This window comes from Ochotona princeps, chromosome 5 (assembly GCF_030435755.1).
Source record: "Ochotona princeps isolate mOchPri1 chromosome 5, mOchPri1.hap1, whole genome shotgun sequence".
Taxonomy (NCBI): domain Eukaryota; kingdom Metazoa; phylum Chordata; class Mammalia; order Lagomorpha; family Ochotonidae; genus Ochotona; species Ochotona princeps.
In genome coordinates, this window is record NC_080836.1 from 96,703,803 (window position 1) to 96,847,981 (window position 144,179).

General features: G+C 41.0%; 1 protein-coding gene across 1 annotated transcript; it reads right to left on the reverse strand.

Moving 5' to 3' along the window:
• Positions 1-2,593: 2,593 nt before the first annotated feature.
• CUL3 (cullin 3) lies at positions 2,594-104,394 on the reverse strand. The gene is made up of 16 exons (XM_058665074.1): positions 103,915-104,394; positions 83,956-84,153; positions 55,366-55,479; positions 30,909-31,069; positions 29,530-29,644; positions 27,670-27,898; positions 23,588-23,733; positions 21,873-22,049; positions 19,174-19,344; positions 18,534-18,641; positions 15,294-15,418; positions 14,929-15,025; positions 14,041-14,175; positions 10,567-10,753; positions 7,586-7,731; positions 2,594-3,064 (listed from the first exon to the last, which is right to left on the reverse strand). Exons 1-16 carry the CDS (start codon positions 103,978-103,980, stop codon positions 2,933-2,935), a joined length of 2,307 nt encoding a protein of 768 aa, XP_058521057.1. The 5' UTR covers positions 103,981-104,394; the 3' UTR covers positions 2,594-2,932.
• Positions 104,395-144,179: the final 39,785 nt, after the last annotated feature.

Sequence of the window (144,179 nt, forward strand, 5' to 3'; positions counted from 1 at the left end):
AAATAGAAAGTATGATCTGCATTTAACATACTAAAATTATTTTCCAAACTGAGGACATAAATACTATTTAGAAGCCTGTGATGGTGGGTAGACACCAGAAACGTGCATAATTTAAAATCACTGGTTTCCACACAAGTCTTTTTTGGTATTCAACATTCTGTGCTAACAAAACATCAACAGAACTTCACTTTGACGAGGATTCAGCGGCGGCCTAGCAGTATGATAGTGGCCTGGAAGAGATCCATGTTTATGCCTACAAAACTAGAGCAGACTCTAGCCCATCCTTGGAGACATGCATCCCTTCCCCACTCCCGTCTGAATTCACTGACATGAAGAATCCTCACAGTCACAACCACTTTTTATTATGTGAGGCTGTGTGTTCCCTAGTCACAATGAATTTTCAATCTTCACATAACACAACAATTTTAAATAAACACTGTCCTGGCTTTGAAAAGGGTTAACAGATACAATTTGACAATTTCTGAACAGAGATCACATCAGTTTTGCAGTTGGATAACTGTGCATTGAACCCTCCTTAAAATTCTCCCAAAATTCATTCACATTGACAGTACTCAATGAATGGTTAGGAGGTATCATTCTTCTATATTAAAATGCTAAAAATTGAAAGGACCATCAATGATCCCTCACTAAGAAAGTAAGGTCAAAGCTGTTTCCTGTTACAAGTTTGGGAGTTAAAATAATAAACTAAAACAGAGATGTTGTCATGGCCTAATTTTTCCAAATTTCATCATAGCAGAAACCAGCATTTCCCAACCACTCAACTGCAATTCAGAAAACTGTCTTACTGCATTTGTAAGCATTTAGAATCATAAATACCAACAAACCTGTGTTATAAAACAGTTCTTGCTTCTAAATTCTGCATTTGATCTATACAGCCACAACTGAAACAAGGAAAAAATTAACTTTATAAACTTTAAAGCATTACGCAAGTAAAAGCTTTAATGTTTCCTTCAGGATATTTCAAGTTACTTGTTTTTATATCTTTTCTATTTAGTAATTTGGTACAATCTCAGCTGTCACTATGTTTCCAAGGTGTTAAACACAATTTAATTTGGAACTAAGAGCAGTACAAGGAACTCTCAAGTCTGAAATATAATACTTTCCTACAGATAAACATCTTACCATCAGAGGAAATCTCAATTACGTCAAATTCAGAAAGTGAAATAAACCCTTCAAGTTTTCCATGTCGCAGTGACTGACACTGCAAGGTGAAGTGTCCTGAGTTTATGACAGTCCTCACCGGCCTCTTCATTGCATGATATAAAAGTGGAAAATGTAGAGATCAAGAGCATAATTCTACAATACAGAGAAAAAAATGAATGCAATGGAAGTATATTTGTGAATATAAAAGTATAACCCAAGACGCAAGGGGAAAAATATTTATGTGGAGTTTTTAATCCAAATTAGAATTCAGTTGTTGTAACTTGACTATAAGTTTAAACAGAAATCATGTTTCGAGACATACATTCTAATAAATGTACTAAACAGCATCGAAACTCAATGAAGGGCCAGTTACTTGAAGTTATTAGCAACATTTCATTTTTCTATCCAACAGAAATCTATAGTGGTATGCCCCAATTACATCACACTGTCTTACGAAAACAAATTAAACAAAATTAAATAAAACTGAACATAAAAATACTCTGAAGTTAAAATAAACTATAATCCTTGGCAGATCAATCAGGTAAACATTGGTGGAAGTCGGAAGCACAGGATAACTGACAGCACTCTTCAGCACTGAGCCATCTCTGAAAACATGAAATGATGACTCTTTGGAGGACAAGAGCTAAATATCCAAGAATCATCAGGTTTGAAAAATATTGCTTAATCACTTTCCAAAACACAGCTGCAAGAATTGAAGGTTTTTTTTTTTTTAACTATCAAGGTAATCATATTTATTGCATTTTTAAACAAAAAATTGATAGTGTACCACAGTTTCACAAAATATATATTTAGGGAGGAGGAGGGAACCTAAAATATTTATTAACAAAGTACAGACTATATGTGCTTTTCAAAGGGGGCTGAATTAAACATAACCAGCTGCCAACTTTGTGCTCTGACATACTTGAATTAGTGGGTATGTGTATACCAAATTCATTTATTTTTGTCTACAATAAATGAAATAAAAACATCACCCTATACAATCCACTATCAGCAGTGAGTACAACAGCAAAAAGTATTGTACAATTTATACATACTAAAATATTTTCTTTCTCTAGAAATAAGTCAGAACAAAACCTAATCATTTTAAGACTTAATTTGGGAAGTCTCAAATTACAATAGGAAAATCCAACTCAGGGTATATTCATCCCAAAACAAAAGTTCCCGGTCATAAGGCTATAAGATTAGTAAGTGCAAGTGGTAAGATAAAGCATGCTTAAATTGTATGCCTGGGTCTTTGTATATTTATCAAACTTTTAAATTAAAAGCTAGCTAAAGAAATGTCTTAAGCAGAGCAAGAGAACTGGGAATTCTGCATTTCTTTCGCTGTTTCTGTTACCCAACTTACACTATGCGCAAAGTGCTAAGCAACACTACAGAAACACATTTACATCAACACTGAAGACCTGGGGAAATGAAATTCAACAATTTTATTTTAATGAGCTGTATTTTCTAAATTTTGTTTTATTTTTTCCTGTTTTCATACAGTATTGAAAACAAAACGCGGCACATTCACATTTTCCCGAGGAACTGTAAAGATGATCTCTACAGGGATAACGTTGTAAAGCCTGAAGCTCAATCAACTGATGTTGAAAACTCTCCAAGGGAGTAAAGGCTTGATCTGAATGGTCTAGAACATGTACTGTAATTTAATAGAAGAGATGGTCGTCTTAACAGTAATGATTTAAAAGAACTTCCCAGTCCATGCGAAGAGCACAGTTCAAGAGTAAATCAAACATCTGGACGCATTTTATGCTACATATGTGTACACTTTGCGATCCTCAGGTGTTCGTGCCAAATATTCTCTTTCAATTAGTCCTTCAATACGTTTCTTAATAACAACTGGGCTTGGTAAGAATCGAGCCTTCAACTGTTGAGTTACCTAAAAAAATAATAAATAATAAATAAATAAATATATATGTATGTCTATATAAAAACATTTTTACCAGAAAACTTTCATGTTTCCATATACACACAAATCCTTAACTTTAACCAGAACTATTGTATCACTTTAAGATTCAGAGATTAACTTCCAAAGTTAAAAATACAGAAAATTTTAGGCCTGGCATGGTGGCCTAGCAGCTAAAGTTCTAGCCTTGCATGTGCCGGGATCCCATATGGGCACTGGTTCTAATCCCAGTGGCCCCGCTTCCCGTCCAGCTCCCTGCTTGTGGCCTGGGAAAGCAGTCGAGGATGGCCCAAAGCCTTGGGATCCTGCACCCACGTGGGAGACCTGGAAGCAGCTCTGGGCTCCTGGCTTTGGATTGGCATAGCTCTGGCTGTAGCGGCCACTGCGGGAGTGAACAATCTGATGGAAGATCTTCCTCTGTCTCTCTTCCTCTCTGAATTTCCAACAAAATCAAAATAAATCTTAAAAAAAGAGAAAATTTTAAAAGCTTTATTTAGAATATACTTCATGTCAAAATGCATTCTGTCATGTATACGAACAAACAGTGGATCAGCAGGAATGAACTAATGTGAGCATTCTAGTAAAATTACCCTACAATTTACCATTTTGGCACTATTCTCAGAATTGGGTACCATAATGAGTTCAGGATCACCACTCTTGACTAAGATTACTTGGCTTCAAATTTCAGCTCTGTACCAGTTACTAGCCTTGGGAAACTCTTCAACATGAGTTAACAAATGCAATCTTTGCAATAATGCCCACTCATAGCACACAATTATGCTATTACTCTTATCTGCAACTGCTGTCAGAATACTAAGTGTTATTGGTTAAAAAAATACACACACCCCTATGGCAGCAGCCAGAGCCTATGCACTGTTTGTTAGTTATTCTATATGTGGGTGTGTCTCACACACAGACACAGGTACAAGTGCCACAAAGCAAGCTGCCTTTTTACAGAACAAGCTGCAAAGAAAGCTACAGAGAATCCAACCCTTCTGATTTGTCTGTGTTCTTTCCATTGATCTAACCACTCTTGCAAACCACCCACTGGCCTCCGGCAACTTTTAATCAGTTCATTTCCCAAAGCCCAACGATTTAATAATTCTATGAAATCCAGAACTTCAGCAGTTCATTTAAAAACTAAAATGTACCACACTAATATCAACAAGCTTGTTATCAACTCTCCCAAGATCTCCAATTCTCTTTTTCTTTCTGGCAAGTAGTGTTTTCTTCTGACCTTACCTCCCTCCCTTCTTTATGGGACCTGAACTGCAGTCACAATCATTCCTTCAACTTGGATCCCTATGGTCTTATTCCATAATCACCCTGAGATCAAATTTATCTTCTATATATACCACCTCATTTAGGTTTTCTTACTGAGTAAAGTGTGGTTTTTAAATCATGTGTGTAGAACAGGCACAAAGTAAACCACAATCATGATACACACAATCTGGTGCTTGTTTTGTAAAATTTTACTGACACATGGCCACTTCATGTGTATTTCATGCTGTAACTGCCCATTTACAAAAAAACTGCCAACTTCTCATCAAGAATGACAACACGGGGCCCGGCACCGAGGCCTAGCGGCTAAAGTCCTCGCCTTGAACGCCCTGGGATCCCATATGGACACCAGTTCTAATCCCAGCAGCTCCACTTCCCATCCAGCTCCCTGCTTACTGCCTGGGGAAGCAGTCGAGGACGGCCCAAAGCCTTGGGACCCTGCACCCACGTGGGAGACCTGGAAGAGGATCCAGGTTCCCGGCTTTGGATCGGCACAGCACCGGCCATTGCGGCTCACTTGGAGAGTGAATCATCGGACGGAAGATCTTCCTCTCTGTCTCTCCTCTCTGTATATTTGACTTTGTAATAAAAATAAATAAACCTTAAAAAACAAAAAAAAAGATCTACAACACAAATTTATTGCTATACAGTTCACCAAATTCTTGAGTACTATTCATTAACATACTATTTCAAATTTCTGACAAGCTCCTTAAACTCTTCAATCTAAGCCCTTTATCATGTATTACCTTATTTCCTATTTTATGCAGGGAAAGAGACGTTTGCATGTGAAATTCTTTGAATTCCCAAACTATGCATAATTTTGTCAATCCATCATTTGTATACATCCATGTATCCTGTCCTGAGCTCTTAGAAAAAGGTACATTTACTAATAATGTTAACATGTCTAACTACCTTGGTCCTCCTTACAAAACTCATCCTTATTTTCTAGGCTTCAGTACTATTCCCTCATCCTATTTTTCCTCCTTTCGTTTTCAAGAATCCCTTAGAGTAAAAACATGCATAATAATGACCTGGTGCAATAGCTCCATGGCTAAATTTTTGCCTTGCAAGTGTGTTAGGAACCTATATGGGTGCCAGTTTGTGTTCTGGCTGTTCCACTTCCCTTTTAGCTCCCTGCTTGTGGCCTGGGAAGGCAGACAAAAGCCTTGGCACCCTGCATCCACAGGGAGACCTGGAGGAAGCACCTGGCTCCAGCCATTGCAGCCACTTAGGGAGTGAACTAGCAGACAAAACATCTTTCTGCTTCTCCTTCTCTCTGGAAATCTGCTTTCCCAATCAAAATAAACAATCCCCCAAATCATTCAAATGAAATGCTTAATATCTTCCCACCTAGGGAAAAAAAAGGAGAAAAAAAGAACCTAGAACCCCTCAACTCATTACAGTATGGAACAGTATTTCAGTATTTCAAGACAAGCCATTTGGTGGTTTTACTCATTTGCTTTCAGGGCTCTCCCATGGTTACCCAGTTTTACAGTCCAAGTGAAACTAGCTGGGAAAGCTAACCAGTTATCCAACTGTCATTACATGCTAAGTGTTACCGCACCTTGGTCTTTTCATTTTTAAAACTACTGCCCACTCACCCATTCTACATAATTCTCCTTCTTGGCAAACTGATGTTGTCTTACTGTATTTTGCTTCCTTCTGCATCAGTTTTCAAATAAGAACATACTTCAGAATCACTGGCAATGGCATTTTTTTTTTTAAAGATTTATTCATTTTATTACAGCCAGATATACAGAGAGGAGGAGAGACAGAGAGGAAGATCTTCCGTCTGATGATTCACTCCCCAAGTGAGCCGGGCCGATGCGCGCCGATCCGATGCCGGGAACCTGGGACCTCTTCCGGGTCTCCCACGCGGGTGCAGGATCCCAATGCATTGGGCCGTCCTCGACCACCTTCCCAGGCCACAAGCAGGGAGCTGGATAGGAAGTGGAGCTGCCGGGATTAGAACCGGCGCCCATAGGGGATCCCGGGGCGTTCAAGGCGAGGACTTTAGCTGCTAGGCCACACCGCCGGGCCCTGGCAATGCTTTTTTTTTTTTTTAGATTTTATTTATTTTATTACAAAGTCAGATATACAGAGAGGAGAAGAGACAGAGAGGAAGATCTTCCGTCCGATGATTCACTCCCCAAGAGAGCCGCAACGGGCCGGTGCACGCCAATCCGATGCCGGGAACCAGGAACCCCCTCCAGGTCTCCCACGCGGGTAAAGGTTCCCAAAGCCCTGGGCCGTCCTCGACCGCCTTCCCAGGCCACAAGCAGGGAGCTGGATGGGAAGTGGAGCTGCCGGGATTAGAACCGGTGCCCATATGGGATCCCGGGGCGCCCAAGGCGAGGACTTCAGCCGCTAGGCTACGCCGCCGGGCACCCTGGCAATGCTTTTTAAAAGCAGATTGCTGGACTGTATCTGCAAAGTTGCCTAGGTGGAGCTTGGGTATCCGGCTCTAACAAGTTCCCAAGTGATGCTCAAGTAACTGATCCAGGAAACACATTTTGAAAACAAGGCTTGAAAGGCCTTCCCTCTCTGACAGCTGCGATTCTTGCTGCTTTGTAAATCATGTTGAAGGGGCCTATCATGCAGGTTCCTTTTCTTTCTCTTCATGCTAACCCTGAACAATTTAACCCAAATATATGGCTCTAACTTCATCCCCATATACTGAAATCCCATTCAACTTGTAGCCCTCAACTGCTTCAGACTTCCAACTGGCCTGATGGATACCAGCTCTAGATAAACTAAATTAAAATAATGTTAACTTCCACAAAATGTTATCAGCCAATATGTTAATCATAGCAGTATACATCCTTTCCCAATGAAGACCAACATCCACCCAATCACTCAAGCTGGAAGCTTAGGAGGCCCTTCTTAGGCTCCTAATTCAGAAAACTGAAAACTCAATAAATGGTAAAGCTAAAATACTTTAGAAGAAGTAGTTGTTAAGTAGAAGTAAACTTTATTCTTAATATAAAATAACCTTTTTGTTTTCACTACTAAGCATTATTAGTTCTAAAAGTATAACCATGTTTGATGCAGAGGTATATATTTAATTATTAAATGATATTCTTTTTATGTGTGAGGCGTTCAGATTATAGTCTTTTAATCTCAACTTTAAAAATTAGCTGCAAATGGTATTTTTCCCGGTGTAGGTTGCTAATAATCTTACTGTTTATCACCCTGATCCTGACATGGCCTCACCTCTGCTACTAGAACGTTGTGCTGCATCTTCTTCCTGGACTTCATTATCCGCACTATAGCAGCTTCGATCTCATGCTTTCTGTCGTCGTCTACCTTCTGCCTTGTTTCTTTCCTTTCTGGATCAGATTCGCCTTGTTTGGCAGCAACTTAAATAGAAATAAAGGCATTTATGATAAACACAATGAAAACATTTGGTTGATAAGCAATTAACACAATTTAGTATTATACAAAAAATGAATTTCAAGTTCTGAATATATATATACACATATTAATTCAAACACTAAAAGTTTTAAATTATTTTTTTAATCAGAAATTTAATTCTACAGCAATAAAATAAGCCTTCTTTCTGCAAAATGTAGCAATTCTTTTCATGGAAGAAAACTGGTAGCTGGATTTCTTTAATAGCAAAATTAACAGTGAACAGTTTTTGTTATTTGATTCCCACAGGTCAACTAATACTGTACCACCTCAGCTTCCAATCGGACTCCACAAAATTACCTCAGACAGGTGAATATCTGCTGCTAATCCAAAAAGAAGTTGCAACCTCTTCAGCATTATTGAGGAAAGAATACATAATGCCAAGATTCTGCTGGCCAAAGAATTGAAAAGTCCCACTAGAACATCAGCTGCTGGAAATTCCCACTGAATTCATTGGTTCTTACCAAAATCTCCTAGGATTCTATCATCTAACAAGTTCTTGTGATGTAGTTCTTTATGTCACTATCTCATTATCACAAAGCCACTCATGCTTTGCAGCATCTTACTCTCCTCCCCCACAGCCTTTAAAAAGTTCTTCTTCCCTATGACTTTCCTCTAATTGAGGTAGCAAAGAAAACGGACAGCTGACTTTTGATGCCTTAGTTCATTAAAAGGAAACGGATGTAGAGGCAGATATTGGGCAACCACACAAGAAGCACACGGAACACTGCTAAGGCAAGTGAACAGACCACACTGCAGAGCAGCATTCTGGATACACGTCCATTTGGCTATTTCTAATCAAGTAGAATCTCTCAACTAAAACCACCGCTTTCAGTGTCATTTTGCAGTGTAATTACTAGTATCACAGAAAAAAAAGGATGAAAATAGCCTTTGCAGAAATAATAATTTTCCCTCAAAAAAGTCATGTCATAATACCAGTTTAGACTACATGCAAGTAAAAACACAAAATGAAATATATAATGTAGAAGCTACCACAGAATCCTAGAGTCAAACACAAGCTACAAAAGGAATCTCTGAGACAACTGAGGACATAGAAACAGGACACACAATTTGTTTTGGACAATAACAGAGTCTAAGCATCTGCTGAAATGTGGATGCTTGCAAATCAATCTCAAATGCTGTAACAAATATACAAAGACGAGGAGGAAAGAAAACATTTATGGCAAAATTTTAATGGCTGGTATTATGAAAAAGGGAATTCAAAGATGTTTATCTTGCTGCAAGGAAAAACAAATCATACACATTAATAATCTTCAAAAAGTTTACAGAAAATGTGGTAACAATATTTAATGTCAAAGAGAAAATACTCACTAAATCAAATATGACAAGCAGCCAATATCATCTAAAAACCATCCTCAAATAAAAAGTATTTCCTTGAAGAATTTAATCACTGGGATTGAGATCTAGCAAAACCATCATATAAAACTGTGTTTTTATTTTAATCACACCTAAATGCTATAAATAAATATGTGTATACTACCCAAGAACAAAAACTAAAACTCCATAAATCTTTTTTTGCAACAGGGACTGCAAAGGTACTTATCCATGGTAAAGCAGGTTGAATTTAGGTAACTCATATATATGTTTGTGTGTGTGCATCCTGAAGCACTTCCATTTTCCACGAAACCCAGGATACAAATGAGCACTAAAATTACAAATCCAAAAACTGTATCTGCCCAAATTGACAAGCTCATATACTGTGCACTACATGAAACAAAATCATTTTCCATTTCGAAAATATTTCTATGCCACAAAGTTATGGGTCAACCTGGGTTGGTTAGATCCCACTGATTCAGATTGCAGTTCTGGACAAAGGGATCAGGCTTTAACAGATAGCACTGTGGTTCACAAACCATATGCACCCGACTGCACTCCACCAAACACACCCAAAAGGTCAAGGAGCAAAACCAACAAAGTATGCAAATAAAGCTTTTGCATCAACATATTCTGTTAAGAATTATATATTTTTAACGTTAATTTTTAAAGACATCTTTCACTAATATACAAAGTAAATGTAAATTTGTACTTTTCAAATTAGAAAAATTATAGTCATTTTAAGAAATGATTTTTCTAATTTACTTTAAAATATAGTTTTCCTATACAGATACATTAACTGTACTGGGTAAATTACTGCTAAGAAGCTTCATGAGATACTAACTTTGCCAACAGGTAATAATGTACATTATTTTCAACTATCACCAACAGCAGAATATCTATTTCCTCTTAAATACACAGAAAACACATACCTAACATGTTAGAATTCTAATCAATATGATTTTATTATAAACTTAGAAGTCTAAATATACTAATAACAATTCAAAGTGGTATAATTTCTATATTTCAAATTCAGATATCACATGCTTTAAGATATTTAATCTTCCATACTTATTCAAGACACCAACAGCTATATTTACAGACCAAATTTTATGTAACTCAAGAGCTTTAAAAACACACTTCCAATGACTAAAAAAAAGTATTAACACTTGTAACATTCCATCTGCTGAGAAACAAGAAAAATATCTTGTTCATACTATGAAATACTTTTCATATTATTGTACTTCATTTCAATCACATTTTGATACACGCATTTATCAATAAGAGTTGCTTTCCTTCTTTCGCCCAAGAATCACACAGCACTAGAAAAGCATTGTTATTATTACTTTTTAACAGAAAACAACAGATGAGAATGTTTACCAGAAAGGAAAAAAACAAACCAAGACACACACACACACACACACACACTTCTTTTCAATTCCAGATACCTGTTTGAATCTTGACTCTGTGTAGTTTGGAGGTGAACTGATCGTTAACTGTAAATATGTGACCATTCTCTATTTCCTTTGACTTGGGCTCTTTGGTGAGAACCCGCTGTGTTGGTTTACCACAGGCGAGGGACTGGAGGGCTCTAACAAGCTCTCTTTCAGGGATATCTGTCTCTTGTTGAATTTCCTGAAATTTCACCAGATTGACAATAATTAGACTCACTGGAGGAGTTCTGTAAAAAGAGTTGGTTAATAAAATTAAAATAGTAGAGTGCAGCGTAACACAGTATGTCTGTAAAACTAAACCCATGTACTTTTCACAATGGCTGGATTTGAAGGGTGAGCAGGCACAAACTTCGGGGCCATGAGCATGGCTTCTTTATATGTCATGCTCAGCCCTTTGGTTCCCAACCTAGCTTAGATTTTAAACAACAGAGAAATTTTATACGTAATTTTGTTTTCCACCTACTAACAAGCTGTTTGGGAAAGGCAACTTTAAGCACTAAAGGCACTAAAATCTCTAGCAATTCTAATAATGGTTTTTTAAAATGAATTCGTATTTTTGCTTACCCTATGTTTTTTGCTAATTTTTTTAAAGATTCATTTATTTTTATTGCTCAGTCAGATACACAGAGAGGAGAGACAGAGAGGAGAGACAGAGAGGAAGACCTTTCATCCGATGATTCATTCCCCAAGTGACCGCAACTGCCAGTACTGCACCGATCCAAAGCCAGAAGCCCGGAACTTCCTCTGGGTCTCCCACGCAGGTGCAGGAACCCAAGGCCTTGGGCTGTCCTTGTCTGCTTTCCCAGGCAGTAAGCAGGGAGCTGGATGGGAACTGGGGCTGCTGGGATTAGAACTGCTACCCATATGGGATCCCGGAACGTTCAAGGAGCATTCAAGGCGAGGACTTTAGCTGCTAGGCCACGGTGCCGGGCCCTGTTTTTTGCTATTTTTAATGAACTATGAAAATCAAGTCTAGCATTAATCAAATAGCCTATCTTGCTTATATACTGAGAGCAGCAGATTACACATACTGTAAAGGAACATGCTAGAGACAATTTGGTTTCATCTGTTTGAAAATACCATGTTCCAGTAAGTTACTCAATTATTGGGATTCAAATCACACTCAACTTGGAAATGGTAATAACAACGAACACCAAGGCCAGACAAAGCAAACGATCTTATTTTTAAGAGAATGTAAAACTGGCCTAAGGGCAGACAAGAAACTGATGAAAGAGGTCAGACACTGCAGAAACTGATCAACTTCTTCATAGCAAATTATTTATTTCTTTAATAAAGGTATTGCAATGAGGGAAAAAAAGTGTTTTCTACAAATAATGATAGAAAATTAAATGATAGCTGTGTGGAAGAATAATTCTTAATCCTTTTTTTTTTTTTAAAGATTTATTCATTTTACTACAGCCAGATATACACAGAGGAGGAGAGACAGAGAGGAAGATGAGCCACAATGGGCCGGTGCTGTGCTGATCCGAAGCCGGGAACCAGGAACCCCCTCCAGGTCTCCCACGCGGGTGAATGTTCCCAAAGCCCTGGGCCGTCCTCGACCGCCTTCCCAGGCCACAAGCAGGGAGCTGGATGGGAAGTGGAGCTGCAGGAATTAAAACCGGCACCCTTATGGGATCCTGGGGCTTTCAAGGCGAGGACTTTAGCTGCTAGGCCACGCCGCCGGGCCCATAATTCTTAATCCTTAATACAAATCATACAAATAATTAACTTATAAATGATCATGGACCTAGATGTCAAACTAAAATTATAATCCACATAAAAGAAAAACTTTTGGGATAGGCAAGAACTTTCTAACCCTCAAAAGCATAAGCTATAAAAGAAACTGATCAACTGTATCGTCAGTATTAACCGAGTTCTTCACAGACACAATTAAGAAAAATGACAGGGCCCGGCGACGTGGCCTAGCAGCTAAAGTCCTCGCCTTGAACGCCCCGGGATCCCATATGGGCACCGGTTCTAATCCCGGCAGCTCCACTTCCCATCCAGCTCCCTGCACCCACGTGGTAGACCCAGAAGAGGTTCCTGGTTCTCAGCTTCGGATCAGTGCAGCACCGGCCGTTGCGGCTCACTTGGGGAGTGAATCATTGGATGGAAGATCTTCCTCTCTGTATATCTGACTTTGTAATGAAATAAATAAACCTTTAAAAAAAAAAAAAAAAAGAAAAATGACAAACTGAAAAGTCATGGTACACATAACTAAAAGTTTTTCAGAACCAGAATTTATAAAGCATGTTTCCAAGTTAGTAAGAAAACAACGCCGTAACTATAAGTAGATACTTTACCAAACGCAGTATTTATATGGTATATGCACACCAAAGATGTTTAACATCATTCACCCACAGTTAAGACACAACTGCACACACGCCCACTAAAACGACTACAGTTATAAACATTGTGGAGGTCATGGAGCAACTGAACTTCTTTTCCACTGACAGTAGGAATGTAAAATGTTACACCTGCTTTGGGACATAGTCTGGCCGTTTCTAAACATAGCTCTATTAATAATCCTAAATGTGTAACAACTAAGCTGCCTATCAACAGATGAATTCGCAAAGAAAATGAAACTATTTATAGAACAAACGATCCCTCCGAAGTAAGAAAGGATGGGCTACTAATCCCTCCCATGTAGCCACGTGCATGAACCTCGAATTACACAATTCAAGAGAAGCTGAACAGACAACGACACTGTATGATCTTAACTTAGAGGAGATTTTGGAAAAGGCAAACACTGACAGCGATATAAACCAGATCACTGGCTGCCTAGGGAGGCAGTAAGGAATTAACGGCGAAACAATACCGAGAAACTTTGTTTTTTCAGAGGTATTATTTACTAGAAAGACAGATGGCAAAGAGAAAGGAGAAACATAGGAACAAAGAAGTCGCCCATCTATTGATTACTGCCCCAGGTGGCTTTAAAGGCCAGGGCTGAATGAAGCTGAACTGAGGCACCCAGAACTCCATCCCAGAATGCCCCATGGGTACTAAGCGCTCCAGTGAACTTAGGCCATCATGCACCCACTGCTGGAGCACAGCAGAGCAGCCAGGTCTAGAACTGGTCCTCTAATGTCAAAGGCAGCAGCTTCATCCACTGCACCACAACACCGTCTGTAAAATTTACTTATTTCTTTGAAAGGTAGATGGAAGAGGACGGAAGAAAAGGGAAGACAAAGAAAATGGGGGTAATGTTCCTAATTGTGACACACACATTTAAGCCAGATTAAATTATGTGTTTTTGTGCAGTATGTTTTATTACATGAAATAAAACATAATAAAAAATAAACTTTTTAGAAAAACACAACAAAATGAAACAACTCAATAAATATTATGATCCAATCGAATGTAAATTTACAGATATTCAGAGAAATCACTTGGAAGTTACCCAAATGAGACTCAGATAGTGAGCCAAAGAAAATTGCTTACAGTGTACACAATCATAATCCATACCTCAAATGTATATTTTTCTCTATTGTTAAAAAGCATTAATATGGTCATCTGGAAAGTGGAAACTTGCAAAATGTGCTTCCGAGTATTAGAGCCAGTTACTTGAGCACCTCCAACACCAACTTCAGATCCATCTTCCTGTTTATTTAAAAAATTAAAAACATAAGTAAGACACAACTGTTTCCTGGTCATTTTAATAGTATGCTTCAGGAAAGTCCTGCCATTTCTACCCCTTCTCAACAATACTACTTAACATATTCTTGTATCAAAAGAAAAACCCACTAAAAATAGTTTATGTGTATACATACATAAGCATACAAACATAAAGTTCTCACTAAGGACTATCCTTTCCCCCTGCATTGTGAAAACTGTAATGTTTGTGAGAAAATAACTAATTACCAATTCCCTATATTTCAAATTTGAAATTATTTTAACAGTACTCACAAGGATGATAATGATGAACTTAGAAAATACCAAGTACTTTAATATCACCAAAGCAGGACTAAGCTTTTAATGACAGAACATTTGCATATGTCACAAATCTCAAGGGTTAACTTTCCTGGTTTTCCTTTATGAGAACTAAGTATTGTACGTTTTCAACTCAACCTACACTCTACTGGTTTTCTGCAGTATCATCTTAAGTTCCATTTGACAGATAAAATGTATAATCATGCTAGAATTTTTCCTTAAAGACTACTGACATGGTCTTTCCACTTTCAAATGAAGCTACTGAGGGAAAAAAGGAATATAGAGCAAGCCAATATTTTAATATTTTTACTATTTGATAGGTAGAAAATGGTAAATAAAAATGTACCAAATTTGGCAGAAATCATATTTAGCTCTAAGGAGTATTTTACAGTAATTTAGAACACTCACACCATCACCAGTTACCTTTTTAACTGGCCCATAAAAAGTAGCATTGAGATCTGCAGAACCCATATGATGCTGGAGTGTGAGCTGACGGCCGCTGTGTTTAGCTAGGTAGAACCTTCAGTAAACACACAAAATCTGTATTTACAATCATATAATTTATGCATATGACATTACAATTACAGGACAACTCAAATATATTTAAAGATAATCTTCATAATTAAAGGAAACCTGAGGAGTTAAATTTCAACTTCTGACAGAAGAGGAAAGAGAAAAATAAGGAGGTTGACACTTTACCAACTTTGCTAGGTATTAAAAGATGAAAGTAGCACACTTACATCTGGACAATGATTTATTCTTAAAACACAAATATGACTTGAGTTTACCTTCGGAATATCTCAAAAGCATGTCTTGGTGCTGGTGGGATGTTGCACTTTGGTGTGGCTGACTGGGTAGGCCAATACCCTGTTGTGAGCACCCGGACTGTGAGGTCAACACCGCCTAAGGACACCTATGCAAATCAGAAAGAGACCCCGCAAGTTAACCAGGTTCTGCACCCACTCCATGCAGATCCGGGGTTTACATTTCTCAATGTATCTGCACCCAAATGAAGGTCCCACATCTAGCACATAACAGACATTTGTAGAGGTTAGGTCTACCTATTTGTCCAGGACACTAGACAAGCAAGAGTTCTCAGCACGTAAACAAAATCTTACCAGTATCACCAACAAATGAAAGACTGGATGCCTTAAAGCTTTCCTTTTTTTTTTTCTAAGATAAAATGGCAGAGGGTCATCTCAATATCAGTTTAAAGAAAACTGTAGGATAATGTCATCCATCTTAGTTTTAAATGTTTTTTATTGTCTGAACAGATAAAGGACAAGTTTCTAATATCTCACAACAGCTGCAATGACATTGATGAAAACTTAATGGTTCAAACGTGGCTCACGTTCTAATATCTACATAGCACACCATAGTGCTCCAAAGAACACACAGCGTTTGTTCACTGAGTAACTATTCCTCCAAATTCACGCTAATATAGTCAGATGTTTTCTTCACTCTAAAAAATTAGAATTTTAAGAAAATATCAAAATCATATCAAAGGGGACAAGAATAAAATACATTTGGCAAGTAATCTATTTTCATAACTGTTTATAAACTATGATTCCATTTTTATTTGCCTGGATGATTCAGCAACACAGATTTTTAAAGGGTATAGGAAGTTGTTAATAAAAATGAAAAGGCATTGCACAGCTCTCTTTACAAGTATCTACTAAATGACTGCTCCACTGTAAAGAAACTGAATAGAAACCCTAAATAGCGCACTGAAGTGAGAATGACAATGACTCGCCTGAAGGTGAGGAACTGTTACAGAACTGGGAGGCTGGGTTAACCTAGCTACCCTTAAGCAAGCAGCATGTGATCTCCCCAGGATTTCACAGCTTAAGACACTTCACCCATATACCTTGTTCCTTAATCTCCCTTAAGTCTTTCCTCAAAACAGTTTCTTAAGGGTAGACTCAGGACGATGCCTGAAACCCCTGGATCCCACATGACATGCTGCATCCTGTAAGGCTCACTCTGGTGAGGTGGCAGCGACGGCTCAGGTACTGAGTCCCTGTCACTCAAACAGACCACTTGGACTGTTGGCGACTCTCGGCTTTAGCCTCTTCCCTATGACCTACCTTCCTTCAAATAAGTAAGAATGGGGCAAAACAGGCCCAGCATGGTAGCCCAGTGGCTAAAGTCCTTGCCTTGCATGCGCCAGGATCCCATATGGGTGCTGGTTCTAATTCCAACAGCCCTGCTTCCCATCCAGCTCCCTGCTGGTGGCCTGGGAAAGCTGTCAAGCACAGCCCAAAGCCTTGGGACCCTGCACCCTTGTGGGAGCCCCAGAAGAGGCTCCTGGCTTCAGATCAGCACAGCTCCAGCCCGTTGCGGCCGCTGAGGGAGTGAATTAATGGACCAAAGATCTTCCTCTCTGTCTCTCTTCCTCTCCGTATATCTGACTTTCCAACAAAACAAAATAAATTTTAAAAACAAAACAAAAAAGAATTGGGGGAAAAAAAGTGCTCCGTTATTTTTAAAGCGAGGTGTTTCCCACCCTCATAGCTATCTACCTATTCAAAAGCTCCTCCACCAAAGCAGAGCTCGTGGTATGCTCCCTCTGTGTTCTACCGTGTGCTCAGTGGTTACAGCAATACTTAGCACTACCACTAAGAGGGTTTAAGAACTGTTAAATGGGGTAAACCGGCAGAGAATCTGAAGAACTATTATTGTACTGGTCAGTTTCTCCTCTTCCTGGCTACCTCAGTAATTATTCTGGCACTAAAAAGGCATTTAGACACTAAAAAATTAGCAACTGGGATGGTTTACTGTGGAACAGGGGATTAAGTTCCTCCAGTGTCACCGCAATCCTGCTGATGCTCCTTGGAAAGGTGGTGGGTGATGGTCCAAGCACCGTGTGGGAGACCCGGATGGAGCTTCCGGCTCCTGGCTCTGTCCCAGCCTGGCCGCTCCCTGCTGGCTTTCAACAGGTACACCAGCAGATGCAGGATCAACCTCTGCTTTCTCTCCCTTTGTTGTTTTACCTTTCAGATAAGTTTTTTCTTTTTTAATCATTAAGGGTTTGGAACTCATCCCTCAACATTTGCTTACTAGATGGATTCAACAGTTATCTCCCTGGAGCTCTCAATATGCGTAAGTTTAGTGGAAGAAAAAATTTACACCAAATTTAAAGCTTAATAAAAATATGAGTGCATTACATACAAATGCATACTTATGAGTATACTAGATACAAATACATATTTCTAAATCATCTAAAAATAAAATCTATTTTAGGACATTCTTACTATTTGCTCATCCAAACTCTTCTCTGCCATAAGCACTAGTATTTACAGACTGCTGTTTTAACTCAGATAAAATTTTGAGAATGTTTAATTATTAAATTTGCTAAACTTAAGACATGATAAGTGAGTCACAGTTGAAAAAAAGAGAAAAGAGGGGGGAGTTAAACATTATATCCCAAAAAGGCACACTTAAACTTCAAAACCATGAAAGTTACAGTTCACCACTTTCTTGGAGTCAAAATACTAACCACATTTTTCACATCCTAATTTCTGTATTTTAACAGTCTAAATTTATCTACCACCTTCGCCCCTGCAGCCCAAAAATGCTGACCTTAGCGATGAGAATAAGAGTACTGACCGTAAGAAGGTCAAGGAACCATTCTACGGTGACAGAATACTGGGTTAAAGTGAAAAGTGAGCTTGCTAAGGACAGAACTCCTTCCACAATCTGTAATGATTACAACGGAATAACTTGCTTTATTTAATTTTTAACACAACCCTTCAAATGGGGAGGATAAACTAAAGAGACCTGGAAATTTCTGACATAAATGGGAGGTTGAAAATTACCTTTAATAAGCAGAAAAATAATTTTTTATGTACTTAGATAACCAATGATATCACTTCTCGGCATTTTGGCTAAGATCAAGTGTGGATAACCAACAGTGAGGCGAGTGACATTTAAAAAAACAAGATCACTTACTGCTATGCAGATGAACATCTCCAGGACAGAACATCTTACTTCAAGACATGTAAACAGAAAATAACACAGAGACTTACGCCTGTTGCCTGTAGATGCTGCCGGAATTCATCCATAGTTGTGTTTGAGATGCTCATATCCCTAAACATTCCTTCCAGTTTTGATGTGAACTGACAGCCACATTCAGTCTATGGAAGAAGAAAAAATATATATATACACAAGTAACTGATCTTGTTAAAGAGAGAGAACCGAGCTACTGCACGCGATCAGTATCCTGAACAATGTCCTTTGCGAATCTCTGCACCAGATGCTCTGTGCTTGTCATCATCAAGTTTGAGTGTATTTAATAAACAAGGACTGTATTTTAAAATGCCCAACTCCAGACTCTTTCAGAGATGTTAGCACACCTCCAGGAAGTTAGGACCAGGTTGTCTGTGTTTTTAACTAGTAAGCACCTCTGGTGATTCAGGTACAAGTTGTCTGCAGACCACACTTTGTGAATTAAAATGTATTCCACCTTCAGATCTCTATATTCTCTCATACCAGTACAAATTCCAGAGAACACTGTCTCAGATCTTGAGCAAATCTAGCCTGTGTCCTGCTCAAAAGCAATCTACCTTTATTAGCTTCTGAAATAAACCTTGAAAATCAAGTGCCTAACTCAGAACTACATGTTGGATCTCAACTGTGGTCCAGTCTAGTGATCCTACAGAGACTCACCTTTAGCTTGGATATCATGTTTTTTTCAGAGTCATCAGAAACACTTTTATTTGTGAGCAGTCTCCTTGCCAAGTGTTGTTTATAGTAACGTTCAAATACATCTTTTTCTTGCATAAACCTAAAAAGGACCATTGCTTTATCCAATATTGTTTCTACTTCTTGTTCGGTCAGCTGCAAAATCAAAAGATAATTAAACAATTAAAATAATTTACTTCTACAAAATAGGCCACAGTTTATCTGTTTCAGAACACTTGAAAGCAAATAAAAATATCTAGCTGACACATGTAAACGAGTGACCTGGATTCAAAGGGACAACAGAAAAAAGGTTTTTTTAGCTACAGAGACAATTACGTTCTATAAATTTACAATTTACAAAGTGAACAGAGCTTTTCATTTAAGCCTGTTTAAAACCTACATTTTTTAGGCAGACAGGAAAAATTTGTTACAATAAACAATAAAAAGACTTTTTACCCTTTAATAGAATCCAGATGATACTGTGGCAAGCTATATTCAGCCTATTATCTTTTAAATGAAAGACTGTGCGTGTCTACCAGTGATCTTACTTCCTTTCTGTATTTGCTGCCTGGAAAACCTGTGGCTACTCTGTATGTAATAAAGCAAAAACACACATATAACACTTCCTTCAAGGTGAGCACCTGGCCTCGTGGTGAACAGGCCACTCAGGATGCCTGCATTCCATGTCAGAGTACTTGAAAGCTCCACTTCCAAGTCAGCTTCCTGCAAACACACATCCTGACAGGCAGCAAGGGATGGCTATGTACTTAGATCCCTGCCACCCATCGGGAGATAACACTGAGTCCCAGGCTCATGGATTCCCTCTTGTCCAGCCTCAGCTATTGCTGGCACTTGAGAAATTAACCACTGAATGAAAACTGTTTTCCTGCCTTTTAAAGTAATGACAGTAATAAAACAAATAAAAGAAAAAGCAATCAAAATATACATAATTTGACTTTCTATGCTATGGTGAGCTGGTGTTGTTAACACAGTGGGTTAGGAAGCCATCTTCATCTCAAATTAAGTGCAACTTCAACTTCACTTCAAATCCAGCTCTATGCTAATGTGTCTGCTGGCTGTGGCCTGGCCTAGGCCCAGCCATAGCACCCTCTCGGAAGAAGGGCCAGCAGACAGAAGACCAAATTTCCAGATTCTAATTCTACCTTTCAAATAAATAAATAGATCATCTGAAAAAAATACATGTGCTACAGTGTCTGCTTTCCAACTATTTTCTCAGCGTTCTCTTTAATCAATGGCTTAAAACACTCAGAACTCATTGTCTGATATATGATCTTGAGAGCTAGATGATAAAGACGGAAAGGAACATTCTGCACCCAGTGGAGAGCTTCCTAGTTGCTGTTTCGGATTTATCTTAGAATGTAAGAGACGAGGTGAGGCAGGAACAGATACAGAGGACTGCCATTGTGAAGCAGTGGGCCTATCCTGCCGCCTTTAAGGCTGGCATCCGGTACTGGTGCTGGTTTGTGTCTCAGTGACTGCAATTCCTATTGAGCTCCATGCTAATGCTCTGAGAAAAGCACCTGCTTGGGCCTAGCCCAACCCTGGCCACTGTGGCCATTTGGGGTATAAGTCAACGGATGGAAGATCTTGCTTTCTCAGTCTCTCCCTCCTCTCTAAAGCATTTCAAATGAATAAATAAACCTTTTAAAAAGAAACGGGCCCGGCAGCGTGGCCTAGCAGCTAAAGTCCTCACCTTGAACGCCCCGGGATCCCATATGGACGCCGGTTCTAATCCCGACAGCTCCACTTCCCATCCAACTCCCTGCTTACTGCCTGGGAAAGCAGTCAAGGACAGTCCAAAGCTTTGGGACCCTGCACCCGTGTGGGAGACCCAGAAGAGGTTCCAGGTTCCCGGCTTTGGATCAGCACAGCACCGGTGGCTGTGCTCACTTGGGGAGTGAATCACTGGACGAAGATCTTCCTGTCTCTCCTCTCTGTATATTTGACTTTGTAATAAAAAATAAATAAATATTAAAAAAAAAAAAAGAAGAAACAGAGAAGTGTCCCTTCTGCTGGCTCAAATGCCAAAACAATGCAAGGTTTTCGATGTTGGTGGTAGAACCCAATTGCTTGTGTCATCACCACTGCTTCCCAGGGTCTGCATTAGCAAGAAGCTGGAAGCAAGGACCAAAGCCAGAAGCTGCACTTGGGTATTCTGTCACAGAACACGTAGGGCTTAAACATATCAAGCTGAATGCCACTCTACTCTTCTCTAACTCTCGTCATCTACAGGAGAGCTAATGTGCACAGTCATAACAGTAACTGTGTAATAAAAGGTAGGTAATTTTTCTAATTTATACATTAAGTGAAATGTCAAGTATTTCTTTTTTTTTTTTAAAGATTTATTTTATTTTTATTACAAAGTCAGATATACTGAGAGGAGGAGAGATAGAGAGGAAGTAGAGCTGCCGGGATTAGAACCAGTAGCCATATGGGATCAAGGCGAGGACCTTAGCCACTAGGCCACGCCGCTGAGCCCGAAATGTCAAGTATTTTTGATCACACTGAATATCTTATCTGCAATATTTTCTAACAGATTACAGCATGTATTTAAGCACAAGGCAGGGTTTTAACATTATACAATTTGCTGATATTTTATATCTACAAATAAAATTTAGAGTATTTTCCACTGCATGGAAAGGTTCTATTCCAATAGTACTTACCCCTTTTACTCCCTTTTTCAGCTTATCATCAATAAATAATGAGAGGTATTCCGGAGACCTGGAGTTGAGGTTCAGAAAATACTCAAAGTCACCCGCAATAGTTTGTTTAAAGAGCCGGTCATTATTAAATGATTCCTGGAGGAAGCGATCAAACCTACTCTTCAGATCCAAGAGGCCCTTACAAATAAAACAAAGAAATTTAGGATACATGATAAATTAATACATGCATTTAGTGTTAAACTTACAGGTTAAGCATGATTAGTTTCTAATCTGCATCTTCCCTATACTGGTGGGGTGACTACTGGAGATGTACTAACACACCCCAGTACTGCGTCTTCCTATACTAGTGGGGTGACTACTGGAGATGGACTAACGCGCCCCAGTACTGTATCTTCCCTATACTAGTGGGGTGACTACTGGAGATGGACTAACACACCCCAGTACTGCGTCTTCCCTACACTAGTGGGGTGACTACTGGAGATGGACTAACTCAGCCCAGTACTGCATCTTCCCTATACTAGTGGGGTGAATACTGGAGATGGACTAACACACCCCAGTACTGCGTCTTCCCTACACTAGTGGGGTGACTACTGGAGATGGACTAACACACCCCAGTACTGCGTCTTCCCTATACTAGTGGGGTGACTACTGGAGATGGACTAACGCGCCCCAATACTGCGTCTTCCCTATACTAGTGGGGTGACTACTGCATATGCACTAACGCACCCCAGTACTGCGTCTTCCCTATACTAGTGGGGTAACTACTGGAGATGGACTAACACACCCCAGTACTGCGTCTTCCCTACACTAGTGGGGTGACTACTGGAGATGGACTAACTCAGCCCAGTACTGCATTTTCCCTACACTAGTGGGGTGACTACTGGAGATGGACTAACTCAGCCCAGTACTGCATTTTCCCTACACTAGTGGGGTGACTACTGGAGATGGACTAACTCAGCCCAGTACTGCATTTTCCCTACACTAGTGGGGTGACTACTGGAGATGGACTAACTCAGCCCAGTACTGCATTTTCCCTACACTAGTGGGGTGACTACTGGAGATGGACTAACTCAGCCCAGTACTGCATTTTCCCTACACTAGTGGGGTGACTACTGGAGATGGACTAACTCAGCCCAGTACTGCATTTTCCCTACACTAGTGGGGTGACTACTGGAGATGGACTAACTCAGCCCAGTACTGCATTTTCCCTACACTAGTGGGGTGACTACTGGAGATGGACTAACTCAGCCCAGTACTGCGTCTTCCCTACACTAGTGGGGTGACTACTGGAGATGGACTAACTCAGCCCTCACTGCTCTTCTTCCATTCCTCTGTGATGACTTAACGGCTTAAGCAGGCAGAAAATCAGGCTTAAAGATGCAGACAAGCTGATTATCTTACTTAAAACACAAATAACGTGGGGTATATTTATCCATAATATTGCCTAAAAACAAACATTTTGAAAGGAAAAAGAACTTTACAGTAAATTTTTCTTAATATTAAACAATTAGAAACTATTAAACTAGGTTTTCATCAGAGAAGTTAATAAATGAAAAAATCAGCAGCTAAGCCTGGTTCGGGCACATAAATACCAACGGAAATTGTAAAATACCCAAATACACATGTCAGCCCACCAGTGGCTTAATTATGTTGAAAGCACACAGCTGCTATTTTGAGCATATTTTGAGAATAATGAGAGTCTTCTGTTTGCTTACCTGGATATAGTCAACAGGATTTTTTCCTTCTCCTTCCTCAGAAACAAGGGCTTTTCCTTGCTCCCTCAAATAGGAACTCATACATTCACACATTGTTTTCAAACCATTTGGCACACGACTAAATAGCTTGTACATGCAAGCAAGGTCTACAATCAAAAAGAAAACAGAAATTGGCTACAATAAAGATGAAAAAAATGTGTATCTGTATTTGAAGACGTTATTGTTAGAGCTTTTTTGCCTACTACAACCATTTGCTGAAAACATGATTTCTAAAAAAAAAAACAGTAAAATAAAAAAAGGTAAAAATTATCACAATTTATGAAGCAGAACCTTTACCTGAAATGCCTTAAAAAGAATCAATACAATGACTTGGCAAATTTTAATTTACATCAAAGATTCTTTGACAGCACAGTGAAGACTTAATGGCACACACACACACACACAAAAACCTGCAATTCTGAATTTAACACATAATTTATTCTCTTCAACATAGTCTACTGACACTATGAAATGATTATCGGAAGAACTTCTAGCGTAGTGGAAGTTAACTGTAAAAAAAAATTCATGAAGTCATACAAATATTTGCAAGAATATCTCAAAAGTTCAACTGACTGCATGACAACTAACCAAGTAAGATATAATGAGCTTTACTTCATAACACATCATCATGATATTAACATGAGATATAATATTTTCTAAGGGTAACAGCTAATTATTTTTATTTTTATTTTTTTTTACAGCTAATTATTTTTAAATAATAGCTAATATTTACCACAGGATGTCTTCAGCCAATTATCTGTATTTTAAAAAACTGGTCTATCTTCCACTATTGTTTTTACTTAGAATGGAAATCCCAGTACTCATTTATTTGTGCCAAAACTGCATAATATAGATTTAAAACTGTCCTTCCATAGGTACAGCATACAGTGATAAGCTTTGAAAAGAAGATAGAATGAGACTTTCTAGATTTGGGCTGACCAACTCTTTTTTTTTTTTTTTTTTTTTTTTTTGGTAGAGCACCAGACAGAAACTCTTCTTGGCTTGGGTTATAAGGTATCTGATATAACAATTCAATTTTGTCAAGGCAGCAAGAAAGCTGTCAGAAATAAAGCATAAGTGAATGAGAATATGCCTCAAAAAAACAAAAACAAAAAAACAACAACAAAAACACTTCATGTACACTGAAACCTGACAAACACTTTCAAGTGTCATCAAGTATTCTGTATTTCAACCAAAACTGGTGGCAGGCCAGGCGTAAGTAGGAAAAGCCCTAATTTGCCTGCTGTAGTCTATTTTACAGGAGCAATTCAGAACCTTAAAACTGAGGCGAGTGTTTCACACAGAGGCTTAAGCCCCACTTGGGATGTTTGCATTATTACATTAGTAGAAGTGCCTGGGTCCCCTTTCAGCACCCTGGGAATGCACAGTGTGAGAGTAGCAGGAGGTAGCTTGAACAATGGGCTCCCTGACACCAACATAGAAACCTGTTGATGGGCCAGGAAGCATTTGAGGAATGAACCAGAGTATGAAAGAGCTCTTTGCACATTACATTTAAAAAACATCACTTGAACTTCATAGTGCTATTTCCTTCTAATAGTCCAAACTATCTTTCATTCATAGTGATAAAGTTGTCTTTTACTTTCCGATTTATGAGAATATGACTTCATAATCACGAAGCCGTGTCTGATCTTCTCTGTAAATACACTGCCTGAGAGAAGGAACTACCAAAACCAAACATTTCATAAGTTGGCTTCTAGCAAAAGCACTACAAGCCAAATTTAAAAACTTAAATCATACCATAAATTGTCACTTGCTGAAAACACTAAATACTAATAGAGAAAAAGTATATTAAGTAACTCGTTTAGCATTCCTTCATTCATATACTTAATAAGCATGTGGAAATGTCAGGAACAATCAATACATTTAACACCAATCTCTGTGGAGGCTACAGAGATGGCATAGTTCAGGAAGGCACAACAATCTCTATAAATATTTCCTAGCCTCATTTCTGGAGTATTTAAACACCTCTCCCCACATATCCTCAAGGTAGGCAGGAAAGCATTAAATTAACACCTAAATAGTAGATTAATTTACTGATAATCATTTTCCTTAACTACGAAAAAGGTTCTTCATGAAGCCTTGTCAATTAGGGGTCGTCAAATCATAGCCAGCAGTGAATACAATTTGCCACTTTAAAAATTGTTTTTTATTTGAAAGGATGATTTATACAGAGGAGAAACAGAGAATGATCTCTAGCCACTGGTTCACTCCCCAAGTGGCCACAACGGCCAGAGCTGAGCCGATCTGAAGCCAGGAGCCTCTTCCAGGTCTCCCACATGGGTGCAGGATCCCAAGGCTTTGGGCTGTGCTCGACTGCTTTCCCAGGCCACCAGCAGGGAGCTGGATGGGAAGCGGGGCTGCTGGGACTAGAACCAGGGTTCACATGGAGTCCCAGGTGGTTAGCAAGGTGAGCATTTAGCCACTAGGACAATATGCCAGGCCTAGGAGAATGTTTTTCACATCTTAAAATGGTTCAGGGAAAAATAAAAAAACATTTAATGACCTGAAAATCCAGTAAGCACAGTTTTGTAGTCACAGAATCATGAGTTACTAAGCCTACTTCCTCAATGTAACAGTAGAAATGAGTAGCTGACTATACAGCCTGAGTCTAAATATCTACTACCTTGACCTTTACCAAAAAAAGTTTGCCCAACCCTGATTTAGACTTTAATGACCCAAGACTAACTTATTTTAGAAAACAAGGCAAACAAACTAAAAAATGGGTTTCAGGTGTACCAGAAGAGTACTTCCTTTCCTAAGAAGTTTCTCTGATTCAATAATAAAAACAAAAGTTACACACTACAAGAACTTGTCACATTTACAAAAAATTAACTACTAAAAAACACAAAGCAAAAAATTCTACTGGTAAAAACAGATGGCTAAAATCCTCTTCCTACCATTTCCTTTTCCATTCCATACACCTCCTTCTCCTTATAACTCTTCTATAAACACGTTTTTCAGGATAGTGGGTTGGCCTCATGGTTCAGATGGCAGCTGTCATACCCACTCCTGGCTCTCCTTGCCAGCTGCTTGTATTAAGTGCCCTGGGAAGGAGCAGCCTCAAGTAACCAGATCACTGCCGATGGTAGGAGCGACCAGGGCTGAGTTCCTCGTCCCCAACTGGGGCTCCGCTCAGCTTCTGCAATCTTGGGAATCTAGGGGGCTAATAGGAAAGGGGCTGGCTCCTCTTCTATACACAGACAAATAAACTTTAAACAAAAGCATAAAAAAATTGCAAGACTTTTTTTTTCATTCTCCACTTTAAGGCATGAACAACAGGAAACATGCACTTTCTTTAGTAAAAGTAAGTGACTTAAGATATCGCTCACATTTTACGTAGGAAGGAGAACAAGTGATAAATCATGTTTACTTATCTTTAATACCATTACCAGTAATTTACAACATGAACATTTTAAGTTAAGTATTAGAAATTAAGAATGAAAGCCTTTGTTCTTTTTCACTTACAATATCTCTACTAGCACGTTCAACACTTCTGTCTTTTCAGGAAGAAAATTATTAAAGAGAAACTAAGAAAATACATGACCTTCCAGACATGGGTTCACTCCCCAAATGGTCTCCGACTGGCCAGAGCTGAGCCAATCCAAACTCAAAGCCAGCTTCTCCCAGGTCTTGTACACAGGTGCAGGGATCCAGGCATTTGGGACATCTGCTGCTTTCCCAGGCAATAAGCAGGTATAACTGAATCACAAGTGGAACAGCTAGAACATGAGCTGGTCCCACTATGGGATGCTACTGCCACAGGTAGAAACATGAGCTGATCCCCTCCAGGTGCCAGTGCAACAGGCAGAGGCTTAGCCCACCATGACACAGTGCTGACTACAGCAAAGCTCAGACTTTTCGAAAGTTCTTAAAAAGTACACGAAAGGTGAAATCAATCACCATGTAAAAACAAGGTGATAATGACATATAACACAACTTGCTGAAAACTGTCATTTATACGATAATTGTGGAAGAATTAAACAAACACTAATGGGTCAAATATTTGTACTGGTAACACGTACCTTCTGTTTTTCCATTTTTCAACATATGTACTAGGCCAGAATTCTCCATTTCTACAATGGTCTTCATATGCTTGGAAATGAGTTCCCTCTCAACCACCTTCACAATTGGCTCTTCAGTTGATTTGTCAAGACAGTGCATCACTCGTTCTATTTCTTCATTAATTCTAGCTTCTACTTTCTTTATATATACGGAAGCACTGTTTTCTGCTAAGAATTTCTGGCTTTCCATCTGCAATTCATAAGAATATACATATATACTGTTTTGTTTTGAGGGTTTTTTTTTTGGCACAGAATGAAATGTGTCTGCTTTTACTGGGCTTCTATATTTTTTCATAAATCAATCTAAATGACCTAGAGAATATTAATATTTTATGTGATTTTTCACAATATAAATATTCTGAATTATATCCTTCAACACATTCATTTTCCTGAATATACGACCTATAACCCATATTTATTTCGCTGATGTAAGCCAAACAGTAGACAAAGTAAACACATGTCCTAAGTACAAGACACCCTAACCACCTCTCCCTCTACCCCAAGGAGAAGGGGAAACTCGGAGTTGTTTGAATGTAACATCTAACTAAAGGTTCACTGGTGCTACTCCACTGTCAGTCTCAGAGGAACATACATACTGAACTTTGAGAAATAAAGTATTTAATACATACTTACTAGTCTTGTCTGCTAGCACTAGCCTTACAGATTTACTACCAGATTACAAATGCTATGTCAACTGATTTAAATCTATGTGATAGCATTACTAAGTAATACACTGATACATACTACGTGCAAAATTCAGTAGTATTTCCCACTCTCTTAACAAAAAGCAGTTTTAATTCTTGAGGACAATGAAGTCCCTTAGACAGTAATATATCAAAGAAGCCTTGGTGAGACCGTATTTTTACTTAGTGATCATTACAAATTTGTGTGCATGCAGACACCTGAATCTATATGAACATAAAAATCATTTGAATCTTGATATACACATGATTTATCTTCCTCTAGTTTAAGACAATATTGTAGAAAAAAAGATGCAAAGGTTACAAACATCAAAAATGTATAGAACTATTACACATTAGAAAATAAAAATTATTTCCTACATTATGATAAATGAGTAGTTCATAAAGAATGATCCCAGCTTACCAGTGTAGCAAGTGTCTTCATGACAGGTTCTAAATTGATTAACAGGGAAGGGGAACAGGCAGCAAGTCCGTCCTTTATTTATGGGTAAACATTAACCCTAACCTATTCCATCATATATACAACTAACTAGCATCTCTGCTTCTGAGTGAACTTTTTAAATCATATTACTGAAGTTAAACTTGTTTTATTAGTGTTCTACTAAGACTTCAGTTTTGGTAAAACTTAGATGTGTTAGGTTTCTGGAAGATACCTGGTTAGCATCACAGTACTCAGACACTGTCAGTCCCCACATGCTACGACAGGTGAGCAGCGACTCAGTACTCACTGGCCTACATCCTAAAGCAAATGTGCATTATGGTATCATGCATACTCCTCTATTTATTTTACTAACAATTTATGTCACAAAAGAAACCTGTACAGAAAGACTTTATTGGTGAAGTGCTGCCTGTGAATTTACAGTATTTAAATAATTTATAACAGAAACAATACTAAAGACATTTGTCAATTTGTTTTGAAATATGTAATTTAAAAACCCACACTGTTAAATTTCTATTTCCTGGAATACGGGAATGAGGGGTGCATGTGCGGATGTCATTTTCTGAATGGCCTTCTCTTCCCAATGAGCCTCAGTCAAAACATATCAAAATAATCACATAATTATAACCAGCGATATTAAAAAACATTTTTAAACTGCAAGTTTATATATTCAGTGATTACCTGAAAAAATTCTGCAGACATTTCCAAAAAAGGAGCCTCAAAATCTTCTTCATAGACTGATCTTCCTTCGAGACCTAAAATCATTAACATCTGGCAAGCATTTCTTATTGCGCCTCTGTCAAAAGAAGTTGAATCACTCGGTAGCTGAAGACTCACACAAAAAAATACAATAGTACAGAGACTATATACACCACAAAATTTTTAGCTTCAAACACAGCAAAAATTCCCATATACAACACATTTATAATAATGCAGCATAATTTTAATATTTGCTTTATTTGGGTAATACAAGAGGGAGGGATGTGGCTAGAAAATATCAAGCTCACCCATCTGTTAGTTGACTGATCAAATGCTTACAACAGCCAGGCCAGGCCGGGCCAGGCCAATGTCACTGGCCAAAACACTCAATTTTGGCTCTCCCCATGGGAAGTGCCTGAGTCATCACCTGTTGCACTCCAGGCCAGAGATGCAGAAGATGAACTAAGAAGCTGGGAATTTAAAACCTAGGAACTCAGACACTGGACACAGATGGGCCAAGCACCACCTGAACTGCTATGCCAAATGCTTACTGCTGCAGTATTTATGTTTAGAAAGTACATCCTGAATGGTTAAAATGTCCAATGCTTCTATTAATACAAAAATATAATTTGTTTTATCTATAATCAGGGAAATGTGATGAAGGTAGACCAGTAGTTTTGGATGTATTCATTGTTAGGCATAGGTTTATAACATATAGTTAGCTATGCCTGGGTTGTACAATTTTTGCCACTGAATTATCTGAGGCAATATTTATCAAACACCAACTGAAATAATTTTTCAACTATTCACCTAACAGCTGCAACAAGAACAGAATAGCACAGAGTGCAATATTAAATGCTAAAAGTAATTCTAACTGCAGCATCACAACTACGTTCTCAAAGCCCTATCAGGAAGAAGGATGCAATGTGACTCAGAATAACAGCAGTCACTAGTTATTTCAGACAGTTAACATATTTCCTCAAAAATGACTGGGATGAAAGTTAAATAAAAACCTTAAGGAAAGTAAGAATAGAAATAAAAATATTATTAGAGCAGAAATGAAAAAAAATGCCAAGAGAAAACAATACATGAGAAATTAATTGGAAAGACTAATGGCTGATCTGTCCTCATGAAATAAGTTAGGAAATAAAGGTGGAGGATGCTCTCTTCTGAACACAAGGGGTCTGTGTTTCAATTCGTGACAACTTTATAAACCGTGACACAAAGATTTTTCACAATTTTAAAGAAGGTGCTGGATCTTTGAACCTTCCTTTTTTCTATAAAGTAAAATCATGACAGTGAATTGGTATCTGAAATATAAGCACTAACAACAGCCACAATAGTAAAAACATAAATGATACCTGTCTACAACTTCTCCTTTACGCTCTCTTGCAATCATATCCAATAGAGTTTGCCGAAGATGATCCCTAATACACCCGTAACGTACTACTTGGTCTCGAAAAATAATTAATCCCAAATTGTAGACATTCTCCACATTATTTTGTTGTACATACACACGGTCCTGTAGTTAAAATAAAACCATATAAACATGAATACAATTTTTATAAGTGTAATTACTCTAACCTACCACTTCCAAACTTTTCAGATGAGTAAAACTTCAAATTATTCTAAGCAATGTGGCATTTCTGACTACCTCCCAAGTTACAGAAAAGTAAATCTCTTACAACTCAAACTACAGATGCCTGCCAGTACCTTCATAAAGAGGGAGAAATAGTGGAGTAACCATCATACTCAAGGCGAGATGGGGAAGTAGACAGGAGGACAGGAGGCAGGGGCAGTGGCATAATAAGCTAAGCCTTTATCTGAGGCACTGGAATCCCATATAGGTGCTAGTCCTAATCCCAGGTGATCTATGCCAAATTCTGCTCCATGCCTATGGCCAGGGAAACCAACAGGGGATAATGGCTCAAACCGATGGGCACTTGTGCCCACGTGGGAGACCTGGAAGAAGCTCCTGCCTTCCAATTAGCTCACCTCTGGCCTCTGTGACCATTTGCAGGGAGTGAACCAGGAGATGGAAGATTTATTTTCTTTCTAATGCTGCCGTTCAAGCAAAAACAAAACAAATCTTAAAAAAAGGGGATGATGGGCCCGGCGGCGTGGCCTAGCAGCTAAAGTCCTCGCCTTGAAAGCCCCGGGATCCCATATGGGCGCCAGTTCTAATCCCGGCAGCTCCACTTCCCATCCAGCTCCCTGCTTACTGCCTGGGGAAGCAGTCGAGGACGGCCCAAAGCCTTGGGACCCTGCATCCGTGTGGGAGACCTGGAAGAGGTTCCAGGTTCCCGGCTTCGGATCGGCGCGCACCGGCCGTTGTGGCTCACTTGGGGAGTGAAACATCGGATGGAAGATCTTCCTCTCTGTCTCTCCTCCTCTCTGTATATCTGACTTTGTAATAAAAAATAAATACATCTTAAAAAAAAAAAGGGGGGAATGAGAGCAGAGAAGTAAGGAAGCAAAAGGAGGGTAGGGGAGGTCAGAACAGCAAGCAGGTTGGTGTAGAGAGCAAGGCAGGCAGATATTTCTTAAGGATTCTTAAATATTGTACTAGGAGATTATATTCCTTGAGCTAGAACTGACAGCCGAAATACAAATCCTTATGACTTAAACTGATTGCCAATAATAAATTTTAAAAGGCTTTAATACACATAGTAGACTACTACAAAAAGCTCATGGAATAGGGTACTAAGAAATCCATTTACTCTCGTGATAAAATTGAAATCCATGCAGCTTTTTCATGCTACGCATTTCCCATGAACTCTTTGAAAAGGACACATACACATGATATCAAAGACCTTTTTTTTCCCCCTCAGCAAAATCAAATTTGATGTTCCAGGAAGTTTTTGGAGTCCCTTCCTATCAGAGCAGCATTATTCAAACAAAGCACTTGGAGGTAATTATCACTTTTAAGTCCTTACTAACCTAATTCTAGGTATCTAACTTTCTGCAAAACACAAACAGAATTACGGACTATGAACATGCGATTTTGTGTATCATAAAAATCTGTATTTATACTGTAATATGTTGGCATACAAGTACTGTCTTTAATACATAAAGGATAATATAATTCCTTCCAGTTTAAAAACTGGTTTCTCACCACAGCCCTAATTATTCCCATGCTTTCTGAATATACTTTTTCCCTTTTTTATTTTTAAATTATTATATAGCTATAGAGACTCAGATTTTCCTTATACATTCCACAAATCCTCTCCCTCCCCCCACTGATTTCCTCTATATTACAATAGTATAGTTCTTCATAAACGGCCATGAGCTAATCATTCTACTGTTTAAGTGTATCCTGACATTGTAGATATGGACAACGGCAGAGTCCAGCATCCTACTGTCAAGATATACTTAACAAGTTCATTGTAAGTCCATCTTTGATTTGGAAGTAGAGATGCATACTGCATTGTATCCTCACATCTGGATAAGATCTATAACAGTTACGAAGCATCCTCTTAAATGAAAAGCTACAAAACAAAATCAACAGGAAGAAAAATGCAAATTTACAACACCATGAAGTTAACTAACATGATATTGAATAATGTCTTTGAAGAAATGAAAATCTATAAGCTTCATGAAGAAAATGATGCTACTGTATTACCTATGAGTCAGTGAATAATTTAACATGAGAAAAAAAACCTATTTTGCAGAAATGAAGCTAAAAAAGAAAACATCAAAATCCATGAGATAAATTTTTGCAGATAGGTTTTGCTTTTTGATACAGTCTACTAATCTATGACATGATGGATGAGTTTAAATATTCACTTTTAGGATCAATTTGGATAGGTAGTGATTTGGTCCTGTAACTTTAGCAATAGATTGTTCACAGTTCGATTTAGTCTTCTGCGTCATTTTACTGGGATGTTTTTCACATTTGCCTTTGGTTTTGGTAGCTGTTATTCCTCTTCTTTGTCAAGAGAACATCTTTATGTGGGACGGGCTCGGCTAAGTTTCAACCCCAACTGAGCCATATATGAACTATATGTGGGTATCGACGAGCCGTGGCTGGGCTGAAACTTCCAACAGCAGGAACCAGAATGGATTGAAGAGCGGTGCTGGCCGAAGGACCTGCTGGTATGCGTGAAGCCTGACACCACGAAGGGGTCTGATGGAGGAATCTGAACAGTTCCTCTGATGGGACACTGACCCTACAAATAAATGCAGGAAGCATGGAGGTAAACAACCCAGAAGAGGCTTTGGGAAGTGACCCACTGGCATACATTTGGCTCGGGTTGGGGGCAGACCAGGCTGAGTCAGTTCACGTCATCCACTAGCAAGTCTGAGCGCTGGAACTGTGTGGGGGCCTGGCCAGGTTCGGTTGCGATAAAAACAGTACAAAACGCAAAATGCGAAGGCGAAATGGCCTGTGCCATTAGGGAATGCAGCACCCAACCAGCACACCTCCCACTGGTTTAGGTGAGGGACTAGTGTGTGATGGGCAGAGCCGGGAAGGGCTGCAATACTCATTGGTTCCAATGGAGGTCAGGGCTGAGAATAGAACCAACCCAGGGGTTACAACCACCAGCTGATCAGAGTGATGGACTGTGGCGGGCACTGTGCTTACTAGTACATGTAGGAGCCTGGACTGGGAACACCTCAAAGTTTCTTTGGGGATTCCCCTGAACAAAATGGAGGAATCAAAACATTAACCAAGAAAAGATGGAAGATGGAGTAGATCAATCAACTACCTCAGCTATATGCTTGCAGCGAAATACTGGACAAGGGGAAACTCTAAGATGGACTATGTCAATCAGTGGACTCTGCACCAGTCTCATCGTACCTGGATTGTTGCTGATGATATGTTGGAGCTTCTAATTGATCGGGGTGATGCTCTGCTGGCTCTACCTTCAAACCTGAGAGGGCCTCCCTAAGAGGCCGTTGAACTTGACTGGACAGTGGGATGCTGGACTCTATGTATGGTGTGAGCTTGTAATGAGAGAATCCCAACGGAACTTAGCTGTGGTTAAGCATCAAGGTGAAGGAATCCACCATGGGGGAAGGGTTTGGGGTGAAGGGGGGAGAATCCCAGTACCTATGAAATTGTGTCATGTAATACAATGTAATTAATGAATAAATGAGCAGAGAAAAAAAAAGAACATCTTTAAGTATCATTTGTAGGGCATGTCTGGAAGAGGTGTATTCTTGGAGCTTTTCTTTTCTGTGGAAGAATTTTATTTCATTTTCAAAGACAAAAGAAAGCTTTGCTGGGTAACTTTTTCTTTTTGCTTTTAGAATCTGGAATATGTCATCCTACTGTCTTCTGGCATGTGAGGTTTCCTCTGAAAGGTTAGCTGTGAGTCTCACTGTGGTTCCTTTATGTCAACTGATTTTTTTTTCACGTGCATGTTTAAGGATCTTTTCCTTATGTTCGACTGAAGAGAGCTTGGCTATCATGTGTCTTGGTGAAGACCGCTTTTGATCAAGCCTGTTGGAGTTCTGTGCCCCTCCTGGATCTTGTTTCCCAATTCTTTCTCCAGATGAGGGAAGTTTTCATTCACTGAATACAACTTCTACCCCAGCTTATTTTACTGCTCCTTCTGGAACCCTCAACTCTTACATTTGGTCTTTTAATATTGTCTCTTAATTCCTGAATGCTTTTTTCAGCCTGACCCAGCTCTGCTTCCAGCTTTTGATTATCTCCCCATTGTGACTAGAAATGTCTTCCAAATCTGAGATTCTTTTCTCTCTTTCAATTACTGAGACTTTCCATTCAATTTTTAATTTGCTCTATTGTGTCCTTCATTTCTAATAATTCGGCTTTATTTTATTTCAATGTTGCTATTTCCTGTTCGACATATTCCTTAAATTCTTGTATGTTTTTCTTCATTGTTGAGCTTCTTCACTGTTGACAAGTTTGTTTTTTGTTTTTTTTTTTAAGTTCTTTATCCCCTAATTCCTGGATGTATTCGTCAGTTCACTCTGAGGTCAGCAAAGGCTTTTGCCATTTTGCAGGGCAGACTTCAGTAATATTCATTGAGCCTTTGTCTCTCTTTTTCTCTTGGTCATTGTATTTCTGGTTAGCAGATTCTTCTCCTTACAGCAGGTTTCTCAGCTGTGTTACCCACAGGTCTACAGTTAGATCTTATTTCTTGCATTTGGTACCCAGTTCTCTGTTTGCCATCTGTTGTGCCACTCCCTCCTGCAAGTTTCAGGTCTGGATTCTTGTTGGGCTTTCACCACAGTCTCCATAGCCCAGCTCCTGGGTCACCACTCTCCATCTCCTGTGATCCTGCGCTATCGTTGCGTCATTGTCTGTGCAACCTTTCTCCCACTTCTGGTTTGAGCAGTTCTCAGGATTAAGGTGAAACCCAGGTGATCTAAATAACGAGATTGCTGGTGGTGCTCATTGTGCCAGTACCTGCCAGCTATTAGGTCTGAAGGCGACCCTGATCTATTCTGATGCCAAAATTAGTATTATTATCCCCCTGAGAACTGCACAATGCACTGAGCTGAAAGTGAGCTTACTCCCAGCTCAGAGAATGCGCAGCTCGCTGATGTCCCTCCACATGGCCACACTGTACAAAATGGTGCCTGAAGTCACAGTGGTGGAGTTCTGGATCTGCTAGCTTTCAGGTCTGGGAGCTAGCTGGATCTATTTTGGGTGAACACTATAGGATGCCACGTGGGTACTGTTTTTCTGTGGGATCAGTACAATGCACTGAGCAGGAAAGAGGTTTGGCTCCTGGTTTAGAACATGCACAGCTTGCTGTTGTCCTTCCAGTCCCATAGCCTTTGCCTCACTACAAAAAAACACACAAGGCAGTTGATGTGGCCCTGGTAGGTTTGGGCTGTGAAATCCACCCTTTTCCTGCTGTTCTGTTACAGGTTGGATCAAATGAATCAGCAGGACGGGTAGTTCTTTGCCCGGGTTCACCTCCTCAGCTCCTGGTGCACTCCCCTCCCACCTGGCTGCTGGTGCAGCTTTGGGAAACACTTGTTGTCTGCCACCAGGATATCTGGTCACTGCAACACCACAGCACTGTCTCCACTGCGTCCCCGAGTCTGTTAGTTTCCAAGTGCCATTTCGCCATGGGCCTGTCCTCTTCTATCTCCTGAAATCTGTGCTCTTTCCTTTACCCTGGCTAATTATTCTGTTTAAATGCGTCCTTACCCTATTGCACCATCCTGATTCTGAATCTTCTCTTTACTCTCAAAGCGAGCTCTCAGCCCAACTTATCCCCACTGTCATCCTAGGATGTCTTCTTCAGCATGAGAGGAAATGTATGCAAAAAGCCACTGCAACAATCTAATAATTTAAAAGGCAATGACAGAGATCCCTATTACAAAAATAAGCACTTAACACTGCTTCAAAATATTTTCAGTATTAATTTTCACAGCTGTGAATTCTGTGGCACAGAAAAGCACTACCTTCCACAGAATCACTCTCACTCAATGTAACCAATAGAACTGGGATAGATAGCTAGAAATCAAACACAACTCACAGTAAGTACAAAACTCAACTACTAAGAACACAATAGATTTTTATTCAAGGAAACAAAAGAGCTGTGAGAGACGCTTCTATCAGGGTGTTTCACAACTACAACAGGAAATACTGTTAATTTTGCAAGTTCTTTAGTTTGAACTATACTGGGAATCTTCAAAAATTCCTGGAAACATGGGTGTCAGTTCATATCCTGGCTGTTCATATCCACTTTTGATCCAGTTCCCTAATAGTAACTGTGGAAAAGCTACAGAAGATGGCATACTTGTTTGGGCCCGTTACCGCTTGTAGGAAACGCAAATGAAGCCCCTGGCTGATGCGGCCATCTGGGGAGTGAACTAACACATGGAAGATCTTTCTGTGTGTGTGTATGTGTGTCTAACTCTGACAAGTGAGTCTTTTTAAAATATTTCATAGAAAACAGGCATTATGCACCAAAATAAGCTTATCAAGCACTGTTTGTTTTTGCTGAAAGAACACATGGAGTACCTATAAGAATTACAAGTAAATGCTTTAGAGAAGGTATAGAAGGTAGTCTTCAGAGTGAATCAGAATGTTGCAGTGACACCTCTGAGACACTTTTTTTTTTTTTTTTTTTTTTTTGGCTTTACTGTAGTGGAATTTATTTGTCATAAAAATCTGCACCAGAAACATACTTCAGGGGCCTGGCCCAGCATGGTAGCCTAAAGTCCTCAGCTTGCACACACTGGCATTTCATATGGGCACAGATTCGTGACCCGGCTGCTCCGCTTCACCTAGCTCCTTGCTTGTGGCCTGGGAAAGCAGTGAGGACAGCCCAAAGCTTTGGGACCCTGCACTCACGTGGGAGACTCAGCTTGGGACCCTGTACCCACATGGGAGGCTCAGAAGAAGCTCCTGGCTTCGGATGAGCTCAGCTCCGGCTGTTGTGGCTGATTGGGGAGTGAATCAGCAGATGGAAGATCTTTCGCTCTGTAATTCTGTCTACTTTCCAATAGGAAAAAATAATCTTAAGAAACAAAGAAACAAAACCCAGCACACTGCAGGGAGTAGATGATTAGCCTAAAGGTTATTATCCCAAAACAGCCTAGTACGCGGTTTTGGGATGTCTGGCTTCAGTTCCTGCTAAAGGCATGTACATCCCAAGCTGCTCAAGTATTTTCTACAGATAGGGGGCTGGGGGTGCTTCTCTGTCTCACAAATAAATCAGATGTATTAAAAAAATATAGTTTGACAATACACACTGGTTTCTAGAGCCATGTAAATTTTGTGATAATTCAGCTCCAGATTATGTTCATGATCCTAAACATTTCTCAAGCCTAGCCTAGACTTAACTTCATTCCTGCTTTCCTTATACATATTTAATAGACATTCACTATAATTATCATGTGTAGTTTCTGATGTCAGTTTTCTTTCTTAAGGCATGAAGTTTCTAAGTTTTCATCTGTGCTCACATAAAATGCCAGCCGCAGTAGCCTTAGCAACTACATCTTAGTACCAAACCCATACCTTCATTTTTCTTACTGTTTGTAAGCATGGGTTACCAGGCTGTGTAATGTTTTTTTTTTCAAATGACAGCTTTTACAGGGAAAGAAAAGGAGATAGAGAGTCCTTCATCTGGTGGTTCACTCCTCAAACAGCCACCAGCAATTAGAGCTGAGCCAATCAAAAACCAGGAGCTTCTTCCAAGTGCCCCCCAGGAGCAGAAGGAGCCCAAGGACTTGAGCCATCTTCGCTGCTCTTCCAGACGATAAGCAGGGAGCTGTATTGGAAATGGAGCAGCTGGGACATTAATCAGTGCCCACTTGGGATGCCAGAACATAGGAGAACATGCCAGCCTCAGTTGTATGATTTTTACCAAACTGTTCTCTAAAGTGGCTTCATCAGTTATAATAAACTTCTGAATGTGAAACTTACTACAGTGGTAAGAATAAGAGATGTGGAGTTCGGGATTGTTTTATGAAGTCCAGTTCTATTACTGACCTGCTGAGATCCTAAGTCACTCATTCTGGTCTTCAGAGTTGTTAATAAGAATAGTCACGACTCTAACATGATCATCTGTGAAGATTAATCCTCAGATCCAAAAGTGATGTTACATGAGGATGAAGATATATTTTAAAACTATTTGATTTGTTGTCTGCCTCCTTCAAATCCTAAGCATTGATGTTTGAACTAGAGAAAAAGGTGTGCAAAGGTCTGCTATCTCAAGTAACAGGCAAAAATAAAGAATAGGATTAGGATCAGCTGCTGAACTACCCAGAGTAAGATGTGCATGGGGAAGGATACTTCGAGAAGAAGCCGAGCATGAGAACACAGCTGGAAGGCAAGGCAGAACACACAGTTCAATCCACAGGACAAAGGAACCAGAGCCTCTAAGAGCTAAATCTTTCATTTCAAAATCTGAGATAAATCTTTCTCTTTCAAAAAATAAGATTATCAAGTTGTATATAATGATTATAATTAAATGGCATAACATTAAGAAAACTTAATATTAATCCTGGAATTTAGTTACAGAAACCAGAGAGCTAATAAAGAAAGAAGGAAAAACCCAGAAACTTAAGTGTAGCAGTAAGAGAACAAGCAATACCAAGTCAACAGCATAATTAAGGACAGTTAAGACTAATCACCATTAAATAATGGCCAAACAGAAACCTTGGGCTGTGCACTTGATACACATGAGAATGCTTGCTGACTGGGCATAGGTTTTTTTATTGCTTGGAATTTCGCCAATGAGTAAACAGCATTTTCCAAACATTCAAACATGACTCTCCCTTTGTTAAGATGTAAAACAGCACATTTTACACACACAATATTAACGTATCTCTGCTCATTCAACATCATGATTTCTATTTTTCATACATTTCCACAATATTTAATTTTCTTCAAGATATTCTGAAGTCTTGACTCTGCTTAACTTCTGATTAGCTAAATGAACACAATCCCAAAAACATAAACAAGATTAAAATCTCATCCTTATAGAGGAAAAAAAAATTTTTTTTTTTTAGATTTATTTTTATTTTTATTACAAAGTCAGATATACTGAGAGGAAGAGAGATAGAGAGGAAGTGGAGCTGCCAGGATTAGAACCAGCGGCCATATGGGATCAAGGCAAGGACCTTAGCCACTAGGCCACGCTGCCGAGCCCGAGGAAAAAAATATTAAAACCAAAGTTAAAAGTACTTTAATCTCGGGGTCTGTCCAAAGTATATTTGTATGTATCTGATAATATCTTCCTGTCTACCGCAGAGAGCTTAGAAAAGATCAAGTCTGTAGTTCTTTCCTTTGCTTTTGAAAAACCAAAATGCAAGCGCTTTAAAGATAAACTGTTTTGAAAAAAGTATTCTGAAATCCTAATATGTGAGGCACTTTTTTTTTTACATAAAGGAATGTGAATTGCATCACCAGATTAAAAGAAAAAACACATTTTACGTCTCTATTTATAGTTCCTCATCATGGTTTGCTATCCTATACCAACTAAGCCTGCAATGGGCAGCAAGAGTCTTCACAGATCAAGAGGAAGGATTCCACCAAGGGGACTATCTTATGTCTCCCTTTTCACAGGGCTGGGTAAAAGACTGTTTCAACATCTGATTTCATTCATATGGTTAGCTTGAGAAGCTAACCAATAAACACTTCATATGTATCACAACATCTAACACTTATAATGCTAATGCAAAGTTCAATGACTGCCTTTGTAACTGACCTAAACCACTCAGGCAGGGAACAAAATAAATAGAAAGTTAAAAATGTATCAAAAAATCTGGAAAATAAAATTCAAACACAACTCTTATTACTCAATTTACCTGCAAGACAAAGTTCAATAAGGGTATTTTCAACAGTCATGTCAGGGAAGAGCATGCGGTGGTATCAAACAAAGCATACACTAGAGCTAATTAGATACTCGTTTCTGTCACTGCTCTCTGTAAATCTGGCTTTCCAATAAAAATAATTATTTAAAAAACATAAAAGTAATTTAAAAAACCCATACTAGTCTAGAACCAGATAGCGTGTTTTCAGTTTTATCTTTACCATTTTCACTTGGTGTATAACATTGGTATGTTATGTCTCAGTTTTCTCATCTACCTCAAATGCTATTCCACATATTTTCACTTCTAGTCCTAAAAAGAAAAGCATTCATAAGACCAACTTCCTCAGCAAACGTAAAATCTGGATGAAAATTAAAAGCTACTGCCCCATACTTCTTAGAAAACTTACTATCCAAAATCCCCAGAAAATAGTAACTATTGCCAAAGAGAAACACCTGAACCCTTATACAAAAGATGATGGGAATTTAAGTTGACACATGGAAAACATTATGTCAGTTCCTCAAACAAACAAACAAACTATCCTATGTTCCAGCATTTCCACTCCCAGAGGTAAATTACAAAGATTTAAAAAGCAGGTTTTGGAGGTATTTTATACCAATGTTCATAAGACCATTATTCACAACAGGTAAAAAGTAAAAGTAATCCAAGTATCCACTGATGGATGAATGGATAAACAAACTGTAGTACAACGATGGAGTTTTATCCAGCCTTTATTTTTTTACTTTATTAAAAATAGATCTACAGAGAGGAGAGACAAAGATCTCTAATCTACTGGATCACTACTCCACAAGTGACTGCAATGGTCAGAGCTGAGCTGATTGAAAGCTAGGAGCCAAGAGCTTCATCTGAGTTTCCCAAGTGGGTACAGGGTCCCCAAGAGTTCGGACCTTTCCTGACCACAATCTGGGAGCTAGATGGGAACTGAAGCATCTGGGACAAGAACCAGCACCCATATGGGATCCTGGAACTTGTAAGGTGAGGAGCTTTTGCATGGTCCCTTTAGCCAACCTTTACAAAGAAGGAATCTCTAACAGGTCATAATATCGATGAACATTAAGGACATTACACTAAACTAAATAAGCCAACCACCAAAAGATACCTACTGTATGATTCTAATTCTACAAGGCACCCAGAGTGGTCAAATTCATACGAGCAGGTCAGTATTTGTTATAATGGTTAAGACACCTGTGTCCAATATCAGAATGCTTGGGTTCAATTCTTGCTAATGCGAATATGAGAGGCAGTTGCTACCTGAAAGACCTGGATTAAAATTACTGGCTCCCAAGCTTAGGCCCAGTCCAGTCCCCAAATCACGGCAGGCATCTAAGAAATGAACCAGCAAACTGGAGCTTGCTCTGTCTCTTAAATACATTTTTTTTTAAAGATTTATTTTATTTTTATTACAAAGTCAGATGTACTGAGAGGAGGAGAGATAGAGAGGAAGTGGAGCTGCCGGGATTAGAACCAGTGGCCACATGGGATCAAGGCGACAACCTTAGCCACTAGGCCACGCCGCCAAGCCCCTTAAATACATTTTTAAAAACAGAAACAAAAAACACAGAATGATAGTTGGAAGGGATGGATAAATGAGAAGTTATCATTTAACAGATGTAAGTTTTTTCAGGATCAGAAGTTGTACAGATTGATGCTAGTTATAGCTGCACAACAACATGAGTGTGCTTATAACAATAAACTACATTTAAAGTTTGGTAAAATTGCAAATTTCATGTTATTTTGCAATTTAAAGACCAAAGCCCTAAACCCAATTATTTAACAGCATCGAAGAACAAAAAAGACAACCTGGACTTCCGGAGTCAGAAATCCAGAACAAAAGGAGTCTTAGATTCACCTTCACTGTCCCCATGGGTCATCTGCTGTTATGTGAAGGATTAGAAATAAAAAAGGACAAAAACCTCAGGTGAAGCTGGCTATTGGGCAGCTAAGATTTAATAGACCAAGGTATTTAAGGTGAGAGAAATACAAAGGACCAGAAATTCTGCAATTTCCACTAAAATGTTTACCGATACAGTGCCTAAGCAAGAGGTTGAGATATCAAAAAGATAACGTAACGTAACGTAACGTAACATAAGCCACCCTCAACCCACAAAAGCCGAACCCAAACAAGGAAACAGAGGAGCCCTAGAAAGTTGAACAGCTGAGTAGAGACCCAGCAGACCTAGATTGACATCAGTGTGAGCAGTGAAGGCAGAGTGACTTGGGAAGCAGCCTGGTCAACAGCTCCTGGGTCCGGCCAAGAGCAGTGCTTCCTCAATTTGCCTCTTTGCACAGGCAACACGGAAACAAAACAGTGCTAATAAAGCTTACAAGATTATGGTGGTCTCTGAGTACTTTGCCTCCTGGATAGAACAAAATTAAACTTCCTTTGAAGATAACACCCAAGACTGCCACAATTTTTCACGTAAATAATCCAAAATTACAGATCTCTTCCCTCCCTCCTCCAACAAAGATAAACCAAAACCCCAAAAGCACCCAGGATCAAATGCCTGAAAACCAGCATGAAAAAACCCATTCAGACAGAAATGTTCTAACACTGTTATACTACTCAGAATGTGGCAAAAAGCAAAACAAAAACTAAACAAAAACAATGCAATGTATATTGTAATCTCTAAGCAAATCCCAAAATAAAATATAATAAACCAATAAGAGAGAGATAGCATAACAAAACCTGTTTATTGAGCTAAAGAAAAGCAAACAAACAAAAAACAGATGAGACAAATAGAAAACAAAAGAATGGGAGAAGAAATTTAAACTTAAATCTAACTGTAAATTAACCAGAAGCTTTAATGAAAGAACTAAAATTGTCAAAAGGAATTAAAACCCTAAACTATATGGCACAGATGACACACCTTAAATAGAGGGATATGGCAAAGTTGAATAGGAAAAATGGGAATGAACTTACTATTTAAACAATCAAATGGGTCTCAGGACAGGACGTCTCATGCCTGGATCCCAGACGGCAGCCACCATGTGCACATGGTGAGCTGTCCCCGGGCCTGCCTGGGCTCCGGGGGGCTGCTCCCTTTGGGGTGAGTACACCGAGGGGGAAGTCTCTGTGTCTGGGCAGATTCAGGGTCCACGCACCGCCCTCATGGGGCAGTGAATGGGAATGGGGAGGGGCGCAACCTTGGGCCTGGGAGTTTAAACTTTCAGCAGCCTCCCGGCTGCTGGTGGGTCTCAGGACGGGGCGTCTCATGCCTGGATCTCAGATGCCAGCCACCACGTATACGTGGTGAGCTGTCCCTGGGCCTGGCCACCCCAGCCGGAAAACTCTGGGGTTTTGGTTCTTTGAATCGCTGCTTAGGTAGCTCCAGGTTGAACCCACTGAGCTTCTAGGATGTAAATCGATCCTAAAGATTCCCAATGACAGTAACTCTTCCTTTGAAAAACTTGTAATCACTGAACAATGCTGACCACCAGATACCAGTCCATGCAAAAGCTATGGCTCAGAGCTTGTCCAGCAGAATCATATCCTGTTACCTGACATGATGATGGGTCAGGAGAAGGGTCACATTAAGCAGGACCATTACAGTAACTAGCACTTGAGAACCATATCCAGGGGTAGATTCTGTGAGGGATGTGTGGGCCAAACCCTGTGGAAATTCTAGCCCCACTGGTTAGCTCAAGGGTTGGGGTGGTGATGGACTAAGCTAGGTGTGACCAAGGAGCCTGCCATCAATCACAGGTAAAGGAACCCACAACAGTCTGGACTGGTCAAGGCAGCAGCACCCAAATGTGCATCCTGAATAGGGTGTGGGGTGGGCTGGGCTGCAACGTTCACCAGCTCATACAAGGCCAAATGGAAGGCCAGACTATGCCAGGCACTGGGTCTGGGAGTGGATTAAGTGGAGCATCTTGGGAAACTCCCTTGATGAGTCATAGCTCCCGCTGATGAACACGTGGTCCAGACCTGGGGGTCGGATGAGCTGGGCAAAGTAGCTCCAACAGCTGGGTAATGTGTCAATTGGTAATGGAACAGGGGGGACTGGGCAGGACTGAGCAAACCTTAGCCCACAAGCAAAACTAGATACCAGGATGGAGCACAGGTCATGCCGAGCTAGGCTCTTGCACCTACTGGTCTGCATGACCCAGGAACACTAAGCCACAGTGTCTAAGGCAGAGGTCGGGACAGGTGAGGGGCTGAGCCAAGCTGAGTCAGAGCAACCACTGGCAGGCGCGTGATCTACGGCTGGGAACAGGCCCAGTTGGGGAGCTAAGGGGACACCCTAGCTGGGTTGAGGTTCCCACCAAGGGGCACGTGTCCTGGAATGGGGGCTGCGTTCTGATCAGGAAATGGTTGTAGTCTCCCTTGGTACAAGTGTGGACTGGGATTGGATGCACCGAGCCAGGTCAGACTCCAACACCCTCTGGTGTCCTGGAGGACCAGGGTAGATATGGGATGGAATAGGCTAGGTCTCAACCCCTACTGAGTCATGTGTGAGCCATATGTGGGTATGGACGAGCCATGACTGGACTGTAACATCCAACAGCAAGGACCAGTTTGGGTTGAAGGCCAGTCAGGAAAAGCCATTGTTCCTGCTAAGACAGGAGGTTAACTGAGTAGGGATGGCTCATGGACACACTGCTATGCGCAAAATCTGGCACTGGGAGAGGTTTTGATGGAGGAGCCTGGCCAACTCCTCTGGCAGGACACAGGCCCGGCAGGTAAGCGCAAGAAACATGATAGGAAACAGCCCAGAACAGGCCATGGAAAGTTTCCCACTGGCATACATTTGGCATGGGTCAGGGGAAGACCAAGATGAATCAGTTCTCGTCATCCACTGGCAAATCCAAGCACCAAAACAGAATGTGAGTCCAGCTGGGTTCGGTCGACAAAAACCAGTACACAATACGGAATGCCAAGGTGAGGTTCCCTGTACCAGACGTGACTGCAGCTCCCAACCAGCACATGTGAGAACCAGGAAGGGAGGGGGCGGAGCCGGCAGGGGAATAAGGGGTGGTTCCCTTGCTGGACAGCTACTCCCACTGGAGAGCGTGAGCTGGGATGGGGGCAGACCAGACTGGGCAGGGCTACAACACCTGTGCACCTCATGCGGACCAGTTCAGGGAAAAGCCAGGCTGGGCTGATTATTACTTCTGGTGCAATCTACAATTAGAGTGGGTGAAGGTTGTTGCGGCTTAGCCACAGCATCAGCTGGCAGAAGCTGGCACTGGGGACTAATTCTGTCAAATCAAACCACAGAACCACCTGGAGAGTGCACAATCCCGGAGTGGGAGTGGCCTGGGAGGGAAATAGTGGGTTCCTCCCTCTTGGGTTACCACTCCCACTGGAGAACACGAAAACTAGGATGGGGCTGGGGTGGCTAGACAGAGAGGCACCCAACATCCGTGAGGGCTGCATAGTTGAGCTGGTTAAATGGAACAAGGCTTTAATACTCATTGACATGTATGAGCAGAAGGGGATATGGGACAGACTGGACTAGTCTGCTACACATACTGGCAAACCAGGGTAGGGGGTGGGTCTGGTGGGGGTTATTGTAGGTCGCTCCAATTAGGCTGCAGCTCCCACTGGTTTATGCGAGGGCCGGGTATGTGCTGGGCAAAAGCAGGCTGGACTGCAACACCCATTGGTTCCAGTGGAAGTCGGGGCTGAAAACACAACCAACGCAGCGATCGCAACCACCAGCTGATCGGGGCAATGGACTGTGCCGGTTCCTGTACTTGCTAGTACATACAAAAATCTGGTCGGAGAACACCTCAGACAAAGTTTCTTTGGAGATCTCCCCATTCAAAATGCTGGACTCAGAACCCTAACCAAGAAAAGACTGAAGACAGAACAGGTCAAGGTCAATCAACCATCTCAGCAATATGTTGGCAGCGAAATATGGGGCAAACAGAGACTCTACGATGGACTATGTCAATCAGTGGACTCTTTAACAACCTCATCGTGCTTGCAGTGGCAAGACTGGCAGTGATTCATAATTGGCGAACCATCAAAACCACTTGAGCAAGAAACTCGGAGCATGCCCTACATCCGGGACGTGGGGAGGGTGGGAAATTGGGTGGGCCTTCTCCCTAAATACCCCTCTTTAAACATGAAGGAAACAATATGGAAATAATAGTCTTACCCACTTCCCTATAGCAGTTGAACATTTTTTACCCAAATTAACTATGCAAAGATTGTCAAAAATTAAAAAAAGTAAAATGAAACAAACAAAAAACATAATCAACAGAAAGCCGATACAAGATAGACTTTAAGGCAAGAAGCATTTAAAATCAAAGGCATAATTCATAAAATTTAGAGATAATTCAACAAGGGGAGAAAGCAACACTAAATTTATAGTCACTTATAAGGTTCAAGTACATAAATTAACAGGATACACAGTCTCCAAATCCGTACTGCAACCTGAAGATTTCAACATCTCTCCAAAGCCAACAGGAGAAGCAAACAAAAATCAGTAACACAGAAAACATAAAGATGGTTAATAAATTTTACCAAATGGGTAGATTTATTAGTGCAACTAATAAAAATTTAAATTTTCTCTTCACCCAAGACACCCCAAGAAAGGATTAAGGTAAGCCCAAAATAGAAGTTTCATACTGTGAGGACTAAGAAAAAATTGAAATATTTCAGATATTTAAATACTTAAATTTTAGTGCTTTGGCACATGCATGCCTAGACAAGTGCTGTCTGCTATTCTAAGTGGTACTGGGTAGACTTCTAGTCAACCACAGCATATAAACCCATCTAAAATACTTTTAAGAAAACTTGTGATCAACTTAATACAAATCTACCGACACCTCTTTTCTACCTTAACTGCCATTTTCAAGACATCACATCCAGCTGTTGCTTTTAAAACAGTGCAAAACTTCACAGCCAAAAGTTCCCTAAAATTTCCAATGATCTGATTTATCTTTAAGCAGATTCCACAAATGGTTCAGCCACTCACACACTGTGAAACTGCACATGTAACTATGTGGTGGGGTGTGTGGAGTCATACATGCTATTACCAGGGTTGATGACTATGACCAACCAATTAAATTTTCACCTCTCCAAAACATAAAAAGTTTTTATCCTGTAAATGATTTTCACAGATAAATAGGAACCTTACCCACAGAGATTAAATGAGTTAAGCAAAAGCTGTGTGCCTTAATTCATCAATAAATACTTTTTCTCATTCCTCCAAACTTCCTACACACACTGGAAGCAGTCCCAAGTATCAAAGTTTCATTCCCCTTGCTTCACACCACGAAGTAAGTGTTCCAACTCCACTACAGGGTCTACTTCATGCTGGGCAATGTAAATACCAAATAAACATCTGGTTCCCTCAACAATCGACGAAATCATTGTACCAAATAAAAAACCAATTTTAGGACATGGTGATTAAAGTGCTTAGGGTTCTATTACTTGTTTCAACCAGGAATTGAAAAGTAAATAACATCTTTAATTAACAACGAGAATGAAACAAATATGAAGGATAAAAACAAAGGGAACTGAAACACAAGGCAAGAGGAACAAGGCACAACTTTCAAGCACACAAGGCGGTTATAAAGATATACCAGCTTTATTTTATATAAATGGTTAGGGTCTGACTCCTGACCCTACTATAAGAAGATGTCATTGTTAACATCAGATGCAAAAACTGGAGCACATGGGACAAAAGCCTGTCTTGGGAGGACAGCATCATGGAGTAGTAGGTTAAGTCTCTGGCTGCAGTCCCAGGGTGCCATGTGGGTGTTGTTTTGAGTTCTAGCTGCTCCGCTCCCAATCCAGCTTTCTGTGAGTATGCTCAGGAAAGCAGTGGAGCAGGAGCCAAATCAGGAACTGTGGAAGCTTCAGTGGCTCAGTTCTGGCTGTTGTGGCTGAGCCAATCAGTGGATGGAAGCTCTCTCTGTTTCTCCTTTTTTTCTGCATATCTGCCTTTTAAATACAAATAAACCTTAAGAAAAAAGTCTGTCTTCAATAAATCATTTCTGCAAAAGTAGAATCTGTAAGCATGGAAAATTAATAGCCCTGAAATCATGGGATCCTGTTAAGATTTTCTTCCTTGAAAGGCAGTTGAGAGAGAGAGAGACAGAGAGAGAGAGAGAGAGAGAGAGAGAGAGAGAGAGAGAGAGAGAGAGAGAGAGAGAGAAAGAAAGAAAGAAAGAAAGAAAGAAAGAAAGAAAGAAAGAAAGAAAGAAAGAAAGAAAGAAAGAAAGAAAGAAAGAAAGAAACAGAAATCAATCTTCCATCCTCTAGTTCACTGGCCAGAGCTGAGCCAAACTAAATCCCGGAGCCAGGAACTTCATCGGGCCAACCTAGTAGATGCGAGCACCCCAGGACTGGAGCCACTCTCCACAGCTTTCCACGGTGTACATTAGAAAAGGAAGCTGCATTGGAAAACAAGCAGCCAGGACCTGAACCACAACACCAAACCCTATCATTTTTCTTTAAAGGTTTCAATCCGAAGGTATAAAAGCGTATCAGGAAGACTATCTTTTCCCAGAATAAAGCTAATTTAAAACTTCTCTACATGTACAATACAGAATATTGTGAAGAAATGCTTTCTGGAACTAAACACATCAAAACCCACAGTCCTATAAAACACATCACCTCCAATTAACCATATTTCTCACCTCCAAGGGCACAGAAATTATCCTTGGCAGTGTAAACAAGTCCCATTCTTCTCAGATCTGCTGTTTGCCAGCCGTTACCTTTGGTAACTACAACATCAATACTAATAAATAATTTAATACACTCCCTTGTGATGCCTATTCTTTTTCTATTTTATTGAAATTCCTTGCAACCACATGCAGATACAAGCTCACTATTGGAAGATACTAAGAGGCCTGACTTCAATGATCTTTCCCTGCAGTTACACACTCACTGCATCTCCAGCTCCTTGTATCAGTGTCGCTGTGCAGCTGCAGCAAGTTACCAGTTAAGTGGCTCATCTATGCTCTTGCAGTTCTAGAGTTCTGAAAACTGAAATTAGTTTCAATGGGTTAAAGCCAAAGAGATGCCCAGCCAGGATCTCAGGGGGACAATAATCCCTGTCATTTCCTTTCTTTCTTTTTTTTTTTAATTGGAAAGGCAGATGTACAGAGAGGAGGAGAGACAGAGAGGAAGATCTTCCATCTGATGGTTCACTCCCCAAGTGGCTGCGATGGCCAGTGCTGCGCCGATCCAAAGCCAGCAGCCAGGAACCTCTTTCGGGATCTCCCACACGGGTACAGGGTCCCAACGCTTTGGGCCGTCCTCGACTGCTTTCCCAGGCCACAAGCAGGGAGCTGGATGGGAAGTGGAGCTGCTGGAATTAGAACCGGTGCCCATATGGGATCCCGGCTCGTTCAAGGCAAGGACTTTAACCACTACGCTATTGCGCCGGGCCCTGCCATTTTCATTTTCTAGTGCCCATTCATATTCCGCAGTCTAGCGATTCCTCCTCCAACTTTAAGCAGCATCACTCCAAGCTTGGCTTCCTTGAACACATCATCCACCCTGACTTCATTCCCGCATTTCTTAAGGACCACTGTGAATATCTTAAGCCAATGGGAGATCAACTCACCTAAAGATCCTTAACCACATGTAATAAGTTTCTTGTGCAATACAGGTGACCATTCCCAGACTTCAGACATCAGTAATGATATGCTGAAGGGGAAGGGCACCATTCAGCCAGCGACCCCACTCAAGATCCCAGTAACTCAGGACACGGCTCCTCTGATGTCCCATCTCCTACCTCATCAAGCAGACCAAATCTCCCAGAAAACTGCCTCAGCTTCTCTTGCTTTCACAGCATTGCTGTTTCATTCAGACTCACCTTTTACGCATCCTTGCTAATGTTTACACAGCTCAAGGAAGCAGTGACCTTTGCTCCTTTCTCAGGTTATTTTCTAGCTGTGCCTATGCATTTTTCCCTCTAATTTTTAAGAATGTGACTCTGCCTTTCTTCTCCGTGAATATGACTGAAAGCACAGACATATTCAAATGAAGACACAGAACTCTGTAATTCACTATAAGCTTTCATGCAGAGCCATTAACCCCTGGGTAACCTAAAAGACTAGCCAAAAACTTAAATTTTCTTTTGATAATTATTAGCTGCTATAAGAGAAAAAAGAACCAATATCAGTAAGTCTAGATCATATTAACAATTAAGATCATATAACCTGTGTTTGATCTCTCTCTCTTCCACCTCCTCTGATCATACTGTTTTCCTTTTCCTTAAATAAAACTTCACTCTGGTTTGCCGTGGTAGTCTAGTAGCCAAGATCCTTGCCTTGCACGCGCTGGGATCCCAGATCCCATATGGTCACCGGTTCGTGTCCCAGCTGCCCCAACCCACCCAATCCAGCTCCCTGCCTGTGACCTGGGAAAGCAGCTGAGGCTATATCTGTCTTCCCAATAAAAACAAATAAATAAAAACACTTCATTTCTACCCTCAAAAAATTTACTTAACAAGTATAATCAATTTTTCTCTGAAATACTGAAGACTTTTCCAGTTCATCAATCTCTTGTATAATTAAAGCTTTATATGAACTTTACACTAACCACTCCAAATCTTAAAAGCTAAATACATAATCATTTCTTTAAATATGAATGAAATTGCCAACACAAGTCTCAAACATCAGAACAGGAAGAGTGCCAGAGGCTGGAAGTTTCCAGGCCCATAAACACACATACACAGTTTTCTTTCTCAAACAATGAACTTGGCAAATAACAAAATTACATGAGCAAGTTTTTGTAATTGTAATTTCATTTGCTTTAAAGATTTGGTGAAGAAAAAAAAGTGTTTCACATAGTGTCTACACAGTAGAGCTCATTTACAACATTTTAGACAAAATCTAAAAGTCAACTAGCTGAGCACATGAAACTTTTTCCCTCTTGTCTCTCTGAAATTGACATCCAAAATACCAGCAGTCAAAAACAGAAAATGACAGGAAGAACAGCCCAACAGGGGGCTTGAGGCAGGTACAGCCAGTTCACCTAGGGCATACATGCTCTGTCCACATACCGGAACCGAGCTGCCTATGGACAGTAACAGATGTCATTAGGAAAACATATTTTTCTACTGAAGAAAAATTTTAAAAAGCACAGATTTATCTTGCCTAAAGCAGTGAATCAAGAATGGCAAATATTTATCAGAACCATCTTAAATATTCCAATTCATTTCAATATACATGAACTGTACCTTTATTTTAAAATGCAGCTAGTGGACTAATTTAAATGACAGAATGGAAGATACGAAATTGAAAAATTACCCTATGGAACATGAAAATATACTTTAATTAATCTAACACTTTTCATAAAAATTTTAAAAAAAGAATGGCCTGTTAGGTCTGTGATACACATATGTAACAAACTAGCCTGGGCAAGGCTCTGTGCTAGGTGTTAAAGAGACACCATCCCCATCCTCATAAGGTTTACACTAGTGGTGAAATCACACTGTTAAGTTACTATAATAGTATCCCTTTATTCACATCATGATCAACCAAAGCTCAAAAATTAGATGAAAAACCTAAGACATAAATCCTGTTTTAAACTATACACCATTCTATAAATGGTGATAAAGCCTACAGCCATGACATTCTACCTGGCCTAAAATCATCAGGCCAGTGTATCCACACTATGTTACCCCTTAGGAGCTGTCTCAACTGTCACACTTTCACAGAGCCTGTATACACGTAATCCATTTTCTATTTAATAGCCTCAAGTGCAAGAGTACTGATACTGGCGACTGTATTACAACATACTGCTATAACCAGTCTACTTTATTATTGTTAATCACCATTAATCCTTACTGCACCTAATTTTATAAATTAAACTTTATCACAGGAGCATATACATAGGAATACATAATTTATAGTTTGAAACTATTCCCACTTTCACACAACATCCACTTGGAACATATCCCACAGTTAGGAAGACCTACTGTAATGATCGTGATAAACATTACAACGTTACAAGTACCAAGTACAATGAGAGAAGAGAGTACATGAGCCTGAAAAAGCATACATGGAATTTAACTGAAGATGCAAAGGAAAGAGTCACATGAGTAAGAGAAACATTATGGAACATTTTTCCAAACATAACAAATGTGAGGATTCTAAGATTAAAGGTAAGTATTTCAGAAGGGCAGTACCATGATCAGATTCGTTTAAAAACATTGACTCTGGGAATAACATGGAAAACAAAACAGGAAAGATCCCAGTGAATGTTCTAAGACGAGTTATAAATACTCCTAGAAACACAGGTGGCTTAGTCTTGGATATCAGACACAGAAGCACAGGAAAACTGCAGATTGTAGCAACAGATGTGTGTAGAAAGAGTGGTGGAAGGACCCGACACGGAATTTCCAAGTTTCATGTATGAACTAAAATGACAGTAACTGTAAGCTCCTGTCGACACAGCGAGCAAGTGTGCTTTTCACAATGAAGGGAGCCATCGACTAGAGAATCAATGTTGAGTCTCAATCTCAGAGGTTAAGGTGAGAGACATTATCTGGGAATTAACTGCACGACGCACAAGAAGCGATGGGAGTAACAGAGTGCATTATAAAGAGTAGAGTGAGGATGAAGTATCAAGGACGATTCTAATGAATAGGAAGGGGGAAGGTCCACTGAGGAGAAACAGCCACGAGGGCAGGGAGTATGAGGCCAGTGCTGACCACAGAAAGAACACCTGGGCAAAGAAAGGCCATCTGCTGTGCCACATGCTACTGAACAACCAAGCACCCTGAGGATTAGCAGTGATCTCTGAACTCGGAGATGCAGATACATTGGTGGTCCTTTTAAGGGCAAAACTCAACAGAATAGTTAAGGTAGAGCTTAACTGGAGCAAATTCAAAGTAAATGAAATCTGAGAAAGGGAGAAAGCAATTTTTTAGGAGATATTTAGCTGTGAGAGCCAGATGAGAGACTCTGGAATAGAAGACAGCAATCTATCAGGAAGAGGATGTGGAGTGGTCTAAACATGCCTTTTGGTGCAGATTCCAAAAACACTTAAGGTGGAAGTAACAGGAAAGATCACTTTCCTTATAAAGAGGGAAAAAGAAAAACAGAGAAGGGGAGATGTTAGACATAAAGTTGAGATTTAGCGGCAAAGAATGAACGTAGCTTGTGGAAGTGGAAGGTGAGTTCATTTACTCAGAGGAACAAAGCAAGAGCTGGAGGTAGTAGGAAAACCACTGATGGAATAAGCTGACTGAAGAGTGCTACCTGAGGGCGGAATGCAGGGCTGATCTTACATCTAGTCCATGAAGCCTCTTCCAAACCAAGTTACCAGAGGTTTATCCAATATTGTATTACCCCCAGATGGGTTTTATAAAAAGATGGAAGGAAAAAAATTATTAACAGTAGTTCACTTTTACTGAGTATGTGATTACAGAGCAGGGCTCATCATGAATGGTTCGTGTAAGCCTCACAGCCACTCTACCCAAATTGTTCAACATTATTTTCACTGTATAAACGAGGAAGCTCAGGTATGCATAACTGCTTGACCATGGTCATAAAAGGCTGGACCAGGATTCAAGGTCTGAGAGTTCACTGCAAACGAAAAGAGAGAAAAGGAACTGAAACATAACAGAATTTTTAAGTAACATGAATATGTGCACGATACCAAACTAGAAAAAGTTTCTACTTGTCAAAAGAAACTGATATTGTGACTTTTTTCCCTGTTAATGTGAAACAGTTTTGGAATGAAAATTGGGAAAATGTTTTTTCCCAACAGAAATTTTTTCCAGTTTTAATCTATCAAGTAGAGTAATCTAGTATAAGCTCTCACTGCAACTAAAAACGAGCAAGTATAAAGAGTTTGAAGAGCATAAAACCTTGGACAGAAATCATTATGTTTAATTCTCAAGAATAAAAACTAAAATAACAAGCCATTACACTTGTTAATTTTGCAGGGATAGAGTAACTAAACTTGATGAATTCTAGCTTCATTCTATAATCACACTAATGTTTAAAAACAAATCTAAATTAGGCAGCTTAGCTCAAGTCAGAATTTTCCAAATTGTTTTGCTATGGAGGATGTTTCTTGGCAGTCAACAATGGAACTCGGCAAGAAGAGGTGAACCGTGAATCAACACCTGAAGAGGCTAATATCGCTAAAATCCTAAGTCTAGTGCAACAATAATAAAGCCAACCCGAACTCACTAGTAGAAAAAGACAGCAGCTATTCGAGTATGATTATTAGACAACTATTTGTATTATTATGACTTCCCGTCACTGAAAATATATGGACTTAGGTTTTAAAACCTTTAAGATAAATCTCAGCTTTCATCCTTCACAATGTCATCCAACCACTCTTATTTGAGGAGCGCTGTTTTAAGACTTTTCAGTATTTCTCATACTGAGGCTAAGTGCTGAAAACTCAATCATTCCTTTTCAGTTTTCCATTCTGATCAGTTCGCTAAGGAACAATGAAGACTCCATTCCCACATGCTGAAGCTGTCCTCTGAAATGAAATTACCGATTATAAAAAAAAATTACCCTCCACATCAGATGACTAGACGACTAAAATTGGCAGAAAGTCTATGTTTCAAGTGCATTAGTTTTTAAAAGAAACAAAAGCAACAAATTTTTACTTACCATATACATTAATATGTCTCTAATCATCACCATAGCTGTTTGATGATCATTCCAAGCTTGGTTTAGTGTTTGAAGAAAGTTGTTATTCAATGAATTTAGTACATCTTCTCGCACCTATTAACAGAGAGTTCATTACAGTTTGTTTATACACACATTCACAAGCATGCATATCTTCAATAAAATACTGAATTCTTAATTTTAAGCCAAAGAAATCTTGCGTATTATTTCTGCAGACATATTGAAGCTATTCCCTACACACAAATGAGTACCAAATGTTTACTATGTGGAATCCAGAGTTCTCGCTTGCACTCTACAATCACAATTCAATCTCCTAGGCATTTTCTACTGACTCAACATCACAATCAGAATAAAATCCTAAATTCTTACAATGAACCTGAAAAATTTACAGTGACCCTAAGACTATTCTCCAACTAAACTTGCTACTCTGCGTTCTCTCCCTTGCCTCTTAATACTGGTTGATTCCGCAATCAAGCCTCCCAGGTTTCAATTCCCGCTCCAAGAATACCTGAGTGAACTTAGATAAATGAATGGCACTCCTAAGCGTCATTTTCTGTATATGCTACATCAACAATGGCCTTCCCAAAATACAAGAGTCCTGCCAGTTCTTCTGCCTCCACTCACGTGGCTCACTTCCTCTGGTTCAAACCTCATCACTAGAAAGAGGTCTTCCTCACTACTCTTTCAAAAACCTCTATATCTACTTTATCCATTTCATTATTTTTTCAGTTGCTTAGTTTCTTCATCTTCTACAGTCTCAGCATGACCAAACTCGTGCAAGAACACTCAGTAGCTTCTCTCATTCACATCACCGTCAGAGCCTCCCCAGCAGCAAGGTTGCTCTGCTCTGTGTATTCCTCACTCACACCGAACGGCACCTGGTGATCTAGCACACCACTCATCTCATCCCAACTCTCCAACACCAGGGTTCACTTCACACACAGTGAGCACTGTGAGGATATCTGCTTTTTTACACACACACAGTTTGAGTATGAAATGCTATCCAACCGCTGTAAGACTACTACCACTTCTTGAATTCCTTTTTGTAGTCTGCAAGCTTAATACCATCTTCTCCACTAAGAAGATACCGTCTACCACTTTTCCCTAAATACGCTATCAGTCCAACAAAGATGATCTGCTCAAGGAAACAAATCAAGACTACTTCTAGCTGAAGTAGTGTGTACTCTAAGTCCCAAGAACACTGTGGGACTATAAAGTCTCCTCTCCATATTCATGGGCTCCAAACTGATGGATTCAACCAACTGCAGATAAAAATATTTTTAAAACTAGGGCCCGGCACGGTAGCCTAGTTGCTAAAGTGTTAGCCTTGCATACACCACAATCTCATATGGGCACCTATTCTACACCCGGTGGCCCCACTTCCCATCCAGCTCCCTTCTTGCGACCTGGGAAGGCAGTGGAGGACGGCCCAAAGTCTTGGGACCCTGCACTCACTTGGGAGACCTGGAAGAGGCTCCTGGCTCCTGGCTTCCGATAGCCACAGCTCCAGCCATTGTGGCCATTTGGGGAGTGAATCATTGGACCAAAGATCTTCCTCTCTGTCTCTCCACTCTGTCTACCTGACTTTCCAATAAAATAAAATAAACCTATATAAAACCACATACATTCTGAACATGTGGAGCCTTCTATCATTTCCGAAACAATTCAGTGTAACAACTCTTACATAGAACTTGCGATGTATTAAGTACCATATGTAATTTACAGATGACTACCTCTCTTGGGAACCAAGAGCACAGCTGAATAAGATACTCATATGACCCCTTCTCAAAGAAACACCACTCTGTTTACACACACACAACCTCCCAGCCCCAAGTAACCTTCAAAGAAACTGCACAAGTTACAGTAGCCAGGTGAGACTCATTGCTACAATCGTAAGAAAGGTCATACTGAAAGCAAGAGTCATGTGCCTGCATCATCCTTCCCCCAGCTCCAAGGAAAAGTATACGGAGAGATGCCTTCCTCTTGGAAAAGGAAGAGGAAACTGAATCCCAGGACTTATGGAGAAAAAACTCAGGCTCAGTCCCATGCCCCGCCCCCACCCAGTCTATATCTGTTAATTGAAGATTTATATCTTCCACAGCCAGAGGGCAGTGCCACTCCTCCTATCAAGGGCTGAAAGGCAAACTCCAACAGTGCCATAGGACAAGAAGAGATGTCAGGATTTCACCCTGGAGCTCAGAGCTCAGCTTACCCAGAAAGCTTTCAAATGATACAGGTCAAAGGTCTCTACAGTACGCATCACGGTGCTCACAAAATGAAGCTCTAGATTTGCCTGGCTCAGGTGAAGATACACACTCCAGTGGGTCCAGTTCACAAAGACTACATCACTGCTGCCCTTCGCTAGGCTTGGGGCACACCCTTGAGCTGTGTGACTGTGACAGAGTGGAGTACCCTGAACAACCAAAGGGCTGAATGTATCACTGTCTTCCAACCACGGCCCAAAAAGGGACCACTTAGTACTGGACTGGTAAAACCCAACCCTGGCAGATCCTGAGAACTTTGCTCCCTAGGACACGGCCTATGTTAGTCTCAGGAACTTGCCCCAGTGGCAGCAGGGACCACTGTGGCTAACGTGTGTGTAACCAGCCTCTGTCTCCCAGGTCTTGTATGCACCTCCTGACTGCACAGGGCCCGAGAAGCTGCAGACTCAGGCAGTGTCTGAGGAGCACTGAGGCTGCTTGTAGTCTTCCTAAAACCTTGGACAAGCAGCACAGAAACAGGACTGTTCTAAGATTTTCTGTGGGCTGGAAAAACCCAGCCCTGAACAGATGTTAACAGCCCTTGCCCCTAGGTCAGAGCCAGCAACAGAGCCCCCAGACATTCAACGTGTCAAGAAGAGTTCCGTGATCTGGATGGGCAGTCTTACACTCCAGCCAGCAGGCAGAAAACAGCAGGGTGAATTTTTGTTTTACTCATAGGCTGCACTGGTCTTCACAAGGCCAGGTGGTAGCTTCCAATGTAACCTAACGCTGTGGCAGACAAAGGGCAAGGAGTGCGAGCCTACCACACACATGGAGGAGCTTTCCAGAATAGACTCCAACCTTTTAAGAAATTTCTCCTGTTCAACTGAGCAACACATCAACTGTAGATTTCGAACAAATGTGGGGAATACTGTAGGACTGAATCACTGAATGGAAATATCGACTTAGAGTAAACCTTGATTGCAGGTGCTTTCCATGGCTGAAACAGCACGCATATTCACAGGTTCAAAGAAAACAGAGTGGAGTACAACTACAAACAAAGTCAGATACTATACTCTGGCAAGACAATGTCATAAGCCCAAAAGCATCAAAACCTTCATGGAAACAAAGCCTTCATTAACAGGCAAACTAAGGTGCCAGAAAATCAACCACTTAGAAATTGAAACCTGCAAAATACTCACAAAAGATTCCCCAATAACTCTTTTTTTTTTAAATGTGTTTTGAGATTGAATTTTGGGGAACTCTTTTTTTTTGTTTAAAGATTTATTCATTTTAGTACAGCCAGATATACACAGAGGAGGAGAGACAGAGAGGAAGATCTTCCGTCCGATGATTCACTCCCCAAGTGAGCCGCAACGGGCCGATGTGCGCCGATCCGAAGCCGGGAACCTGGAACCTCTTCCGGGTCTCCCACGTGGGTGCAGTGTCCCAATGCATTGGGCCGTCCTCAACTGCTTTCCCAGGCCACAAGCAGGGAGCTGGATGGGAAGTGGAGCTGCCAGGATTAGAACCGGCGCCCATATGGGATCCCGGGGCTTTCAAGGCGAGGACTTTAGCGGCTAGGCCATGCCGCCGGGCCCCCCAATAACTCTTTCATGGAAACTCGATGACATTCAAGAGAACAAGCGGGAGATCGCCTCGGGGCCTCTGCCTGCCCAGCCCAGGTAGGAGGCTGCAGGCACACGGCACACTGTGTCCCCTGGGGAACCCCTGACAGAAGTCTTGGTTAACTAAGACCCCAACATGGCCTATTCACTGTGCATACAGCAAGAACAACAGGTTGCACCCAGTCTCTCTTCTCTGTTTCTTTAGCAAACTGTGCTAGGACTTCCTTGGTAAACAACTCTAGGAAGCCAACGGTTACATTCATCCTGCTTTTCAGTAGGTAACCAGTAGCCCTGAGACATAGCTTCCTGTGCTTTCTGATCTTTTAACTTCATGGGAGGGTCAGGGGTAGACATGTCTACCAGCCTTTCACAATGTAATGTTGTAATGCTGTGTGTAAGTGCTATCGGGACCACCCTACTTCCTGCCCCCTTTTCCTATTCTATGTAAGCCTGTTACTTTCAAATAAACAAACATCCCTCACCACCAGTTTGTCTCCAGTGTTTCTGCAGAGGAACACTGCCGCCTCACCCCTCGTGGTCTCAGGGCCTGCTGGATAAAAGCCCCAGAGAGAACAGAGACAAATGATTCTACCGTTCAACAGATTTGACAGGTATAAAGTAATTACACAAAATCAAAAAGAAATCCATCAAGGGAAAAAGCACACTAAGCAACATTTAAAATACAACAGAAGACATCAATAGTGGGATAGATAAAACTGAAGCATCAATAAGGTCAAAAAAGGCAGGCCATTTGAAAATAAAAAGAAAAGCAAGCAAGCTTATGGGAACTATGAGAACAGTGTGGAAAGAGCAAATATCCAAACTATAAGGATTCAAAAGGAACTAAAAATTCCAAATGCATAAAAGCATACTCAAAGAACCAAGGACAGCAAACCTCCAAACCAACAGAACACAACTATCCTAGTACAAGAACATCAGAGATGCTCAGAATCAACCCAGTCAAGTGTACTTCAAGACAAACTCAAGCTCTTTAAGCCTAAACAAAGGATTCACAAAGCTGCAGAAAGTACCACAAAAGGGGTGCCAAGTCCACCTGCACGCAGATACCTCAGCAGAAGCCGCCAGCCCAGGAAGGAGTGACCAGAGCACTGGGGGAGGGGCACACCAAGCCAGACCACCGGACTGAGCATTTACAGAGTCCAGAGATGGGGACACTCCTAAGCAAACGCCAAGAAAATGTAACACCAATCAGACCTGTCTTACAAGAAATGCTTAAGGGCATTCCTTTAATGAAAAGAAAAGGAATACAAGAAAATACCAGAAAGAAGAACGACTAAGTGAATATGCTTCTTATGGGAAATTCACCTTACCTCTAAGGATACAGCACCAGAAAGCTAAAGTCTAGAACAAGATCTTCCACAGAAATGGAACCAAAAGAGAGAGGATTTCAAATTGAACAGTGAAAACATAAAAGGAAGCTCATAATATAAATACAAGTGAAGCATAATATAAAGAAGTAGCACTTATGTATGAACCCAAATGGAACCATCAAATACAAAAAAAATTGATAAATCTGAAGGGAAAAACAAATCAATAATTGGAGGGGACTTCAAATATTCCACTTTTAGAAATGCAAATCAGAAAAAAAATCAGTGTAAACTTCACCCTTGTTCAACACATATAAATTCTTGCAGCAGGTGTAGGATATACACTTTCAACAGCAAAATTATTTTCCAGGATAGCTCATACAGTAGATCATAAAGCAGGACTCAACACACATAAAGGGAATAAAAATAATACTAAGTATCTTTTCTGTTCATGAAAACCTTTGAAGCCACACTAACAAATACATGAAACTGAAAAAAAAATTGCTGAGCAAATAATGAGTAAAGGACAAAATTTTTTAAAATTCTTTAAATTAATGAAAATGCAAATACAACATACCAAAACTTACGTGATACAGTAAAAGCAGTACTAGGAATTACATAGTAATCAGTGCCGTAAAGACACAGAAATAGCTGTAAAGTACCTTACAGCTAGCCATTATCAAAGAACAGCTAAAAAGTGGTTAAAAAAATAAAATTCAGAGCAAAATTAAATGGTACAGAAACAAAATGGTACAAAAACGTGAAATTTTAGTCACTGGAAAAAAAAGGGATTCTTTGAAAAGATCATCAAAACTGACATATCCTTACCTACTCAAGAAAAAAAAAATCCAAAAGATTCAAATACAACGAACTAAATGTGGCAACAGAAACATTCGGACTGACCCCGCAAACCAGCCTCCTCATTTAGGGAGGGAACCAGCTGCCAGCACACTCTGCTGTGCTCCAACACCATCCTCCTCCCTTGGCTCCTTCAATTGTCTCCATCTGTAATCCACGGTTTCAAACAAAATGAATACATCTTTTTAAACAAATCACTCAGCATGATCATTAGCAAATGAGACTCATCCCAAGGAGACAAAACTGATTCAATATGAAAAAATCTGACACACATCAACAGAACTAACAAAAATCATATTACCATCACGGTAAGTGCAGACGAGGCATTTGATAAACTCAACATCCTTCATAATAAAAACTGTAAACAAGTTAGATTCAGAAGGAACACAATCCAACATAATGCAGGCTGTGTGTAACAAGTCAACAGCCAGTAATGTACTAAATGGAAAAAGCTGAAGACTTTAAGATCTAAAACAAGGAAGGGTGCTCACTTTCAAGACTTTTGTTTATAGCTAAAACAGTAAGGCAAGACAAAGGAAAAGAAAGCATCCAAATTGAAAGCAAGAGGTTAAATTCACTGTTTGCAGATGACATGATCGTATGCACAATAAAGCCCAAACTCTACCAAAAAGTTTTTAGAACTAATGAATAAATTCAGCAAAGTTGCAGGGTATCAGATCAGTACACAAAAATCAGTAGTATCAATATATACCAGTGAATTATATGACAAGGATATTAGGAAAGCAAACTTATTTTTAATAGCTACTACCTTACCCCTCAAAAAATCACTTTGGGAACAAATTTAACAAGAGATGAATGATCTCTAAACTTTTCGATTCGCTGATGGAAGAAACTGAAGACAACTCCAAGCAGTGGAAAGACATCCCACGTTCACGGACTGAAGATTCAAAACTATCCAATGCGAGACACACAAAACAATTTACAGACTCAATGCAACGCCTACCAAAACTTCAGTGACAATTAGAAACAATCAAAACCAAGATTTGCAAGGAATCAGAAACACAAACATTTTCAAAATAACCTTGAACAAGCAAAAAGAAGCATTACACTTTTAAATACATCACACCACCACATGTATTGGCATTACACCCAGATCCGTAAGCCAGTGAAACAAACAACAGACACAAGAAGCAAACCACACATTTACAGTCAAACCATCTTTGATAAAATTGCTAACAACATACAACGAGAAATGGAGTGTTTTCAATAAGGCGTATTAAGAAAACTGGATATCCAGTTATATGCAGAGAAACTAGAGCCTTAACTCTCCCAATGTTCCAAACATGATTCAAAATGAATTAAAGACTTAAATGTGAGACCTGAACCTTTGAAATAAGAAAACATCAAGCAACATTTCAAAATACCAAATGGGTAAGAATTTTTTTATTCAATTCCAAAAGAACAAAAAAGCAGAAGCAAAAATAAATGGGATTTAATCAAGCTGAAGAGTACATGCAGGGCCCAGTGCAGTAGCCTAGTAGCTAAAGCCCTCACCTTGCTTGCACCAGGATCCCAGATGGACACCGGTTCTAATCCCAGCCATTCCAGTTGCCAGCCAGCTACCTGCTTGTGGCCTGGGAAAGTAGTCAAGGATGGCCCAAAGCCTGGGGACCCTGCTTTGGCCACTTGGAGACTGAACCAGCAAATGGAAGATCTCTCTCTGTCTCTCCTTCTCTCTGTTTATCTGCCCTTCCAATAAAAATAAATGCATCTAAAAAAAAACAAGAGCATATGCAAAGGAAAGAACCCATAGTGAAATGAAATGACAACCTATATAATGGAGGGAAATCTTGCAAATATACACATCTGATAAGGAATTAATAGCCAGAATATATAAATAACTCAAGACATTACTACCTAAAAGAAAATAATAATCCAAATTAAAACTATCCAGAATAGCTAACATTTTTCAAAGAAAGTCACAGAAGTGACCAACAGATACATGGGGAAAAAAACCTGCTAATTATCATTAGTAATCAGAAAAATGCAAGCCAGAACCACAAACGCTTTTGAGGAGAACAAATATATGGACAAGGGTGTGAAAGAAACAGAATCCCTGTACATTGTAGACATAAATTAGCATAGCCAATGTAGGAAACAGCAGAATGGAATTTCCTCAAAAAACCTAGAAACAGAACTATCACAAAACCCAGCAACCCCACCCATAGATATGAAATCCATTTGTCAGTGTTATCTGCATTCCCATGTTTATTGCAGCACAGCTCATGAAATGGAAACAACCTCAGTGTGTATCCATTGATAAGTGGCTAAAGATATTGAGGCACAGGTGCACAATGAACCACCAGCTATAAGGAAGAAAGCTCATCATCTGCAACAGTGTGGATGGAACTGGTGGTCACTGTGTAAGCGAAGGAAGTTAACTACAGATCTCTGTAAACTTGCCTTTCCAGTAAAAATAACCTTTAAAAAAAAGTTTAAGTTATCACATGACTTCACCGTGTACATGGAAATCTAACAGGTGATGTCACATAGGTTAAAAATATGATGGACGTACCCAGAGGCTAGGGAGAGAGGCGGAATGGGAAGGCTAGGGAAAGGCTGACTGCTAGGTGGTGACGTAGAAAGGAGGGAGTTTGCGGGACTTGTTGCAAAACACACTACAGTTCATACACTATGTATTTCTCCATTTAAAAAACTAGAAGATATGATTTCAGATGTTTGGGAGAGTACATATACTGATGTTGACTGAAGATCACACAGCGTGTGAGCATCACCTGGTTTCCGGTGCAGCCTGTCCGTGGGAAGTCCTAGTACTTTCCCTGGTGGATACTTTACCGCCCTCTTCTCTCATCTCTAGCCAACCTTTTATAACCTACTCAACTCTTAGTTACGCCCAACATCGTTTACTACTCACAATCCATCCCAGTAACTGAGCTTTTCTGAAATGAGGAAAATCTGAAGTCACGGTGCTCTCTTAGAAACAAACTACTTCATAAACATATTGAGATATACAGATATTTATAAACCAGAAATATATACAAATGTAAATTATTAAGAAGTAGTTGGACCTGCCAGCATGAAAACAAGTATAATACATAAAATACATGAGTTCAAATTGAGAAAACTAATTTTTTTCCTACTGAAAGAAATCATTAAGTCTTAATAAGGGACAATATATCTGGACTACTAAAAACACTTAGTGTTGAGTTCCCCAAAGATAAAAAGGCTATAAACTCTCCATCTTGACCCAGTGATGCAAACCATCAAACCTTTAACCACAGAAAACTCAGGTTGAGAAAACACCGCAATGCTTTTTAGATTTTAGCCCATATTGTCTGCTACTCCTTTGTAACAGTCACCCTAACTAAAAAGGATCTGCCACTACACCATGGACTACAATCCAACTCGCAACGTAGTCTCTACCTGATCCGCCTGACCTCCTTGTAGTGTGTTCAATAAATCTAGCTCCGCTCTTCATGTGTTCTAGTAGACTATTTCTCAGCACATAATATCAGCCTCAATGATCCTAAGTATGAAAACCACCAGAATAGGCCACATAATTTAGAATCCTATTATGAATTGAGCCATTTGTTTGCAACAAGAATGGGAAACTTTTCTTAGCCAAAGATCATCTGGATATTTATAACATCATTCATGGCCATACAAAATTATCAACTTGGAATTGGCTCATTTTAGATTTACTGAATTTGCAAATCCCGCTTGTGGGTGCCTTGCCAGGGCCAGACCAAATGATTGCATAAACCTTATATGGCCCACTGGCCAGATGTTTCCCACCTCTGTCTACAGTATTAACCTTGACTTCTATATAAACACCAAAAACTGCTCCATAAAATGTTGACTCTTATCAAAAGTGGCAAACATTCTTACCAATTAGTTGATAATATTGCAGTAAACTAACACTTTTATGCAACATGGGTGACACTTCATTAATCTAGCAGTTGTCAAATTTCAAAATGGCTAAAACGAAAATCTGCAAAATGAAAACAAGTCTGTTCACAAAATTCTTCACCAAACTCCAAAAACATTCACAGAACCACTACATAGCAGTAGTGAATTACAACTGCCACGATGTCAGAGCAAAAAAAACCCTATTATTACCTACAAAAATGAAACTAGAGGATGGCGCTGTAGCCACCTGCAATGCTGGCATCCTAAATGGGCACCACTCTGAGTTCTGGCTGCACCATTTCTGATCCAGGTCCCTATTATTGGGACTAGAAAAGCAGGAAAGCATGACCCAATTGCTTGGGTCCCTGCTCCCTCTGGGAAACCTGGATGAAGCCTTTGGCTCCTCGCTTCAGTATGGTCCAGTCCATCTACAGCAGACATCTGAGGAGTGAACCAGCAGTTAGCAGCTTTCTCTACTGGTCCCAAACCACCTTCTCCCTCTCTTCATCCCACCCCGTCATTCAAATAAATAAAACCAATACTTAAAAAACTATACACTTAATAAAGAATTCAAAAATAAAATTCAACTTCCTGCTCCATCTGCTGCCCAGCCAAGTGGCTTGCTTTCCTGGAGCTGTGGAACAGGCTAGGCTGTTCCTAACCATAGGTGCACCCAGGAACTGGGTGTGCTGTGGGCCAGGCTGCAACATCCACCAGCACACACAAAGGCAGAGACTGGGAGGCATACTAAGCCAGATGAAGGTCTAGCACCAGCTGACACACGTGAGATCTGGGTCTGGAAGTGGGCCTCATGGAGGAACTCAGGGAACTCCCCTTGTAGGCCATAGATTCTATTGGTGAGCATATGATTCAGGCCATGGTGTTGGTCAGGCCAGGGAGGGTTGCTCCATTCATCAACACATTTGTGGACTGCCTCTGGGGGGTGGACCAGGCATGGCCAGGCCAAATTGTAGCACACTGGCATGTGCAGGGGCCAGGATGGGGTGTGAGCCACACCTGAATAGGCTATCATACCTACCAGTTTGCATGTAAGCCAAGGACAGGGCAGGCTGGGCAGCGCTAGGCTGCAGCACCCACTACCAAGACTTGGGAGTGGGGGAGAGGGGTGCTGGGTCAGGGCAGGCAAGGCTAGGATGCAGTATCTGATGACTTAGGTCAAGATGGGGGATGGGCTATGCCAGGCTGGGCCAGAGCAACCACCAGCACATGCAAAATCTGTGCCTGGGAGCAGGCCTGCCAGGGAGCTAATGAGACACCTGGCTGGCCTGCAGTTTCCACTGGTGAGTGTGAGAACTGAAATGGAGTTGGCAAACTGCAATGGACATGGCTGCAACATCCCTCAGCATGAGCGTGGACTAGGTCTGGGATGTGTCAGACTGGGTTAGGTCTTAGCACCTGTTGAATCACACAAGAGCTGGGTCTGGGAGTGCGCCATGTGTGGCTGGGCCATAGCACTCAACATTAAGAGCCGGGATGCATGTAGGTTGATCAAGCAAGGCCACTGTACCTGCCAGGACAGAAGGGAGGACAATTCAGGCTGGCCAAGAACCCACCATTACGGGAAAGATCTGCGACTGGGAGGTGACCTGAGAGCATGGGAAACTCCTCTGTCAGAACGCAGACCCTGCAGGTCAAACTAAGACCCAAGGCCGGGAGCAGCCTAGACCAGTCCATGCTATAGTACCTGCTGATATACATGCGGCTCCAGCCTGGGAATGGGCCAGCCAAGGCCAGTTCATAACACTCACTGGCAGACATGAGAACCAACATGTGGTGCGGGACAGGCTGGATTGGGCCACAAAACCAGTCAGTTCACATTAGGGCAAGGACTGGGGAGTCCACGCTGGGTTGGGCTGCAGCATGTGCCAGCACAAGCTGGAACTGGGAGGACAGGCCAAGCCAAGCTGCCAACACCCTCTGGCTAATGCCAAGGCGAGGCAGGCCACATCCAGCTGGGCCGCAGCACCCATCAGTACAAGACCCCAGGAAGGGGGAGGTGACCCTGGTGGGGGGGAATGGGTCTCCCCTGCTGGGCCCAGTTTGTGCTGGTGAGCATGATAGCTGTGACTGGGGGCAGACAGGCTGGGCACAGCTACAAAGGCCTGTTGGCCTGCATGTGAGCTAGGTAGGGAGAGGGGCAAGCCGGGCTAAGCAATGATATCCGCTAGTACAAGCAGGGCTCAAAGTGTAGGCAGGTCGGGTTTTGCTGCAGCATCAGCTGGCAAGTGCCATGAGTGGGAACAAAGCCTGTCAGGTTAGCTCTCTAGTACCACCTAGAAAGTACACAAGCCAGCCTGGGAGTGGGCCTGGTACGGAAAACTGTGGGCACCCCTCTGCTGGGCTGCAGCTCCCACTAGCGAGCATGAGAACCATGGCTGGAGACAGGCCTGGCTGGACAGGTGGTGGCACCTGCATGAGTGTGAGCTGGAAAGTGGGTCGGCTGGGCTGAGCTAGCCTACAGCAGCTATTGAGGTGTACGAGAACCAAATGTGATGTAGGACCAACCGTACATGCTGAAATCGGGGCTGGGGGCAGGCCTGGTGGGGGTCATTTTGACTAGGCTGAATTTCCCGTTGGTGTGTGCAAGGGTTGAGTGTGTGGTGAGCAGGGTTAGCCTAGGTCACAGCATCCACTGGTTTGCATATGAGATGGGACAGAACTGACCCAGGTAACTGCAACCACTGATGTGTGTACAGGCTGATGTGAGTGACTGACTGATCCACTGACTGGCACACACAGGAGTCAGGTGTGGGGTCATCTAGGCAAGGATTCTTTGGAGACCCCCACAACTGAACCACTGGAATCAAAACTCTAACCACAAGGGTAATCACAGGATCTGTGGTCTGCCCATGGAGTGCACATCAGAACTGGGTCTTGTCAGTTGCTGAAGCCTGACCAGTGGACAACAGGCCCAGATGCACAGCCCACTGAAGTCTGCAGAGGATGCAGGCCAGAAAGAATTGCACAACTCTCCCGGCCAAGCTTTAACAGCAAGTATCTGGGTGAATGGAGACTCTAAGTTGGAGTACGCTGGCCAATGGACCTTGGAAGGGTTTCCTCAACCTTGGAGCAACAGAAGCAGCAGAATTTCAGAACTAGCAAAACCACTTAAGCACTATCCTCACAACACGCTCTACATCAGCGACCCTGGGATGACATCAAATGGCCATCCTCATCCCTGGTTACTGATGTGGTTAGGATGCTGGCTGCAACTCTCTCCCTTTCTTTTTTCTCTTTCTCCAGATACAGGAAGAAGAAAACTGGGAATAATGGTCTCATTCACTTTTCCCTATTCCTTGACCCTTCCCACCATAATCAGTGGTCCACATGGCCATGCATCCTTCTTAACTATGTAAACATCATCAAAAATTGAAAATTTTCAAAAAGAATATATAAAGTTCACATGAATTTATATAAAAAAACACTAGCCAATCAGTTAATTAGATATGCAGCCAATTCATACTAAGGATTTAGCTTGCACACACCTGTATTACAAAAGCTAACAACAAGTATTTGTATTTGGCATGCTCGTTAAATGAATTGTAGAACCGATCAATTAGATTAAAAACTTCATAATTAACAACACATGTGTTCTTATGAAGTCTTGGAAGCATTTTAAAACAATGCACTTACATTAAAACACAAAATTGGGCATGAATAACCGGGAATAAATGCTAACACACTGACACCATTACAAAGCAACTGTTCAGAAGTATGCCCTTTTATGTATCTGTAGCACTATATTGACATTCAGCAAAAAACTAAAATAATCAAAACCTGTATTTCCAGGCAACTGCCAAAGCAATTACACAAGCAGGACTTTGACCAAGCCATGGCGTGTAGCTACTCTTCACCTGTAACAGGACAACACTGATTAGATCAGCGACTTCCACACCACGTTCCACGCTGATGGCTTAGTACTCCTGTCCCTAATTAACCATGATTTATATTATTATTTTTATACAACTATTTAGAACAGCTTTTCAATGTTTTAAAATAAACAGCCACTGGATCATCACTAAGCACCTTTCTGGCTCTAAATTCTAAAACAAGTGGCTTGTTTCTTCTGTTGCCATAAATATACATCTATAAAAAACAGCCATTTTTTTTCACTTACAACATTTAAAATATTTGGAGTCTTGTATTAACAAAATGATCTGGGGTGGGGAAGTCACTGTAAAAAACATTGCAAGTTACATAAATTTCCTTTTTCTAGGGAATGTCACTAAAGAATTCTTGAAGTTTCAAAAATCAAACAAAACCACACACACAAGGTTTTCCACTGTCTCACCAGAGTGACGTGACACAAACTTAATAAACCAGTGGATTAGTGCAGAAGTGGCTCTCAGTCAGGAACAGTGCATGGCGCACAGAGGGAGTTCTTCCCATGTGACACAAATACTCTGAAAAAAGCTCCACAACTATTCCCCGCACCCTAGGAATTCCAGCATTTCAGAAGACAGTGTTACTGTCCTGCTATTTTTTTTTTTTTTGAATCAATGGGTGGAAGATCTCTGTCTCTCCTCTCTATAAATCTGCCTTTCCAATAAAAGTAAATAATCTCCTTAAAAACCCCACAGCTGTCACATAATGTACTGTTTCCATGATTCTTCATTGATTTTGCTTGTTCAGGCAAACATACATGTAATTCCCAGCATGAGTGATAGATGTTGTGTGTTAAAGCACTCTGGTTACTGCTATTTTAACAGAACAGTTGCGTGTAACAGCAGGAGCACAGATGTTTTCCTTTCCTTCAAAAAAACAGAAATTTCTCCATGACTGGAAGAAACTTCTTCAATCTCTGAAGAACTCTCAATGAAGCTAAACACCAACTACTTGTTTATTCAACATAAGACTTCTGTATTTTAAGGCACGACTCTCCTAAGGCTTAGAAATTAACTTCAGGACTTGCAGGTATTTTCAGCCTCCCCAATCAGGAAGCACATAACACTTATATTCTGAGATGTTCTAAGTTGACAGTATTTTTTCTCATTTTGTTGTTCAGTAACTTTAATAAAAACACCAATATTAGTACAAAAAATCTGATCAGTTACCTTAAGAAAAATTAAAGGTTTTATTTTTTGTGCTCAACTGCTATCCAAAGATCTATCTACAAATACTTTATGAATTTATAGTTATAACTGTAACCATTTCACAAACAGCACAACTTTCAACTGTAAAATGAAGCTCATTATTAGTAAAAATGTTCCCTATTTTTATGTACTGCTTTAAATATCCAGTTAAACTTAAAAAAAAACCAAAAAGGAAAAAAATCAAGTATTTTTTTTTTACTTTTTATTATCATTTTATGATACAGTTCCATCGGCACTGAGAATTTCCTTATCCTCTCCCCAATTCCCTTCCCCCTCACTGAGTGTCCCTATATCATTACTATAGCATAATTCTTCATACACAGTGCGGGCACGGACAATGGCAGAGAGTCCAGCAACCTATTGTCAAGATATAGTAAACAGTTTCATTGGGAGTTCATCTTTGTCTCGAAGTACAGATGCATACTGCATTGTGTCCTCACATCTGGATATGATAGTCTCCATTACACAGTTACCATACATCCCCTTAAATGAAAAGCCACAATACAAAATCAACAACAGGAAGAAAAACAGAAATTTACAATGCCATGAAGTTAAACAACATAATGCTAAATATGATACTCTCCTGTTCACAGTTACTATACGTCCCCTTAAATGAAAAGCCACAAAACAAAATCAACATCAGGGTAAAAAAAGAAATTAACAACACCATGAAGTTAAATAATATTACTGAACAACATGCTACTGAATTACTAATATGTCACTGAAGAAATAAAAATCAAGAACCTTCTTGAATAAAATGCTACTGTATGACCTATGAGTCACTTAAGAATTTAAACAGAAAAAAAGTATTTCGAAGAGGTGAAACTAACAAAAAAATCAAAATCCATGAGATAGTTTCCACTGATCTTTGTTGGTAAAATACACCTCCTGTAGGCAACAATTAGATAAGTTTTGTTTTTAAATCCAGTCTACTAATCTATAACGTTTGATTGAGCTTGAGCCATTTACATTCAGGGTTAATATGTATGGGTGATAATTTTGTCCTGTCATTTTGTTCATTGATTTAGTCTTCTGCTGTCATTTTACTGGGATGTTCTTCACATTTACCTTTGGTTTTGTTGGGTGCTATTCCTCTTCTCTGTCAAGAGAGCATCTTTAAGTATCATTTATAGGGCAGGTCTGGAAGAGGCAAATTCTTTTAACTTTACTGTTGAAGAATTTTATTTCATTGTCAAAGACAAAGGAAAGCTTTGCTGGGTATGTTATCCTAGGCCGACAATTTTTTTCTTTTAGAATCTGGAATATGTCGCTCCATTCTCTTCTGGCCTGTAAAGTTTCCTGTGAGAGATCTCCTGTGAGCTTAATTGGCATTCCTTCATATGTCAGTTGATTTTGTTTCACGTGCACATTTAAGGATCTTTTTTTTATGTTCAACTGAAGAGAGTCTGATTATCATGTCATGGTGAAGATCGGTTTTGGTCAAGCTTGTTGGGAGTTCTGTGCCCCTCCTGGATGTTGTTTCCCAATTCTTTCTCTAGATTAGGGAAATTTTCCTTTATTAGTTCATTAAGTACATTTTTAAACCCAGCTTTTCTTTCTGCTCCTCCTGGGTTCCCATAACTCTTTTATTTGGCCTTTTAATAGTGTCTTTCAATTTTTGAATACTTTTTTTGGCCTGATCCAGCTCTGCTTCCAGCTTTTTGTTTCCCCCTGGTAACCAGAAATATCTTCTAATTTTGAGATTCTTTCTTCTGCTTCCTTCATTCTGTTCTGCAGACTCTCGACTGTACTTTTAGTTTGCTCCACTGTATTCTTAATTTCTGATACATCAGCTTTCATTTCATTCATTTCCAGTGTGATATATTCCTTAAACTCCTTGAACTCCTGTATCACATGCTTCTCGCTGTTGCTAAGCTTTATCAAAAATGTTTGCAATTCCTTATCTCCCATTTTCTCAATGTCTTCCTCAGTTAACTCTGAGGTTAGGAAAGGGTTTTGCTCTTTGCAGGGGAGTCTTCAGTAATATTCATTGTGCCTCTGTCTCTTCTTTCCCTCTTGGTCACTGTACTTCCGGTTAGCAGAGTCTTTTCCTTGGGGCAGGTTTCTAAGCTCTGCCACCCACAGGTCTACGGTTCGATTTACATATTCCAGTTGGTACACAGTTCTCTGTTTGCAGTCCATTGTGCCACTGCCTCCAGTGAGCTCCAGGTCTGGGTTCTTATGTTAGAGTTCCACCATGGTCTCCGTAGCCCCAGCTCTTGGCTCACCACTCTCCACCTCCTGTGTTACTGTGCTGAGGCTGCACTGTTGTCTGTACAATCTTTCTCCCACTTCCGGTTGGAGCAGTTCCCAGGATTAGAGAGGCACCAGGCATCCTACATAGATCTAGGCAGTTGTTGCTGGTGATCTTACTGTAACCTGTTGGCTATTAGGCCTGAGGGCCACATGGACTTATTTTGACCCGTACGATGCTGTAGTCAGTATTATTTTCCTGTGGGACCAGTGCAATGCACTGAGCTCAGCGTGTCTGCCCCCATCTCAGCACATGGGCAGCTCACTGTTGTCCTTGCAGTGTTAAAACCCTTGCTACACTTCACAAAACGGCACCTGACGTGTCACTACTAGAGTTCTTGATCTGCTGGCCATCAGGTCTGAGCACTATCCGGAGCCATCTTGGGTGGAACCTGTAGGATGCCATGTTGTTGCGTTAGCTGAGCCAGAAATTAGTTTATTCCCAGCTCAGTGCATGCATAGTACTGTCCACAGCCATTGCCTCCTTAAACAAAATGAGGCCAGATACAGGTCTAGGGGGCAGACTGGGTTGGTGAAATCCGCCCTGTTCCCGCACTGCCCGTCTGGGACCTGCTGCTCTGTTTCTGTTCCTGGTCAAATCAAACAGACTAGCAGGACAGGCAGTGCTTTGTCTGGGTTCACCTCCTGAACTCCTGGTAGACATCTCTTCCCACCTGGTTGCTGGTTTAGTTTTGGATGCCGGTGCAATTTGGAACACTGTTCGCTGAATGATGTTGGGGTATCAGTCACTGCAATGTCACACCATTGTCTCCGCTGCTTTCTGTGTCTCTCAGTCTCCAGTTACCCCTCTGCTGTTGTTCTGTCCTCTCCTATTTCCTGGAATGTGCCCTCTCTGGTTCACACTGGCTAATATTTCTCCATCTGTTTAAACGTGTCCTTACCCTATTCCGCCACCTTGATTCCCCCAAATCAGGTATCATTCATTATATAGAATATACAAAAATTTCTAATCAAAATATCAATTCCCAACAATTAAAACTGCTTCTAAAAGTAAAGTGCTGCTAGGCACAATGTGGGATACAAGATGCATTTAATCAATTTACAATATTTGAAGGGGACACTAATAGTAACATTCCTATGAACCCAATGCAAAGTAAAATACAATGAGTAGCTCCTAGAGACTGGTAGGTTTAAAGTGCAGGCACAGGTGCGTTAGAACAAAATGTCTTCACGATTTCCCAACTCAAATTTTTGCTACATGTTAGAGCAAATAAAAAGACATCAAGTCTGGAATCACTTTGAACATACATTCTTAGCCCAAATATATTCTCTTTAAATTTATAAACGTAACCTACCCTACAGAATCAGGCTGATTCTTTGAGTATAGAACAGTCATCACGAAATGCGGTCACTCAGTCTGGAGGCAGGCGCTGCGTCCCGCAAGGGAGGCCAGTGAGCCTTACTCTGGAAGCAGCAGGTGATTGTGCAAGCAGTGGGACGTCCGCCTCCTCCCCAGCCAATTCCCAACTGCCGTGGGAGTTTCTGGGAGTGAATCATTGGATGACACCTCTTTCTCTTTTTCTCTTAGTATCACCCCTTTCTCCCCTCTAATAAGTTAATCTGGTTTAACAAAAAAAAAAAAGAACCATGGAAAATTAAAGGTATTTTATCACAAAGGCCACCACAATGAACTACTTGTAAATTACTCCAATGATTAAAACAGAAAGATAGGTACTAAAAGCTAGCATGATCTTATCATCACAACAGGGACACTGACAGCAAAAAGCACAGTGATATGGCAATCCTATTTTTATTCTCAAGTACCATGGAAAAAGAACCATAGTTCCATACAATCGTGATTTGATATCAATGGGCAGATTCCAGCCTCAAATGTAAAACAAAATAAATAGAAAACAAAAGTACACACCCCCCCAAATCACATCATTATACCTTTAAATAGTAGCTAGAGTTAATAACTAACTTCTTCCTCATATTCAGAAGAAAAAAATGACCTTAGCAACATGTGGTTCTACACCTATTTTGAGCCTCCATTTTGACTGCTGGGATTATTCTCAGATATTCATTTCAAAGAGACAACTGAATGTCAATTACATGCAGTGAACAGGACACACAACTGAATACATTCATTCATGTATTTAAACAGTATGAAATGAAATCACCAAAAATATACAACAAAAGGAAGAAACGAGCACCCGTCTGTGTTGCAGGCATTTGTAGGAACCAGTAGTTGGAAGACATTCACTGTGTGGACCAGTGCTCTGCCTCTCAAATATTTCCTTTTGTTATTCCTCAGGCAACACATTTCCCTCCCAGCTGCTTGCCTCACGGACGCCAAGTCTCTTGCTGGCCAGAACGTATGTCTAAAATTGAAGGGTGACTGAAACACATACCTCTGAACATTTACAAGAAATCTCACTTCCATCTGTCTTAATTATTGAAGATTTATTTATTTGAAAGGCAGAGTTATTTAGAGGAAGAGACATAGCGAGCTTCCATTCTGCTGGTTCACTCCCTAGCTGATTCCAAACAGGGCTAGGTAAACCAAAAGCCAGGAACTGAGTCTCCAACACAGGTGTCAAGGGCCCACTGGGGTCATCTGCTGCTGCTTTGCCAAAGCCATCCTAAGAGGAACTGCCAGTTCACAAACCAGAGCCCATTTGGGATACCAGTAACGGAGGCAAGAGCATTACCCAATATATCAAAATGCCCACTCATGTGGACGCAGGCCGACATTCCAGGAGTGGCATAAAGCAGAGGACACCCTGCATACATGCAAGGCTGCACACATGTCTGGAATCATGCAAAGACACGACCTTAGGGTCTGATATTTCATTGTTGCCTAGCCTAATTCTTATCTTCTCACAGGAGAGTTATTCATTTACCCTTTGCTTGGAACTGTTATGGGCTACTCTGACCTGGTGGAAATCTGGCTAATTCGTGCCCTACATGCTTGCTTTCCCACCACTTGCATTGTTGGTGTAAAAGTATAAAAATTCTCACTTTTCTTGTTTTGGCATGTTCTCCTGCAAGATAATGGCCACCCTGGCACAATAAAAATTCAGCTCTGCATGGCCTCTCATGTTCTCTGTTAATTAATTTCTAACAGCCCACCCTCATTATCTTCCTTAATTCACCAGCACTATACTTCTATTTTAATACATAATAACAGAAGACTAAACAATAAACAACCCACAGCTAAATTACAGGAACAAATTACCATCCGTTCATATTAAATCTGAATGTAAATAGCTTAAAGCCATCAATCAAATATCAGATTAGTAGACTGAAAAAAAAAACAAAAGCCATCTATCTGCTGCCTACAGGAGACGTGTCTCCACCACTCAAGATCAGCGGAAACCATATCTCATGGATTTTGATGTTTTTGTTTTTACTTTCATTTCTTCAAAATAGCTTTTTTCTTCCTCACATTAAATTCTTCAATGACTCATAGGTTATACACTAGCATGATTTTCTTCAAGAAGTTTATAGATTTTCATTTATTCAATGACGCATCAGTCATTCAGTAGCATGTTATTTAACTTCATGGTGTTGTTAATTTCTATTTTCTTCCTGTTGTTGAATTTGTGTTGTGGCTTTTCATTTAAGGGGATGTACAGTATCTGTGTAATGGAGACCATCATATGCAGATGTGAGGATACAATGCAGTATGCTTCTACTTCCAGATCAAAGATGGACTTCCAATGAAACTCTTGGATGTGTCTTGACATAGGATACTGGATTCTGCCATTGCCCATGCCTGAAATGATGGGCTTATGATTATTTACGAAAAACTATATTATTCTAATAATATAGGGGAAATTAGTGGGGGAAGGGAAGAGAGGATTTGAGGAGGGTGTAAGAGAAATCCCAAGAGTCTGTATAGTTGTATCATAAAATAATAAAAACAAATGGGAAAAAAAGGTCTCCCAAATTTTACAAAGTACATATATTCAACAACCTCCTTTAGCATTGGTGGTATAGTAGTGAGCATAACTGCCTTCCAACAACCTACTATAAAACCTGTCTGTTTAAGCTACAAAACAGCCAAGTTTACCCTTAGAATTATCATCATCATTTTCACAATTAGTGCCCCTCACACAAATATCTTCATCACCTACAAATATAATGTTTAAGACGTTAACTCTCACAATAGAGAAAAATCGAAAAACTAAAAAAGCACTTTGTAGAGATTATTTTCAGCAACTGAAATTCTATACAAATAACTAAATGGTAGAGTGTTACCTGCTCTATCAAAAAGATTTGCTATTTACACAGTCAAAAAGTCACTAGAACCTTAAACCAGGCCCTCTTAAGTGTTCAATCTTTCTAGCTGTAAAACACAATCCTTACTTACATCAACTGGGCCCAAGTAAGTCTGAGTTTCCAATAAAATTAAAATATACCTTTAAAAAAGAAAAGCAAAATTTTTCAAGTACAAAAACTAACTTTTAGAGACAGCATGGTGGTGTAGCCGGTGAAGCTACTTCACCCCACATACGTACCAGTCTGAGGCCTGGCTATTGCACGTCCAATCTACTTCCCTGCTAATGCAGTGGTGATGGTAGTGGAACAGTCCACGGTGTGCAGGTTCCTGTACCCACATGGGAGACCAGAACGAAGCTCCTGATTCGTGGCTTCAACCTAGCTCTAACTAAAGTGAACCAATGAATTTGAGGTATAAAGACATCTCTCTCTCTCTCTCTCCCTAATTCTTTCAAATAAATAAATGAGCCCTCAAAAAAATTTTGCACAGGATAACTACTAAAGAAGGAGAAACTAAGCATAAGTAAAATCTGAAAAACCCGCTGAGTATTAAAACTGAGATGATTAAACTATTAACACATTAAAACTGAAGTTTCTCCCTGGATTTAATTGAAAATTGCAAGTTTTATCTAAGCACATATTATGGATATCACAAATGGAACACTACAAAAAACCTGATCTTTCTGAGTCTTAAAACTTTCAAAGCACACAATCATTTTAAAGCTGTGTAGGCTACAGAAACTGCTCAATCTCACTTTTTGGATTAGTAATCTGAACTCCAGAACATTGCAGTATTTTGTTCAATTTAAATAGTAGCAGAGTTAAACCAAATGCCCAATTCTATTTTCTACCTCTTCTCATCTTGAAACCAAATGTGGAGACCATCACTGCAGTATAGTGGGTAAAGCTACCACCTACACTGCCATCATCCACATGGGCACCAGTTCATGTCCCCATCACCACATGGCAGAGCTTGAACAGGTTTCCAGCTCTGGCTTGGCCCAGTCCTAGCTGTTGCAGACATCTGGGGAGTGAATCAGCAGATGGAAGTTATCTCTCCCTCTGTCAAATAAATAATTCTTTTAAAAAAAAAGCACAAACTATACAAAACTCACCTTAATAACATGCAAAAAGTGGATTTTAATTCTTCAAGGCAAAAAGATGTGTCTTGGCTATGTGTACCACAATCCTAAAAAGTACTTTGCCTTAAAATCTGAGGCGAAAAAGGGAGGATGTTTGCATAGCAGTTATAACACCACTTTGCTCACCTACATGGTAAAGTGCCTGCACAGGAAACCCAGCTCTGCTTCCAGGTCCATCTTCCTGCTAATGCACACATACCCTATGAGAAAGCATGGAAATGCTCAAAATACCTGGCTTTCTACCGCCCATGAGACCTGCAGCAAGTTCCCTGATTCTGCCTTCCATCTAGCCCAATTCTACCTGTTGCAGACATCCGGGAAGTAAACAAGCGAAGGGAGCATTCCATCCATGCTCTGCCAATCAGGTAAATGAAAATATACTTTTAAAAATAAAATTTACGGGCCCGGTAGCGTGGCCTAGTGGCTAAAGTCCTCGCCTTGAACACCCCGGGATCCCATATGGGCGCCGGTTCTAATCCCGGCAGCTCCACTTCCCATCCAGCTCCCTGCTTGTGGCCTGGGAAAGCAGTCCAGGACGGCCCAAAGTCTTGGGACCCTGCACCCACGTGGGAGACCCAGAAGAGGTTCCTAGTTCCCGGCTTCAGATCGGCACAGCACCAGCCGTTGCGGCTCACTTGGAGAGTGAATCATCGGACGGATGATCTTCCTTTCTGTCTCTCCTCCTCTCTGTATATCTTACTTTGTAATAAAAATAAATATATCTTTAAAAAGAAAAAAAAGAAAAAGAACAGAAGTACACTGTAACATGAAGGAACAGACAAGAAAGCCACTGGCATGTCTTGAGTGTGAGACATGGAAACATATCACAATAAATATAATCCAATCACCTATACATTCTAATGGAAGGTTACATAACTTGAGGAACATTATTCTTTCCAAAAAAATGAAATTTACATATGTGCAAATATTATTTCAGCTAACTGCAAAAAACAATTAACAAAAACTAGATAAAAGGCTAAACAGTAATGCTTTCAGAATCACAAAAAAACGTGTAAATTCTCATGGACTTAAAGACAAATATCCTGACACTACAGAAGGCATGATGCACAGAGAGGCAATCCTAACTAACTCCTTCATATTGTAACAGCGGTAGCTCTGAAGTTTCATTTGGGAGAACAAATTGAGGCTTCCTACATCCAGAGACAAACACTTTGAGTTGCTGCCCTATTTATGAACAGATTTATTTTGGCAGTGTTCCCTTCATGGAGTAGTACTCTATTTTGTACTATATGTTTATAGCTATTGACTTTTTTTTTCTTTATAGTAAAAATGAAACAAGACACATGGAAAACATAAAATGGGTAAGGACAGAGGTTTTAGAAACTTCTTCATCTGACATGAAGAAGTCAATCAAAAGTCCGGCTGCAACTGACACATGTCCTAGTCAGAAACTCTTCAAACAAGTATAAAAGAAAACAAAAGTTACAGAACATTTTCCGATGCTGGAGAAGTACCATCAATGAGTATACAGCATTCAGCACAAGCAACTTGAACATATGTTTTCAGGTCTAAGGGGACATTTATTATTTCTTTTTTTTTTTAAAGATTTATTCATTTTAATTACAAAGTCAGATATACAGGGAGGAGGAGAGACAGAGAGGAAGATCTTCCGTCTGATGATTCACTCCCCAAGTGAGCCGCAACGGCCGGTGCTGTGCCGATCCGAAGCCGGGAACCTGGAACCTCTTCCAGGTCTCCCAAGCGGGTGCAGGGTCCCAATGCATTGGGCCGTCCTCGACTGCTTTCCCAGGCCACAAGCAGGGAGCTGGATGGGAAGTGCAGCTGCCGGGATTAGGGATTAGAACCGGTGCCCACATGGGATCCCGGGGTGTTCAAGGCGAGGACTTTAGCCACTAGGCCATGCTGCCGGGCCCAGGGACATTTATTATTTCAAAATGACAGCTGCTGTGGACTGTTCTAAATCCATAATGAAGCCCTTAATACCCAATGTGAATGTGACAGTTTCTAAAGTCTCTGAGAGGTATTAGAAATGGGGACAGAGTTCTCCTGAATAGAAGCAATGCTACTCTAAGAAGCATGAGAGGATTTCTCCTATCTACCACAAAGAAGATCCAGCAAGGAAGGGACCCTCTGAAAACCAGCATGGGGGCACTCACCTGGAACTTGATCGGGAATTACCATGACAATTCATGGAATTACCATGAATTTCCAGCTTCAAGAACCTCACGTAAAAGTGACCCTGGCAACCCAAACTTAGAACAGTTTATTTCAGATACCGAACCATTTTAGGCAAATTTATTGTAGAGAATTTGCTGAAGCTCTTAATTGATTCCCTGGAGTTACTGTTCACATGAATTCAGTATCTACCTGACCATATTTCAGAGTCCAAAAACCAATCACTTACAACATTAACACCCCCACTTGTGCCTTCTTTTTTCTCACTTTCTGGATGGGCCAATGCTCAATCAGAACGTACGACTACAGATATCTTTCTGTATATGTGTCCAGGTTGTAAAACATTAAGAAAAAACAAACGGAACTTGAGCTGTGGTTATGCATCAAGGTGAAGGAATTCATGATGGGGTGGTTTGGGGTAAAGGGGGGGGAATCCCAGTACCTATGAAATTGTGTCATGTAATGCAATGTAATTAATGAATAAATGAATATTAAAAAAAGAAAAAACAAAATGACAATCACACATTCAGGCCAACTCCTACCAAGCTTTTCCTCACATGTCAAGTCCTTAGGACATCATTTATAAATCATATTTTATAAAGGTAACACTTAAATGACTTCAGAATGTAAAGGACTACAATTTTGTCACAAGTGAGGTAGTTTATATCAAGCCCCTTACTCTCCATGATGGATTCATTCTAAAGCAGACCTACAGCGAAGTCAAGGCCTAGCCTGAAGCCACATTGCCTACACTCAACTCCAGCTAGGCTGTTTACCAACCGCATGCATCTGCACACACTGCCCATTCTCTGAACCTAGGTATCTTCGTTTGTAAAACAGATAATAGTAGTACATTGCATAATGAGTTTTAGCTATCAGCTAAAGTAATACAAGTAAAATTTTTGCAACAGGATCGCAGAGAAAACACTAAATAAGTTATGATCATTATTATCACCTGCAAATCAATCTCTGTCAAATGAAAACATTTCACTCCTCTAAATTTGTTTCCTTTTCCCTGTTCTTAATTCCATCCTCTTCCCACACCCAAGAATTCAGATGTTCCAATGTTCAGTCACGTAAGGGAAAATAGCTCCATTCTACTTTTATCCTTTTCAACACCAAACTTCTTAAATTATTCTTAAAACTATTACAAATACGTAATAGTTTTCTCCTGACGTTTAATCCTTTGGGTCTAGGCTCCTCACAAAACCTCATTTCAAGCTCCTGCTGAAGTTCTCACCTTATATAAAAGATCTCTAAGAGTTCATGGAAAGTGCATATTGTGACAAACTACACATGGATTTCAAATGAGCTCTGCACCAAGATAAACTCATTTTATGATTTCACCTCTACAAACTCTTAAGTATCTATGCATTTACAAACATCTTACATTTCCACTGGAACATCTTCACCTCACAATTTCCCTCACGTGTTAAATGATTTATAGGGTAACTTTCACCTACAAAAATGTTCAATAGAATCAAACAAAACTTTAAAGCTTATCTCCTGTACCCATCCGAGTTTTCTACCACAACTTCATATCACTTTCACTGATGACAGTACTACTCCCAGTAACCAAAATCTCTCAAGTCTTACACTAGAAAGTCTAGTACTGATTCTTTTTTAGCCTATCATTTTACCCAAATTTTCCCGACTCTTCTCCTGACTCTAACAAACATTCTCAAATTAGTTAAAAACATCTCAAATTAATCTCTTTAATAGCCTGTAGCATTATCACCCATTTAAAAGCATGCAGTAACTCTCTACTGGTTAGTGCAAATTCTTTATATCAGCATTCAAAGTGTTCTATAATCTATTCCCATCCATCTCTGGAACACCATAACTCACTTATCTTGGTAAACATAATGTAAGTCTCAAACTCTACTTACCACCTAAAGTAACCAATTCATCTTTACACAATCAGAAGGTACTGGCCATTCTGGGACGCGTCCAACCCTCTCAAGTACTTTCCAGATTTTCAAGGTTTAGCTCAAGTCCACCCTTGCCCATAAATCTTTACAGCCCAAAATAATCTCTCCTTCACTTGCATTCATAAGCCATTTATCATCTGTATAGCTTAGTTAAAATAAAATGCCTCACATTTTTATCTGAATATGTGTCTTCTCCCACAATTCAGTTAAAACACCTCAGGAAAATATTGTACCTCTTTGCATCCACTTTATTTTCATTGAAAGCTGGACAAAAAGACACTTAACAAAACACTGCTGATTGTATTGAAAACACAGCCACCTCCTTTCATGAGCCACTAGCTACCTGACTCACATAATCCCACTTAAGAGAAAGGAATTATAGAAGGAAGAACAGCAACAGAAAGTAACTATTTTGCAACCACCATAGTAATAATGATTCATGCAAGAATCATCAATGGATGCTAAAATCATCACATGGGAAGTTTCTGGGGAACAGGATATTCATACAGTCTCAAAATATAACTGAACAGAATACTTATGAATTACAAAGGGAAAAAAGGTACCTTCACAGTGGAGAAATCTGGCGGACACCAAGTGATCAAAGTTAACATCACCAATAATGGGATAAACTGACATCATGTGCCTCCTGAAGTGATGCACTGAGGACACAACATCACTTATTGTATTATTCCTGCCAAAAATGCATAACCTGAAACTAGTCATGAGGAAACAATCAGACAAACCAAAAACTAAGGGACAGTCTATAAAACAACTGACCTATACTCTTCAAAATCTCAACGTGATGAAAGTCAAAGAAAGGCTGAGGAACTGAGTGTACGACCACGGGTTGACTGGAGAATAAGAAAACCAACTGCTATAAAAGGACATCACTGCTACAAAAGACAATTTGAATATGGACTGTATTCGGTCACAACATTAAAATGCCTAATTTTGACCACTGCTCTCGGGTTACATAGGAAAAATTTCCTTATTCTCATGAAAAACATTATTAAATATATTAGGATAAATGAAAATCTAAAACTGGTAATACTTATAAAAAGTATCTGTAGAAAAGACTAGCAAAATTATGGCAAAATGTTAATATTAAATCTAGGAAAAAGGGTATACAGAATTAATTATACTACTCTTGCATTTATTCTGCTTCCTCCCCTCTGAAACAAAATTTAGAAAATGAATGGCTAGTATCACAAAAACTGGGTTTTATGCATCTATTATTATATACTTCGGCAATATTAAACCAAGAATTCGCAGTTATTTTATTAGCAAAATTACATTTTACTTGCAAGTAAAGAGATGGCACTATGAAAACACCTGTACTAAAAAAAGACATCTTTCTGGAAAGAACTGACAAATAATCTTAACAGTCCAAAGAAAGAATTACGTGTGTCATATTTACCACAGAACTCAAGTTACATGAATATGGTCAGTTTCAATTAATGTCTTCAGAAAATATGTTACACACTGCAGTTTTTAATTTTCAAATACTGAGAAAACACAATGGGCTGATCAAAGCATTTTAAGGAAAAAGGTAATATATAAACAAGTAAGTTCGTAACAATTACTGATTCCTTCTTCAGTGGTTAAGGTTATATAGACTGTTGTTCCCAAGATAAACCACAAATTTCACCTTTTCTCAATTATCAAAAAATCTGTTTTACCTAAATTTTGGCTAAGGTTTTATAATGCAATTACAAATTTGCTCTTAGAGGCCTCCTAGCGTACTTAAATATAATTTGCAAAAGCATAGCAGGGCATAAACAATTCTCTATATTCAGCAGTATAAGCAACAGATAAGTTGGATACCTTATTTATGAGATGTTCCGTAACAACTTCTCTTAGTCCAGTGTAGAGCTTTTCTCCATGTTTATGCAAAACCATTGTATATGCATTTCTATAGAGCTCCTCAAAGCTAAGACCACTGTTATTCTTACGCTGGATTTCTTGAATTGCATTTTTCAGAAGGTCCCAAATGCTGTTTACATATTTTTCATCCATGGTCATCTGTAATATCCAAGAGAGAAAAAACAGCCAGTGATTGAAATCTTTCCAATCATCAAAAACATTGGTTTCCCAAACAGTAAACACTTCATTACATTGCTATATAAATGTTCACTACTTATTAAACTGTTTTAACAAAAGTATACATTTTATTTTTTTAAGCATATATTTTAAGATTCTGGTGTTGACAGAAGCCTTTTCCTAATCCTTTTAAATTTTCCTCCATTCTTACCTATAGCAGCACTCACCACTTAATAAAATCATAATTTATACAGCCATAAATCCACTGACCCCTTTCTTGCCCTCCCAACTTCTTGCAGTACTTATTCTGACAGCCCACCTACTCCAGACACACACATGCGACCACGTCAGTCGACCCATCTTGACCCATCTCAGTTTAAATTTATAATCACTATGCATAAGTGCCCACTCCCTTCTTGCAACCCCACAATCCCACCTTCCTAGACTACTGACTACCCTCCTACGATTTTACAGCACTCCCACAACCTCACTCAAAGATGAAGACTGCATCCACTTCTACTCAAGAAAAAAAAAAAAAAAAAAAAAACAGAACATGAACAGAGTGTACACACTGACCGTATCAACCAATCTATTTGATTTTATCTCAATATAACCTGCTGGTGGTGGCTGTGCTAAAAAAATGTCAAGCTCTTGTTCTCAAACAGCGCAGGATCCAGGAATCACAGACATTATCTAGGAACATTTTAGAAATGATGAATTTCAGGCACATACAACAGCAGTTGGCTGTAGCAGCTCTCTGCAGGGCCTGCAGCCCATATGGGCACCACTTTGTATTCCAACTGTTCCACTTCCAATCCAGCTTCCTGCTGGAAAAGGCAGCAGCAGACAGCTTGAGTACATGGGCTTCTGCCACCATGTGGGAGAGCCAGAAGTCCCTGGCCCCGCTCTGACCCAGTGCCAGCAACTGTGGCCTTCTGGAGAGCTGACAGCAGATGCAAGATCTCTGTTTCTCTCTCTCAAATAAATAAGTAAGTCTTGAAAAGCAAAATGAGAAACTAATTTCAATAAAAATGAATTCTAAAGAACAAAAGGAAAGAAGGAAAAAACAAGAGACGGGAGAGGAGTGAATAGAAAAAAGATGAATTTCAGGTCTTACCCAAGTCCCACAGATACTACATTTTAACAAAAACCCCCAACACTAGACAAGTGTTATCTAGCTCCATCTCAAACGATTATATTCAGGGCCTGGCACAATAGCCTAGAGCTAAAGGCTTCCCCATACATGGGTTAGGATCCCACATGGGTGCCGGTTCGAATCCACGCAGCCCCGCTTCCTATCCAGCTCCCTGGATCGGTTCAGTTCTGGCCATTGTGGCCACTAGGTGAGTGAACCAGTGGATGAAAAACTTCTCTCTTATCTCCTTCTCTCTGTAAATCTGACTTTCCAATTTAAAAAATAATAAATCTTAAAAAAAAAAGATCACTATTCAAAGACTCCCTTTTAACAATCACCCATCTCACCATCAGTATTTTTTCTGCTTTCTAAATAATTGCCAAGCAAATTCAAAACTGTCAGGGTTTTTTTACGATTTATTTTATTTTTATTACAAAATCAAATATATATATATATATATATATATATATATATATATATATATATATAGAGAGAGAGAGAGAGAGAGAGAGAGAGAGAGAGAGAGAGAGAGAGAGAGAAAGATCTTTTGTCTGCTGATTCACTTCCCAAGTGATCATAATGGCCAGAGCTGAACCGATCTGAAGCCAGGAGCCAGGAGCTCTCAGGGTTGCAGAGTCCCAAGGCTTTGGGCCGTCCTCTCTTGCTTTCCCAGACCACAAGCAGACCATAACCTATCTAGCTATTTGTCAAGGATATCCCACTCTTCATCCCAAATACTATTATTTAATACGTTCATTTAGATATGGTAGCAGCCTACCAACTATCACAACCTTCAAACCCTTTCTCAAAAATCTCCATTAAAATAAATACATGCCCATAATGCTCTGGCTCAAACCCTTCCCTGATGGAGACAGTACCTTAAACAACATAAACAGGGGTGGGCCTTTGGGGCAGCAGGTAAGATACCACATTCTGTACCTGGCAGCCTGAATTCTTGTGCTAGGTCTGTTCCTGTTTCCGGACCCTGCTAATGCACACCCCAAGGGGTTCCAGCACTTGGGTCCTCGCAACCAGCATGTCAGATACAGACCAAGTTTCTGCTCCTGGCTTGGCCTGATCTAGCCAGAGCCGCTGCAGTCATTCTGGCAGTAAATCAGCACATTCACTCGCTCATTCTGCTCCTTCTCCCATATTCTCTCTCTCTCCCCCAACAGCCCTTGGCACAAAATAATTTCCTTTCTAAAAGAGAAAGATGGTATCTTTTAAGATCTAATCTATGTCTACTTCTGTACTAACTATTCCGCCTGTCTTACACAGATTCCCTATTCAACTAAGTCAATGGGAAATCTCAAGTACACAACCTAGTTGTTTCTCACTGTATTTCCATAAGCGTCTCAGCCCCCAATGTCTTCTGTCCCTCTCTTCTGCCTCTTGTTTAAACCTTAACAAACTCTGAATGCATTTCAGGTAGTTATCCTCCAGGAATCCTTCCCTTCCTCCTCAAGCCAAGTTAATGACTCCTTCCTGGCTCTGCTTTGGCTCTCAGATCACACCTACCCACTCGAATCCCCCACACTTTATAATCATATGTGCACCTCCTTCTGCCAGAGTTCATGAGATTTCTAAGTGACTGTGCATTTATCTTCAGTGTCACTCAGATGGTCATAAACATTTATTCAATATTAGTTTATCTTTACAGTAATACAATTTTGAAAACAAAAGCATTTTAATTCTAAGCAAACAGGAGGCAATTAGTGGAATTTTAAATTACCAAAACCCTTTTTCTTTTTTCAGGTTTATTTCTTTTTATTGGAAAAGCGGATATACAGAGGAGAGACAGAGAGGAAGATCTTCCATGCAATCGTTCACTCCCCAAGTGGCCGCAATGGCTGGAACTGTGCCAATCCGAAGCCAGGAGTCAGGAGCTCTTCTGGGTCTCCCATGCGCGTGCAGAGTCCCAAGGCTTTGGGCCGTGCTTCACCACTTTCCCAGGCCACAAGCAGGGAGCTGGATGGGAAGCAGGACCACCGGGACTAGAACCGGCAACCAAGTGGGATCCTAGCGTGTGCAAGGCAAGGACTTTAACCACTATGCTATGGTGCCGAGCCCCAAATCCCTATTTCAAATAAAATACAATGATGTACAAGCAATACTTCTGAAATTTCACACACATTTTCAGATTCGTTCATTTATCTACCAACTAATGACCTCAAGAAGCTGTTTAATCACTAATTTGATTAATAAATGTTAACTTGGAAAAAATTAAATAGGTGTTTCAGGAAAGGATCTACACACCAAATGAACACGGCTGCGCATATATTCGCACATTTATACATAAACGATCAGGTTTCATCACTAAACACATCAGCAGTGGCGAAAAAATACTTTTCAGATGCATTTCGTCTTTCCTTGATACAGAAACCTTAATGGCTATTGAGTTTTGTTAAAAATTTATGTATTGTACCATGTCAATTAACTTCATGATGTTGTAAACTGTTGTTGATGTTACGCTGTGGCTCTACGTTCTGACCAGGGATGGTCTCCCCAAGAAACTGTCGAATTTATCTGGACAATAAGAGGCTGGACTCTATGCATGGTGCATGCTCACAATGAAGGAATCATGACTGGATCTGAACTGTACTACTGTAACAATGTGGAGGGATCTCACATGCGGAGGGCACGGGGAGGGGCTGGGGGAATCCCAGAGCCTATGAAACTGTCATAAAATGAAATTACAAAAAAAAACAAAAAAGGGTTATGTGTTAAGCTGTTGTCATGCAGGGAGATAAAATGCAAAGGCTTTATCCTTTCAAAACAAAAGCTAAAATCACTTAAGGAGTATTTAAATTCCACTGATTAAACTAATTTAAGATACAATAACTGCAGAAGCAACCAATCATTAGAAAACATTAATAAAATGCACACAGGCATATATATCATATATATACACAAACATCTTATGCTTATTATCTAATTACTAGATGTACATAGCTCACTTCCTTAAAAGTTTAATGTTAGCAAACAAAATAAATTTATGCAGCAGGGGTGAAAGGACTACAAAAGCTCATTTTTAAAGGAAAAAATTATCTCAGTATTCTTAAATGTTTATAAATTAGTAAGACTTAAAAAAAAAAAACAAGATTTTCGTTTTTAACTGAACCTTGGGCCCCCTAACCACCACCTAATTCAGAATTACAACTTTTTTATTAGCAACAAGTAACTCTAGTGGTTTTTTAATTCTTTCAAAAACATCTGATTATTCATCTACATTTTTTCAAATGATACAAGAACAGCTTCAAAATGCAAAATGTGAAAGGATGTCAGTCTATTCTATACTTACGCAGATTGAAGGTTCTGTACTTAATAAGTTGGACAGAACTATATCACGAAACAAAACAACACTGAAGAGAATTGTATTCTTCACATTCATTACACACAAAGGACAAGAAGTCCTTAGTCCCCTGTGAGTAATTTTTCATAAGAAGAAATTTAGAACAGGGTGGGTGGGAGAAAAGGATGAGAACTGAAATTCCAGGCAATTCAGAATGACATAGCTATAAGAAGGAAAAAATTCGAAAAAATTCTTGATTTTGAGCTTCAGCCTCAAAAATGCTGCTTTGATACAAAAATCTGACGAATGACAGTATTTTAATCAGATATAACTAAGCCATTAATTATATAAAGAATCTTCCTCCCAGATAAGCCCTCAAAATAAGACCTTTTCTGTATACAGCACATGGCCCAACACCCAAAAGACATTGAAAAAGTTTGAACACAGTTCGCTCAGTTAATAATGAACAAGAATCCTACTAGAAAACCAACAAATAAACAATTTATCTATTACTACTTAGGCAATGTCAAACGTCAACAACAAAACCAAAAATCCAAGCTATGAGGCAAACAGTCCAATGGGACACATTCAAATGGATTTTGAAAAGTTAGCAAACTCCCCAAATCTCACCTTCCCTTTTCTGCTAGCAGTCAGATATGGGAGCTGCTATATTAAATTTTATGAAAGTGTATCCCACGTTATCACTTGCTCAATAAATGTGTATGCTTCTGTCTTTACTACAAGAAGACGCTGCCTTGCGTAAAGACAAAAAAAAAAAATTCAAGGACAACTGATGCTCAGTTAACGGATTTTTCTTTGGTTACAAAAAGGAGTAGATGTATGCTGCCTACAGGAAGAACAAAGATGACCCAGTAAAACAGCACAGCACAAGAGTCATGAAGCTAAAGCTGATCTACATTAAAATGGGTCTCTACCATTAAGTTACAGTCCTAAGGAGAAAACTAAATCATCAACAGAAGCATCAATTACAATCTAGATTTCATTCTTCCACATGAAGTTGCTGTCCCAAAAATCTGAAAACCTGGGATATCCAGGACAACGTCAACTGCAGATTAGGCTAGTAAGTCACACGTACGTGACTGTGAAGCATTTGGCACATGAGGGAAAAATGTGTATTTAACATCTCATAATCTGGTAATGATGATGATAATATGCATTCAGGGGCCTCACTGGTCTCCAATACTCAGGTGCAAATTAGAGCAGAGGTCAAAGTGCCCGCTTTTCCCTTTCTACTCCAGCTCCCTGCTAAGGTGCCTGGGCAGGCAGTGAACCATGACTTACACACGCTTGTGCCCCACACCAGACCCGCAGGAAGTTTCTGGCTCCACATGGCCAAACCTTGGTTGTGACCAGTTTAAGAGTGAACCAGCAGATGGAAGCTCTCTCTCCCTCCACTTCGGTCACTATTTCGAATAAAATAAACCTCTGAGATGCAGTAAGGATAGTCAATCCCTCAGGATGATGGGGAATGGGAAACAGGACCACTCTCCCATTAAAAAATTAGAGGATATTGGGCCCGGCGGCATGGCCTAGTGGCTAAAGTCCTCGCCTTGAACGCCCCCGGGATCCCATGTGGGCGCTGGTTCTAATCCCGGCAGCTCCACTTCCCATCCAGCTCCCTGCTTGTGGCCTGGGAAAGCAGTCGAGGACGGCCCAAAACTTTGGGACACTGCACCCTCATGGGAGACCCGGAGGAGGTTCCAGGTTCCCGGCTTCGGATCGGCGCGCACCGGCCATTGTGGCTCACTTGGGGAGTGAATCATCAGACGGAAGATCTTCCTCTCTGTCTCTCCTCCTCTGTGTATATTTGACTTTGTAATAAAATAAATAAATCTTTAAAAAAAAATTAGAGGAGATTTAAATGTCTCCTTTATGAAACGGTGTAGTAGTAGCACATAGTTTATGCACTTCCTCCTGTACACTTTAAATCACCTCTAGATTACTTAAAATACCCAATACAATGTAAATGTTACATAAATAGTTGATATTCCATACATGTTCAATAGAGATAAGGTTCTGAGTGTTTTCCATACACACTGGGTAAGCTGACTATATTCTCACGGAGGCAAAGCTTGTCAGCATCCTACTGTTGGTGCTGTTCCTACCAATAACAAACCCCTGCTTGCAACAATGGTAATTCATAGTGTTTTTTCAAGTCTAAGTTGTTCTGCTTAAAATCCGTTTTCCTGATGCTATCTTGGAATCAGCAAATGATGGCTCAAATACACATGACCCTGCCAGCCCAAGGGACATACAGAGAGCATTCCTGGCTCCAAGTTCTGAACCGAACCAGCACTGGCTGCTGCGGTCATGTAGGAAGTGAGCCAGTGGACAGACGGCACCTGTCTCTCCCCCTCCTTCCCTCCCTCCCTGAAACTCTGCCTTTCAAATACATTACTGAGCCTTTAAAAAAAGGAGATGTTAATGGGCTTGCTGAAACATGTTTTATCCAGCAAAATATACATGTAATATTCATCTTGACTGAAACTCTTCAAGCATACTTACTGGAGCTCTTTTTTTAAGAAAAACAATTACAGCTAGAATCATAAGACTTCAATAAAATCAGCTGCATATCTCAGTAGACAATTAAATCCAAGACACTATTGTTAAGGACTGCATTTGTAAATTTATTTCTTAAACAGTTATCCAGCCAATACAAAGAAGGAAAAAGCATGAACAATGTATTCTGCACAATAATCTAATAGTTGCAGTAACATTACATGGGAGGAAAAAAAGTTATCTAAATACCTGTTTGAATCCTATACTTTTTATTTAGCTTAAGTTACCTATGCTTTTTTTAAATCAAGTAAACTTACCAGCATTCCTAAGACTATTATGTCTCAAATCTGTTTCCTAGTGGCAATTTCCTATTAAAATGCTAGACAAGACATATAAACCACAATCCTGTTTGTAACAGAGTGTAACTTTTGTCTTTTGCCTTTTAATGCTGTCAGCTTCATGCCAACTCTTCTCCCCCTTCTCCAATTTGGCCCCACCATCTGGGCAAATCCATAAGAAAGGTCTTATGCTTCGTCTTGACCTCAAATGGCAGTTCCAGCCAGGTCAGCAGAGACCCAGCAAAGAACTATTCACCTGGCCTCACCTCCTGCTTTGAGTGTCTCCCCGCCTCCCCTCACATACCACAACTCACGAAAGAATTTAGTCTCCAACTCTTATCATAAGGGTACTGTGCAGTTAGAAATTTTACCCAATTACAGTATTTAGAGGTGAGATCCTTGAAAATCAGACCACTACATAAAACCTCCTGACTGAATCCTGGTGGTTCCTACAAGGAGAGAAACCACACAGACATTCATGCTCCCTGCCTCTTGTCATATGATGTTCTCTGCGCCTCCTCAGGACTCTCCCCAGCAAGAACGCCATCCCCGAAGGCCAAGTACATGCAAGCTGCCACATCACGGACTGTTAGAACCCTGAGCCAAAGCAAATCTCTCTTCTTCACAGAGTTAACCTGTATCGGTTACATTACAGCAACAGTACTCTAAAGTAGCTAATCTTTGTTTCATTTTACTGGAAAAAAATATATATACATTTCCATGAAATGTCTTAACTCCCACATACATCTAAATGTTCCTGAACAACATCTATTACAACTGACTCAAAGTTCCCATAATTTCTATTCTCTTATACAAGAGTCATTTACATTGTACTTAGTGAAGCTTAGGTTTGGAACTGAACCTGATTTTAAATTGCTTTTTTAAGAGTGCTATACTGTATTGTTTAAGCTTCATGAACCCTGATTTGTCTCCTGTTTAATAATTTAAATACCAAGCTTAGAATTAATTTTCCACTATATTGTTAGGAAAGTTACTTCAGAATCTAGGAAATGCTTAACAATGTAATTCCCTCACATGATGTAATGGAAAGAACGTGGATGTCTGAGTCGGACACAGCTGAGACTAAAATCCCAGCTCTGACCTGCTGTAGGTGCATATTTATTCTAACTTTAAAAGTGTTTTTGAGGATTTGTGATCACTAGTTCAAACCACCTCAAATAACCTAAGAGAAAGCAAACACCCAACAATTCCTAGTCAATAATCTCATAACGCAACTTCTCTTTACTGGAGATAGGAACTAGAGGTGAGAAGGGAATTTTTAAGCATTCTTCTGGGGAGGACAGAATAAAAGTGGTTAGTGTTGCTCCATTAAGAGTTGCTTTAGGTGGGAATGTCTTGTAAGCAGTATATTACAGAATTCCTCTTGGCAGTGACCGCCCGCCTTTATAGAAAAGCATCTCTAAAGAACTTCGTGTTTTCTAAAAATAAAAACTCTCTTCTTTAAAGTTCTTTATTCATTTGCTCAGCAGTACTTTTTCGCATTTAAGGAGCAAATGTAATCTCACTTTTTCTTTTCTCAATGACTGCTAAACAATTATTAAGTCAAATGAAGTTTTACTTAATTAAATTTCAACTTTAACATTGACTTTTAATCAAGATTAACAAATGCTAAGTAGAAGCAAAAGCTCTAGGAGTTCAAGATCAGTCTTCAATTTCTCACTACCAATTTGGTCAAGTAGGACTCTCCTAATTTTGAAAAAAGACTGGAGTAATGACTACTGATTTTAAAGCAATAGTGAAACTTTAAAGTGAAATTATCTCAAAGCTGCACATACAAAGACAACCCAAGAACTGCCGCACAACAGCAGGCTGGGAGATGCTGCCCACACCCCCACTCCTGTCCTGTCTGTGTGCTGGGGCCCGCCAAGCTCCCTGTAGGAGGGAAAGTAACTGACTAAATAAACTCACTAAATTCAGTGCAAAACCGACTTTATGATTGGGCAATTCTTGTTGATGTCTCAGTATAACCAATATTAGCTATGAAGTTCTTTTTAGAATTATTTCTTACATAAATTAACTTGTAAATGACTGTTGGGTTCTATTACGTTGCACTTAACGAAGATAAATGCAAACCGACTTGATGCCACGAAGATAAATGCAAACAGACTTGATGCCTCCTTCAAAGAAAACTGTATACTGGAAAAACATAGACTATTCTCTTTGGAACTGCGGCCGTGAAGGGAAATAACACAGCCACGGCGACGGGAAAGACAGGAACAAGAACGTCTTCCTGAGCCTGGCACCATGACTCAGTGGTCAAATGCTTGCCTTCCCAGCGCCCAGGATCCCATTTGGGCAACGGTTCCTGTTCAGGCTACTCCACTCCCCATCCAGCTCCCTGCCTGGAGCCTGGGAAAGCAATGGAGGACAACCGTAAGCCTCTCCGAACCCTGCACTCCTGTAGCAGATCAGGACAGGTTCCCGTTTCCTGGCTTCAGATGGGCTCAGGTCTCACCACTATGGCCACTTGTGGGTGAACCAGATGGAAGATCTTTGTCTCTCCTCTCAGTAATCTGCCTTTCCAACAAAAATAACTAATCCTTAAAAAAAAAAAAAAAAAAACAGTCACAACAGCTAAAGCTGTGTTCTCAACCACCACTAGCATCCAGGGCTACAACCGGCAGGAAACAAAGCAAAAAACTGGCTATCAAACTCAGCTACTCCACTACACAAAGCAGGTGTGTAACTGACTCCTTAACCAGGCTAAATGCCTGGCCTAATCAGGTTTCTTACAGAAACTTCTTATTAAAGAGTTTAAGGGCGGTGTCTAAAATGCAGAATGGCTGGAGGAAAAGGGAAAAGTAACCACAAACAACTTAAAAAAAAAGAAAAACCCACACATGCAGACGCTCAGTGGCGAATGTTCTACAGGAATGCGTAAGAGTCTAGCAAACAGCAGAGACAGCAGAGGGGTGGAATGCTCCAACGTGCTTCAGCTGGCACTTCAGGCCTTGTTCTGGTGAGGCAGCAGGAAGGAAGAGGTAACTAAACATGGCTAGAGAGATTGAAAGGCTCCTTTCTGAGATGGAAAGCACATTCATGTGAAAAGGAACAAAGGGATAAAATAATTAACAGCTTGCATTCATTTACAATGCTTATTATATGGTAGTCACTATTTGAAGAGGTCTGTATTTTTGAGAAACTTAAAATTTATGAAAAATAGAACTGAAAAAAAAAAAAGAGTTTATTCCGGTACAAAATATTTTTGAAATCTATCATATGGGCCTGGCACGATAGCTCAGTGGCTAAATACTTGCCATCCAAGTGCAGGATTCCCATATGGGTGCAGGTTCATATCCAGGCTGCTCCACTTCCCTTCCAGCTCTCTGCTTGTGGCCTGGGAAAGCAGTCAAGGATGACCCAAAGCCTTGGTATCTTGTACCGGCGTGGGAGACCCCAAAGAGCTCCTTGCTCCTGGCTTCAGAACGGCTCAGCTTTAACCACTGCGGCCATTTGGGGGAAGTGAGCCAGCAGATGGTCTTGCTGTCTTTTCCAATATAAATAAATGCTTTTCCAATATAAACAAATAAATGAAAAAGGGCCAGCACGATAATGTAAGCAGCTGAAGTCCTCACCTTGAATGTGCCGAGATCCCAAATGGGCGCCAGTTCTAATCCCGGCAGCTCCACTTCCCATCCAGCTCCCTGCTTGTGGCCTGGGAAAGCAGTTCAAGATGGCCCAAAGCCTTGGGACCCTGCACCTGTGTGGGAGACCCAGAAGAACAAACTCCTGGTTCCCGGCTTCAGATGGGCACAGCATCGATCATTGCAGCTCACTTGGGGAGTGAATCATCAGACGGAAGATCTTCCTCTCTGTCTCTCCTTCTCTCTGTATATCTTTCCAATAAATAAATAAATAAATAAATAAACAAATCTTGAAAAACAAAAAGGAAAAAAGAAAACCATCCTATGACAGATCCTCAGAAAGTTCATGGAAAATCAATATTATGAAAAAAACTGCATGCATTTTCAAAAAAATTTACATCTTCAGGAACATTGCAAAGTATTTTCATGTTCATTCTACCTTTACAGCAATCTGAACAAGTAGGCATCATCATTTTCTCCTTTTCACAAAAAAGGGAACAAGAAGTTAAAAATTTTGTTCTAAGTCCAACATCTAATAAATGGAGGAACTAGGATATAATGAAATATTGGCGTTCTCAGATTTCTTAACGTGATGACAAGCTCCAAGACAAGGTACAGAGTACTGTAACACGGAAAAGGCCAGGTCTGCTTGACCACTTTCCAGATCTGACGCGTGACAGGAGGAACATAAAGTATCTTGAATGTATAAATAACTCCAAGAGCAATGGATTAAATGAAGATGTGTACTACATATAATGCCTGTTTTAGAATCTTTGATGCCTAAGGCGGCCTGAAGAAGAGATTAGAAGGTTGTAGGGAGACAACAGTGTGGTTTAATACTTAGTCTGCATCCTCAGGGCAACAGCAGGTCTCGGAGAAGGAATATTCCGAGTGCATGCTGGGTACCTAGGTGAATTAATGTGCATCCAAAATCAGATACCAAAGAACCAGGGCATATAGTGGTACCCATCTCAACGATGACATGTACAGAGAAATCCTGGTGTAGAAATTAAACCAGAGAACAAGTATGATCAGAGATCAAGTCTTCTGACACAGTGGCATGCATGATGGCCACCTGCAGGTGCAGGTCAGCCCTACTTCAGCAGACCGCGCTGACTGCCCTTCTAAGCAAGGACCACAAGACAGCTAACGTCCTACATCTAAAGACTCCAAAGAGTTCAATGTTACAGAATATTATTTGCACCCACTTACCTAATCAATTATTATGGTTTGGCATAGATGACTAGTTTCTCACCGAAACAATCCTTCACTAACCACTCAATGTGCTAAGTGTCCTGTGGTTCAAAAGGGTGTCTGGTATTAGAGTCTGGTCAGGAGCCACAACCTCACAAGTGAACTAAACTGCAAGTCACGGGGAGCGGGGAGGAGGGCAGGAAGGAAGGAGGAATAAAAAAAAGAGGAAAAGAAAAAAGCAAATAAGAAAAACAAGGGAGTTTAGATGAACATTTATTGTACATATAAAATGCAGATCAAATGACCTTCAACATTCTTATCTAATGATGAGACTATTACAACTTCTCTTCTGAAGTTACCTCAACAACAGCCAGTAACACCATTTAGAAGCACACTAGTGGTACCAAACCTGTATCCTATGGAAAGTGAAGTCATCCTGTTGTTCACAGGTCAGCTCTGTAGGCCTTTCAAAGTCTCAGTTCTGGGATCAGCACTGTGACGTCTGCAGGTTAAGCCTCAGCCTGCAAAGCCTGCATCCCATACCATGCCAGTTTGTCACTTGGCTGCTCCACTTCTGAACAGTTCCCAGGAAAGAAGCAGAGGAGGGTCCAAGAGCTTGGTTCCTGTACCCAATGAGAAAGCTGAACAAGCTCCCAGCCCCTGTGTGTGGTCTGGTCCAACCCTGGCCTCAGCAGCCACTCAAGAAAGCACCAATCAATGGAAGAGCTGTCCCACTCTCTTAAAAAAAAAAAGTTCTAGAAACTTTACTCTCAAAACATCAGCAATAAGTGTATAGCCTTCCAAAGTAATTACATGCAGAAACATACCTTTTTTTAGGGGGTTAGGGGAGCATTGAGTTTATTAAACCATCACCAATACCTATTCAATGGAAATCTGATTTGCCTGTGTGGACGCCTCAATGGCCCCCTAACCGAGAAAAATTACAGGCTTTAGAATCATTAGTTCAGGAACAGCTACAAAGGAACTGAATAGAAGAGTTAGAAATACTCCATTTTAATTTTCAAATTTTGATATAATCAGTTAAATGTGGATATGTACAGTATGCTATAAATAGTTTGAAAGCTGGGGTGACAACCATCCACTGTACTGGCTGTTGAATGCCTGCAAAATCATTTGTTCTGACTCAGCCAATACAACCACAGGGAAGACTCAGAATTCAATAAATCTATAACAGGCAAATTTTAAATTGATAATTCTGCATGATCCACAAACAACATTATAACTATCTAAATAGCCCTTGGCAGAAAAAAGTTCCCTACTGCTTATTAAAGTTTTACCCTTACAGGGTATATTCTATTACCATTCTCATTTAATAGAGGAGAAAACAAACTAGAAGGGATTAAGTAACTTGCTAAAGCAGTTAAAAGCAGCAGTTTGTATTCAACATTCAATACTATTATGTTCTCAGTCTTTTCAGCAAGTCTCCTAAAACATACACAGAATAACTCTCATGCAAATGAAATGAAAATTCCCTACAGATTATGCATAGTTTTGTTCTTACAAATAGTCAAAGAGACACAAATCGGGCCCAGCACAGTGGCCTACCGGCCAGATACCCTGCAAAGGTGGTACCTGGACACAGTGAATGTGGAAATGTTCACCTTCCTCTGCCCATGATTTTATTGTAAATGGAAGGAGAAAACAGGCGATGCTGGAGGTTGTGAAGATTTGTTTGAAACATAAGAAACTGACAGTTTTGGGCCTAGAGGTTAAAGTCCTCAACTTGCATGCACTGGGATCCCAAATGGGCGTCGGTTCTATTCCCAGCAGCCCAGCTTCCCATCCAGCTCTGTGATTGTGGCCTGGGAAAGCAGTGGAGGACGGCCCAAAGCCTTGGGATCCTGCACCCGTGTGGGAGACCTGGAAGAGACTCCTGGCTTCAGATCGGTTCAGCTCTGGCCATTGTGATCACTTGGGAAGTGAATCAGCAGGCAGAAGATCTTCATCTCCCTCTCTCCTCCTTTCTGTATATCTGACTTTGTAATAAAAATAAACAAATCTTTAAAAAAAATAGTCAAAGACACAAATTAAACCTTAAAGTACTATTTCTCACTTACATGCTGGTTAAGATATTGCTTCAGAGAAGTTAAACTGATTAAATTTTTACCGTTTTCATTTAGAGTCACAGAGGGAGAGTGATGGAGAGGGAGATATTCATTTCAAGGCAAGACTGCACTGACTAATCCCTGGTTGTGCCACTTTCAAACAAAGTTAACTTTTACAAAATTAGTTAAGCTTGTTAAGGCCTCATTAGTAAAACATGTAACTTGTAACATTCCGCACACTTGAGGGGATTAAACATGCAGAAGTACAGTGAACAGTACCTGGTGTATGTAAGCACTGGCCCTGAAGAACTGCCAGCTGTTAACTGTTACTACTATCATTTCTGGAGGTTTATTAAGTATATAAAAAAAAAAAAGGAAAGAAACAAATCCATCAGTTAGTTTATTACATAAGGAGAACGAGACAGGGTTTTACTCAAATATTTACAGGCCCCAATAGTCACAATTGCATTCCTCGCAAGACAAAATATGCACCCCCTGAAACCACTCCAAATACAAACAGGAGAGAAATGGTTACATACATTTGGTGCTAAGAAGCGTGAGAGTCACTAAAAATCAAGTTTTTTTAAATTAACATTTAATATGCGAAATATTTATTGTATGAGGCCTTTTTTAAAAAGCAGTATCTCATTCTCAATGTTTACAAACGCACATGAAAGAGTGAAAACATTAAACCACCAGGGCCAATGCTATGATGTCAGCAACCCCTAGGGTGCTGGTTCAATTCCTGGCTGCTCCACTTGCAATCCTCCTCCCTGCTAAAGGCCTGGAAAGCAGCAGAGAACGGCTCAATCACTTGGGTCCCTGCACTTACAGAGGACACAGGGCAGAATTTCTTGGCTCTGGCTTCAGACCAGCCCACACCATCCACCCTTCCAGCCATTTGGGGAAGGAGCCAGCAAGTGCAAAATCCCTCGCTGTCACCCTGTGTTTCAGAAACAAATAAATACATCTTTAAAACACATCCCCGGGGCACAGCATGGTAATCTAGCGGCTAAAGTCCTCGTCTAGCCCACACCAGGATCCCATATAAGTTTAGATATCCAAAACATTTCTAAAATTATTTTTCACTTTAAAAATTATTTATTTTTATTGGAAAGGCAGAGTTTCAGAAAGAGGAGAAACAGAGATCTTCTATCCACTGGCTCAATTCTCAAATGGTTACAATGGCTAGAATTGGGCTAGTCCAAACCCAGAGTCAAGAGCTTCTTCTGGGTCTCCCAATTAGGGGCAAGAGTCCAAGCACTTGGGCCAGCCTCCACTGCTTTCCCAGCCCGCAAGCCGAGAGCTAGATTGTAAGTAAGCAGCCTGGACCTGAACAAGTGCTCATATGGGATGCCGGAGCTGCAGCCAGAAGCTTAGCCTACAACTCCACTGCACCAGCCCCTAATACAACTTTTATAATTTAAAAGTCTTAAATGAATTCATTGTTTTGACTGAATAATTTGCACAACACATTGTTAAATACTTATTAGTTTTATCACAATGACTCGATTACTAAAAACATATTCTGTTAAAGACCATCCATATACTCCTAAAAGAACAACAAAATACCTCCAAGGCCTCCCTAATTCATAATACAAAAGTATACCGCTTTTTCTAGTGTGAAGAACATAATCTTTCCGGAGGCCAGTGCCTGAAGCCCCGGCATCCCATTCAGACCCTGGCTCGTGTCCTGGACATTCCACTTCTGATCCAGCTCCCTGCTTAAGGCCTAGGAAAGCAGCTAGGATGGCTCAAGAGCCTGGGCCACTGTACCCACGTGAAAGCCCCAGAAGAAGCTCCTGGCTTCAGATCAGCTCAGCTCTGGCTGCTGTGGCCATCTGGGGAGTGAACCAGCAGATGGAGAACCTCTCTCCCTCTCCCTTCCTCTTTCTCTCTGTCTTCATCTACTCTGTCGGGGGGTGGGGGGGAATATAATCTTCCTACACTGGACAGTGCTATTATTACTTCAGCTGCATTTAATAATGACATACAAATGAAACTTTTGTCTTGTTTGAATAAACTCCAATTAACATACATTATCCAAATAGCCAAACTTTCACATTATATTCTATACTACAAAAAGAGCCTCAAATACAGTAATTGTTAAGATTCCTCTCAACTAGCACCAAACACTGCTTGTTAATAGCTTTGTTCCTTTTCTTATTTTCTTTTGCTTTCTAAAACAGGGATGTAATACCAGCTGTACCACAGCTGGCTGTCCCTGAAATGCTACACAGAAAAAAACTGGTCCACTGTAAGCAACATTCTCAGGGACCTGTTAGAGCTTACTTCATAATCTGTCCAAGAAAATGAGGTGGACAATGACAAACAAGCCAACAGTGACGTCCCCGCTCTATGTGACTCACAGCCTGCTTCTCAGCTCCCTTGGAGGTACAGGCCAGGTAGCTCAATGCTCCACTTGCCTACTCAGACAAACCCCGTTAGAGAGAACACAGCTGTTTCCCAGATAGTGATCACAGGTAGAAGAAAAATAAAATAAAATAAACAGACCAAACAGAAAAACACAATGAGCTGTCCCTCTTTGTCCTTCGCCTCCTCTCGCTCCAAAACGTGTAACAGATAACCTAAAACCACTCTTCCACTGCTGCCAAGCACCTTGGGGGTTCCCCCCGACAGTCGCCTCCACACCATTCACTGTCCATGCTAAGTCATCGGGGTCACCTGGAATTACATATGTAGTGATCTCACACCCAGATATCGTCCCCATCCTGACTTATCATACCTTGCAAACGAACACTAAAGGTGTTTTCAGGATGCCCGCACAGCTCTAAGAGCCCACCCTCATCTGAAGACCGCTACCACAGTGATGCCTCCTGAACATGGAAGGCTAACCCAAGAAAGGCAACGAGTAGAGCATGTCAAGCCAAACAGGACTCTACCAACGCACACCTAGTCTGTCAAGCCCATTAAGACAAAACCCTAGACAGTACAGATGGTAAGAAACCCTTTTCAAAGGTAAGGACAGTATGTTACCTCACGGCCTCTAACACTACAGAGTGGAACAAAACATTTGCAAAGAGCCAGGATGGGACCTCTTAGGGTAGAGATACTGGGTCCAAACCAATAACGATTTCCAGTGAGTGTAACTATTAGTCTCCCTTTTTAGAAAAATGTAGAGCTTTGTTGGATCCAGCGCGGTAGCCTAATGGCTTAAGTCTTCACCTTGTACACGCTGGGATCCCATATGAGCACCTACTCTAATCCCAGCAGCTCAGCTTCCCAACCAGCTCCCTGCTTATGGCCTGGGAAAGCAAGAGGATGGCCCAAAGCCTTGGGACCCTGCACCTACGTGGAAGACCTGAAGAAACTCCTGGTTCCTGGCTTCAGATCAGCTCAGCTCTGACCACTGAGGCCACTTGGGGAGTGAATCAGCAGAAGGAAGATCTTCTCTGTCTCTCCTCCTCTCCACATATCTGACTTTCCAATTAAAAAAAAAAAATCTTAAAAAAAAAAAAAGAAATAAATTTAGAGCTTTGTAAAGAAAAGCTATTAAATATTGTCAATAAAGATGTAAAATGACACTTCATAATGCAGGCAAGGTTACAAACCAGAATAAACTTCCACTGTCAACAGAAATTTCCTTATTACTGCTTTCCACGTTAAAAAAGTTTTTCTTAGAATAGGTCTACTTTAAAAATTGCACACCAACTGCACTACGGTATAATTCCCACTCTTGTGGACAGTGATAGCTTTAAAATGTACTCAGGGAACAAGTATTTAGCGTAGCAGTTAAGACGCCATCACTGGGGGCGGCTGAGTTGTTGTGGAGCAGGTAAGACCGCTGCTGGGCTGCTCTACTTCCCATGCAGCTCGGCTTCACACACCCAGGGAAAGGCAGATGGCCGCGAAAAAGTGGTTTCAGGCTTCCACATGGGTGACCCGGACAGATTTTCTGCCTGGCCTGGTCCAGTTCGGGTCACTTGGACAGTGGACCACCAGCGGGTGCAAGAGCTCTTCCTCTTCCTCTCTCCCTCTTCTCCCTTTCTCTCCAGCTCTCCTTCCAAACAAACAAAATTAAGTCTTAAAAACAGTACTTAGAAGAGGCCACCATGTGCGCCCCAGTTCCTGGCTTCGCGGGAAAGGACGGGGTGCCCGCCACCTGTGGGAGCCCTGGAGTGTGTCCCCAGCTCGGGCCCCAGCAGCTGCAGGCTTTCAGGCAACAATTCAGGAAAGGGAGCGCTCTCTCAAAGAACTCAAAACACAAAAAAGTAAATAAAACATTCTGCAAATTTGCTTACCACTCAATTTTTGTAATTAAAAGCAAAATAAGGCCAACACCTGTCTTTTCTACTTTTTACAGATCAGTTTTATAAAAATATAATCTGAAATGGGTGCTTGATACTTAAGCTTCAAAAAAATGTTCCTACTGTAGTAACTTTATCTCCAAATGGCATATGTAACGTACAATCCCTGTTAAATGTGTACCTAAACACACAACCATAAATATTTTCTTCTCTGGGAACAAATTTATTCTAAAGTCTGCTTTTAAACTTGGTTAGACTTGATTCAACAGAAAAATTAACATTACTCCAATTCGTAAGGGACAACAGTGCTAGTAAACTTCCTGCATGCATGTTAGCCAATTTGTCCTCCTCACTTGCTGAGCGCTCCCACCTACTCCCAGCATTTCACCGTCAGCCTCTCCCACCGACCGACTTCCAGAAAGGAAGGGGCACAGTGACACTGGCGTCTCTCGACCTGAACTCTCCAGCAGGTGTATTCTCTTCAGTTTTAAGAATTGAAGTCTTGCAATACGCTAGGCCTAATTCCGTAGGGCAATGACAGTAAGGGACTGAAGTCTAGCCTGAAAGTAAACATACCCGTGCTCCCTAACCCCTCGCGCTATGCTCGGGCTTCTCACGGGGAAATTCTTCCTCCAGCTCTCCTTTCCCCAACCTTCCCTCCACGGCGCCAGTTACTGTAGCGACTCGAGCCAGTCTGTCAAGTTCCTGCTACAACAGTGCAAGGTAATTGCTTGTCACAGGTATTTCCACCAGGTAGGCCACCTCCAGCCGTGCCCTGCCTCTGTGCTCAGCGCCGCGAGCATCGGGCTCGATGGAACGCCAGAAAGTAAGTTTCTGGACCAAGTGCTTCTTGCCACCCACACCGACGGGAGTACAGCACCTCGGGGTGCTGACCACGTCACTCTTTGGGGGGCTCCCGCGACCGGGAAAGGGGAAAAGCGAGCGGCCCGCATGTCCCCCCGGCCGCTTCCTCCGGAGCCCTGCGAGGCGAGCGGGATGCCGGCGGCGACCCCCGTGGACGGGGCACTGCGTGGAGCCCTGTCACGGCAGGGCCGGTCCTCTCCATCACGCACAAGCGCAAAGTTAGCACGGCGGCCACACTTGCAGGCTCGGGGGCCGTGCGCGGCGGGGCTGGGCCTGCACCCCGGGGACGCCGGGCCGGGGCCGGGAACGGGGCAGGGGACCGAGAACGGGAACGGGGCCGGGGCCGGCCCGCCGGCCGTGGGGGAGGGGACCCGGGCCTGCGGCCTGTCGGCGGGGAGTCCGGCCGGGGCCTCGCGTGCGGCTCCCGGCCGCGGGGTCCCGGGCGCCGAGGGGAGACTCACCGGAAAGGCCCGGATCCGCATCTTGGTGTCCTTCCGGCTGCCCGTGCCTTTGCTCAGATTCGACATGGTGCTCGGCCCCGTCCCCGGCGGCGGCTGCGGCTCTCACTCCGAGGCGCCGGTGTCACATCGAAGGGCGGCTGGGCAGGCGGGGGGCGACGCTGGGGGCGGCGGCGGCGCGGCCCCCGGGCGGAGCTGGGCGGCTGGCCGGCCGCGGACGCGGCGGCTGGGCTCGGGCCGGGGCTCGGGCTCGGGGCTCGGGCTCCGGCGGCTCCCGCGGCTCGGCGGGCTCGGCCGAGGCGCTGCGCCGGCGCGGCGGCTCCGCGGGGCGCCCCTCACGCCCGGCTCGGCGGCCTTTATCGCGCTCCTCCGCGATGGCGGCGGCGGCGGCGACGGACAAACATCTCACTGCGCAGGCCGAACGTCCTCCTCCTCCTCCTTCTCCTCCTCCGCCTCAGCGAGACGAGATCCGGCCCCGAGGGCGGAGGGGGGAGGAGGGAGGGAGGAGAGCCGAGAGCGGAGAGGTGGGGGAGGGGGCGGGAGGACGGGAGGGGAGGCGGGCCGCCGCGGCGCGGACGCGCGGCTCTCGCGAGACGAGGACGGGCGCGCGGCGCGCGGGGCCGAGCCGGGGTGGGGCGGGGCCGCGCCGGGAGCGGGAGGAGCGGGCTGCCGATTGGTGCTTCCTGGTCACGGGGCCTCCAGGGGGCGGGGGCGGTTGAGCGGGCGGTCGCCACACGCGCCCCTGTGGGGTGGGAGGAGGGAGGAGCGTGGCTTCCGGGAGTGCTGTGGCTCCGTGTCACTACTGGTGCTCGTGCTTTCCCTAGGGGTGGGCAACGAGAGATCCGACTGGAGAGAGTCTGTGCCGGAGTTGGCGGAGGAGTTGGCTGGAGTCCTAGGGCTGGAGACGGCGTTTGGGCGGAGGGCGCGCACTCCTGCACCCTTGAACCCACGGGTGGGGATGGGCTCGGCGCGCCGCCCGCGACTCAGGAGTGGGAGTGGGTGTCCACCCGCCCCTGGGACCCACGGGTGGGAGTGGGCATCCACCAGCGCCCGAGACCCACGGGTGGGAGTGGGAGGAGGCCCTGCGCCCGGGCACCGCGGTGAGGCTCAGAGGTGACCAAGTCTCTTGAAACTGCAGAAGCTTCAGGACCTGTGTGCTTGCTGGTATTTTCTAGGAGCTCCAGGGCCTCTTGATGTCAGAACCGGTTTTTCGTTGCCCTTGAAGTAAAACGACTTTCTGAATAAGCTGCAATATTTGGGTAACAGAGTGTCAAATAGAATATCAGAATGCCAGATGGATCATTTTACCATTAGCCAAAGTGTTGTCGAGGTTCATGGTTGAACTTACTGCCTGTGTCCGCTGTATATTTAGAAGCATGTTTTGGTTCTTGGTTCTTCTGCCTTTCTTGTCATCGTGTGCTCAGCACATGCGGTTTGAATCACCTGCTGTGCTTTTGATCTCATGGACTGACCAATTGCTGTTACCAGTTGAGTTTGCAACTGCAAGGGAATATGCGTGTGGCCCACCAAGATTAGTGCTGTCGCTGTCTTAACGGAGAAGCTGTTGTTGGGATGGATGTCTGGGATTTATATTCTGTGTTATGTAGTACTTAAGTAAACAGAAAGGCATTTATTTATTTATTTAGCTCTGAGGCTGAATTTTTGCTAAGTAAACCCAAGTTAATGGGTGTTGTGCTTTGAGTGCCAGGCTGTTCGACATGCTCCGTTGGCTGTAACCATATTTTCTTGTTTGGTTTCTTAAATTTGCTTATCAAAACAGGAACTGAACCAGAGTGTTACTTGAGGCAATATCTGTGTAAATAGTGAAGCTAAAAATAGGTCAGGACCAGGGTTGAGAAAGTAAGAATTGTAACTTCAATATGAGTTTGAAGTTGATAATCTAGGCTAATTGAGCCTCCATTTCCATACTTAGAGTACAGTAATAATTTATTTTTTTTTTACTGTTTGCCTTTGTTATATAAGAATATATCCTGTGGCGCTGTTGGTTTGAATCCCAACTCTGCCACTTCCATAGTTGTATCTTTTACGGCCAGCATACCTCAAGTGGCTCCTCTGTAAAGTGGAGATAATCATGGATCTTCCTCAGTGGGGTGGGTTAATGTTTGCAGGAAGACATAGCGGAACAGCCATTCAGCATGTGTTCACCAAGGTTCTCGTGAGCAGTAAGGCCAAGGTTATACTATTCATCAGCATGTATTTCATCTGTAGATTCCTAAAAGAAAATTGTGAAAAGTGTAAGCTTTTGTAGTCAGTCCTGTGTTGACACTTGCCAGAGATCAGCATTGTGGCACAGAGGTTTAAGCTGCTGCATGCATTGCCAGCAACCCATATCAGAGTACAGGTTTCCAGGCCCAGATGATCCTGGTTCCTGCTAATGCCCATGGAAGGTAACAGATGACGGCGCGAATGCTTGTGGGAGACCCACCTGGCGTTCCTGGCTCCTTGCTTCCACCTGGGCTAGACCCAGCCGTGGCAGCCATTGGGGAATGAGCCAGCAGATGAAAGATGTGTCTCTCTTCTCCCTCTCCTCTGTCTCACTTCCTCCTATCCCTCCTTCTCTAACACGCTGGCTTTTCAATAAATAAGTAAATCTTACAAGAACAAAAGTAAGGCAGTCTCCACAGGTTAGAATTCATAAATCAGTAAGATGTTTTTCAATAAACTGGGGAGTCGGGATAGCACTGGCAACTTTCTTTGGGTCAATGAAGGCATTATAATGTATTTTAACCTCAGAAATGGCAAAGGTCGATTTTTGAAGGAAGGACAGGTCTTTGATTTAAACCTTGTGACAAACTATGTATTATAATAATTTTTTTAACTCTCCCTGTGAACCTGTGATGACATTATGGGGCAGCATTTAGGAATTCACTGAATTATGGTAAAGTGTATAATACATCTTTAGTTTGTGAACACAATTTTTCTACATTTTAAAGGAATCACTGTCAATTCTATCTTCCTTTAGGTGTTAATCACCAAGGACCAGGAAAAAAAAAAAATGTTTGAAACGGATTTATCCGTGAGTGTGTTTGGCACGTTCAGGTGAGCTTGGAGCAGCTCCACCCTGTGCTGGAATGCCTGGGTTCCAGTTCTGCCTCAACTCTTGGTTCTGCCTTGCTGAGAGGCAGGAAATGACAGCTCAAATACTTGGGTCCCTGCCACCCAAGGGAGACCTGGACTGAGTTGCCAGCTCTTGGCTTCAGCCTAACCAACCCCAACCGTTGCAGACATCTGGGCAATGACAGTACAGAGGAGATCCAGCTCTCAGTTGCTCTCTGCCTTCTGAATGAATAAAAATTGATTCTTTATCGAATTTGTCATCAAGAAATCTTGCACAGACTTTTTTTTTTTTTACAAAGAAGTATGTGTGACGTGGCCCCAACCTATCAGACACTATGCAAATAACACAGATGAGGCCAGCCATCACAGAATTTCTCACATTGCAAAATTTAGAAACCGTAGAAACAAGTTAGATTTAACATTAATTTCCTATACACTTCAGACATTAGATATTTTCCTTGCTGGAGAAGTGGCATCCTCAAAACCTGTGAAGCCCTGTCTGAGGCAGCAGTGGGCGATTCTGTGCCCAGTGATGTCCCATGACTTGCCAATAGCAAATGAGCTCGCACAGCAAGCAGAGATGCAATAGGAACTCACTAGATGGTGCGTGCCTGCCAGTTGGCAGTGCTGCTCCTGCTGATGGTGCCCTGACACAGGAGAGCGGTGGCCCCGTTTCCATTTACTGCTATGGAGCGCGTGTAGTCGGGGAGGTTGGGAGCTAGATGGTCCACCCTCTTTTCTATATTCCAGATGGCAGAAGGATAAATATTAGCCTCTTCCTAGCCACATATTTCTAGGTATCCAGGATACCAAAACAGTTCAATCACTGTTTCAGACCTGCTGTTTTGAGTATAAAGATGTTGGCTATCAAAACACCTCCAGGTCTACGAAATCACAAAACCCGGTCAGTGGTTTTGACTGCATCAACAGTGTTAGGGTAAGGTGTATGTTTTTCACATCGGAAGACAAGTGTAGATATTCTTGGCACCATAGATGAAAGAGCCTGATCTTTGCCCTACCAGCAAACTAGTGAGTTTAAAAGGCCACTGGCTATGGAGATGCATGTGTGTGTGTGAGAGAGAGATATCACATGTTATCTAAGAACTACAGGAGTTCCTCTTGGAATACATAAAAAGCAGTTAACTACATAAAACACTAGGCCTTCACCATGTACAATTTCTAATTTTTCCTCACTATATCACTGAGACAAAAAGCATGAATGAGCTTATGAGAAGTTGCATCTCAAAAACTTATATCACAAAAGCCCTACTCAATTTTTTCATCACAATATCATACTAAGCAAAAGCATCTCAACTGGCAAACCCAAAAAATTTCTAATTGGCTCTTACGGTGTTCTGCTTATTTCATACAAACTCAGTTATTTTGGAAATAAAAACATTTGCTTATATATATAAAAGTAAGTAACCTAATTTAACAGAATATGCATCTGAATAAAAAAAAGATGTAGGCATTACATCCATATAATTCCATTTTGACGGGAAGAATTTCCTCTTACTGATGCTGTTAGGATATTAACTGTATCAAGAAACCTGCAGGGAACAATCAAGATTATACTGCTTTCATGACAGGTGAAGTATAGGTTGAAAGTTATACCTTAACAGCTCTGTGAAGTGTATTAATGTTGAAATTGAAATAAAGCATAGTGCTAAAGATACATAAAAATAAATTTTCTACATTTTTGTTAGGTTTAGTAATTGAAATTATAAATACAATGTAATACAAATAGGGGATATAATTAAAGAGGATTATCTTTAAAATTCATCAATAAGCTATTTGTCCTTAATTCATAATAAAACTCTTTTCTTTTTCTGTGTTGTACTAATAAAAAAAACTGACAAAGGCAGAGGAATCGTAGTAGAAGGTGTAACCACTAGGAGACCTAAGAAAGCAGTGGAGCTGTTTCTGGCCCCACATTGATACAGTGGATTTCTTTGCTACAGAGGAGTTGTTTGAAGGCACTGGGTTCTGACTCTCATTCTTTGAGGCTGGTTATCCGGCACAAGGCCCACTGAATGGGCGGTTCTGAGCCAGTGGCTGCATGGACAGCTTGTCAAGATGAAGCCAGCACTCCTCACCCCGCAGGCCCTGTGAGGCAGCAGGCTAGTCCTTCACCCTGCGGCGCCAGCATTCCAAATGGGCACATGTACAACTGCACCACTTCCGGGCCCGGCGGTGTGGCCTAGCGGCTAAAGTCCTCGCCTTGAAAGCCCCGGGATCCCATATGGGCGCCGGTTCTAATCCCGGCAGCTCCACTTCCCATCCAGCTCCCTGCTTGTGGCCTGGGAAAGCAGTCGAGGACGGCCCAATGCACTGGGACACTACACCCGCGTGGGAGACCTGGAAGAGGTTCCAGGTTCCCGGCATCGGATCGGCACGCATCGGCCCGTTGCGGCTCACTTGGGGAGTGAATCATCGGATGGAAGATCTTCCTCTCTGTCTCTCCTCCTCTGTGTATATCTGGCTGTAATAAAATGAATAAATCTTAAAAAAAAAAAAAAAACAACTGCACCACTTCCAATCCAGCTCTCTTTTTATAGGAAGGAAGCAGGGTAGAATGAACAAAGTACTTGGGACCCTGCACCCGTGTGGGATACCTAAAAGCTCCTGGCTCCCAGCTTCAGATCAGTTCTGCTCTGGTCATTGTGGTCATTTGGGAAGGAAACCTGTGAATGGAAAACCTCACTCTCTCAAATCTGCAAAGTAAAAAAAAACAAAACTTTTTTTTTTTTCAGTTAAAACCCTACTCAAGACTTTCCACTTATGAGATCATTAGAAGTGATACTTCTCTGCTACTGAAATTCTCAGTGAGGAGGAAGTTCATGTCTTCATAAACTTGTTTTGGGGAAAATGGCTTTATGTGGATAGATTGTTAGGGCACATTCTTTTTGTGAATTACAGTGTCTTGTTTTGGGGAAGTGGACACTGCTTGCTACCAGCACCCTGATCTCCAGCTCGCAAGGAATCAACCATTGGCTCTTACATGGTCAGGTGGCAGTTTCTACCTCCTTTCACTTTAGGCAAAGGTACCTGATCCTCTTCTACTCTTCCTCATTTCAGCCTGCAAGAGGAGATTGCCATAGACGTGAGTAATCAGACCTTCTCCTAGAAATGCTAATCCTCGAGTAGGTGACTGCAGACCATGGGAGGGCTGAGCACTCAAGCAGCCACAGTGAGTAATCTAGGCTCCTCCCAGGGAAGCAGGTGCAGCATGATTTCAGCAATATGTTCAGTTTCCCTCTAGCAGCAAGAAACCCTGCCCTACTTCCAGACTCAAAGGCCTAAAGAGAGAAATCGCTACCAGAAGTTCTGTACACCTGGGAGAGAAAGGGCCCTGGCAAGCTGACGTCTTAGGAGGGGACCAAAGCTACTAACAGTGTCTAATGTAAGCGAAAAGGTAGCGAACAAATTCTTCATCTGATGCTTCCCACTGATGAACCTAATCAGACATCAGAGGGCAAGTGAGCCATTGATGAAGTCTGTCAGTGCCAGCAAGCACATAACCAATCCAGGGTAAAGAAAGCTTGAGACTAAATATACAGAGGTTGATAAGGAATACCCATATGGAGCACTTGTGAAGAAGACCTTTTGCTGAACAAATTAAAAATATGTATCCTGGGGCTGGTGCGATGTCTCAATTGGCTAATCCTCTACCTGAAGGGACTGGCATTCCATATGGATGCCAGTTCATGTCCCCACTGCTCCACTTCGCATCCAACTCCCTGCTTTATGCCCTGGGAAAGCAACTGAGCCTGGGACTCTGCACCTGCTTCTGGCTCGGCTCCTGGCTTTGGAGAGGCTCCAGCTATTGCAGATGAAAACTGTCTCTTCTCTGTAAATTGGCCTTTCCAATGCAAATAAACACATCTGTTTAAAAAGTAAATAAATATACTTGTTTGGGCCCGGCGGCGTGGCCTAGCAGCTAAAGTCCTCGCCTTGAAGCCCCGGGATCCCATATGGGCACCGGTTCTAATCCCGGCAGCTCCACTTCCCATCCAGCTCCCTGCTTGTGGCCTGGGAAAGCAGTCCAGGACGGCCCAAAGCTTTGGGACCTTGCACCCTTGTGGGAGACCTGGAAGAGGTTCCTGGTTCCCGGCTTCGGATCGGCACAGCACCGGCTGTTGCGGTTCACTTGGGGAGTGAAGCATTGGACGGAAGATCTTCCTCTCTGTCTCTCCTCTCTGTATATCTGACTTTGTAATAAAATGAATAAATCTTTAAAAAAAAAAAAAGAAATATGGCTTTTTAGAATAAGACAGCTAACTCTTCCAATATTCTTTGAACTCAAAGAATATTAGCAATTATAATACGATTATATAGAAATAATATAGTAAATGAATAGCTGAAAAAATACATTAACTTAGATGACTGTTAATAATGACCATTTCCCATGAAAAGTACAGGGCATCAGAACCAGTTAAATTGCTTTCCGCTGCAGGTAACTGAAAACCAGCTCCATTTAACAAAGCCAACCATCCAAACTTCTCTCATACAAGTTCAGTCCAGAGTTAGGAAAGCTCCCAGATGCGCTGTATTGGACTTCAACCCATATTTGTGGCAATTGTCTTGATTTTGTTCTTCTTGGGCTGGTGACAAAATGGCCACAGTCAGGAAGCCAGGTCTCCCAAGGAGGCAAATGTGAGAATTAAATTAGCTTTAGGGAAATGGAGCTCAGTACCTTGCAAATAATGAGCACCCAGTAGCTGAATGCTCTTGTTTCCTTGTTATCCTTGTTTTACACAAAGTGAAACAAAACGAAACAAAACAAAAAAACTGTATCTCAGAAAGCTTGGGTAGAGCAGCCGCTGTGTCTGACAATGGGTAAATAGCTTCTGGAAGATCACAGCATAAGAAGTGATTGAGAGAGTGATTCAAATCTTTATCTAATGTCAGGTTTATCTAATTCTGAAGTTTGCATATTTCATTGCTACGTCATGTTTCTATTGAATCATCTGTTTCAGATACTCCATTCTAATTGCACAGAATAATTGAGTGATGCTTCTAAAAATTGAAGAGGGGGAAATAAAAAAAAAATTTGTGTGATCCTGAACATTTTACACAAAGGCACTAAATAAACGGAGACTCTACCTGAAACTCTAACATTACTACCTTATAGTGTTTAGTGATGAACTGAAAATCCGTAATACTGTGAGTTTAATCGGTTTGCCTAGGACTGAATAGCTAGCAAGTGGCAGAGCCCTGGTGGGAGGGGGCACGGTCACCACCAAGCTCTTGACTGCCCTGCTGGCTCATCTTGTTTCGATAAAGTTCTCAGTATGTCCAGAATGAACTTACTACAATACACAGCAAAATCTTCAATGAATGAACGTAAGAATCATACTATTTCCTGTCATGCTTGTGGACTTGGTTTAGGGTAAGGGCAGAGTCACCATGTCACTGCATCTTCATGCCGTCTATAGCCTCTATAATTTTATTTAACTATGATCTTTATTCTTGGAAACTATGCCTAGGCATTGTAAGACACAAATGATTGAGCAAAGACTTAGTTCTGCTAAGTATGATATTCTCATCGGTTTTTTGGGTTTTTTTTGCTTTTTTTTTTAAAGATTTATTAGTATTGGAAAGCCAGATATACAGAGGAGGAGAGACAGAGAGGAAGATCTTCCATCCGATGTTTCACTCCCCAAGTGAGCCGCAACGGGCCGGTACGCGCCGATCCGATGCCGGGAACCTGGAACCTCTTCCAGGTCTCCCACGCGGGTGCAGGGTCCCAAAGCTTTGGGCCGTCCTCAACTGCTTTCCCAGGCCACAAGTAGGGAGCTGGATGGGAAGTGGAGCTGCCGGGATTAGAACCGTTGCCCATATGGGATCCCGGGGCGTTCAAGGCGAGGACTTTAGCTGCTAGGCCACGCTGCCGGGCCCGATATTCTCATCGTATTAGAGAAAAACATCTAAAGTTTCAGTGAACATTTTGGAGCAAAAAAAGTTTTCTTAATTCACCAGAAAACTTATTAGAGTGTCTCAACTATGATTAATGAGACCTTTTCACTAACTATAATGGAAATTCTTTTTACTGTGGTTCATTGTTTTGAAAATTTTCAATGCATGTTGAGAAAAATATAAATTTATGGGTTAAATTTGTTCTAGTCAGACTTTATTTAAAAGTTTAGAATATATTTGTAGGGTAGGAAATATCATAGTAAAAGTAGTCGGTGCATAAAAATGCAGAATTAATAAGGAGTTGATTGCAATTTATACAGTTCCCAGGATGTTCTAGGGACTATGTAAAAGGTTTCATGAAGGCTATCGAATTTAACTGAGTACTCGAAAGCATCATTTGAAGTATAAACTTTTATCTTTATTTTATAGGTTAGAAAGCAAGTTTAAGAAGCTTGCACAACTTGTGGCCGAGTACAGAAGCACCGGTGAGAGACTGGATGGAGACTCCGTGCTGTAAGCCGCTGTACTCCGAGGAAGGAAAGTTTGAATTGGAGCTCCTTAAAGGGCTCCTCGGCCAGTTCCACCGCCCCTTCCTAAGCAAGCGACAAGACTCGGTAGTACAGGAACTCCAGAATCTCGACTTTTCAAATAAAGCTTTCTCCACTTCTCGTGATATTTTTCCAAGAGCAGTTGTTTTTGCAAAATGGATTGATACACTATAACTGCAGTTTGTTATGATAGAATTTGATCTATAGGCTTTCTTTTAGGTATCAAATATGCTGTAAATGAGGGCATCCTGGTGCTATAAACGGCATGTCCAAACTTTAACATTAGCTTGAATTGTGGAATATATTTAAATTGTGCCCGTTTCCTTGACAGAAAAAAAAATACATAAAGTTATGAAATAAGTGTGTATTGCACAAATTTGAGTGAAAATGCTGTAATTCTAATAATTTCAGAAATTTTTTTGCAACTCAATTCCTAACCAAAAGGTTTCCTGGAGAAATTTTTTCCCGCTGAATTTTAGCAGTGAGGACATTTTTATTTTTGTCTCTCACTTGAATTTCTCCTTTTCCCCTAGATTTTCCTTCAGTTCTACTCTTGCAGGCTTGGCATGGGAAATGAAGAAATGAAGAAAGAAAGATATCCACCAAGGCTTTAAGTTCTAGGCAGTTAGCCATTCACTTTGCTGCAATGAGTAACGTGCTTGTCAGTTTTTGAGTTACAAGTGTTGGGTTTCTGCTGCAACTCTATCATTTATAGGATGAGTTTAGTGAAACTCCTTTTCTTCTTCGTCATTTTTCATTAACTATAAAGTAGTAGTCTGACAGGATTATTATGGGCATCAAAGGAGAATGTAGTAATGCTTAAAAACAAAAGGCAGAATTATGAAAACCAAAAGCAATGAAATAAACAACTTTATTTTTTCATCTGTGACAACTTTATGAGACATAATTATTTATCTTCAGTACTTGCACAACATACAAAGGTAATATTAAGAGGCAATTTTCCATATAGCATCTCTGCGCGTGTGTTACATCAGGCACTAGTTAGTTTTATTACTGACTGTCTTTTCCAGTTTCTTTATGTCGCATCTTTGAAAGACAAAGCTCTCTTCCTCTGGTGCAAAAATCAGGCCATGTTGCTGTCCAGTAACTTCACATTTTCTGCCATGTATCATAATCCATTACACATACTCCCATCTCTCTAGGCTCATCTACGTCATGCCATTGGAATGGGCCTCGTGATGCTGTTCAGGTGAGCACACTGCTGGCTGCCTCGTGCGATAACGTCTCTGGCCTCTGACCAAACAATCGTGTCTTCCAGAAGTCTCCATCAAACTATGACAAGTTAAATTGTGAGCAAATAAGGAATAAAATCTCAGACCATTCACAATGCCTAACAAGAGGCTAGAATATAAACTGGAACAAATATTCTTCTTCTTTTCATATCCTGAGATTTTTTTTTGCAACAATGTGCGTCTTTTTTTTTTTTTTTTTTTTTTTTTTTTTTTTGAGAGCGGGAACTGTATCTTAATGAATGAGCACAAAGACTGTGATTTCAATTTGTTTCCCCACAGACTGACCCTGAGACAGAGGGAGATATGAGGTCATCTGAGAGATCATTGATAAGGAATGTGAAAAAGGGAAGAGGGAAGAAGACAGACAGTACATGATACATTTTAAACGCCGTTATGATGATGGGTAGCTAACGTTTAATCCTTGGAAATTCTTGGTGGCTAATCCAGTATGTAATGTGACTTCAGAGTCACCCAGTCTGAAAGGTGAGGGAGCTGGGCTGCTGTACACCAAATTCAAATGATTCCTTGGTGTAGGGCTGCTGGGTAAGCCAAAGTGAGGGGATGGGAAGCAGGGCAGGTGCTCATTCTAGTCCTTTATTTTGTGGCACTTCTTATATAACCTAAAGCAGCTTGTAGCAAGATCTGGAAGTTGGAAATGAATCCTGGGTGTACATTATATCGATACAACCCAAGGAAATAGAGTGGGCACACTATAGCCTGGCCTCTGACACCTTCCAGCAGCATATTCTTTTTATATTGATATGTTTGTGCTCCTGTCTTTTGATCTGCAAAATGGGAATAATTAAAGCACCATCCACACACAGTTAACAGAAGGATTAAAGACTCAGTTGTATTAAACACTTAAACCAGGCCACACTTCTTAAGCATGTAGTGGATACTGTCTATTACAGAAGAATACGATGTTTCCTTTTCGCTTGCTACTTTGTTCTACCTTTCTCTGCTGTGCCTGTGGTGGACTCTCACTGATTCCAGCTGTATTTACGCTTGACATTGGTCAAGGGACAGCGTTGACTGCCTCATGGGACGCATCAATGAAGATGTGTTTAAAATTTATTTCTGTTTTAAATTCCCTTAGAGAATTTATGGTGCAAAGCTCTCCTCAACTCTGTAATTTAAAGATTTACTGCTCTGTCAAAGAAACTCATTAAATCTCATTTGAAGTGGCAGTATCACAGCATTAGACTCAATCTTCTGTTCTTCTATTATGGGAATGAGAATATAAAAGAGAAGTATATTTTAAACTCAATTTTCTAGCATAATGTATCATTTATGTCAGACTTCTAGCCTACTTATCTTTTGATTAAGATAAAATTGGACTATTCAGCCAAACAGTGCAGGTAGGAAATTACAGCTCGCTAAAGAAGAGCCCCATTTTTGTGGGGACCAACTCATTAGAGCTCTGCACACTTGTCTGTTTCGTAACATGGTAACATCCCTGCCTTCCACTCCCTTTATTCTCTGTTTTATAAGACAACAGTCCTCTTGGCTAGCTCTGCCTTGGCTCCTGTTGTCTGCTTTCAGGATCCCAGTCACCTTGACATATTTCCCATGTCTCTATACTAAGGAAAGTTGCAAAGCATCTCCCCCCAAATCCTTCTTTCATTTTTGCAGTTGTTCATTTAGGTATTTCCTCTTTGCCTAAGATTAGCTTGATGTTACATAGATGTAAGTATTTTAAAAATTAATAGAATTATAAACTTATAAATATTTTACGTGTTTCTGTTGAAAGAAAACTGTAATTTTCTATATTAAAACCTACAGCTCTAATAGAATATTTCTCCCTAGTTGCTATTTTTCACATTAAGCAACTTATGTTTGAGCTGTATTAAGTAGTGCTTCTTTTTTATTATTATCATAGAGTAAGTTGGGTCAGACAGAAGCTGTAAACTCTCTTTAGACAACTTTATAAAATATTGATTTATTTGAAAGATTGAGGGAAACAAAGACAGAATCAGAGAGACAGAAAGAATACCTATCTGGTGATTTGCTCCCTAACTGTCCAAAATGGATGGAGCTTGGCCAAGACCAAAGTGTGGAGCAGAACCCAATGCAGGGTCCCACGTTAGTTGCAGGGAACCGGTTACTTGAGCCATGGCCACTGTTTGGCACAATCTGCATTAACAGAAAGTTGGGATCACAAACTAGAGCAGGATATCAAATTCAGAGACTCGACTTTGGGGTGTGGATCTTAATCAGCACCTTAACTACCAGTCCAAACATCCATGTCATCTTCTTAATCTTTTGATGTTTTGTAAGCATACACAATTTTTGTAAGCAGCAGGTATGATCATTTCCCATTAATGTAATTCATATATTACATGATGTTATTTTTATTTCTTCAAATTTCCTAGCAATTTTTCTACCCACTGAAAATCAGTTTAATAAAATATACTTACATATTTATGTTTCTATACATAATATGAATAAAGTATTTTTATTTTTGGATGGGATATTCAGGCTATTAGAGAAAAAATTAAAACCTACATTTAACCTACATTTTTTGAATAAGCATAAAATTTTTTGAAGAACTGTAGATTGTATTACAGATTTGTGTATGTTAAGGAGTGTTTCAATGTTTTAAGATTTTTAAAGGTTTTTTTTTAAAGATATATTTATTTTTTATTAGAAAGCCATAATTACAGAGAGAAGAGGCAGAGAAAAAGATCTGTGATCTGTTTGTTCACTCCCCAAATGGCCGCAATGGACAAAACTGAGCTGATCCAAAGCCAGGGCCAGGAACCTCCTCCAGGTTTTCCATGTGGGAGCAGAGTCCCAAGGCTTTGGGCCATCCTTCACTGCTTTCTCAGGCTTTAAGAAGGAAATTGAATGGGAAGAGAGGCAGCTGGGATGCAAACTGGCGCCCATATGGAATACTGGCACTTGAAGGGGGAGTATTAACTAATTGAGCCACTGTGCCAGGCCCCATGTTTTAAAATCTTTTAGAGTAGGTATAAAACCAACATAACAGAACTCATCGATTGACTTCTCTTTCAGATTGTTTTGGAAAAATCATTAGGCCAAAGGAAGCTCAGAAATGGAAAGACTCTTACTGTCTTTGAAGACCATTCCCTCAAGGTAGCACCATGGAACTGGAGTAGCCAAGAAGCGTGGCACGGCTAGCATTCAAGTTCCATCATGATGACAAAGCAGACACAATTTTATTCCTAAAGGATCATCAGATTATTAAGATTAGCCCAAGTGAACCTGAGGAATTTAGGAGACTTTTTCCCAACTTAGGAGACCATAGCCTTAAAGTAAAATTAAACTAGTAAAAAAAAAAAAAAGGAGGGGGCGTCAATGTGTGTACTCAAGTTTCTTAAAATGACAATGCAGGCAAATCAAATGTGTGGTTGAAGACGCAACTCCCTCTGCCTTCCACGTCATCTCTTCTCATCTTCCCTCCAAAGCTCTGTTTACATTTCTAAAATTCTTCTGAATTCTTCTGAAACAGAGGTGTCAAACCAGATCCTCTGAAAATTGATTTCCCTTGATGCCTTTTCTTTGAACGCCTTGTGGGATTTAAATGTCATTTTAAAAAGTTAACATTTGGGGTTGGTGGCAGAGTGAGTAAAGCCGCTCTCTGAATTCGCAGCTTCTGTTTCTGATCCAGCTCTGTTCCTGGGAAAGCGGGGGGAGGAGGGAAACATGCAAGTGTCTGGGCCCCAGCCACCCATGTGGGAGACCCAGATGGAACTCTGGGTTCTTGACTTCAGCCTGGCCCATGAGGTCATTTAGGGAGTGAACCAGCAGATGCAGGTCTGTGCCTCTCTGTCTCTGCCTTTCTCTTGACCATGCTGCTTTGAAATAAGTAAACAAATCTTTTAAAATGTACATTTACTTATTTTATTAATTTCATAATATTTGTTGAGAGCACCTACTGTGTACAAGGATGCTGGAATATCATAGTTAATTTTGCTTCTGGTTAAAGAGAAAGATAGTAACCAAATAATTCTACAAAAATAGTCCCCGACCGTGATACGCACTGCGTAGGGAAAGCCACCAGTGACTATGACAAATGATACCAAGAGACTTGTACACGCTGATGAATAGATACAGGGCTTCCTTGAGGAAGAGACGCCTGAATTGTGACATGAGTGACAGGTAGGACCAAGTCCAGCACAAAGCACTCTGGGCTACAATGGCAAGTCTGTAATCTGAGGGCTGGTAAAGAGAGTTCTGCTTCCAAGTGGCACAGTTAATAAACGTATCACATCATCCTCAATGGCCTTTCACCCTTCATTTCATCAGATACTTTCTCTTTCATGCAGCACAATGATCTAGGTCTTCGTTCATCTTATATTAATAAAGCAGATGACTATCAGTTCCATTTGTGAGAATATTGATGTAAGAATAAAATGAAAAAAGATATGTGAAAGTTGGGATTCTTTTGTATGACGGAGTTCTATACAAACGCCATTTGTTATCTCTTACTTGACACCCATTACTGTATATATTTATTTGCAAATAGGCAACAGGAGTTGCATTTTAGATAAAGAGGTCATTTGTTCTCACAACTAAAATTTTTAGATGTTGTCGCTCGATGGCTCATTAACGAGACATTTTTAGTAAATGATTCCCTCACATAGCTGGCTCCTAGGCACAGAATAAATAGAGCAGACAATCTTCTTACCTAGTAGAATGATGATTGTAGAATCCTCAGTCAAAAATGACAACACAGCATCAGAGTAGAACTAGATGCATTCAGTATTTCATTTACTCATCTTTTTCTATCAGTTACAAGGAAAGATTGGTAAATAGGACAATAAGAGGCGCAGGCCCTGCTTGCTTATATAGTTAGCAATTTAGTTCTAGTGTAATGTTGTTAATATGTGTAAGATGCACATTTTACCGCAGTAACATGTAATACAAAGAACAGGAGCTGAGATGTAAATCTTTCACAAAGTACACAGACCAAAGATTCAGTCAAGATTTACAGATAGACCTCAAGGCCATTCCCAAGGAATGGACGATGTCTAAATTGTCTCTAAATTGTCTCTATCACTTCATGCCCCTCTATGGCACCTGCCCCGTCTAGTTGGCAAACTGAGAGCGAATGCAGCAGCAGAAGTGTGTTCACCCCATCTTCACTCAGTGAGAGGGTAAATGCTGCTTCCTCAGGAAAAAGTGAGGCTTCTTGAAGGTGGAACATCATTTCACTGGGAGCTGATGAAGAAACTCAATGTGCCATGGAGTGGAGACCACCTTAAAGCAAGGCTTTGGGGGCCCAGAACTCTGAGAAGATTTTGTGGGAGAGGGGGAAGACAAAGAATATATTTTCAACAGTAGAGCATAATGCCAGCCCTGCCAGATATTGCTAAAAATGCCGTAAGCCATGCCAACTCATTCCTGGAAGGCCAAACAGTACTTAATGTAGCTCAAACATCAGGAACTTATGAGACCTCTACCCGTTTTGAAAATCATAGCCTCCAGGCAGGGCTGGGAAACAGTACTAGAAAAGCAAAGTATCATGGTCAAAGCTCATGTGTCCTACGAGTGATAAGGCGAAATGTGTGACATCCTGTCTCCTTCTGCATGTTTCCTATTGACCTTGCCTCCCAAATGCAGAGTCCCAGTTCACACGCTAGGTGTCTGATGTTAATCTCCAGGGTCCTGTTACAGCTCATCTTTCGAGCGGAGCAGGGGGACAGGAGGAAGCTTATATCCCAATCCCGAAGACTCCCGGATCCTCACCAAGGACTATCAGTTCCAGCACCAAGGACTACATCCCAACTACCAAGGAGACCAAGGGGAATTGGAGTGCCCTCAGAGGCCAAGAACTCTGAGGTGATCCACTCCCGCTTGGATCCACCACATGGATGGAAGAAGTCCAAATCCTTCCTCGCAGGATCCAAGAGCATCAGAACAACAGCCAGGAGCCCTGAGCAGTCTGCAGAAACTGAAGAACAGTAAACTTCCTTTGGGACTAGGGAGGGGAGCTCTCTCTGGTCCTCGCTTGGTTCCAACTTTGGTTCCACACCCTCTTTGGCAATGACCATCTGGATCACTCCAGAAACCCCTCAAAACATACAAACAAACAAACAAAAAATCTAGAATAGATAGAGAACAACAAGGAAAGCCTAGAATCAGACAGGAAACGGTCAGCGTGGATTCACCTATACCTTACTAGGTGGGACACAAAGATTGGTTACTCCTCACTAGGGTATTGAGGATTTCTCTGCACACCCCTCCTAAAACTGTTCTGCACTTCAACTGTTGACATATGTCTTGATTGAGTTATAAGTCAGTCTAGACTACCCGAAAAAAAGCCAAGTTCAGCAAAATTATGCTTCAAGGCTGTAAAATGCTAAATACTAAAATGAAAATAGACACGAGACAAGTGAATAGTGATCGATAGCCATTTTAAGGTGTATAGAACCCGGTTGTGTATAAACTAAAATTAAAATGTCAATGAAGTTGTCACAGGATGTGGTTAAGAACTTGCATTTTTTTTTAACATATTGGTTACTCAATACTATGTCAATTAATTCCATCACGTTATAAATTGTTGCTGATGTCATGTCGGGGCTTTTGATTGATCGGGATGATACTCTGCTGGCTCTACCTTCAGACCAGAAATGGTCTCCCCAACAGCCGTTGAACTTATCTGGACAATGAGATGCTGGACTCTATGCTTGGTATATGTTTGCAATGAAAGAATCTCATGTGAACTTGAACTGTGGTAATGCAACAAGGTGGAGGAATCCACCATGGGGGAAGGGTTTGGTGAGGTGTGGGGGAATCCCAGTACTTATAAAACTGTGTCACATAATGCAATGTAATTAATAAAACAAAAACAAAAACAAAACAAAAAAACCCTCATCTTTCCTGGACACACTCCGAAGTGAACCACATCCTACCTTTCACAGAAGTTACTACACAGTGTTTCATAAAGTATAGTACACACATTGGCACAATGGCTAAGGCATAGCTTGGGCCTCCCACGTCCCATATCAGTGTCTGGTTTCACCCCATACTCTCCACTTCTGATCCAGCTTCATGCTAACGTGACTCCTGGAAGACAGCAGGTAGTAGTTGAGTAGTTGGGTCCCTGCAGCCCTTGTGGGTTGGCTCCTGGCTTCAGTCAGACTCAGCCTCAGTTGTTTTAGGTACCTGCCTTTCAAGTACAACGAAATGAAATATGACTTAAGAAAATAAATATATAAATTTATTTCTGACAAAATTTTGTAATAATAGGGTATTTAAGGCAATACCTGGTACACAAAGTTTTCTTAGAATATAAAAGCATACTATAATCTTTCCATGGGCTATATATTATATATATATATATACACACACACACACATATATGTAGTACATATACAACACATGTAATTTAGAATTTTCCAATGGATACGGTAAAAGAAGAAGCAGGTGGAACTACTTTTTACTTATATATTTTATTTGGTCCAATATATCTGCAACATTGCCATTTCAGCATGTTATCAAAATGAAAATTATCAATGATACATTTTGGCTTCCATTTTGATTTAAATGATCATATATATGATTCAAATAGTCTACACAGACTGTTAATAAAGTTGTTCCAGCCCTAAAAGAGAGTTATATTTGATGCCATATAATCTGTTAACCATGTGTCCTCACTGGTGAAGTGTTGATTTGATAAGCCTGATCTTATGGGCTAAATCAGATGTGATTTATGCATTAGATAAAGGTCTAATCTATGCATTATGTAGATATGTCTTAGATCCAAGATCCACTTGGAAATTGAGCTCAATGTATGATGATGGAAATCCAAAGCTTGTCAGTGATGGTGGCCATTTCTGGATACTGGTATAAGCCCCCAAAGAGAGATTAGTACATGGTTTTGTTAGTGATAACACAAGTTAAATAACCCATGCTCAGTTTTGTCACCTGTCAATACAGAATTCTTATGAAAGACTTTAAAGAAAATATAGTCCACTAAGGGTAAAAATGGGGGTTGTTGACAGCTCCCGAGCCCATGCTGTGTTTAGACAGTCTACGTGAGTAAATATGTCAACCTGTTTGTCGTATCTATCCATGTTCCATTCCTGAGAACCTGTTCCCTTTGTTTTTCAGGAGGGCAGCAACCCATATGACACCGCCCTCCTGACCGCAGGTGGCTGGAATAGGAATGAAAGTGCAAGAGAGAAGGGCAGTAAGACAGAGACCAGTGACCTCATGGCTTCAGCCATGAGGGAGCAATGAAAAAAAAGAAAAAAAGGCCAGGAGCCAAGAGCTTTATCCAGGTCGCCACCCACTCGGATGTAGGATCCTAGGATTTTGGACCATCTTCGACTGTTTTCCCAGGCCACAAACAGGGAGCTGGAAGGGAAGTAGAGCTGCCAGGATATTAACCAGCGCCCTTATGGGGTTCTGGTACAGGTAAGGTGAGGACTTTAACCACTAGGCTATTGCGTCGGGCCTGAGAAGTTTGTTTCTCTATTTGCACTACGTTGTCAAATTCTGGTGCACGTTTTACATTCACAACATATTTCATTTTAGATAAGTCACATTCTGAGTGTCCATGATTATTAACTACCATATTGAATAGAGCTGGAATAGAGCATCCATGGCAAGGCAGCTGTGCTCTCAAGGATTGTTTTCTGGCTGACTTGTACCTGGGCATGAAAAGAATACCTACAAATGAACAATAAGAACATGAAAAAATATTCAATATCAATAATTTCTAGTGAAATAAATTTTTTTAAAAAAATGAGATATCCACTCATACTAATTTGGATGACTACCATAAAAAAAAAAAAAGAAAGAAAATTCAACCAAGCAGAAAATAACTACGGTTGGGGAAACGTGGGGGAAAATGGAAGAAGTACACATTATTGATGAGACAATAAAATGGTATAGCTGATGTAGGAAATGATACTACAGTTTCTTGAAAATTTAAAATAGAATTGCCTCAAAGGGTTGCATGCAGGCTCTCAAAGATTGATGTGTATGCCTGTGTTCGTAGCTGCATTTCACCAGAGTTAACAGGTGGAAACAGCCTGAACGTCAGTAATGAGTGAATGCATAAAGAAAATATTGTACACATCCAAAACCAAATATTAGTCACTTATAAATAGAAGAAAATTCGGACTTAGGCTCAACATGGATGAAATTTCAGAGCAAAATGAAAAACCAAAAAGACAAATATTGTGATAAGCCAATTAAATGAGACCCTTGGAAGAGCCAAAGTTGAAGACAGAGAAAGTGCAATGGCAGGTGCTAGGAGCTGGGGCAGGGCAGGGGGACAGGGAGTCACTGTGTAACGGAAATGCGTTTCAACTTTGCTAAATATAAAGTGTCTCAGTGATGGTTAGACAACCTTGTGAATGTGTCTGAACTATACTCTTAGAAATCATTACAATGGCTCATTTCATGTTAGGTATATTTTACCATGATAAACATGTTTCATTTAAAATATCAAAATACGTTCAAAGCTTTTTGAATCCTGACTCAATTAGTAAACATAAAATTCATCCCTACCAAAAATTTCTTCAATCCCAAGTTGTAGTTAATAAAAGGGTAGTTATACAATGACATCATTATTTAACAAGTTTTGATTTTTTTTTTTGTGCAAACAACATTATGTCAGAGATTCAAACTATGCGCATTGGGTTCACTGATACTCCTACGTGGAGTATAGCTCTATTTTTTTTTAATTGGGAAGACTCTCAAACATAAAGCAGCTAAGTAAATTGCTCAAGGTTCACTCTTTAATATAGGGTATCTCAACTTCTACATTACTGACATTTCAAACTGGATAGTTCTTTGTTGTTGGGGCAGGGAGAGAGGACTGTCCTATGCATTACAGTGTTTGGCATCTTTAGGTTCTCCACCCATCAGATGCTGCCAGCTCACATACCACACTGAGTTGTGACAACAAATGATGCCAATCATGTCCTGGGGCAAAATCTCTCCAGGTTGAGAACCACTGGTTTAATATCTGTGTGTCTCTAAGGTTAAGCCTTAGGTGAGGGCACAGTGAGTAGAAGGCTATGAGGATAGGGAAGCAAGCAGGTTGTGACTTAAGCTATGCAAGACTCATCCCAGTTAAGAGCAAATCAGGAGAGCATCATAGAGGGTGTTTTTAATATATTTTTGGAGGTTCAGTATTTTTTTTTTTAATTTGAAATGTAGACTAACAGAGGGATGGAGGGAGTGGGGAGAGAGAAAGAGATTCTCCATTTCCTAGGTCATCTAGAGATAACTACCAGATCCAGGGCCAGGAGCAAGGAGCCTTACACTTGGCCTGGAACTCCCACATGGGCAGCAAAACCCCAAATATTCGGCTGACCATTTGCTGACTCTTCTACGCACAGCAAGAAGCTGGGCCGGAAGTACTGAGTAACCAGACTCCAACTGGCACTTGGATGTGAGATGCAGGCACCCCCAAGTGGAAACTCCACCACTGTGCCACAACATCCACCTCCAAGAATATTCTTTTTCTAAAAAAGATCTATTCATTTTTTTATTTGAAAGGCAGCTTTACAGAGAGAAGAAGAGACAGAGAGAGATCTTCCATCTGGTGTTTCACTCCCCAGATGGCCACAATGGTTGGAGAGGAACTGATCTGCAGCCGGTAGCCAGGAGATTCCTCCAGGTCTCCAGCATGGATGCAGGTGCCCAATGACTTGGAACATCCTCCCCTGCTTTCCAAGGTCATAAGCAGGGAGCTAGATGGGAAGTGGAGCAGCCAGAATGCAGCCTGGCATTGTTATGGGATGCCAACACTGTGGACAAAGGATTAGCTTTCTACGCCATCCTCTCAGCCCCTAGGATATTATTTTATAGGCAAAGCTCCATAGTTGTAAGGGTCAGAAACACCCTCAAATTAATTTCATGTGAGAGGGAGATTTATTTTTAGGATATAGAGCCCTTGGATAAATGAGGCCCAGCTGGATATGTGCTGCAAACCAGGGAGCTGCCAAGAACTGGTTTCTCTTTTGTTGGGTGCATGACCCTCCTTGTATTCACAACTGTGCATGTATGTTCTTATGTATTGCGTAAATCTTCACTTGCCCTTGGCTTCTGATTCTACAAAGCTTGTCTGATGTACAACTTAGATGTGAAATAATGTTAACTGAAGGACAGACCTTAGATGAGCTTCCACATAGATCTCTACATCAAATGGACTCAGTGTGCTAATTCCAGATTACCAGAGAAGAATCCAATGGGTGCAGTGTATGCCAGCTGTGTGCACAAAATGATATATTCAGCATTGAGGAGGAGTGGAAACCTAAGGCAGAAATATGGTCACCTATTTTCCCCTTTCTTCAGCAGCTCCTGTTGTGTGAGCTGGAAAGCGGCAGCTCCCGGCCAAGGGAGTTTGGGTAGATGTATTTCCCAGAATATATTTCCCACAGCTTCCCGGTATGTGAAAGATGTCACCTACTGGATGAGAAAATGCTATGAACAAAGGCACAGAACAAAAGAATTCTGTATAAATATTCAGTGATTTCTCAGTAATTAGACTCTGGGGTTTGAGACTCATTACACAGTCCATAGTTATTGTAGCTGAAGGTCACGTAGGTGTAATTAGATAACGAGGCTGGAAATATGCACCGATATCAGACTGTTCAAAGCATGAAACGCCAGCAGGGCCTGTTAGACATTCCAGGGTGTTTTTCATGTGAGGGAAGACAGCTACCCTGACTTTTGAGAAGTATTCTTTAGTTCCCGGGATATAGAGTCAATGATAAGGTTAATTTGATTATATCAAGTATTGAAAGAGAAGTCAAGCCATGAAATAAAGCAATTTAGACACAAAGCTGCATCAAAAAAGACTGTGAAAGAATGGAATTAAAAGTGTAAGTTGGTACGCATTCAATGCAGTGCCTAAGATGCTGCTTCGGAGGGCAGGCAGTTGGCAAAGTGCTTAGGACTTGGTTTGGGGTGCCTGCATCCCACAGTGGCATGTCTGGCGAGAACTCACCTGTGTTCCTGATTCCAGCCTCCTGCTGCTGTGCACCTTGAGCCACAGCTGTGATGGTTTACGTGGTTGGCAGCAGAAAGAGGGTGTCCATGCCGTCCACAGATCAGTTGTGGATTGAGCCCCTGGCTCTTGATTTTGACTTGGTCCAGTTAGGGTTGTGGTAAGCATTTGGGGAATGAATCAGCAGACATGAATGAGACCTCCGGCTGTCTCTGTCACTCCCTGCTTTTCCAAATGAAAGTGTATGAGTTTATTGAGGCTGATAGAGTGGTGTATCAGACGAAGCTGCCACCTGAGGCATTGTTCCTGGGAAAGCAGCAGAAAATGGCCCTGGTGCTTGGGCCCCTGTACCTACGTGGGAGGCCCGGATGATGCTCCTGGCTCCTTGCCTAGGATTGGCCTTGGTCCAGCTGTTACAGACATTTGAGGAGTGAGCTAGCAAATGGAAGTTGTTTCTCTGTCTCTCCTCTCTCTGTAATTCTGCCTTTCAAACAAATAAAAATATCTTTTCATAAAACAATGAGTGTGTTTTAGGGCCCCTAATTTTTTTCATGTCATATGGAAAAATTACAGTTTTTTGCATCAAAATAAACTCATGCTTTTAATCCAGTTTTGCACAGACTCTTTGAAGTACTCCCTTATGAGACAACTGGCATTAGAGTTTGCCTAGTAAGATATGAAAAAGACGATCTTAATAGGCATTGCAACTCCTTTAAAGCAAAGAAACAGCCTCACTTAGACAACCAACCCAAGAAACCCAGAGTTGTTCTACTATAGCTACAGGCAGCAATAATAAAATGACAATATTTGTCAGGTTTCCTTTGTGAATCTGATTCTGTTTTAAGCACTTGTGGGAAAGGTAGAGTGAATGATGAGTATTTTACTTACTATCTATTGAACATTCACTACCTTTTCCTTTTGGGGCCCAGACAATTGAGTCTTGGATTTGCGTACAGCTTTGACCACATAGCAGGAGCAGGGTCTTCTTTAAACATCAATGTTGCTTCTCTAGCAGTTCCCAGAGAATCCATGGTACTCAGCCATCTCCCAGAGAACCTGTTGGATTCCAGATGATACAATTCTTCCAGTCTAAGACCAGATAAGCAGCTTGCTGCTCAGTGGTACAGCTGGCTCGGATACTGTACTGTGGCCTTGGAATTCACATTAGAATATCAAAGTATTTTGTAAACTACATGTCTCTGTAGAGAATACAAAGCTACTCTAGGATTTAATAAGGCTGCCTTTTGCTTCAAATTGAATGCTAGGCATAAACTGAGAAAGATTGCTAGTGACAGATAATTAGTGATAATGATAATTACCGGCCTTTGTATAGTCTCTCACCCAAACAGATGGCAGAGAGTTTAAAGGATGAATGCTTTAAGGCATCATTTTCCCCTGTTCTTAAATAAAAGTTTCTCTAGGGTCAACAATGGTGTATGTTTAACACACTACATTATGTTACCCATAACTAAATAACAATTTCTGGGCAATTCAGTTAGTCTGTTAATTTGCTAAGCAATTGGCTTTGAATAGATTCTAGCATGAATCCATTATGGATGTATGAATGCATGCATGCCTTGTTTATTTCTTCTGTTGCTTTATTTAACTTTTGTAAGCCACTGTGGCTATCCTCACGTGAAGGACTTGCAGGGCACAGGAGGCCTGAGTCACAAAGCAGGATTCTGTTCCACTGCTCACCCAGCCTCTGCCTCTGGGAGACCAGCCTGTTGCAGTGCTTAGGGATGGAGCCAGGCTTGAGGGGGTTTCTGTATTGTGATACATATTCTAAGGCTCTTTCCCTCCTCTTATGTAAAGTTTTAAAAGCATAATATTAAAAAGTATCAAAGTTGAAGCAAAATTGATCATACAACCTATGAAAGAGTACATGAGGACTCTTCCCCTCCTTCTCCCATCTCTCCTCCTGGGAAGGGTGAGTTGGGCCTTGTACTGTGGAATACTTCGTGAAGTGGCCAGGGAAAGAGTCAGCATAGAATTTTCAAGGCTTTGAAAATTAGCAGATTCTGGGCCCGGCGGCGTGGCCTAGCAGCTAAAGTCCTCGCCCTGAACGCCCCGGGATCCCATATGGGCGCCGGTTCTAATCCCGGCAGCTCCATTTCCCATCCAGCTCCCTGCTTGTGGCCTGGGAAAGCAGTCCAGGACAGCCCAAAGCTTTGGGACCCTGCACCCACGTGGGAGACCTGGAAGAGGTTCCTGGTTCCCGGCTTCGGATTGGCGCGCACCGGCCCGTTGCGGTTCACTTGGGGAGTGAATCATCAGATGAAAGATCTTCCTCTCTGTCTCTCCTCCTCTGCATATCTGACTTTGTAATAAAATAAATAAATCTTTTAAAAAAAAAAAGAAAATCAGCAGATTCTTTTTTTAGGAAATAAAGTCAACGTTAAGAAGTTCTATGCTAAAGTCCAAAATGCAGCTTCTGTTGTTGGGTGCACTTGGCGTTAGGGATGCCCACTTCTTTTCATCTGCTTCTCCTTCTCCCTAATCCCACCCCCCTCTAAACCTGATCTCCACTCTTAAGTGTGAGTGTGGCACTCTCCTCTTTAAAGCAGAGGATGCTGGGCAGCTGGAAGCATAGCCCGAGGTGATTCTGTAGTGGACACACCATCTGGACTGGAACCAGGAGTGACATTCCAGGCCTGCAGGTTCAGCTTCATCATATTCAAAACAGGAATAATAAACCATTCATATTTTGATTGTAATATAAAATACTGACATACTTAGCTCATAATGCCTAACATGTAGTGTCTTATCATATCCTTGTTAAGTGTTACTGTCATCAGTACTCCTAGGCCTGGAATTGTGGAATTCTTTAGGGAGGGGTGATAATTCCTGAGGAAAGGTTAGGCAATGGGATAGCAGAGGGAAAGGTGCTGAAAAAGACACAGAGGAAGTAGGAGACAGGAAAGATCTAAGCAGGGAAGCGCTGAAAGCTTGAGATGCTTCCTCCCGAGGCTAATCTCACGTGATCCTAGCCAGGCTAGGAGTTAAAAACTGAGCAGCTAGGTGAGAAGTCCAAAGCTTGATCCCACCCCCAGCAGCTCCCTATGCTCCATATTCAGAAATGCCTTGGAAAAATCCCCGAATCTTGGAGGTAAAGATCAGCTTCTGGAAGCACAACTTTGAATTCCTTCAGAAATCAGAACTATCTCATGTGCCGGAGACATTCAGATTCAACTTCCTTTTCTCAGTCACTCTCCATACTGAATGTTCATGATTTTGGCTGGTCTGCAAGCTTTGGCAGGTTTCCACAAGTTGTCCCGTGTGTGGTTGCTGCAACTAAAGGCAGCAAAACATCTGCCTTTGTTAACCGCAATCGAACTGAATAGAGTTCTGAGGCCCAATGTATCTAGCCTAATGGCTGCTTGACTTATATTATTTTTTTTTTCATGTGGTTTTGTACCTATTTAATGAACACAGTATATAAACATTATGTAGCTTCTGTCAGTATTGCAAATGACTTAATGTTATTTCTGTATAGAATGTCAATTATTCAGTTTTTTTTTACTTTTTTTTTTATTAATTATTATGCATTATGTGACAGTTTCATAGGCTCTGGGAATCCCCCCACCCTCCCCACGCCCCTTCCCCCCTGGTGGATTCCTCCACCTTGGTGCAGTATTACAGTTCAAATTCAATCAAGATTCTTTCCTTGCAAACATATACCAAACATAGAGTCCAGCTACTTATTGTCCAGATGGGTTGAACAGTTTCTTGGGGAGACCATTTCTGGTCCAAAGTTAGAGCTGGTAGAATATCATCCCAGTCAATTAAAAGTCCCAATATAACATTAACAGCAATTTGTAACATTATGGAATTGACATGGTTTTGCGTAACCAGTATGTTAAAAAAAACCAAGAAACAAATTCTTAACCACAACCTAAGATTTGCTCATTGACATTTCAATTTTAGTTTGTATACAGGACCGGCTGCTATATACCTTAAAATGGCTGTAAGGTACCATTCAGCTGTCTCGTGTCTATTTCATTTTAGTATTTAGCCATTTGTTGTGCTTGACTTATATTATTATCTACACTCACGTGTAAGAATGCATTCAGTATTCACTACAATTGCAGATGTGTATGGTTTAGCAAATCCATTTATTTATAAGCAAATCGTTATGCAAAGTTTTCATATTAGTCACCAAATGGGAGGAAACAATAAACCCTGGCTCCTATTTTATGTAACAAATCTGAGGTTCATTTAGGCAGAGGTGAAAAAAATTAGAGAATTTGGCACAAATTTCTTTTCTTTCTTTCTTTCTTTCTTTCTTTCTTTCTTTCTTTCTTTCTTTGTAAAAAAGATTTTATTTATGTATTTTTTGTTGGAAGGTCAGCTATATATATAGGAGGAGGGACAGAGATCTTCCACCCACAAATTCACTCCCAAAGTGACTGCAGTGGCCTGATCTGAGCCAATCCAAAGCCAGGAGCCTGGAGCTTCTTCCAGGTCTCTCAGATGGGTGCAGGGTCCCAAGGTTTTGGGCAGTTCTGGCAAAGAACTGGATGGAAAGTGGTGCTGCAGGGATTACAACCAGTGCCCATATGGGATCCTGACGAATGCAAGGTGAAAACTTTAGCCACTAGGCTACTACGCTGGGCCCCAAATTTTGTAACATTCCTGGTAAAAATGCTAGTGTGTGTGTCTAAAAATTTTCCCCATCATTGAAACATTATTCTGTAAGGAAACATGACTTCTATAAGGCAGAACATTGAAGTGGGCTTTCTGATTCTTCCTAGATCCTATTCCCTTGGATCATTTGTGCATTACTGCATTCCAGATAAACAAAACCAACAGAACAGACAGACAGACACACACACACACACACTCTCACTCACGAATACAAATAATTAGCTCCTTTGACTTTAGAGACTGAGAAGTTTCAAGACCAGCAGAATGGGTGGGCAAAGGTGGATTCCCAGGAGAGCCAACGCTGTGATTCCAGTGGGCTGGAGATCCAAGAAAGGATGACAGTTTATTTAGAGTCTTAAGTGAGAAAATATTGATGTACTGGTCTAAAGACACTCCAGCCAGAAGAACCTGAGTTCACGTGGTCTGTGCATACCTGGGGTGGAGGGAGGGCTGACTCCTCATAGGCACGCCCAGAATAACATCTGAACCATCTGCACTCCAGTCAAATTAATACATAAAACTAAACATTGCATGGTCCTGCGTTTTTCATACTCCTTGTGGATTCACATCAGGAATACACACCATGGATTTATATTGCAGTTTGTTAATCAGCTCATTCATTCAGCGAATCTTGAGAGCCTGCCAAATATTAAGTGTTATAATCCATGTAAAGCAAGTGTCTGTCTTTAACGATTTGTAACGCAATGCAGAGATTAGACTAGGTATACAAGAACATTTGAACAGAGATAAAATCACAACATTTAAAAAGCTGAATAAAAGTAAATAGCAAAGAATAGGTATAAGGACATCTTAAATAGGTGGAGAACCATTAACCAGGGTGAAACAGAGAGGGCACATTTCAGGAAATAAGAGAGGACAGGCCAAACAGCAAAGGGGCACCAGCAGACTGATGAACGTGGGAAAGCAGTGGAAACAACAGTATGGTGTTGCAGTGACCAGACACCCCAGCGTCAATCAGCGAGTGGTGATCTGAGCGCTGCCAGCCACCAGGCTCCACCAGCAGCCAGGTGGGCAGGGGAGTTAACCAGAAGCAGAGGAGGTGGACCCAGGCAGAGAACTGCCCATTCTGCTGTTTTGAGTTGACCAAGAGCAGAGCTATAGCAGCAGAACCCAAATGGACGGTATGGAAACAGGGGGGTTTTCTCAGCCTGGGACCCCACCAGAGCCGCATTGAGCACTATTTTGTGTAGGGTGGCAAAGGCTGTGGGACAGGACTGTGCATGCACTGAGCTGGGGGCAAACTCATCTGGCTCAGTGTACTGCACCAATGTGGCATCCTATAGTTCTACCCAAAAGAGGCCCATGTAGCTCCCAGACCAGCAGATCCAGAACTCCACAGTGGCACATCAGATGCCATTTAGTACAGTGTGGCAAAGGTTGTGAGACTGTAGGGACAACAATGGGCTAAGTATGTACTGAGCTCAGGGCAAACTCACCAGTGTATTGCATTGGTGTCACAGGGAAAATAATACTGACTTTGGCATTAAAATAGATCAGGGTGACCCTCAGACCTAATGGCCAGCAGGTTCCGGCAAGATCAGCACCACCAACAACCTAGTTATTCAGGTCACCTGGTATCACCTTAATCCTGAGAACTGCTCAAACCAGAAGTGGGAGAAAGGTTGCACAGACGATGGTGCAACGACAGCGCAGGATCACAGGAGATGGAGAGTGGTGACCCAGGAGCTGGGCTATGGAGACTGTGGTGGAAGCCCAACAAGAATCCAGACCTGAAACTTAAAATAGATCTTGACAATAGGATGCTGGACTCTGTGTCATTGTCTATGCCCACAATGATGGATTTATGCTGTTTATGAAGAACTATACTATTGTAATAATATAGGGGAAATCAGTGTAGGGGGGAGGGTTTTATAGAGGAGGAAAGGGAAATTCCAGAGCCTATGGAACTGTATCATAAAATAATAATAACAACAATAATCATTTAAGGAAAAAATAGTAACAGAAAGATATAATTAAGTTCACCTTCAATTTAAACTAAATCTAGAACCTAGCACAGTGGCTTAGTGGCTAAATCCTTGCCTTGCATGTACTAAAATTCCATATGGGCACCAGTTCATGTCCCAGTCAATCCACTTCCCATCTCTCTTCCTGCTTGTGGCCTGGGAAAGCAGTAGAGGATGACACAAAGCACTGGGCCCTTCCACCTGCATGGAAGACCTGGAAGAAACTTCTGGTTCTTGGTTTCAGATCAATTCAGCTCTGGGCACAGTATTGTGAGTCAACTCTTACATTACATATGAGGGCCAGACAAGTGGAACTTTTTAATTCTGAATATATATTTATCTGTTCTAAATGATTAGGGGAGGAATTGTTCTGTGTTTTCTTTTTTTTGAGAATTATTATATTAACTAATACATAACTAATTTCTGTAAAATTAGAACATAATAAAACAAATTTGGCATAAAATCGTATTGAATTAAATTTTTCTTCAATGATTTGGAAAGCACTTAATAAAGTAACAATCCTTGAGAATATTATCATTTCTTCACTTTTAAAATTCATTATATGTCAGTAAAAGATTTTTAGAAAATTAGGTTGAATCTTTTCCAGGTAAGTTAATCTCACTAAATAGTTTAGATGAAGTGAATACATCACACGCTAGAAGGCGGGGACACGTACACGTTTCTGTCTCACTCCAGGTGCTTGCCAAGCCATTAGGGTTCCATTGTAGGGGTTTCCTCCTAATGACGTACCTACCCCATCACTGCCAGAAGTCCCCACCTCTGAATATCACATATTGAATTTCTACCTCTTAACATGTCATAACTAGAAGTAAATTTTAACACATGAAGCCTTGGGGAGCACTCAAACTGTGACCAAACCAGGCTCTTTTTATTTAACAAGCATGTCGGAATCAGGCGGCATGATTGTGTTTATACACACGGTGGATTAAATCTGATTTGTGTACTATCACAGAAATAGTATCACTTCATGCAGATAATTGTATAAACAAAAGAATTCTACTTACTTCAGTGTAAACTGAATGCCATCTGTGGTTTGAGTACAAGGCTATAATTACAAGTAATTCTCAAAATCTCATTGTATAATGAAAAAAGACATTTCTCTCAAAAGGATTTTATAATTTAGGCTGAGTTGCTACTGACTACAAAACGAGCTAACAAGCAAAAACCTAGTCACAATGTACACACTTTTCACATTTTTGTGTTTTTAAAGGCCTTTCTTTTTGTGTTTGTGTTGCTTGGTCTGACCAGATTGACCTTTTTAAATTGTTAATTTCTGTCAATATTTTTATATAGTGGTAGTTAGAAGTCTTATAAGGCATGGAGAGGTTGGCCTTATTTGTGGTGCAGTAGGTTCAATTAGCATTTGATATGGCAGCATATCCTAGCAATACTTGTTTGAAGCCCAGCTATTCTGCTTCCAGTCCAGCTCCCTACGGTTGAGTCCAGAAAGCAGCAGATTATGACTGGAGTTCCTGCCTCAAATGCAGCAGACTCAGAGTTCCTCAGCCATGGTTTTGACCTGGCCTGGTCCCAACTGTTGTCATCATAATATAAGCTAAAAAGAGACACAAGTCTTACTACTTCCATTTTACAAGCTGGGAATCTGAGGTTGTTACAGATAATTTCTTATTTAGTGCTAGAATCAACACTCTAATCCAATCGCATATTTTAAAATAGTTTAAATCATGTTAAAAGAAGCATACTATTCTGAAGGAAAGGTTAAATTTGTTGCTTAGTTTTGGTTTTGTAAAATTGTTAGTGTGTTTACACATGACTTTTAGAATAGCAATGTCTAGTCCAATTTACAAATTCTGAAAGAAAATGTTGCCATAAAAAGTGTTCAAAATTTCCACAGAGTAAAAGCAAAATTATACCAGGCAGCTGTACATGAACAGGCATTTCTGTTCTTTATTGTTTTGTTACTTTACTTTCAAGTAAAATGCAAAGACAGATTGCAGGTGCTTGCAGTTTTAGTGGTTTTCTGAAAGAAATAACATCAAATGATTGTTTTCTCCTAATTATCATTCATCTCGGGACATGTTTAGCCATATGACTAGATTCAGCTCTTAACAGAGACCATTAGTTCAGCTTCAACGTTGAACACATGAAGTTGTATTATTCTGGCAAACTTTGCCAAAGTCATTTGGAATCAAAACTTTGCTAAATTGAGGTAGTCTTTTTTTAAAAAAAAAAAAACATTTCAAACATGCCAAAATTTTGTGGGGATCTTTGGAAGCCATTTACTCTAAATTGTTTCCCAATGTATACATCTGGTTCCTGAATTCACTCTCCCTTCCCTACCTGCTCTCATGTTGGTGAGGCAATATCACCAATAACGACTGAAGCTCAGCAGCACAGAAAACAGTCTCATGCAGCTTTTCCTTGTTGAATTCACTTTCCTCCATATTGTATTTCTGAAGATTCTGCCTCACCTTGTGTCAAAGTATAGAGCTAATCACACATGATTCCAATTCTCATATTCTATTTAATCACACGGTGTTGAAGTTGTTTGAATATCTTTGTTTTCTATCAGGTGATATGTGTTTTGAGACTTAGGAATCTATTATTCTCTAAATTGAGTTGGATTGCTATTATAGTAGTCCAAGAAAGAGTTGTTGATTTGAATCAACTCGTTAAGAAGCTCACAAGAACTCAAGTTCTTGTTGATTGTGAAGTCACTGTCTGTATTATCATAAACTAAAAATGACTGAGCCCTGGTAGCTGGAAGAATTAAACTGGATCTTGAAGATTTAAAAGTGCTATGCTGTTGGTCTAGCACTTGGAGGACTTAGGGCTCAGTGAAGTGTATTCAAAGTAGAAGTTAAGATTTAGCAAGACTTCCGACCCATATGTATGTGTGTAATTAGTGGGGTTTCAATGTGTGGGATATGTAAAAGGCTTATAGATGTTTTGAGATTGGGTCATGTTGTTAGACAACATTGCAAGGACCAGTGAGCCCTTCCTTTAACACAAAATTACTGAGCAATTTTTTGAATGGCTGCTGTGAAGCCAACAGGATTCCCTGACGGATTGGATGTGGGTGTTACAAAGATAATCAAGGGTGCCTCCAAGGTGTTGACCTGGGCCATGAGAAGGATGGAGATGTCACCTGCTGAAATAGGAGGATCTGTGGTGGCTCAGGCTTGTGGAATATAATCTGGGCCAGTCACTGATAGATATGGAAAGGTCCAGACCCCTACTGCTTCACATGGACTGAAGGGTAAAAATTCCATCCATAGGAAAATTATATGGATGTTACAAGGGACCGACTCTAGGAGAAACAGGAAATAAAGCGAGGTAAGTGGGAGGTTGGGTGGGAACTCTGGAATAAGATTTAAAGCAGAGAAAATGCTTCAGGGGCTCTGAGGCAGATGATGGCTGCCAGTGCCTCCAGTGGCATCGAGAAGGGCAGTGACTAAAAAGGTGCAGCTGGGGAGAGTGGAAGACAACTGAGGCCCAAGGGGTCAGATCTTGGAGGGTCTGCAGACACTCTAAGGGACTGGGTGTGCATGGCTGTTGTCCAAATGGGGAGTCTCTGGAAGTTCCCACAGGAATAGAAACAATACCTGACTTAGGTATTCAAAGGATGATTCTTGGTGCTGGCATTGTGGTAAAGTGTGTTAAGCAGCTGCCATGATGCTGGAATTCCACATGAGCACTGGGCATTCTCCTATTAGTAGCAGCTTCCAGAGAGGATCCAGAGATGATCCAGAGAAATGGTAGAAAAACACATGTCAGTCTTAAAATGCAGCAGCCACAGTATGTAGAAAGCAAAGGCTTTACTTATTCTTCTGCCCTTTGAAGAGGTACCTGAGGTCTTCAGTTGGTTCAGATTGACCTTTCTTGCGCGACTGGCTATGTTCCTCTCCTTTGCACAGGAGTCAGCAAGAGAGGTAGCCTAATAATGCAAGGTGTGCACCAAGGCCAGGCCACCCACCCATGGGTGTTGGTCCCTAAGATCGGAGATCCTGACATCTCTGAGGTCAACAGGGCATAAAAGCTTGGAATGATTGTTGATGTCAAAAGCCATTAGTACCCCTCCTGCCCTGGCAGAGGTTGCAGCCTGGCTTGAGTAAAGTTTAAATATTTTTACTGACATTAAAAGTTAATGTTGAAGTATGTTATTTTCAAAAATAAATCATAAATGTTGGAAGATTTTATCCTTGAACAAATGCATTTAAACTAAATACTTCATTAAGTTTTAAAAAAGCACCTTCAACGTTTTGACAGTTTACTGTTGCATTTCGGATACTGACTGCAGAGTCACATGTTATGTGATAAAAAAAAAAAACTTGTCCTTAAATGATCACCTGCAGTTACTGTTTCAAAGTATAATCTAGGACCTAGAACATAGGAAGTGGTCTGTTGCTCAAAGCAGGAGAAGCCCTCCCTTTCCCACTTGGACTGCATTTTGGTCTCTGAAAGTCCTAGCCAATTGCTTCCAAGGGAAGCATTTTCTTCAGTATCTGTATCTTCCTTCACGTGTCAAAAATAAACAAATCTTTCTTCTTAGCACTTTCCACTTACGGGTTATTATTGGCAACACTTCAAACCGTGGATCCCTGTGGTTTGCCAATTCCTTTCACCCAAATTTGAATCTGTGATAGTTGATCTGTGAAAGATGTGTGATGCATGGGAGAAATGCATCCCGGTGAGTGGAAAACGCAAGCCACAGGGTTGCCCCTGAAAAAGAGACAAAACACTGGAAGTGTAGCATGTGGCAAAAAGAGACACACCTCCTCTTCTCAGCCTTTATAGATGGGCAAATAGGGTGGGGCCTTGTATATATCCTGGTCCTGCATTGTTGGAAGGTAGGTTTATCAAGTGAACAGTTGAGGAGGTAGGGTTACATCGCAGGGTTGGAAGAATTCCAGCTTTGGGGCTGCTGTTGTCCGTAGTAGGTAACGCTGCCATCTGTGACGCTGTGTCCCATATAGCACCTGGAGGACTCCCACTTGCTCTGCTTCCCATCCAGCTCACGGTAAATGGCGAGGGAGGAGCATCGGATGATGTAACCACCTGAGAGATCTGGAAGAAGCCCATGGTTCTTGGCTTCAGCCTTTCTTAGCCCAGGCTGGTGCGGCCTTCTGGGAAATAAATCAGTGGTTGGTGGAGTTCTCTCTCTCCCCCCCCCCCCCCCACTGTAACACTGACTTTCAAATAGATAAATACATTTTAAGAATAAAAAAAGAATTCCAACTCACCTAAACTTTAACTGATTGACTGGTTAAGCCAAGTCACAGCCAGTTGAAGGCCAGCAGATCTTCAGATTTAAAATTGATTGTATAGATGATAGAGTGTGTCCCTCAACTGATGCTATCATCTTCTTAAATGGTTTACCGCTGACGATAACAATGAATGGAGGTGAGCTTACTCTTCTGCAGTGCCTGCAGTGCCATGGTCCAGTGGTTGCAAGATCCAGAACACTTTAGAAATTGTTTGTTCTGCTTGTCCTTGCTTCAGTTGAGTTGACTTTATGACTTCAGATGATGGAACCAAGCCCTGATACTGTTATTTTTTATCTATAAAACAATTCATAATTTATAGCATATCAACAGAAAAATCCATCTTTAAAAAACTTTCCTCTGCCTAGTTTACATTTTCCATACTGTAGTTTACGTTAAATTAGGTGGAAATGAGAAAGGGCTAGTGTAATGACAAGGACAGAGACAGCAAGTGCCTGATAACCAGTATCTCAACCAGGAAGCAGAAGCATCCCTCTTAGGCACGCCATGGAATCACCTTGAATAGCATTGTCATGTTCGAGGAAAAGTTGGTGCGAACTATGAGTCTGATTGGGAATGGCCTTTGCTATGTGCATCTCAGAAAATTTTCTTTATAGGTAGAAGAAAACCCAAGTCAAATTCCATTAAATGACAAAGAAATTTATTGGTTCCCATTAAGCCCAGACAGAGGACTGGTTTTCCAGTCGTTTCACTTAATCCAGCAGCCCTGCACTTGTTAACAGTCAGCTCCATCCACAGGCTGGTGGTGAATTGGCTGTAGCAGTCTCAGACATACAAACCATGAACTATCACAAGAAAGATGAATAAAAGCTTTTAGAAGCCTATTCTATAGAGTACAGGGAAGTTCCCAGCATACCTTCTCTCATGACTCGAAAATTTCACCTGCTTAATCATTAACAAGAGGAATAGATTAACTCTTTGGTCAGAATTCAATGCAGGCTAAATAGCCCATTGGCATTATCGCCTATTTTCTTTCTGGGGCTCTTGCTGCACATGGATACCACGTTTTTTGTTTTTAAGATTTACTTATTTTTATTGGAAAGTCAGAATTATAGACAGAGGAGACACAGAAATATTTTCCATCTGCTGGTTCACTCCCCAAGTGGCCTCCATGGCCAGAGATGAGCCTATCTGAAGTCAGGAGACAGGAACTTCCTTCAGGTCTCCCACATGGGTGCAATGCTCGAAGGCTCTGGGCCGTCCTCGACTGCTTTTCCAGGCTGCAGACAGGGAGCTGGATGGGAAGTGGAGCTGCCCAGACATGAACCGGAGCCCATATGGGATCCTCATGACACATGCAAGGTGAGGATGTTAGTCACTAGGCTATTGCACCAGGTCCTGGATACCATGTTTATTCATTCTTTAATTTATGATGTGTATCAATAAATGCCACTGAACAATCAATCAATCAATCAATACCCAAAGGTGGCAAGTATTAGTTGTGGGTTGTCCCATGGTTGAAAACGAACATAATCCCTGATAAAGCAAGTCTTTGTTTAAGAGTGCAACTGGATGTTATAGAGGAAGAGCCAAGTATATGATCAGAGCCCAGATTATACAGGATTTTATAATAGACCAAATGAATGTCAAGCATTTGAATAACATTTAGCAATCAGCAGACATAGCACTACATTTTGTTTTTTTTATGAACAATTTGGATTCTGGATGAGATGGGCTTCTGATTTTCACACAAAGGGAGTGAGTACTGTGATTTTCAGTCTGAGTTAACAGAGTTAGGGTTATTCTCTAGCAGATGAGACAATGGACTTGGGAGCTGACAATTTCAGGGCGTTTCTTCCAAATTGGTGGTAGTTGGAATTTAGTACTATAGTGCTCCACAGAATGTCCGTGACACCAGCTTTTAGGAATTACTCGCTGTTGATATAATTTTTTGTCTACTCCCCTCACAATGGCCCAGGACAATAAAGGTATGAATTCAGCAACTCAACATACTTGACTTTAGTGTAAAGAGGAAGTAGGATGTTCATGAATGTTTTGTGGCAGCCTCTTGGACCCTAATGTGCTTCTCCTCTCCGCACTATTTTTCAGGGCTGTAGCCTATTTCATTCCATTGGTCTCGTGTCGATGTTCCTGGCTGAACTCTTTAGAATGTACCGCTTCAGCAAGTGGGTGTCTTCGGGAGGAGTCCTCAGTCCTTCATCACTCGCTCATTGTTGATGCCTCCTCACTCTTCTGCCCAAAGAAAACAAACAACCTGGGCCTCCAGCTTGGTCCCTGTCACCTGTAAAAGGCCGACTGCTGACCGCACCTGTCTGACTCTCACGGCCTAGTCTGAAGTAGCTAGTTGGCAGCTGACCGTGCTTTGTTGAGCTGGCATGATGTGTGTTTGTTTCCTTTTCATAATATTTGGGTTTGTATAGCTTTAGGTAAAAAAGGCTCTGTGTCCACTGTAAGGCTCCTTATTCCTTGTTAAACTCAGGCATTCTATCTCTAGTACCTTCCTGGCCCTGTAGACACTGATCTTGCCACCCAGACTAAACCACAAAGGCAAATAGACGTGGAGGTTGAGGCTGTTTAGGTTAAGGATGGAAAAGTACAGTGTGAACCAGATACTGGAGTAAATCAACTCATTAGCATTTTCAGTCACTGCTTCCAGATCTGTGATAAAACCAGTACTGGAATGATCTTTCAAGTGTGATGTTTGCTGTACCTGATCATATAGAATCAGGACTTTGAGATGACTTGGTTCTCAAAGAAGTTTCCTGGGATTATATTAAGAACTTATTTTATCTTAGTTGTTTCTGTTAGGATGCTTGATTTTGGGGAGAAAAGCAGCATTCTTTGAATGTATGTAAAGTACTGAGAACACCTTCCCTGTCTTGCATTTATTCTCTGGTGTTATAAGTTGCTTTGTAAATTAATTTTCCCCATAGTTCCTATGCAAGCATCCTTGGTATTTTTAAATTCTCGTTTGAATTTTTAAATTCTTATATTGTTAGTATTTTATTTTCACTTACTCAGACTGTCAGCATTTTTGAGCTACTTTGTCTTCTGGGAACATTCTGTATCACATCTGCTAACGGGAAGAAGTGAACTTCAGATGAAAACCTTTGAAAAACAAGAACTGGTGCAGTAGGTCAGTGATTCAGGGAAACACGGCAGGCAGGGAGCTGGGAGGCTGGACATGTTGGAGAGATGTTATCATCAGGTCTTGTGGTGTCTGTAAATTTCATTGGTTCTGATTAGAAGATAAGCAGTCTGATCCAGCTCCCTGCTTGTGGCCTGGGAAGGCAACAGGAAGATGGCTCTGGTCCTTGGAAGAGTAGACCAGGAAGAAGCTTCCATTTGGGTTCCAAATCGGCTCAGCTTTGGCCATTTGGAGGGAGAGCCAGTGGGAGGAGGAGCTCTCGCCTCCTTCTGTTTCTTCTTCTGTCTGTGGCTCTGACTTTCAGACCAGTAAATAGAAAAACAATTTTGTTTGAAATTATTGTAGCTTCATGAGAAACTGTAAACACAGGATAGGGAATTCTGTATCAATCATTCAGTGCTCCCTTAATGGACACGCCTTACGTACCTACACTGCGCTTTCAAAGTGAGGAAGCTGACGTTGGCGTAACACTTTGTAGTTCTGTGTTATTTAAGCACCTGTTTAGACTTAAGTAACAATCACCACAATAAAAAGTACAGATCTCTTCCATCCCCACAAAAAATGTCCCTCTCATATCTGCTCTTCAGCTCACTTTCCCTCAGTTCTGAAACGACTAATCTGTTTTCCATTTCTAAAGACTTGTCATTCATGACCAGTTGATACTGGGTTTTTAATACACAGTGTAATTCCCCTGACACTGATGCAGACTGTAGTGGCATGAGTAGTTCATTTCTTTTTACTGTTGAATAGTATCCATGATGTGAATGTGCCAGGTTTTGACTATTTCAAATGAAGTTGCTATGAAAAACCATGCCAAGGTGGTTTTTTTTAAGGAGAACTACAGTTGCCAGGTTATATAGTAATTGTGTTTAATTATTAAATTTTTTAAAATATTTGCTGAACACAAACACCATTTTTCTTTTTATGCAGCAATATTGTATCAAATAGCTGAGCTATTAGGACTGTCAATTGCCATCAACTTAAAAATGATTTTATGTGTCAAACTCAAACAGAAAAAGTGCCGTGCAATATAGAAATCACCAGTAGATCTCAGAGCAGTCAGCAAGTTGATTATTCAATTAAAATCACAAAAATAATTTGACAAAAGTACACAATTGAAGTAAATCACTGGATTATTATAAGTGATTGAAATACTAGGGTACAACAAGATAGGTCTTCCCACGGAGGACGGCAGGGTGGGTGGAGATGGTCAAGCACAGATCCCTCCAATAGCTCAGGCCAGTCACACTTTATTCCCCAAAGACAAATCTCTGCAAAGATTGCTTAGGAAGGGAGGAGGTTTTTTTTTTTCTGTCTGCAATTGCTAAGCCACAACCAAAAAGCGCATACAAGTTGTACAACACCTGATAAAACACAGACACAGAACCTTGCTCACTGGCAAATTTGCATTTCACTTCCTCATTTTCCTGCTCAGTCCTTTTAAAGATAATGTCCAATTATTTTTAAAAGTGCATCATTTTACATTATTGACATGTAAATTTTAATTTTTAACAAATAGTAATTATTTAAGAGACTGAATCTTGATGAATGGTCTTCAAATAGAAAACAAATGTTTGTAATCACTCCATGTGGCTACATCATGGCGTTTTTGCAACACATCACAACCGACAGGGAAACCTAGCATTCCAGGACATGACTCATACTAGACCAGCGCGTGCGGGAGCCATCAGTGTGGATGTGGCTTGTCCTAGAGTAGTCTAGATCATGGAGAGCCTCTTTGTTGTCGAAAGGCAATCACATTCCAAGAAGCTGAAACAGTTTTTGAACATCGTCTTCTTGCCTTGACCACTTTTTTAGTGTTGAGGGAGCAAGCTGTTTTCAGCTCCTAGTTTTGGGGGGAAAATGTGCCAAGATACATGATCAGAACAGTGTATTTCAGAGAGAGTCGTCAGAGTGGTAGGAAGGAAAGGCCTTTGTTTCCAAGTTGGTTCTTCCACTTTTCAGCTGTCTGATTGGCGCGTGTCACCTGGCACTTCTCAGCCTCTGGGAGAATAATGTCAGATTTACTTCAGAGGAACTATGAGAGTGTTAAGTGCAACAGTGCATGCAAACCTGTGGGCACATCATGTCAGCAATCATTTGTCGGAGGTTTGCTCCATTTGAGGAGTTGTACTCAGACTCTTCTTAGTATCTAAAAGACACAATAATGTTTTTCTTTCTGTTCTAATTTATCTTTGCCTTCTTGCCCTTTTAAAAGTCTCCCCAAAGCTAGAAATACGATAGCATAATTTCATTCCTTTCTTTAACAAATATTTATTAGGTACTCTGTGTGCCAAACAAAGTTTTATAACCTGAGGACACAATCCCAAACAAAAACTGATAAGTAAATACATGTATTACAGAAATTCAAACAGTGCTATATGCTAAGGAAAAAAACTGTGATAAAATTGATCATTGAAATTAGGTAGGAGAGACAATGAATAAGGACAATTTTATAATTGGTGGCCAAGGAAGAAAGCTTGAAGGATGTGACAGTAACAAAGGAAGGGAGAGCCCGGTAGCGTGG

What these genes read in the sequence shown, in the direction of transcription:
- CUL3 (XM_058665074.1), bottom strand. Translation starts at nt 103,980, where the DNA reads ATGTCGAATCTGAGCAAAGGCACGGGCAGCCGGAAGGACACCAAGATG. An exon ending in GAGACATATTAATGTATATG is followed by an intron (nt 31,070 to 55,365) that starts GTAAGTAAAAAT and finishes TTTTAACTACAG; the next exon opens with GACCGTGTGTATGTACAACA. An exon ending in AGCATCTACAGGCAACAGGC is followed by an intron (nt 15,419 to 18,533) that starts GTAAGTCTCTGT and finishes TGATTTGCATAG; the next exon opens with GTGTCCTTAGGCGGTGTTGA.